This window comes from Pimephales promelas, chromosome 1 (assembly GCF_988280905.1).
Source record: "Pimephales promelas chromosome 1, fPimPro1.hap1.1, whole genome shotgun sequence".
In the NCBI taxonomy this organism is placed as follows: domain Eukaryota; kingdom Metazoa; phylum Chordata; class Actinopteri; order Cypriniformes; family Leuciscidae; genus Pimephales; species Pimephales promelas.
This window is the reverse complement of record NC_142769.1, coordinates 2527438-2671616: the sequence shown is the minus strand read 5'-3', so window position 1 is coordinate 2671616 and position 144179 is coordinate 2527438. Positions and strand designations below refer to the sequence as shown.

Below are 144179 nucleotides of genomic sequence, written 5' to 3'. Positions count from 1 at the left end.
TTTTAAAAACTGGGATATTATACCTGGGGTACCCCTTTTCTAACCCGAATTTTTGGTCATGTAAACGTGTATCGGCATATCGCCATAGTGATTTGTGTTCTGCGCATGTTCTAATCGCAAGGAATCTTGGTGTTTTGAGTAGAGAAACTTCTCGCCACTTACAAAAATCCGCGTGCAGTATACCGGAAGTAAACATGGCGAGACGCAGCACAGGATACTTTTGGAGCGAGGTCAGTAACGTTACCAGCATCAAAGCGCAAACAAAGGCGATCGCTATCTGCCGCGAATTATTTATTGTCCGCGTGCTGCTGCTGAATATCTTGGAAAAACCAAACGTTCCCTAGATCAGCATTTACAGCTGAATCTGGTCCCCCTTGGTGGCAGTAAATGTGCTCAAGTAACAGTCAGTGATTTCCAGAATAGATCCAATCAGGGCTGTCGCAGGAGGGGAGAAAAGTGGTGTTGATTCTAGAGGAGACCCGCCGATTTCCCCCGAGTGATGACACTACCTACGGGTGGAATGGTACACGTATTCGCACCGAAAATACGCATGTGTAGCGAACGAATGCAGTGTTATTTTAACCAACGCCATTTCAAACTCAGAGTTTTCCCCTTGGATGGGGCAATATGTTTATATCAATGTGAACACACCTGGAAAAAAATGGTTAACACTTTACAATAAGGTTCATTAGTCAATGTATTGACTAATATAAACTAACAATGAGCAATACATTTGTTACAGTGTTTATTAATCTTTGTTATCGTTAGTTAATAAAAATGTTAGTGAATTAACAAATACAACTTTTGATTTGAATAATGTATTAGTAAATGTTGAAATTAATATTAACCAGTTCATGTTAACTAAGGTAGCTAACTAATGAACCTTATTGTAACGCGTTACCAAAAAAATAATGAAGGACACGACGAGGTGACGTGCTTTATATCGTCAAGCACTTCAAACTAAATCATAAACCTACATGCTTGCCCTGCTATCAGATGAGTGCGTTTGAGACAAGTTTCATCCAACTATCTATAACTTACGGTTGTGCGTTTTGGCCATTCATTTACATGACAACGGCGTTTTGGGTTCCTGTCAACTCAACGTTTGAAAACGTGTTTTAAAGTGCAAGTTTTGTAAACAACAAAAAAGCGAATCTGTGAAACCGGTGATGTCATAAACGTGTATTACGTGTTCAGTCTATATTATTTGTTTTTTGATAGAATACAGGCGTTTTAGTCGTTTTCGTGGATCAGTGTGAATTGGGATCGTTTTAACAATTGTGTACGTGGAAAACTCAAAGGAAAAACTTCTCAGTTTTAAGCATTTCGTTGTTTTGTAAACGTACCCCAAAGGCCTGTTCACCGACGTTTAACGCCTCGTGACTAAACAAAGGGCGTAAATGTGAGTGTGCACACCGCGTAAAAATCGGCATTTTTTTAAAAAAAAAACGTCTCAGGTTTGTTTTTTGGTTTGACGCGTCTGTCAAAAACTGACCAATCTGACCAATGAGATTGCCGCTTTTGCTCACATGTCTGGTGCTTCTGAAGTTACAGTAAAACACAACTTGGGGGCGCTCAAACACAAAACGGTCTTGCCGAGCACACATACGAACGGCGAAGAAGATATACGCCACCGTCTACAATGCAGGAAGACGAGGAAGATGCAAGGCAAGATATCTATGGGCAAGATGAATGTTGAGCTGCTGGTCTCGGGGCATAAAGAGCTATATGATAATATTCATATTAGTATTTCTGTTTTACATTGCTGGCGAATAACGCGCACTGATATTCTTCCCGGTGTGTACGGGCCCTAAATTTCACAAATACATGCAAGTATTTCCATTTCACATAAAGGATTATCCTGCCAGCAAGTGAGTCTCTTTTTAACTTTGCAGACTTCACCAAACGAGTGCCGTCACGCGCATACGCGGCAAATAGACGAAGGGAATCACAATCAGAGCGCAATAAATCTAACCCTATTCTGAAATATTTTGCATCCAAAATATTAGCCCCTTCAAATATCTTAGCAACATAAACTGCAGTGTGTGTTGCAACAATACCGACACTTTTTTTTAATTTAAAAACAGAGTTTGTTTAGTAGCTTCATTTCCGCTGCTATACTGAAAACATACCGACTTGTGACTTGTACTGAACCATCGTTTTTGCATAACGCTACACCCCTAGCATAATTTACCCTGATTAAAAGGTATATGGGGTGAGTATCAAAGGTGACCATCTAAACATTCCACACATACCAAAAAAACGCCAAGTCTGATATCAAACGGACGCACAAACCAAAGACGGTGAAAGCCAACGCCGGCGCTCTGATAGCAGCTGGACTGTGGCTCTGAGGCAGTAATCTGTCAGCTTTACTTAACTGCTTCTGTGCTTTCCAAGATAACAGATGACCTACGCTGATCAACTAAGCTTAGGCTTATTTCAAGCACTGAAAACATTATGTTGTCCATCGGCATGCCTACATACAGTATGTCCTTTTGGCAAGATAAAAGCTTTTAAACTTAAAGGCTGTTGGTTTAAAAACAGTCACTGTTTGACAGCACTAATGAAGTGAGGGGAATGTCAGGTCAAATATTATGACTTCTTTGATATAATAATTCAAATTATCTCAGGAGTACTGGGATAAAGTTTATAGTAAGGGCGTGCATTGGCACTGGCCTCACAATTCGATTCCATTATGATTCACCAGGTAACGATTCGATTCTACGATGCATCAAAACTCTACTGCTCACAACAAGGCAAATTTTATCAGCTGGGATGTGTCGACTTTTGTGTTGAAGCCAACTCAGGATGCCAACGATCAACATGTAGGCCCTATAATTTCCGCGATCACGGAATCGCGGAATTGGCCAATTAACGCGGAATCTAGTGTTAACGCGGAATTTTACATAATGAAATTCGGTTTTTGTGTGGGAGAAGAACGTATGTCTGGGGAAAATGCAGAGAGACGGGGAAGCAAATCTAGGCGACACAACCCCTCCCGTCATTTCAGCTCATGACGGCATCAAAACAATAGCCGCGTTTCCACGGAAAAAACGGAATTTGGGAAAAAATAAAACGGAATTTGGGAAAAAGAATAAAACGGATTTTATAGGGCCCTAAACATGGTTCGAGAAGTTAGTTGTATTGCCGTGTTTGATTTTAGTGTGGCAGGTTTTACACACCGCGCAAGTCTCATCTAGTTTCCCATAGAAACTAGTCGTAGAATCCGAAATGTGCCCAGTTGTTCGCTTTCCAAGGCAAGCTTTGGGTTTATTGTTATTATGCCCCCGGAAGTAAGTGAAACTTCAAAACTTTATTGTCCAAGGCCAGAAAATAAACAGTGACATAATCGATTATGGCATCGATGCTGAATCGCGCAATTCCCGAATTACGATGCATCGCCGAATCGATTATTGTTGACACCACTAGTTTATAGTTCAGATATAAACTCTGATGTCTACGGTAGAGAAGATCAAAATAGAGTAAATCACCTGATGAAAGTAACTTGACGCTTCAAACAATGATCATATCGATTACATTGTTACGCCACCAAGTGCCTGTTAAAGAAATGTATTTCTCATTGAATTAATCATTCAAAATCCCTGATTCATTGAATCATTCAATCAACCCAATTTTTTAATAATTCATTTAGATTAAACATTTAAAATGTTGTAGGGCTGTGAAGCGATTAATCGCGATTAATCGCATTCAAAATAAACGTTTGTTTACATAATATATGTGTGTGTAGTGTGTATAATTATTTTTGTATATATAAATGCAAACACCGATGCATGTATATATTTAAGAAATCTTTGCATGTATATACTTTATTAGGGATGGGCAACGATTAATCGCGATTAATCGCATCCAAAATAAAAGTTTGTGTTTACATAATATATGTGTGTGTGGTGTGTATAATTAATTTGTATATATAAATACCCACACATGTATGTGTATATTTAAGAAAAATGTGTTATCAATATATCAAATATTTATATTTTTTATATAATATCAATTATGTATAAATATATATAAAGTATATCCATGCAAATATTTCTTAAATATATACATGCATGTGTGTGTATATATATATACAAATTAATTATACACACTACACACACATATATTATGAAAAACAAACTTTTATTTTGGATGCGATTAATCGTTTCACAGCCCTAAAATGTTGAGCATCAATTAATTTCGCCAGAACCTCTAGTAAATGACAAGTTATTTTGTTCAATATGTCTGTAAAAGATCAAACCTCCTTGCACGGACCTTAAAGGAGCGGCAGATCGACCCGAAGGGAAAAAACAACACCGCCGTGGTTTTAAAGTCAAGCCAAAATGCAATAACGCAACAGCCAACGCCATTGGTCTGATGCATACAAATGATCTGAAAAGTGAGCTTTTGCTTGTGCACTTCACCTTCTGCGTGTGAAGTAGGGCTGGGTATTGAGACAAATTTCACAATTCGATTCGATTTTGATTCACAAGCTTGCAATTCGATTACGATTCGATTCGATATCGATTATTTTGGGTATCAATTACAATAAATGGCAATTTTTCTCAAAGGAATCAAATCTCTTAAATGCTGTAAACTATGGTCTATATATATAGTCTAGTTGTAGCCTACTAGGCTTCATTAGCCTAATATGAAGGTAATAATGAACTGTTTTGTAGCTATACAAACACTTAAATTATACTTTTATTTATTTTTTATAATAAGAAGATTATATGAAATATAAACATTTAAATGGTGGCTGTCATAAAATTTATTCAAATATGCATTAAATATTGAAGAATACTAACGAGTGTGGACTAACGAGTTTATGTGGAGTTTTCTGAGGTAAATGTGACGATACATGAAATTGATTACAAGCTGTTTAACTGACGTCTTTCCACGGTTGAAACGCAGATTGAGCGAATCAATGTGACATGATAGGGATTTAGATAAGTTGTACTCTATCTTTTAACACACTTTCAGATGCTCATTCATGTTTATTTGGCGCTTTGACTGGTATTATTAAGCCGGAAGAGAGATCAGCGCTGCTGCTTCTCCAGAGCGATCTCACGCCACAGCGCCAAAACGGCAAAACGCAATTTATGTTTTCGAGTTTCTAAAGAAAATGGACGTAATTTGAAAATTGAGACTTTGTTTCATATCAATAGTAACAAAGGACAAACATTATTGCGATTTGTTGGATGCACGCAGACGCAACACAATGTCTCATTCATAAAATGAAACAGGATGACTAATCGATTCTTGAGATTTAAGAATCGATATCGGTTTGTAAAAATGAGAATCGATTAATATCGAGAAATCGATATTTATTACCCAGCCCTAGTGTGAAGTGTGTGTTGGTTAGAGACGGGCTTCTGCACAGCAGGTGTTTTAAACGCCATTCTCTCGACATGGTTCGGTCGTGTCTGACCATCCCCCAGCCCTGCCTCCGTTGGCCTCCTGCATGCAGCTGGTTAGCTTGGGCTCATGCCCAGTATTGTTTACGGGCCTGTGGGAGGCTGGAGGGGAAGAGGGAAGGCCCCTGAGCGGAGACCTGCATTCCTCATCCTCAAAGCTGCTGCTGCTGCAGCCCGAGAAAATGGACGCCTGAGAGCATTTACTGAAGCTGCGGGGAAAAACACTGATGTGTAGAAAGCCACCTTTGGAATTTGAACTTCAATATTAATACTTGTTTATCAAAAAAAGGGATTTATAGTGATGTGTAAAAAGTAGGGCTGGGTAATAAATATTGATTTCTCGATTTTAATCGATTCTCATTTTTACAAACCGATATCGATTCTTAAAGGGTACATAACATGCTTTTAAATCATTCTTTTTACATATAAATCATACCGTTGTGGTCTATATAAAGCATAACTGCAATGCTTGGGTCTGAATTCCTCATTATTATAGCTCTACAGGCCCCTTTTCTGATGTGCGTCTGTGAGCGACCCGTTTCAAAGCGGCCCCTTTAAATAAAAAGGAGATGAGTCACACCCCGCCCGCTTTCCATGTCGATGAGTTCACGGTCAGTTCAACTCCCCACGTTCGGCCATTATTGTAGTTTGATTAGTGATATACTTTTATATACGATACCTTCAAAGAACATTTTTATTCACACTTTAATAAAATGTCAACAACAGAAGACTTGTCCATCAAGCCTTACATATTCGAGCCAGAGCGAGCGAGTTGATAAAGACGACGACGAACCTGCAGAACAACCTCTTCATCATATGGATGTATTGGTATGTGAGTTAACTGTTTTGTGTTATTAGTGAAAGTCGACTATTTCTCTTGTTAAATCAAGCATACTGACAAGATAACTGACTGCGGTCTGATCTTACCACTAAAAATCTGTATTGACAATATGATACGTTTAGAAAAGCATCAGAAAACACAGCAGCTAAATGATGAAACTCAAGAACAATAATACTGCAGACGTGTAACGTTACTTCAAAACAAAAACAAAGAAAGACAAAGGTACTGCAAAACCATGACCACCATGTGTTTTAAGAAAGTGAAGTACTTTATTTTTATTAACGATATTTACAGCTTATCGAAATGCTCTGTTCGTCGTCTCCAAAGATAGAAGGAATTTACCTCTCATTCAGACGAAGTCAATCGGCAAACCCTTCTGTATAACGTTACTGGCGGAGGTTGTTAAAGTGGGAATCCTTGAAGTGCTTCAGGTCACTACATCCAACAAACGAACATTTTGACTTGCCCTCTCGTAACTTCTGCATCATTGAGCTCGGACTACAAAATCGGAGCGAGAAATAATAATGGCGGATTGCTCGAAGTATTGGACCGGTAGTCGATGTCCTTATTTGTCAGTTCCGCTGCAAATACTGTGACGTAATTGTTCAAAAAACGTAATAGAAAACAGAAAAATCTGAACAGGTTGAAAAATATGACCAAAACAGAATATAAAGATATAAACGAATCACCTGAAGAGAATAATTTCATCTTTTCTGTACTTATAAACACCCCAAATATACAACAAAATGCATTTAAGGGCTAAAAAAGTGGATTTTGCATGATATGCCCCCTTTAAATCTCAAGAATCGACTAGTCGATTAGTGCGATAACAATCGGCTGATCTACATTATCCCTTACTTAAACCTGGATCATTTCAGATGTACGTGTAAACAGCTTTAACCATATCAAATTTTACATTAACACATCTGTTAATAATAACGGTTTTTGTTAAGATTTTTCCGCCACAGAACAAAAAAATAAAAAAGGTAAAAAAAACCCTCACAATTCTGACTTTATAACACGCAATTGCAACTTTATATCAATCAATTCTGACTTTATATCTCACAATTCTAAGAAAAGATGTCAGAATTTCGAGATATAAACTCGCAATTATGTGTTATAAAGTCAGTATTGCGAGATGTAAACTCGCAATTTTGAGAAAAAAAGTCAGAATTGTGAGATAAAAAGACTCAATTGTGTCTTTTTTTCTCGCAATTGCGACTTTATTTCTCAGAATTACAACTTTAAATCTTGCAATTGCCATAAGTGTCTTTCGCTCAGTTATGACATCAATGCAAATATGACATTGTTTGAGATGTCTTTGTTGTGACACCTTGACATAAACCAATACATCATAACCCGTCAGTGTCTCAGTCATGACAACTTGACATTACTAAGACAACACAACCTGTCATAAACATGACATAGCAGATTAATGATCAAACTTAAGAAACCATCTAGATTTATGGGTTAACATTACATTAAACTGTCATGTGGTTGGTTTTGACATTGGCTGTCATGAGGCCATTATAACATTCAATTTGTAACACTGTAGTTGTTCAAAAAAAAAATATTCATGACACAGTTATAATGGCCTCATGATAGCCAATGTTAAAACCAACCACATGACAGTTTAACTTCATTTTATGTCAAGTTGTCACGACAAAGACAATGTCATAATTGCATGTCATTATTGAGCAAGACACTTAATGACAGTTGTCATAAACCTTACTTCATATTTAAGGTGCCACGTCAGTCTTATGAACACCCCTTCAAGTAAAGTGTTACCAAACATTTACAGCTTGTTCGTTCGAGACACAGGAGATCCAGCGAATTTCACGTTGCTTTGAGCGCTCTGTCAAACCACATCTTGCTTTCTTTTCTTAAATGCAAAAAGGATGGCTGGAAGACCAACAAAAAAAACATCCAGATGTCAAGCCAAGCACTAATAGTGTATAACAGATCAGAGAGCGAGAGTGATCAAGAGCAAAACAGATGTGGGGGAGGGGGGAGAACGCAAACTCTTCCCCTCCTCCATTATACACCTCCTGGTGTGACTAGTCATCCACTAACAACAGTATCTATTACAATAATAATCCACATTCTTGTCAAGGTCACCCTCTCTGAGAGGAAATCCAGATAAGCAGCTCAGAAGCACAGGCTCTGCTTCGTCACACGTCTTTTCACAACAAATGCAAAAAAGAGCAACACGACTCGCCGCTTGATGCCAGAGTAAACATCCAGCTCTCCAGCGACATGAACTAGAACTCTGGCCCACAATCCTGGAGAAAAACAAGTCTATTAATAAGACATTTTCCCAAATGTCCATTGTTATGGTCTGCTTTTCTTCTGTTTTATGCAGGTCACGTTCAATTGCTCTCTTATGACCACATCTTGGCTTGTTTTGACTAAATGCCTTGTTTTATCCTCGTTCCAGAGGCAAATCTGTCATAAAAATATGAATTACATTCCATGCCATGTTTACAACTATGGTAATAAAAAAGGAAAAACAAACCATTTACAATATTTATAATGAAAATCAAGTTTTTAAAATCTATGCCACAGGCATTTCCACCAATTTTCCCACTAGATTTGTAATGTTTGTGTACTTTTGAGAAATCTAATTTATGTGTTAGTTTCAATCAAGCAAGTGTGAAAATGTTTAAAATGCATCAAAACGAGCCTAAGCAAGATAAAATACTCTCTGAAATGTTTAAAATGTCATTTTCAAAAATGCTTGCAAACACCAAATTGTATTTAAAGTAGTGCTGGGCAGTCTAAACAAATTTGATATCACGTTTTTTTTTTTGTTTGTTTGTTTGTTTTTTCAGAATTAAGCCGGTTATCTGGTTTATGACGGGGGTTTTTTTCCATGCACCAGGTGTTCAAAGCATTTTCTACTGGTTGAGAGAGGAATTACTGCAATAAATTGACTTTTTGTCATTAGTTAATATTGTAGAATCGAATAGCGCCCAGTATAACATAAAATCGTTATTTCTTAACGTTCTAATAACATTCTTATAACCAAGCAAGAACGTTAATACGTCTAAAAAAACTGGACCTTTTGAACGTTCCTAGAACATTCAGAAATACGTTTTCATAACTTAATGGGAACGTTGTGAAACGTTCTTATAACCTAAAATTGTTAGCTGGGAAAGAGGAGAGATTCGCGATTGCACTGAACACGTTTTAAGAGCAGGATTCTCTGAGCGAGCCCAGCGAAAATAGACCTGTGATGTTGTGATGCGACTGAACAAAGACAGGACAAAGAAAGATTTAAGAATACTGCAATTATGTCGTGTGTTTATCTAATATGTGCACTGTAAAAAAAAATAACCTGGTATTGTAACCTGGTTGCCTTAGTTGATTGAACTGGAAAAAGTGAGTTAATACAATGAAGGAGACTGATTTAAACATCAGAAACTCAAAATAATAAGTTATCTGAACTAAATAAACAATTTACGTTGATTTGACTAAAGAAAAAATGCTGTGATAACAAATCTTGAAAAAGCGTGTGTATATTATAAAGTTCTGGTGCACTGTAAAAAAATATTGATGGTTTAACTTAAAGTAAGTAACCTGGTTGCCTTAAAATTTTAAGCTCATTGAACTGGAAAAAGTGAGTTAATACAATGAAGGAGATTGATTTAATCATCAAAAACTCAAAATGATATGTTATCTGAACTAAATAAATTATTTAAGTTGATTTAACAAAAGAAAATATGTTGTGATTACTACACTGTAAAAAAATATTGTTGGTTTAACTTAAAAAAGTAAGTAACCTGGGTTGCCTTAAAATTTTAAGTTCATTGAACTGGAAAAAGTGAGTTAATACAATGAAGGAGAATGATTTAATCATCAGAAACTCAAAATTATATGTAATCTGAACTAAATAAATTATTATAAAGTCGATTTGACAAAAGAAAAAATGTTGTGATTACTACACTGTAAAAAAATATTGTTGGTTTGACTTAAAAAAGTAAGTAACCTGGTTGCCTTAAAATTTTAAGTTGATTGAACTGGAAAAAGTGAGTTAATACAATGAAGGAGATTGATTTAATCATCAGAAACTCAACTAAATAAATTATTCTAAAGTTGATTTGACAAAAGAAAATATGTTGTGATAACAAATCTTGAAAATATTTTTTACAGTGTGTACAATCGTACACAATCACAACAATGTTCTACACGCCCACTTACAACACTAGTTGTTTTCATGCTGCTATATTTCCCTGGAGAACCACAAGCCAACTATTTCTGGACAGAATGCATTCTTCCTCTAAACAGAGGAAAGACTCGATGTGGGTGGGTGGTACTCTGTCAGATACAACATATTTACAGAGCCAGGGGAAGAACAGCTTTATCACAATCCTCTGAACTTCAGTCCAGTATAACATGAACAAAAGGCGTTGACTGGTGACCCACAAGGGGAAAAACATCCATTCACTCTCAAAACTTCATTCTGAATTGGCTCTCAAAACACAAATGTCACGCAGAACAGCTGGAGTTGAGAAGATTAGTGTTTTACGACAACACATTTTGTACTCTAGGCGATGGTTTTCACATAATAGCTTGTTGAAAGGTGACTTGAAATACTGATAATTCTTTGCTGTTGAGTATGACAGACAGCCTATCCAATAATAACAGCGTTGAACAAACCAGCGTTTAGCTTTTTGCCAGAGAAAAACACTTATTTAGTAGTAATACTGTAGTGCATGAAACAGAATATAGGCTTTTCAACATACTTTAACAAGATAAGATGAAACGGCCAAAAATGTAAGTCAGATACGCATATACATGGACCAAAAATAAAAAAAAATGCATTGACAGAATGCATTTGGTGTCTACCTGTTTCCATCCACCTATTGTTATGCGAATTTTGGCATATGGCACAATAAATTACAATGGATGTGCTTAAATTATAAAAACGTGCATAAAAAATGTATCCAATAAGAAAGCATGTCCATAAATTGCGATTTTTTTTTTTTTATTTACTAAATCAATTTACTGACTTTGCATAATGGGACGGCTTAACTGCAGTTGGGATTTCATAGTTGTGTAATAAAGTCCATCAAAAAAAGTATTGATCGACAGATCTCTCAGCAAATAGATTGAAAAAATAAATAAATAAATAAAATAAAACATGAATGTTTTATCAGCCCTACAGGAAAACACATGTTTGAAGAAACTCTGAAACTTTACATGTCTTTGAATAAAACTACAACACATTCTAGTGCATTTGCTACTGAAGTTTGGAGATTGCATCACAGACAACATTTTTGAAAAGCAATATTGGTCTCTCAGTGAAAATTAGGGATGCACGATATATATCGGCCACCATATCGGAATCAGCCGTTATTATGTCGAATTTTATCGTTATCGGCCCGATAACGAAATGTGTCCGATATATTAAAGCCGATAATTAATGGATTATTTCCATCAGCTGAAACCCCTCAGATGTGCACTTTTGATTTTGTAATCAGACTCTCAAAAATTATTAATAAAAATTGGATTTAGATTTATTGGCGAATATGTTGGTTATCGCCTTTGAAATAAAGAATTATCGGTATATATCGGTGCAACCCTCGTCAAAATCCAACCCGATCACACTAAACGCACCAAAAATGAGTTTCTCTATAACACACAGTGCGTTTATCGTGCAATTTATACGTGAAAATTCCCTTTTACGTGCATGTGATACGTATGGGTTCATTAGGGTAGGTTTAATAGTGGTGTGCATGTGTATTATACGTTTGAGTAGAATTAGTGGTGTGCATTACATGCAAATGAACTGCGTATCTAATGCATGCGAGAACTGCATATCATATGCACGTAAAAACTAATTTTCGTGTATAAATTGCTAATTGCACGATAATAAACAATAGACACGCATTTATGTGAGAACAGACTGGAAAATCATTAACATCGGTCAGTGGTCAGTGTTATATTAGGATACACATCCACAAAAGTTAGGACAAGGTTATCAAGGCTCTCCTGCAATAGACGATCCACAATATTTTCAGTTTAAGCATCAAGCACTTCTATACTACTGGTTTATACAACCCTGAAACACTGATACAATGGTCAATTTGACAATGGATGGAAAATGCTCCAATGTTGGAGTCCAGAGGAGAGTAACACCATAAAGTGCCCACCCTCGGTCATTGGGAAATACCGAATTTGCTTAAAAAACTCTTGTGTCCATTTTTTTTTAGATATGTCATTAGAGAAGTAGTTCACTTTTAAAAAAACGTTTTGCTGATAATTTACTCACCCCCATGTCATCCAAGATGTCCATGTCTTTCTTTCTTCAGTCGAAAAGAAATTAAGGTTTTTGATGAAAACATTCCAGGATTTTTCTCCATATAATGGACTTCAATGGGAACCAAACGGTTCAAGGTCCATTTGTGACTCTCCTGTTTGAACTCGTTCATCAAAATGAACAAATCTTTCTTTTTCCGAGTCATTTGGTTCATTCAACGAACGAAACGAACTAATTGACTCGGAAAAAGATTCGTTCATTTTGATGAACGAGTTCGAACAGGAGAGTCACGAACGCGCATCACAGAACAGAGCAAGGCAACAATTTGAGCTTATAAAACTTAAAATTTGTTATTTATTTATGAAATGACCAATTGTTTCGTTTGATAAGACCCTTATTCATCGTCTGGAATCGTTTAAAGCCCTTTGAACAGTTTGCACTGAAACTGTCTTTTTGACCTTGAACCGTTTGGTTCCCATTGAAGTCCATTACATGGAGAAAAATCCTGGAATGTTTTCATCAAAAATCTTAATTTCTTTTCGACTGAAGAAAGAAAGACGTGGACATCTTGGACGACATGGGGGTGAGTAAATTATCAGCAATTTTTCTTTTTTTTCTAAAGTTTTTGGGTACATTCAGAGATTTCAGAATCTGGAATCAGATTGACAAAAAACGTACGCAACGCTTCGTACTGTAACTATTTGAGAAAATGTTTTGTTGTTGTATATAAAAACTGGCTTTTTGTAAAAAGTAAAAATCGAAAGCATTAATCAATGCAACCATGACATGGTGTAGTTACACCTAAACAATCCAAAAATAAATCGATCTTTTTATGTTGGATTTAAAAAAAACTGTACAACAGTAATGATGATAAGTAGCTAACTAAATCATTAGAAATCCCAATCTGAAACCAAGCCACTCATGTGATCTCCCCTGATCAATAAGGGCAGTTATTGGCATGATCTCGACGGTTCACCCATAATAAAGCACCAGACACATGCTTTAGATCAATATTCCTATCAGCATCATCTGTACGATCATTGCTCTATTGGATCGAACCCTTTAAGGGCCTCTATCTGCATCCGCAATTCAATACACACAAGCAGATTTTTCTTCCATGGAGCAAGGATATATTTTGCCACAAAAAAAGGTTAAATAAGGGTTGAGAGAACTTAAGAAAACATCAATCATGATCCACAAATGGCATCTGAGAAGGTCGCAGTAGGGCATGCAATTAACGCTGGAAACACACTTACACCTTTAAAGACCCAGAGGAAAGCCAAGTGATTCATTAATAACTGCAGTGTAGAAACTCACTCAAAATCAGGGAAAACACACTAATGCAAGGCATTTTAAAACATCTTCAATCGGCTACAGTGAGGAACAGCATCCTCACTCTGTGTGTGTGTATCATTACAGTTTACATATGATGAAATGAACCATAAAATGAATCAAAACGCTGCAAACGCAATTGGCATGTCCTCTAATTTCACCTCATATGATTTGATATTTATTGAGTCTTATGATGAAGCCAAGAGGGTTTAAAGCCCAATAAATGTTCTCACTTGGATACGATATCTTGAAAAATACTCCACAGGGAAAAGTGGCATTTAGATGATTTTAATAGTATCCCATTGTTTATGTCCTTTTATCAATCAATATTTTCCAACATCAATAAGCATGTCACGTTATAACAATAATCAAGCAGTTTAATCAAGTCTTCTGAAGAGACGCAATCATTCACATATAATCATTGATCAGTTATCTCACCTAAATGTTTGCTCACTCTTTTACAATGGGGTCATTATAATTCAACAGCTTACAGACAGCACAAGGACAGGGGCCGTGAAACGATTAATCGCATCCAAAGTAAAAGTTTGGTGTGTAAATACACACACATGCATGTATATATTTAAGACATATTTGCAGGTATAAGCTTTATATATGTATTTATACAACATTTATATTATACACAAATATAAATATTTGATATATTAATAACACATTTTTCTTAAATATATACATGCATGTGTGTGTATTTATATATACAAAATAATTATACACACTACACACACATATATTACGTAAACACAAACTTTTATTTTGGATGTGATTAATCGCGATTAATCGTTTCAAAGACCTAAAATATTTGATATTTTATTGACACATGTTTCTTAAATATATACATGCATGTGTGTGTATTTATATATACAAAATAATTATACACACTATACACATATATATTATGTAAACACAATCTTTTATTTTGGATGCGATTAATCGCTTCAAAGACCTAAAATATTTGATATATTATTAACACATTTTTCTTAAATATATACATGGATGTGTGTGTATTTATATATACAAAATAATTATACACACTACACACACACAGGGGCGCAACTACCCAGTTTCAGAGGGGTATGCAGCAACAATTTTAGCGCCCCCCCCCCCCCCAAAAAAAATAAAAATAAAAAAATAAATAAAATAAAATAAATGTAATGTAAGTGTGCTATGTAATAACTGAGTAGGAAGAAATCAGAGCTAACAGAAAAAAATAAGTGCAAAATTGTCGTTTATTAACACAATTAAACTATAGCTACTCCACCTTGATGAACCCCCCCTAAGAAAACTAAGCTCCATTGTAACAGCAATACCAGTGTTTCTCACAGGATTTTAGGTAAAACTGTGGTAGGTGGACCTCTGTTTCTCTAGGGGGGTTCGGGGGCATGCTCCCCCGTAAGAAAATGTTGTGTTCTGTAATGTTAAATTCAGCAGACTGGTGCACTTTGAGAGTTCAAAATTAAAAGCTCCAACCCATTTTCAGGGTGCAAATTAAACAGAGAAAAATTTGAACCTCTTTTAGTTAGTGTCTGTCTACATTACACTACTACATAATAATAGTTATAATATTAATCCCATGATAGTAATTGCCATTAAGGCTATTGTAAAACAAATGCACAGAAAAATAAAGGAAACTTTCATAATTCGTTTTGCACTAATTTCTATACTTGAAAGATACTTGCGCATAATGACATATTTCATGGGCCAGTGTGTCAGAAAAAAAAACTAAAGCTGACTTTTTTGACCAATGCATTACACCAGCACCGCCAATTAAGCAAAAAACAAAACAAAAACAAACAACAAACAAACAAATGGGCCGCCGATGTATGAGTTTTGTGGGCCGTTAAGACAAATAAATTAAAAAAGGAAAAGCACGTCGGCCCAGCGGGAATCTCCCGGTAGTCCCGATGGCCACCGAGATATAGATGGCCTATGCCTGGATGTCACATTTTAAATCCTACCTGTTGGCTTTCAGCAATGCATGCAGTTATTTAGCTGCTGTTGCATCAATTGACATGCCATCTCCTTTTCTCTCTTTCTTTTTCTATTTTTAGCCCCACAGCATTTTGTTTTATCCATCTTTTTCGACGACAACTAACTACTCGTACCTGCTCGCTCAGAGCTCACGGCGCCCCCGCCCGCTCGCGATATTACTCGCCCCCCTTCTCCATGAGGGCGCCTACTCTTGTTAGTCCTCTAAAATTTTATATAACATTGAAGGAATGCAGAAATGATTTAGAAACGGACAACGGCAGCTACATATAGAAATACAATATAGCCTATATATATATATATATATATATATATATATATATATATTTTTTTTTTTTTTTACCATCGCTTTGGCGCCCCCCATTGTGCTGCGCCCCTATGCGCTGCATATAGCGCATACCCACTTTTTGCGCCACTGCACACACATATATTATGTGAACACAAACTTTTATTTTGGATGCGATTAATCGCGATTAATTGTTTCAAAGACCTAAAATATTTGATATATTAACACTTTTTTCTTAAATATATACATGGATATGTGTGTATTTATATATACAAAATAATTATACACACTACACACACATATATTATGTGAACACAAACTTATATTTTGGATGCGATTAATCGCGATTAATCGTTTCAAAGACCTAAAATATTTGATATATTATTAACACATTTTTCTTAAATATATACATGCATGTGTGTGTATTTATATATACAAAATAATTATACACACTACACACATATATATTATGTAAACACAAACTTTTATTTTGGATGCGATTAATCGCGATTAATCGTTTCAAAGACCTAAAATATTTGATATATTATTAACACATTTTTCTTAAATATATACATGGATGTGTGTGTATTTATATATACAAAATAATTTACACACTACACACACATATATTATGTGAACACAAACTTTTATTTTGGATGCGATTAATCGCGATTAATCGTTTCAAAGACCTAAAATATTTGATATATTAACACTTTTTTCTTAAATATATACATGGATATGTGTGTATTTATATATACAAAATAATTATACACACTACACACACATATATTATGTGAACACAAACTTATATTTTGAATGCGATTAATAACGATTAATCGTTTCAAAGCCCTAAAATATTTGATATATGAACACATTTTTCTTAAATATATACATGCATGTGTGTGTATTTATATATACAAAATAATACACACTACACACACATATATATAATGTAAACACAAACTTTTATTTTGGATGCGATTAATCGCGATTAATCGTTTCACAGCCCTACTATGAATATTTTAGTACCGAAACGTCTATATTTTTGACACTTTAGGGTGTCAAAAATATATACAGCAAACTCGGTTTTAGTCTCAAGTTCTTCACTAGACCATCATGTCATTTACTGATAATGTTCAAAAGCTTTGTGTTTACTTGCTTTTTTCTACTGCAAAATAAAGTGATTAGCAGCTTTTGGTTGTCAAGAAACCAAGATACACCAGTGAAACTGCTCAAGACTACACTTCTTACAAAAATATGAACATATACATGAAGAAATAAAGCTAATTAAATTATCCACACAAACGTATTTCTCAGAAGAGAAGAGTCTTTCCAAGTAATTCCTCAAGTAAACAATTAAGAGCAGTGATGACTTATCTTTTATTGTCAATATTGATGTTTGATTGAATCACGATTAATGATGACAGATCGGATTCAAAAGATTCAATATTTTGACAATTCAGATTTTTGTTTACATTAACTTAATACTGTGTAGACGCACACACACATTACATTGGAGAGTAGAGATGCACCGATGGACCATTTTTGTTGCCAGCAGAAAAGGCAATAACATCAACTGAGCGTTCTTAAAGTGGCTCACACCCGCCTCCTCTCACTCACTCGTCTCATTTGCTCTGGTTAAATAGTGTTGTATTGTGCATAATCTGACTAATTCCTGTAGGTTTCACGGTCACACCTCAGTCTTACGCAGCTTGTGATTCACAAATAGCAAAAAGAGTGGCTTATTGCACAAACGACATGGTGTCAAAATGTCGATCTTGACCAGTATTCAATTACACACAGTCAGTTTTGTTTGGAAGCATGTTTTCGCCACATAATGAAAAATAAAAAAGGTAATTGCGACTTTTTATCTCACAATTCTGACTATTTCTCAGAATTGCGAGTTTACATCTCTGATGTAAAGTCAGAATTGCGTGTTTTAAAGTCAGAAATGTGAGATTTTAACTATTCTGAGGGGGAAAAAAGTCAGAATTGTGAGAAAAAGTCACACTCCTGTCTTTTTTTTCCTCAGAATTCTGACTCTATATCTCGCCATTCTGACTTTATATCTCGCCATTCTGACTTTATATCTCGCAAATTCTGACTTTATATCTCGCAATTCTGACTTTATATCTCGCCATTCTGACTTTATATCTCGCAAATTCTGACTTTATATCTCGCAATTCTGACTTTATATCTCGCCATTCTGACTTTATATCTCGCAAATTCTGACTTTATATCTCGCAATTCTGACTTTATATCTCGCCATTCTGACTTTATATCTCACAAATTCTGACTTTATATCTCGCAATTCTGACTTTATATCTCGCAATTCTGACTTTATATCTCGCAATTCTGACTTTATATCTCACAATTCGGACTTTATATCTCGCAATTCTGACTTTATATCTCGCAATTCTGACTTTATATCTCGCAATTCGGACTTTATATCTCGCAATTCTGTCTTTATATCTCGCAATTCTGAATTAATATATCTCACAATTCTGAATTAATATATCTCACAATTCTGAATTAATATATCTCACAATTCTGAATTAATATATCTCACAATTCTGAATTAATATATCTCGCAATTCCGAATTAATATAAATCTCGCAATTCTGACTTTACGCAATTCTGAATTAATATTCTGAATTAATATATCTCGCAATTCTGAATTAATATATCTCACAATTCCGAATTAATATACATCTTGCAATTCTGACTTTATTTCTCGCAATTATTTATTTTATTTTTTTTTCAGTTGCGGAAACAAGCTTCCATAGTTTTGGAACTAATCGGAAGCAATAATCTGTATTTAATTTTTACAATGAAGACTATCTAGTGTTATTTTAAATTTGATTACTTTAATTTCTATAGTATTTCCCAACACGATCTCATGAAAGTGCGTATCCATCTATACCATGAATTTAATTTCTCATGCTATTTACATGCCAAAAATGCACTGTAAATCTCTTGGATGGGTTTAGGGGTGTGGAGTGTGTGCGTATTACACTCCAAAAAGTGCGTATCATATACACCCACAATCTATGTTTGGCGTATAAATGCATGAGAAATTAAATTTGTGGTATAGATACGCACTTTCATGAGATTGGGCTGGTATTTCTTACTTGAATATACTGTATGCCCACCTGAAAATACTGCTACTTTGAAGAAAAGTCGATTTTTGTTTGTATATGCTGTCAATTATAGTTCTTTGAAAGAAAATCGGCAGGTCACACTTACAAATAAAAATAGGAAATCGGCCAAGAAAATTGCAATCGGTGCATCTCTATAAGAATGTGCTATGCAGATACCAAATTAATACCAACAGTGTATAAAAACTGCTAGTGGTGAAGTTACTTTTTTTTGTTGTTGTATCAACTTGGTACCAGCAATTTCTTAATGCAAAGAGCAGCCAGAACATTCTGCTAAATAACTAACTTAATCTGGAAAGTTATTTGGGTTTGGAATTTATTTATTTTTAATTATTTAAAAAAAAATCTATACTTACTTAAAGCTATATTATATTGTAAAACCCAACTCAATAGCTATTAACAATCTCAGATACGGTCTATGCTCACAGGAGAGACAGGGTGGCAGGTCATGGTTCCTGAGCTCAGGTCATGGCTGACATTGATTATGGAAACATGGAAGAATGGATGCATGATCCTTTCATCTCACATGTGCACTTTGCACTCCTGAAGCAGAAAACATATTGCACAGCACGTCTTCTCGACATAAAACATCCATAGCATTACATGATGTAATGAGTAACTGAGACTGACTGTGAAAAAAACAAGCCTTCAGCAGCGAGTGTTCATTCAGGCGCTCAACAGCAGACGAACGTGAGAAAGGGAAAGCATTTTAACCAAATAAATAAAAGCTTTTCTTTTTAAACAGATGAACAGCTAGCAAATCTTTGAAGATGAAAGTAAGCGTTTCAAAAAAAAAAATGATATTGGTCTTTAATTTAGTTGGGCCAGTGATATCCACAATAAAGAAAAGACAAACAAAAAAGTATTATGGTCATATAGTTAGCTGGATAAAATGAGGATTTTTCGTTTAAAATACAGATCAGGATTCTCCCACAATTCTGAATAGACAACTAAACCACATAACATGCCATTTTCTAGAGATTCTGACAAAATGTTCATTGCTGACGTCCGTTTAATTCATTTGAATAAATATTTTTGAAACGGGTTGAGTGCATGATTCAATGACACACTCGTAAAAACCGAATCTCTTGAATAATAATTATGATTCAATGACAAATAAATGTAACGATCACGTGTCGCCACCTACTGGTGTAACCTTGTAATTAATACAAATTTGAACTTTCAAAATGTTATTTTGATCGCTACCGGAGAGATCAGTGTTTATATTCGAACGATAAACTTATATCTCAGTTCTTCTGTTAAAATTAAAATTATCGTAAGACAAATAATTGATGATACTATAGTTTGTGAAGCGGTTTCAAATCTACAAGACAACTAGGGCGCGATTAATCGCATCCAAAATAAAAGTTTGTGTTTACATAATATATGTGGGTGCACTGTGTATAATTATTTTGTATATATAAATACACACACATGCATTTATATTTAAGAAAAAAATATTATTTATAAATAAAATATTTATATTTATATAAAATATAAATTATATATAAATCTATATACAGTATGAAAATATTTCTTAAGCATGTGTGTCTATTTATATATCTAAAACAGTGCACCCACATATATTACGTAAACACAAACTTTTATTTTGGATGCGATTAATCGCGATTAATCGTTTGACAGCCCTAGTTTTCTTGTAGATTTGAAACCGCTTCACAAACTATCAAACGTTTCAAATTAGTTAAATCGCTGTCATTTAGGAATAAGATCACGTGGGTGCTTGAATCAAGATGGCATCTTGTAACGATTAATCGTGCAGCTCTAATTATCCCAAACTACACCGTGACGATATCAAGATTTCTGAGACGCGAGATTTTCATGCAGCTGATTCAATGCCAATACACATAAATTGTGAAGTAAAGCAGAGCTGGATGCTGGATCTACACAAAGAAATCTTTAACAATTCCCTCTAATCTTCTTAAAAGGATCTTTCCAGTGACACTAACCTCATTAGAGCAAGAGAAACTCGACACACAATGCCGGAGCACAAAGATGTTAAACACACCAGAAGACTAACTAAGCATCCTTGAATGGCAGCTCTGCAGCGCGAGAAAGAAGTATGAATGAGATCTTGTGATTTTCCTCATCAAACAATAATGTTCCACTTTTCACAGCGGCCCCAAGGGCTTAAAGTATTGTGCTGTCAAAATGAAAGAACTGACATTATAAAGAGATTCATGATGGTCCGATGGCCAACCCCACATTACTTTACTTTATACAACAGCTGTTTTTGCTGAAGTAGTTGGCGAAATCTTTTTTAATTTCAGAAAAACAATGCGCTGCACATGCTACGGATTATGCCAAGTTTTCTACAAAAATTACACAAGGAGAGAGAGAGAGAGCTGTTCAAATGATCACACCACATCCCAATTCATAACATCCACCCTAAATAGTCAGCCAGAGAAGGATTAGAGCGTCTCAAATATGCACTGTATGCCAAAAGATCCCGGGATGAACTGTTTCCAGTGGATTTTCCAAAGCGTGCTTCAAGTTCAGGATAATATTGTTCACAACCGCTTACGAGTTTGCAGCATTTCTCTTTCAACTCTTTGAACTGACGAATGTGAGGTTGAACAATATATTGGCTGATATTTGTGTATCTGTATTGATATTGGATAATGAACATGTGGAAGCTCATTTCCAACAATTTTTAAAATGTTTAATTGCTTTTGCCATCTCGTAGTCTAACACTAAAAACCATGGTGTAAGAAAATGGCTAAAGAAGAGTTGAGAGTTCATTGTTCAAAACTTACTTTCCTGTAATATATCAGATCTCAAAAAATATCTTAAAGGGTTAGTTCACCCCAAAAATATATATTTTTATTCATTAACAATAATTAAAGCTACACTGTGTGATTTTTACCCCCAACTAGTGGTGAAAAGGTATATGACCATCCAGTGAATATTAGTTTCTGTTCCTCTCAATTCCAATGTCGTTTTAACTCCTACGGTGGCCAATGTAGTCCAAGATTAACATGGCTTCCAGTTCGACCTCGTCCATGAGTGTTAACTCAAACGTAAGCCTGAATTAACGGGTATGTCCCTCTTTGGCTAATGTACTTTCAAGTTGGAGGGGCAACATGGCGAACCCCTTACCCGTATGTATTTTCAATGGCATATTATACACTCACGAGAATACTTTATTACTTGAACGAAGTAAATATACATTAACGAATGAAAGAACTAAGTGTTTTTATCTATGAATAAACTAAAAGAGTTACACAGTGTAGCTTTAAGAACAAAGGTCTCATTATTAAAAGTCCACGAAACAAAAACTTGGTCATGTGATCTTATTCCTCAATGACAGCTTCAAATAAAAATTGTATAATTACATCATTACACCAGTAGGTGGCGACAAGTGTTTATCTGAATCACTGAATCATTCATTCAAGAGGATCGTTCAAAAAACCTGATTCATCCAGTAATGAAACAAGTGAAGTGATTGTGAGTGAGTCATTGAATTATTCACTTAACTTAATTACTAGACTGCAGCAATTAAAATTGTCAGAATTGCGTAGAAAATTGTGATCTCCATTTTAAACATTTTTTTTTTTGTAATTTATCCCAAATCGTGCAGCTCTAATGTGTAGGGGTGTAACAATATATCGTGCCACAATATATCGCAATAAAAAAATGCAACAATACGTATCGTGGATAGTGAAAATTCGTATCATGGATAGTGACAATATGTATCGTGGATAGTTTCCCCCAAAATAAAAATTACTGTGCAAGAAAAAAAAATCTAATTTTTCAGAGTTTTAGTAAGTGGCCGACATTATTTTAAATATATCTAGTCAGTGATAGAGTACAAGCATATTCGTCTAAAATAATTCTGTATTTTCAGCTTCAGAATCATATTTTAGTGTCACCATTGTCCTTGGGTTACAAGCACCAAGTCCAAACAAACATATTGTAATATCAAAGTTAGCATTTTAATCAACAGTAAATCTTTTTCATAATGTCTTTGAGTATCGCAATAATATCGTATCGTGAGTTCAGTATCATGATATGTATCGAATCCTGACTTGAGGGTATCGTTACACCCCTACTAATGTGCATTGATTCTGAAAAAAAAGCCTAAATTAAATCTGTACGAGAAGACATTTTTGAGTGAACTAACCCTTCAGATTACCACAACATTGAGCAGGGCTTATCATAGTGGAAGTGTGAGCTAAATAATACTTTGTATTTTCAGAATAGTGACAAAATCCTGATTTCTTCAGCAGTCCTCTTTCGCCTTTTAGGAATGCTAACAAGTGTGTAGGAAGTTAAATACTTCATCCACTTACAAAGCAACCCTTCTCCCCCTCTTTCATTTAGCCAGGTCATTTGTTCCCCCTTCGAGCAGAGCACCTTCCAACGCCTCGCAAAGCTACACCCAGACTCCATCGCTGGCATTTAACACATGATCTCCCCAACCTCCGTTTGGAAGCACTGCGGCAACTTGAGGCATTCAACAGTTCTCTCTCATTTATTCATTCCTTCTCTCATTTATCGGTCTCTGTTTGTTTATCCCCCTCTGTTCTGCCCTCTAGCTTTCTCTCTGCTCACATTGAGAGGTGAAATGAGGCATGCTGGAAATTTGCTGGCTGACAATGGAGGACAGCTGCTCTCACTGCTCAAGCCTTTCATGAGCTGAATTAGCAGTGCTAGCTCGCTCGCTCGCGCGCCCTTCCCCCACTCTCTGCTGGCTTCAACACCCATCCAGACATACTCGCAGTCGCCATGTACAAAGCTGAGGGAAACGCACCACGGAAAGGCTTTGTTTCCCAATTGCAGATTTTTATTTTTTTACTTATATTCTACTGAATTCCTTCTCGCGTAAGCTTAAATCATTTTAAACGTGCAAAACCATCACCAATACTAAAATTTAGAGGCCAACCAGTTGGATTTTGCAACACCAAAAACAAAGGAGGGGAAAAAGCAGATTATCTACCAATCAGTCAATAAATGTATTGAACGTATAGACTAAATGCAAACTGTCTAACAGGAATTCAATTTACATTAAAGGGATACTCCACTATTTTTGGAAATGGGCTCATTTTACAACTCCCCCTGAGGTAAACAGTTGAGTTTTACTGTTTTCGAATCCATTTAGCCAATTTTTTGATATTTAGAAGAATATCAGTAACCAGACAGTTTCTGGTCTCATTGACTTCTATAGTAGGAAAAAAAATATATTATGGAAGTCAATGAGACCAGAAACTGTCTGGTTATTGATATTCTTCTAAATATCAAAAAATTGGCTAAATGGATTCGAAAACAGTAAAACTCAACTGTTTACCTCAGGGGGAGTTGTAAAATGAGCCTATTTCCAAAAAAAAAGTGGAGTATCCCTTTAAATACCAATGCATGTCACAACATAAACTGCAAAACGGACCAATTTTTTGGCACAAAACACTGCATTCTTACTTCAAGTTTGTAATCTTTTAATTGCATAATATCTACTTGACCCGAGAATCAAGTCATGTGAACAATCACCATCTCTTCTGTACTGATGTTTCCAAGAAGATTGCACACTATGGAAATCTGGGGGAGTGCAGGATTTGGCTTTGGTTCAATCAATATCTGAAATTTGGTTATCTACTTAATCTACCACCACACCATGCTACAGAAAAGACAAAAAACTTGGCTTTAAAACTCACATGGTAGGCTCTTTATGGTAACTGGAATTTCAATGTTGGCAAATCTACGCAACAACATAATCCAGTAATGAATATGACAATCCGCATTTGTTCTTTTAGCCGAACGGCATGTACTTGGAAAACGGTACATAATTAACTGAACAGTGGAAGCCACAATAAAAGGCCAATGTAAAACTTACAAACAAACAAAGTCATCACTTATCAGCTTGAGATCTGAAACTGGATTTGAAGCTTTAATTGGAATTTCCTTCCTAATTTTAATGATCCCCAGAAGCACAGAAGCTGTTCTGTTCAGATTAAAAGCTTGTATACATGCAGATAAATGACCTTCCCCCACAGCAAGTTTAGGCCAGTGGTGAGGGGTCTGAGTTTTTTTTCCTCCCCTCCCCCGCCAAACACATCTTTGGCTCCTGAGATTAACAGCCAAACCAGTCCTAAACTTCCCTCCATTCAAAGACCGGAACGACACGGGGGGAAAACAAGCCAAACAAATTTGTAATGTAACAATGTTAGCATAATACTGTAAATATTGCTTGAATACGTTTTTATACACACTGTGAGAAGCCTTTAAAATGCCCGAGCCTTTTCTTTTACCTTATTTGGGTAACATTACATTTTCATTTAGCTAAGTGACTTACAATTGCTAATATGTCAGAGGTCGCACGCCTCTGGATCAGCTAGGGGTTAAGTGTCTTGCTCAGGAACACATTGGTGTCTCACAGTAGATTCGAAGCCGGGTATCTCACACCAAAGGCATGTGTCTTATCCACGGCGCCATCACCGGTATAAAAGTGTATAAAATATAAAAGACAGGTATAAAAGTGAGGCTATGAGGGATAGACTTACCATCCGCTGTAAAAAGCGTTATATAGGAATAAAGCTCCTAGATAGATTGCTTACAATTTTCCACAGCTTATATTGTCGGGAGTTTTTTGTCAACTAAAATTTCTTGGAAAGATATTTTTCATGAGCAGAACAAAACAAAAACATTAAATAACAGTACAGCCCATTGAAGAGATGCAAGTCTATCCCTCACAGCCTCGCTTTCATTCTCATTAAAAATCAAAGATGGCGCTGCCGTGAATAAGGCGTATACGCAAGTTCCCCTCTCTACTTTCTGTTCAAAAAGTTGCAAAATAGTCAATCTAAAAGCACACACAATGCCAAAAACAGGAGGAAACGCTCACTTGCGTTCAGGTTGATTAAGTCGTTAATAGTTTGTCAATACATCAATAACACAATTTGCAGTAGCTGCTAAATGGCTCAAATACACAAGCGGGCCACCCGCGCTTACCTTTTCATTTTTCATCTTCTTGAGAACTCGGCATTCCCCGTCAAGCTCCTCCGGCTCGGTTTTAATAGCTAACGGAGAGACAATTCCAACAGTTTCCAGAGCGTTATTCCCAAGCTGCTCCGTCACAGCAACGTCCGCGTTCTGCGTATTGTCAAAGGGCGTGTTGCGCGTGCCTCCAAACGCCTGAGCGTTGGCAACTATCTCCTTCTCAATTGCCACGACCGCAACTGGTGCGCTTTCGCTTTTTTCCTTCTTGTTTTTCCCACTCGATACTTCCTTTTCCTTTTTGCTGTTTGGCACGCCGCGCGAGGCCTTGGCGCCCTTCTCGGCACCTTTGCCCGTAGCGGAGTTGCCGCCTCCTGAACTCCCGGTCGCACCAGTAACCTCCCCTTGGGTCCGTCCCTGATGCTCCTTTTTCGCTCCGTCTGCAGCCGGAGACTTGCTGCTATTGTCCTTCGAATTTTTGTTGCGTTTGGATTTGGATTTGCTCTCTTTGCCCTGAGGGGCACTAACTGGGCTAACGAACTTGATATTGTCTGGCAGAGCCGCTACTGCGCTAGGTGGAGCTGCCATTCCCCCTCCGTCCTTGGTGCCAGACATCTCGAGTTTGTCCTTCTCTAGGTCAGCGTCAAGGTCGATAATCAGATTTCCAACCCCGATATCCCACTCATCACCGCTGTCGTAAGTGTCCACCGCATTCGAGTCCACACCTTTCCCGCCTGCAGTGCCACCACTTAGGGACATTTTAGTGCCAGCGGCCCAGGTTTGTCACAGTAACGTCTGATTTCTCAGACTGCCAGGGTGCGGGGAGAAGGAGAACAGTGGCCTCAACGTATTGATGTCAACTTCCCAGTCGCCCACATTTTGCCCTAGAGGAGAAACACACAAAGAGGGATTATCTGTCTTGAAATTGCACTCGGTAAGGGATGAATATGCAGCGCTACATAAGGACTCGGCTTACCACACGCAAAACGCGAACAATAACTTTGAAAAGCAGGAGAGTTATACTGTCTCAAACAATCTCTTCCATTTTAATTTGAGAAACTCAACAGAAAGGTACGTTTTCTTTTATTATCTCATCGCATTCGATTCAAATTTCAGTAGGACTTTATTTTACACTTCTGTCTAGAGCCCGACCGACCGATAAAGGATTTTGAAGGCCGATACCGATTTGTTGGTTTTAAAATCCGATATATCGGCCGATATTATTATTATTATTATTTTATTTCAGAAACGAGCAACAAAATATTATCAGATTTCCCTAACATTAGTTATTTGTAGTTATTTATGAGTTTTAACTAAAATAATATGATAATGCATAACTGGTTCTCTCTGCCCGACTCTGGCTGCAGGATGTGTGGCGCGTTATACACGAGTGTTGCCAACAGGAATGGTGTAGAGTTCCCCTTTGCTGGAAAAACTATATACACAACTCCAACACTCATGACATGGTTGAAGCGTGATTCGCCCGTTTTTATTTTATTTTTGAAATATTCATTTATCGGCCATTATAACTGCCGATACCGATATTTTAGAAAATGCCTAATATCGGTCTGCCGATATATCAGTCTGGCTCTACTTCTGTCATGCATGTATATACTAAGTACGTATTATAGTAAGAACTAGGCAATCATAATCCTAAGTCCATGTAGTAGGGCTGCTCGATTACGGCAAAAAACAATCAAGATAATATTGGTCAATAGTGAAAGAAATCGCTATTATTTAACACGAATATTGGTGGGCGGCGATATGATCAAAGTCTTATTTCATTATACGAGTCATTTTCAGTAGCAGTAAAATTGCACAATTATCGATAGGCTCCTTCAGCAAAACCTAATACTAGGTGTTAACTAAAGCCCCTTTCACACAACCCGGGAAATTGCTTCTGTGTGAACGCAAACACGACCCGAGATTGATAGCGGCCTCGATCCCGGGTTGGGGACCTAGTAACATTGCCGGGATCAGTCGCGGAACGCGCGCTGTGTGAACAAAAGCCAGGACCAATGCCGTAAGGGGTGTGTCATAGTGATGACGCTCGTGGCATCGCGCGATTCTGTTGCTCTTAGAAGAAAGTTTGTGTTCGTCATCGACAAAGAAAAGACGAACAAATGTCTGCAAACTGGAACGAAGCGGAGACCAGGAGCTCCTCACTATCCGTACTGAAGCTGAGATCGTTTCCAGCTTTGTGGAACGGTATGCGCGTGTACATGTTTTCGACGCGCAAGTTACACGTCTCATCCTGACGTCATGCGTCTTTCCGGGATATTTACGGGTTGTGTGTGAACGCACTCACATAACCCGGCAAATCACTCGCAGTGTGAATGAATCGAAATCAAACAATCCCGGTGTTCTGTTGATTTTTGCTGCTTTGTCGAAAAATGCTACCATAGCGCGAATTGATCACAGAATGCCGATTAAAGTCGTATGAAATACAATTATAATAAAATTCTAAGTTATGAGTAGCTACTGTATATTGTAGACTACTGTTTTTATTTTTAAAACGGTGTGAAAAGTAAAAATTATCATAAAATATTCATCTTTGACTTGTCAAAGTACACCTTTCCTCATAGTAACTGAAACTTTCAGTTATTCTTTTTTAGCTGGCCAACCGTACAAATATTCATATGATAGTAAGCATTTTTTAAAGGGAAATTATACATTATAACAGGAAAATGTACCTTTTGTAAAAAAAAAAAAAAAACTGAGTCTGCACATGCGCATAACCGGTAAGTAGCAAATCTCTATGGGTAGCATGAATTGTCAGAACACCGGGACAAATGCCGGGTCCCATCATCTGTGTATTTTCCGGAATCTCTGTGAAAAAGGGGCTTAATGTAGTTATGAGGATACTTTTACACGGTCTAATATCAAACAAACATGTCCCGAAGTTTAGCAACAATAGACTATATTTTACAACACACTTGTTTAGCTGATTTGGATGTTAAAGTAGTTCACTTTTAAAAAAAAAAAGTTTGCTGATAATTTCCTCACCCACATGTCATCCAAGATGTCCATGTCTTTCTTTCTTCAGTCGAAAAGAAATTAAGGTTTTTGATGAAAACATTCCAGGATTTTCTCCATACAATGGACTTCAATGGGAACCAAACGGTTCAAGGTTCAAGGAGTTTCAGTGCAGCTTCAAAGGGCTTTAAACGACACCAGACAATGAATAAGTGTCTTATCAAGCGAAACGATCGGCCATTTTTTAAATTTTTCACAAGTTTTATAAGCTCAAATGCTTCCTCTGTTCGGTGATGCGTGTTCGTGACTCTCCTGTTCGAACTCGTTCATCAAAACGAACAAATCTTTTGAGTCATTTCGTTCATTGAATCAACCAAATGACTCGAAAAAAGATTCATTCGTTTTGATGAACGAGTTCGAACAGGAGAGTCACGAACAGAGCAAGGTGAGCATTTGAGCTTATAAAACTTAAACTTTGTTATTTATTTATTAAATGAGTGATCGTTTCGCTAGATAAGACCCTTATTCATCGTCTGGAATCGTTTAAAGCCCTTTGAAGCTGCACTGAAACTTTCATTTGGACCTTGAACCGTTTGGTTGCCATTGAAGTCCATTATATGGAGAAAAATCCTGGAATGTTTTCATCAAAAACTTTAATTTCTTTTCAACTGAAGAAAGAAAGACATGGACATCTTGGATGACATGAATGACATTTTTTTAAAAGTGAACTACTCCTTTAAGTTTGGGGCAGTGAGGAATGCACCGTTTATGTGGCAGCGGTAAATAATAGTTTAACTAGTTTATGTTTACATAAACGGAAGCTTTATTTAAGATTTATTGCACAGCCCTACCATGTAGTTACCTTTTATTACTCTGTTCTTTCTGGGGTCAGTAGTACACTGTAAATGCATGAAGTGCAAACAACATTCCATAACTTATTAAATAATTTGTGCAACTGTGGCATTTGCCGATTCAGCGATGATGGTGAAACAAAGGAAACACTTGACTAAGAGTTTAGAAAGAAGAACATTTTACCAGTTGGTACTACTATTCATCCAGATACAAGACATTTAAAATGGATGATGATTTGGTGATTGTGTGATGGTTAACCTTTTACACAAAATATTAAAATTCAACATTTTTTATTCATTACTCTAGTGAAAGAGAATGGCAGGACATTAACCATTCATTCAATTATCATTTATCAATATTTGGCCATTTTGTGTGTTTTTCTGTGTTTTAATCTGTCTCTTGTCCACCACTTCTGTCCTGATTTCTTCGAGGAGAGGGTCTATGGGTGGGTAAATGTTTGGGCTTTATCAGATCTTTCAATCTATTGGAAAAAATAAGCTTGACGGGAGACGACAGAAAAACACACAGAGAGCATCTGCTTTAGTTTCTGCTCTGACAGACACAAGACCAGCCGAACGCTGTGAGTGTGAGAATGGTGAGACAATATTGTGTTTGGTATGTTTTTCATCTTCAAACCAAACTTGAGTCTTCAGTCGAGAAAGTTTCAATCCCGTCTGGCTCGAGCGCTTCCCATAACGTTAATAAAGAGAAGACGGTCTTTTGTGGCGGTTTGAACACAATCAACCACATGAGCGAAAGCAATCCGGTCGAGTGTGTTTTCCACTAGCTCTGGAAAAGGACAAACTCATAACATTTTAGACCCTGTTTACACCTGTATTTAGAGTCGTCCACCTGTGATCCGATCGACCAAAACACATCTTAATACCAGATTTAACCAGGGCCAAATATTACTGAGTGAAATATCCTTCTTTTGCCAGTTCCAAAATCTGCCGCCAGTCAAAAAACCCCCAAAAAACAGTTTTATGTTGTGTATGGCAACTCCGCTCTCTAGATATCTGCATAATATTATCACTTAACCAATTTGTTAAAGGGATACTCCACTTTTTTTGGAAATATGCTCATTTTACAACTGGGAAATGCTAATGGTCTTGTCCACTTCAATGATGTATGCTAAGCTGTGCTAAAAGTGGTACCGCCAGAACCGGAGATCGGCTGAATGGATTCAAAAACGGTAAAACTCAACAGTATTTCCAAAAAAAAGTGGAGTATCCCTTTAAAAGTATTGAAAACAAGATTTAAAGGAGTAGTTCACTTTGCTGTGATAATTTCCTCACCCCCATGTCATCCAAGATGTCCACGTCTTTCTTTCTTCAGTCGAAAAGAAATTAAGGTTTTTGATGAAAACATTCCAGGATTTTTCTCCATATAATGGACTTCAATGGGAACCAGACGGTTCAAGGTCCAAAAGAAACTTTAAGTACAAACTGCAAACTTGTTCAAAGGGCTTTAAATGATTCCAGACGATGAATAAGGGTCTTATCAAGTGAATCGATCGCTCATTTAATAAATAAATAACAAAGTTTACGTTTTATAAGCTCAAACGCTCGCCTTGCTCTGTTCTGTAACGCACTCCTGTTAAACTTGTTCATCAAAATGAACAAATCTTTTTCCGAGTGATTTGGTTCATTCGGCGAAAGAAACGAAGGAATTGATTCCGAAAAAGATTTGTTTATTTTGTTGAACGAGTTCGAACAGGAGAGTCACGAATGTGCGTCACAGAACAGAACAATAAACTTTGTTATTTTAAAAAAAAATGAGCGATCGTTTTGCTTGATAAGACCTTTATTCATCGTCTGGAATCATTTAAAGCCCTTTGAACAAGTTTGCAGTTTGCACTGAAACTGTCTTTTGGACCTTGAACCGTTTGGTTCCCATTGAAGTCCATTATATGGAGAAAAATGCTGGAATGTTTTCATCAAAAACCTTCATTTCTTTTCGACTGAAGAAAGAAAGACATGGACATCTTGGATGACATGGGGGTGAGTAAATTATCAGCAAAAGGTTTTTTAAAAGTGAACTTGAAGGCTATTGCACACTGAGTCCGAAATTCGCATCCGAAATTTTCGCATGTTAAAAAAAAAAAATTCGACCTCACGTTATGTCAATCACGCTTGCACACCGCCTCCGAAACTATCGTCTGTCATAAAAAAAAATCGGATCGGGTTCGATTTTCTGCGTTTTTCGCATCCACAGCCAGCATTTTGAGAGGTTTGACAATTCAGGGCCGGGGCGAGCTCGAGCTTTCACTTTCCGTTTTTTTAATTCGATCCAGTGTTTATGTTCTCTTCTCTCGATTGGATTATGAAAGGAATAACCTCCCCTTTCAATCAGATTGAAATTCGGGATAAATTCGCAACTCCTTGATTAGGAGGTGCTTCCTCTCGGCACAATTTCAGGATTGGATGGACGTAATATTTTCTCTTTTTTAATAAGAGAGAGGACAACAAAATCATCCTCACCGCTTGACGAATCCATTTGGTATTTTTGCGTTTTTCCCGCAAAGGTTTAATAAATACGCATCGGACTCAGTGTGCAAGGTTTCTGTGCGTGGCGAATTTTTAGGCGGACGAACACGAAAAGTGTGCAATGGCCTTAATACTGTTACACTGAACAATGAGCAAAGTTTAGATAACAATGGCAACATTTTTGCAAATAGAAAGCAGATCAGAGCATTTTGACCTGTATTGTGTGCCAAAGATTGGTTAAGAACATGATGATATTGGGCTGATGGTTGACGTCTAATTAAAGCAGCCATTCTTTAACACAGCTTAGCAAGGGTACGGCCAAATAAGCCAACACAAGTGAAAGGAGCATGCACTTTGACCTCTGACAGCGTAAATAATTAACACTCAAGTCTGCAGCATTTGTCCAGCAATGCCAATGAGCTCAGAGCGGCAAACAAGGGCTGGAAAAGACCTTAACAACCCGCTCACGCTAGATCCGTAAGCGTTTGATTAACTCATGTTACTCTATCCATATTTGAAATGCTTCACCGAGCTTAACTGCAGATCAGTTCAGCGAGCGGAGGGCTTTGTTCATTAAGCTGGAGCTTAAATTAGCCTTTCATTTACTTCCATATAAGTTTTCACAAGTCTCTGATCATCACAAAAGCCAAATAGTGGCATTGAATTTTAGCGATATCATTTATGACGCTAATGCCCTAATCAAGCATCTCGCATGAATCAATGGTGCTTCTACTTCCTCAATTTCAAACTTAGAATAATGATGTTTTATTTCAGCGGTCAATCCTCCAATAAAACGTATTTGCAGTGTTTATTTCATTCGTTAAAAAATATGAGAGAAATATGCATGTATGTATACAGGAAAACATTTTTGTACTTTGTTGTTATAAATGATACATCAAATTTTTGGTTTATTTAATAAATATTATTATTATTCATTTTATTAATTATTTTATTATTAAATTTTATTAATTATTTTATTATTACATTTTTATTGATTATTATTAACAATTATTAACACAATGCTTAATGACTAAAATTAGCCAAAATACATATTTCAAAACGAAAATTGTACATCATCTTGTGCTTGAACGGACACATTAACATGAAAAACGTTAAAAAAACGTCAAACAGTTGAGAAATAAAACGCATGTGAATCGGTATATTGGATATGCGATGCACATTTGTTCTTAAAGTGACAGCAGCCTAATATTCCTGCTTCAGTCTGTGTCATTACCGTTGATCAAACAACAAAATATAAAGAGAAATCACTCACTACTCTTGACTGAATAACTTTAATAAGGTTTAATCTACATTTAATTTTATACAGTTAAGAATATACACTGCTATTTTATATTTGATTACTCATTATCGCTACCTGAAAAGACAGCTAACTTGTCTTTAACAACGTTACTCTGATTTAGGCAAGTAGTTTTTGGTGTCACGGCCTTATTTATCAAGGTCAAAAATATAATTATGTATTTTCTTCCATTTATTATTACTGTTTTTGTGGTGGGGCAAGTGAAATATTTATCAGGGTAAGTACAAATATGAATCGCTGGCTTGACCGGGCCAGTAGCTGTGTCCTGTATAGATACCATATTCATATTAAATAATTAAAGCTTTTTGAATCTAGTTTTGCAGAAACTTCTGAAATCCTAGATTTGAAAAAAAAAAATGTCTCTTTTCTGTGAGAAATTATCATGGTTACTATTAGGGCTGTCAAACGATTAATCGCGATTAATCGCATCCAAAATAAAAGTTTGTGTTTACATAATATATTTCGGTGCACTATGTATAATTATTTTCTGTATATATATATATATATATATATATATATATATATATATATATATATATAAATTAGGGCTGTAAAAACGATTAATTGCGATTAATCGCATCCAAAATAAAAGTTTGTGTTTACATAATATGTGCGTGTAGTGTGAATAATTATTATATATAAAAACACACACTGGCATGTATATATTTAAGAAATATTTGCATCTATATGCTTTATATATATTTATACAAAATGTATATTATACAGAAATATAAATATTTGATATATTAATAAAAAGTTTTCTTAAATATATACACGCATATGTGTATGTATAAATACAAAATAATTATACACACTACACAAACGTATATTATGTAAACAAAAACTTTTATTTTGGATGCGATTAATCGCCATTAATCGTTTCACAGCCCTTAAATACACACACACACATGCATGTATATTTAAGAAAAAAATAGTATTTATACATAAAATATTTATATATAATATAAATTATATACAGCACACATACATGAAAATATTTCTTAAATATATACAAGCATCTGTGTGTATTTACATATATAAAATAATTATACACATTTTGGATGCGATTAATCGCGATTAATCGTTTGACAGCCCTAGTTACAATAACTAAAGATAGGATAGGATTCTAAGTTAGGATGATACTTGGGTTGCCGTTCAAATAAAGATTCCCTGTAACTACACCTTTTAAATGACGATTGCCCACCAAGAACACGACGCAAAAACCAGCATTGACCGCGCAGATCGCTTCATTGACGAGGCATCATCTGACCGGCATAACCCCAGATGGTCATCTTACGTCTAAAGACTGCAGCTGTTCACAGTCGAAGAGGTCACCGTCAGTTTAACATCTGCAGCTAACCTGTCTGTGGGTTCATGTTTGCTCCCCTTAAAAGTCCAGGAGACGTACAGCTTATTCAATCCGCTGCTCTTTAAACATGCCATTTATCCCATGAGTGTTTGGGGATCATAAATCCCAATATTTTTCAGCCTTTTGAAATATGCATCTTGATATTTATCTGCTGTAAAAAGATTAGAAGCGGCTGAGGGAACTATTATATTGAGCAAAGAGGCTAAAGGCAAGCTTTTCAGTTTTTCACTAAGTGTATAAAGGGAAGAATGATATCTGATACCAATATAATAATAGTAATAAATAGGTATATTTCACGAAAACATTTTAACTTAAGCATCTAAAATGACGCTTGGAGAACATTTCTGTAATAAATTGTTGAATCTTTGTTTGGAAACATTACACAAGTTAAGAGAAATTGATTCTAGAAAGACATGTGAGCATTAATAAGACTAGGTATCGTCACTTAATCCAACGGTACTGCGACCTGTGTCTATGCTGGGTCAGTGTGTAGAATAATTTTTATAAATTGGTATCAATTTTAACAATGTCTATTATAGCAAGTGTGTACACTGTATTTATTAGGACTGAAGAAATATATCTGTTTTACGTTTTTTGTATTGTTCATTGTAATCTTTTACTCTTGTTCATTTTAGGTAGACAATTTTAAGATCTGTCCAGGGACAACAGATGAAAAATAGCCTTTTGGCTAATTCTGGTGCATTTACAGTAATGTCAATTAATGTACATTGTCCCTGTCAAATAACTAACTAAATAAATAAAATAAATAAAAGAATAATGAAACGAGACAAGCTGTCTTAATGCCAAATAAAGGCTGTCAAACGATTAATCGCGATTACTCACATACAAAATAAAAGTTTATATTATGTACACACATACATTATGTTTACACACATATACTAAGTTTACATAATATATGTGTGTGCACTGTCTGTGTATAATTATTTTATATATATATATATATATATATATATATATATATATAAAATAAATTAGGGCTGTGCAAAAATTAATTGTGATTAATCGCATCCAAAATAAAAGTCTGTGTTTACATAATATATTTGTGTGTGCTGTATATAATTATTTTGTATATATATAAATACCTATGCCTGCATGTATATATTTAAGAATTATTTGCGCTTAAATTCTGTATATATATATATATATATATATATATATAAATACAAAATCTATATTATATAAATATTTTATATATGAATAACACATTTTCTTAAATATATACATGCATGTGTGTGTATTTATATATACAAAATAATTATATACAGCACACACAAATATATTATGTAAACACAGACTTTTATTTTGGATGCGATAAATCGCGATTAATTGTTTGCACAGCCGTAATATAAATACACACACATGATTGTATATATTTAAGACATATTTTCATGTATATAGACTTAAATATTTTATATATAAATAATATTTTTTTCTTAAATATACATGCATGTGTGTATTTATATATATATATACAAAATAATTATACACAGTGCACCCACATATATTATGTAAACACAAACTTTTATTTCGGATGCGATTAATCGCGATTAATCGTTTGACAGCCCTACAAATAATCAGCCCTATTGACGCCACAATGAAACAAGGCTTCAATTAAAAGCACAACCGCACCAAAGTGCGCAACACACCACTTATAACGTGCAATAAAGATCGAACGCTGAACTGAATGATGTGCATAACTTGAGAGTAAATTCATAATGAGAGTATGGATCTTTAAACATTCACAAAGATCTATTCTCCATCTCCAGCTGTACGCTCCCACCGGCTCGGACCTATTGATTTCCCTGGACATCCTGACACGGGATCAGAGAACGTCCAATATCAAAGCTTGGAAAACATGTGACAAAAACAGCTGTCTAGACCAAAGCGGAGCAACACTTTTATAGAGTAAACATCTAGCTCGGGCCTACAGACAAAACTCAACAGCTACAAGAGAAATAAGTGTGTGTGAGATGCAGGAAAGAGAGATTCGCCCTGCGGCCGACTGCCAACACAAGTACTCTACAACATTACAGATAAATCAACTGACAATCATATTGAGAGACGATCAAATCAAATGTCACATACTTGCCTGTTTTGGTGTCAAGCTACCTATCTTAATAATGCAATTTTTGGCACAGTGTCACAATAGATAGATCTTTGAAGATCTTTACCAATATCTAATAGTGCTGCATGCAGTCAATATGGGTTTTTATGAGGGCTGTCAAGCGATTAATCGCATTCAAAACAAAATAATATATGTGGGAGCACTGTGTATAATTATATATATATAAATACACACACATGCATGTATATTTAAGAAAAAAAAATATTATTTATATATAAAATATTTATATTAAATTATATATAAATCTATATACATGAAAATATTTCTTGAATATATACAAGCATGTGTGTGTATTTATATATACAAAATAATTATACACAGTGCACCCACATATATTATGTAAACACAAACTTTTATTTTGGATGCGATTAATCGCGATTAATCGTTTGACAGCGCACACACGCAACTTAAACGTTCTTATAAAGTTACTTATTAGGAACATACAAAAATATATATAAACATAACAGAATTCAAAATTCACATTATTGATTCGGTGTGTGTTTATGTTGTAAAATTTCCAAGTATTTACCTTTTGTTTGACACACACTACATGATTCTGGATCAATTGAGAATCATGATTTTTCCGTTTCAAACGGAGATTATAATATGTTTATTATTTTTATAGCGCCTTTCAACAACCCAAGGTCGCTTATAGATCACTATTCAGATCACAAGGTGCTTATGAGATCACTATTCTCTAACAAAATCACATGCAGGCCTTGACACATTTTAATTGCAATAGTCCATTTAAAATGTTTAATTAATCAGATTTTTTAAAACAGGTTCAATGAATGATTCAATGACTCACTCACGAAGACTTTTCTGGATGAATCAGCGTTTTTGAACGAATCTCTTGAATTAATGATTCAATACATTTTTAACAGTCATGTGTCGCCACCTACTGGTGTAACGATGTTATAATCTTTCAGGAGGTGATTTACTCTATTTTGATCACTGTAGTGTCGAAAACCAAACTATAATCTTTTATCCCAATTCTTCTGCGATATGAAAATTTGTAACACACTAACTAAGCTTTGTCTGGTTTTATAGCTATACATGATATTTGCTCTCTCTGGGTCACAACGCAGGTTTGAAAGTTCCAGTGTGATCTGGGTCCATAGACAGGAGAATCGTAGTCATTTGGGAATGAGATAGCCATCGTTTAACGATTAATCACACAGCTCTACCACAGACCTTATTTTTCTTATAAATTGAAAAAAAAAATCTTGACGGAACACTTTCAAAATTAGTCTTCTATATAGAACTTCAATGGAGTTCTAAATAGAACCCTAGGGTTCTTGACTCAAATTTAAAGAATCCTGAATGGCAAAAAAGAGAGGATAGAGAAATGTTTTAAATGATTGCATAATCCTTTTATATAATGTTTAATGGTTATTCGAATTATTTATTTAGACAAATATTTTTACGAGCCGTTTCTTTGATAAAATTGAATCACAATAACAAATTAATTATTTAAAACTAAATCCATTAAATGATCATGATGTGAACCAGAACGCTCGATATATATTGTCTTCTAAGAGTAAAGCAGATGATGATGATGTGTGTGGCCAATAAAAACGAGCCATATGATCGTGCTTCACATACGATCGTTTTCCAAAAGAAGGAAATTGTAAACAAAATACCAAATGTGAAACTCATTAAATGATTTTCTGAACAGGATGTCAGCAGGTGTCTGCTCCAACTCTTCACATAACCCATTTTAAAACACTTCTTTCTTAGACCACATAAGTCTAGGGTTTCCTTGGAAAGCTGATTATTTCCCTGTGCTATTTATTACGGTTTCCCTGCTCGTCTTTATCTGAGGCTACTTGATATCTGTGCTAATTCTTTTAACAATACAATAGGGCAAATGCATTTCAGTACCATTCAGTCACACACACACTGAATAGTGCACAATAGGTTCCCCTAACTAGTGCAGTACCATTGACTAAATATATCTAGATTACATTAACACACCATGGTGTTACATCTGCAAATGGTATAAAATGTCAAGAAAACATACACCAACACAATTTTGTAAGCGTTCAGAGCCAAAATGAATACTTTTATTAAGTTAAAAGGAGGCAGCAAAAAAATACATTTCAATTTGAAAGATACTAAAATTAGGTTTTGACATCATATCCCATTTTAAATATCCCATGAAATGTAAGATTAGTTGAAGAGTTAACACATACTCAATCAACACCAGTTAAACTTGTAGAATTGTTACGATTATTTATACTGTAAAAAAAATGCTGGGTTGTTTTAACCCAATTTTGTGTAAAATATGGACCATTGGGTTACATTTTTAACCCAATAGTTGGGTTTGTCCATATTTTACCCAAAATTGGGTTAAAACAACCCAGCATTTTTAGAATGTAGAATCAGTGGAACAATCAAGAAAGCAGATAAGATCGAAATATGTCATCATATATTGACATTTACCACGTAATTTACATTGTAATCGAATATAGGATATCATAAGCCATGGTAATAACATGGTACACTCTAAAAATGCTGGGTTGTTTTAACCCAATTTTGGGTCAAATATAAAAAAATGCAATTGATAAATTTAACCCAACAGCTGGGTTTGTCCATGTTTGAAAATAACCCAGCATTTTTTTTTTAGAGTGTACCCTTTGTTCGTGTATTATGACTGCTCTGACGACGTGACTGTTGAAGGTTGTTATCTGGAGTGAGTTCTGTGTTTGAGCAGTGATTCACTGCGAATATTTTCTCATACTCACACACATCGTTTGACATTCATAACAGACTCGAGCTCTTCCACACAGAACTGCAACTCCAGCATAAACAAACGCGTCGTTTTAATCACTGTCGGGGTAGCAACCCGTTTATTTGTGCTCGTAATCGAGTAAACCGGGACTCGTTGTTCGACTCGCCGCACCTAACGCGCTGTTCGAGCGCATTGGTCCGCGACGCGTTGCTCTTAAGGAAATGACTCTCTAAGATGGTTAAAGCATGTGTGAGCCATGACAACCGAGCTAAGCTAACGGGCTAAAGCACCTCCAGTCTCCATCTGCACCAATAAAACACCACCCCCTACCCACACACACATACACACACACAAAAGAAATGCAATAATCCCAGCGTCACTTACCCCACACGCGAACCCCTATCCAGAGAATCCTACTTATGTACATTCCATAGAGGAAGCTGGAAAGGCCTCTGGATTTGCGCACGGAATTCCCAAAATGATCCCAAAGCAGTGCACTTCCCAACACATCCAGCAACTAGAGAAAAGGAAGGCCAGCAGCCATCACACTCCTAAAGATCCCGTTCAGAAATGCAAACACTGCCCTGAAACTGGCATCGCAGGATCGAAATCTCACAGCTTTCTTCAAATACGGCTTTCTTAAACTCCAAGACGATAAATCCAACATCTCGGCACGTCCATTTTCACGTATATTCATTCATTTTTTCCCTTGAGTTGAGCCCTAGATCCCTCGCTCCTTTCAGTAAGGGGGATACAATGTAACTAAAGGGCAGGAGGAGGAAGCGCCATGAAATCCAGGAGAAAGATCCGGATGGATTGAACCCTGCGCGCGCAGTGCGCGGTAAGACACGGAAACTGGATCAGTCGAGATTCTTCCCGGGATTTCCAACATGTGTTTGTGTGTTTATGAGTCCTAAGAAACTCATTTCAAAATACTACACAGGTACACTATGTTGTTGTTGTAATCTTGACTCTGAAACTCTCATACATTTATTTTGTAATTGTAAATATTCTGAAGACTTTTGGTAGCAAGTTTTTTTTTTTGTTGATACATTCTACAAAATAATCAGAATAGATGAGGCAATGATTATCATCTTGGATTGTAATATAATTGATGATGCTTATTCTTGGGAAATTTCATATAAATACAGCTAAATAATGTCTATAAAACCCTCCTTTAATTTCTTTTGTAAAAATGTTAAAATATCCCATGACTCTTTTAATTAAATCACTGGAAATAAGAAGTGCATAAAAACATCGCAAATTTTGGGAAAAAATTGTTTGTAGGATTTAATGTTTTACTCTGTACAATGTAAGATCTGTTATGTGTTTTCTCCAATATGTTTGATGTAAAATGTCATTACAAGCTTTTATGAAAGTTGAATAAAAGAAAAAAACACTATATTTTGAAATCATTAGAAAAAATTGTAACCCTAAAATAAATAAATAAATAAATAAAATGTCCAACATATTTTTTTCTGCCTTAACATGTCTTGTTTTAAAATATTTCTTAATGTTTTTTTTTTATACAAATTGATTTGACCAATTCAATTCACATTTATTTGTATAATGCTTTTTACAATGCACACCGTTTCAAAGCAGCTTTACAGAAATGCATGAATCCACATTACAATTTAGAGGGATCTGTTATGCTTTTCAGAAATGTACATATACAAATCACACAGTAAGCTAAAAAAATATTAACTTAAACAATCTAATAATTAAAGGCAGAAACAATGAGTTGATGATGTTTATTACAAATTATGACATGTTGATTCAGAGTTTGCATCAAATTCAAACGAAATTTAGTTAAGCATTTAGGCTTCATTATACAAATTAACTCTAACAACCATTAATTGGTTCTTCAGTGGCTTAATATTATTTAGATGATTCACTTTCAATGAATGGCATTAACATTGTTCATTTTTGGATAATAAAAAGGACTCGTTCGAACAGCCCATGCTTTTTTACAATCATACTGAATAATCAAATTATCCTGCCTATACATGTAAACTCTTATGAAATGTCATTCCAAACCCATTTGACTTTCACTCCCTGAACTTTAGAAAGTGGGAAGGGGCAAACAAGCCCAAAAAAGAATGATAAAAGTGATATATTGCTATAATAAAGATTGATATATGGTGCGGATATGGTTTGACATCACTAGCTGTGTTTCCATCCAAAGTTGCGAATTTAACGGATGCACAAAATTTCACTGTAAAAAATAATACTGTAAAAAACGGTATTTTCCAACATCATACGGTAAAAATACGGTGTGTTACTGTTTTTGAAATTAACAGCTAAATACCGTATTGTCAGCTACAGTATAAAACTTTCATTTAACAGCTATATGCTTTAACACAAAAACAGTAACACACTGTATAGTTACGGTATGATGCTTGCAAACACAGTTTACCGGTTTTTTTTTACAGAGATGGCATTAAACATTTGTGAATAAAGCAGCATTTGCATCCGATGTGTTTTAAGAGAACAAAATAGTCACTTCCTGTGAAATTGCGGTAATAAAATGAATAAATCAGTAATACAAATGGAAGTTTCTGCAACTGCATCTCTTTTTCCTCCGTCGTGATCGAGTTCGTCTCAGAGCGTCCGGCGAAACACAAACACCGTCATGTTCACGCGTGTTTGGGAACCCAATCATGTGACGCTAATTGCTAATTATAATTATACCCAAAAATTGTGATGACAAACTTTATTTCAGAAACTTTAGAACGACAAAACCAACATTTGAGATGCGATTGGCCCGCTGGTAAGTGCGGTTATTGAGGGAGTCACATGATTACATCTTTGTTTAAGCACATATCCTCTTGAAGGAGCGTGTTTTTATGCACCGTACGTCTCCATCCAGCGTTTTTATTCGATATCCCAAAATTTGCATGGAAATAAGTGAATGGAAACAGCTGATGTCACATGAGTGCTAAACATCCTTCATGTTTGAAATGACGAGGTAGTTTGCAAGATAGTAAACCCAGAATTTACATTTTAGAGGAACTATCCCTTTAAAAGAGGAGGAGTTAAATGATTAAACACGTGACATTTGGTACTCCAGTCACATTGCTGGTAATGATGTTGATATCAGTTGGTATTTGATGACTGACACATTGACTAAACCCAGACGGATCAGTTTAGGTTATTAACATTTATAACACTCAAAAATGCCCTAATAATGTGCAAATGCCATGCATGTATTACTTGCACTTCTTGCATAGCTGAACACTGGAAAGCGGCCCCAAACAATGCTAATTTCCAGAGCCGGACCATGACGGAGTACATTTACTTGAGGACAGTACTTAAAGGAGTAGTTCACTTTAAAAAAAAATTGCTGATAATTTACTCACCCCCATGTCATCCAAGATGTCCATGTCTTTCTTTCTTCAGTCGAAAAGAAATTAAGATTTTTGATGAAAACATTCCAGGATTTTCTCCATATAATGGACTTCAATGGGGTCCAAACGGTTCATCAAAATGAACGAATCTTTTCCCCAGTCAACTTGTTTGTGTCGTTCGTTGAATGAACCAAATGTCTCGGAAAAAAGATTCGTTCATTTTGATCTTTTTCCGAGTCAATTCGTTTGTTTCGTTCGTTCGTCATTTTGATGAACGAGTTCGAACAGGAGAGTCACGAACGCGCATCACAGAACAGAATAAGGCGACCATTTGAGCTTATAAAACTTAAACTTTGTTATTTTATTTCAAACGAGTGATCGTTTCGCTTGATAAGACCCTTATTCATCATCCGAAATCGTTTAAAGCCCTTTGAAGCTGCACTGAAACTCTCTTTTGGACCTTGAACCGTTTGGTTCCCATTGAAGTCCATTATATGGAGAAAAATCCTGGAATGTTTTCATCAAAAACCTTAATTTCTTTTCGACTGAAGAAAGAATGACATGGACATCTTGGATGAAAGCTGTGTGTACTCTGTCCACCTCTGTTAGCTTCCAACCGGCATCTCCAGGTTTCATCCGAAACTCTGCCATGGGGAGAGACTTGTCAGACGGTTTCTGGTTCCCGGGCGGCAGCGTCGTGTCTGTAGCCACAGGTACACTCATTTGCACTTTCTTTTATTCGGGGTTAACAGAGTGAGGCCTGTCAAACAGTGGTGAGAGTAGGAAACGCCTGCGAGGAAAGTGCTGACCGAGAACAGGAAGACCTGCTGCTGACATTCCTTCTACAACCTAAGCCTCTTCGAAAATGCCCCCTCATTCAGATGCAAAAACATAAGCTTTTCATAAGATAATGAGCTCCTTCACACTTGAATCGTGCTTTTAATAGCTCAGACTGTGTGTTTAAACAAACGCAGGAGATCTGTTTGAATGCTCCATAATATCGTTGTTTTATTGAGAAACATTTTCATTTAGAAATCCCACGCATCGGCCGTGTATCGAAGAAGCCCACCCAAGATCAAATCTGAATTTAGAATTGAAAAAGCGTCGTCAAACTGAATTGAGAAAACGTCGTTTGTACTCAGAGATGAGCGAGTGTGATTAGCGGTTCTCTGGCTTCAGGCAACGCAGGGTTTAAAAGGCTCGATCTTACACTCGAACGCTGTTAGTGCTTTGGACAATTAGTCACACATTACAATATGATGGAAATAAAACGTGAACACTGTCACATTTCAGCTCGAATAAATATAAACAGGGCTCGACATTAATTTTTTTTGCTGCCCAGTCACTGTGGCTAGTGGTTTTCCAAAGTTACTACTCAACATTTATGACATTCATACCATGGGGAAAACTGCCATTTTTTATATTATATCATAATTTGGCACCCGTTATTTTAGGCTGCCGTCACTTTAAATGAGTAGTTCACTTTTAAATAACTTTTGCTGATAATTTACTCACCCCCATGTCATCCAAGATGTCCATGTCTTTCTTTCTTCAGTCGAAAAGAAATTAAGGTTTTTGATGAAAACATTCCAGGATTTTTCTCCATATAATGGACTTCAATGGGGACCAAACGGTTTCAGTGCAAACTGCAAACTGTTCAAAGGGCTTTAAACGATTCCAGACGATGAATAAGGGTCTTATCTAGTGAAACGATCGCTCATTTAAAAAAATAATAACAAAATGTACTCTCGTTCGTGACTCTCCTGTTCGAACTCGTTCATCAAAATGAACAAATCTTTTTCCGAGTCTTTTGGTTCGTTCAACGAACGAAATGAACGAATTGACTCGGAAAAAGACCAAAATGAACAAATCTTTTTCCGAGTCATTTGGTTCATTCAACGAACGTAACAAACGAGTTGACTCGGGAAAAGATTCGTTCATTTTGATGAACGAGTTCGAACAGGAGAGTCACGAACGTGCGTCACAGAACAGCAAGGCAAGCATTTGAGCTTATAAAACTTAAATTTTGTTATTTATTTTTTTTAATGAGCGATCATTTCGCTCGATAAGACCCTTATTCATCGTCTAGAATCGTTTAAAGCCCTTTAAACAGTTTGCAGTTTGCACTAAAACCATTTGGTCCCCATTGAAGTCCATTATATGGAGAAAAATCCTGGAATGTTTTCATCAAAAACCTTCATTTCTTTTCGACTGAAGAAAGAAAGACATGAACATCTTGGATGACATGGGGGTGAGTAAATTATCAGCTACTCCTTTAAGACATGACTTATAAATTTAAACATTATCTTTATGATATGATAGTGTGCTGTAAATGTGAAATATAAAACAAGTACACTTTGCATTTGTGTAATACAAAATTCCAATTTATTTAAAATAATTAGAGGAAAACGCATTTTTAAAAACTCGCATTACAGGAATTTGGTTTTTTTTTTAGATTATTATTAATTTGAGAGAATTCCTCAAAATGATTGAAGCAATCCCAGAACAGACTCTCCATTCACCAGACCGCAGATGCTAGCTCACCACTTATCATGTTGATGTATTTCCCCGCGTTTTGCACAAGAAGAGGGAAATATACGCTCCATGCCCACTTTAATGCAGTTCCCATCATGCAATCTCCCGTTAATGGAGCCAGTCATTTGCTCTTTCTGCTGCAGAGATGCCTGTGTCACAAAGAGGCCACTCAATCACTCAGAGAGAGCAGGCCCAAAAACCTGAGAGGCTTTGTGGCCCAAATAACAAGAGCCGCTCCAATACGAGCTCTCCAGCACAATTGCCTCTTTAGTAAGCAGAGAATTCCTTGCTCAGCCAAGCGGGTCTGGTTCAGGCCGAGCTGGAAATCCAATCGAGATGGTTAATTATATGGCAAAAAAGACTGGATTATAACAAATATATTAAAGACCAGATACACAAGTCGTCTTCAGCCTTTTATTGCAGAGAAAGCAATAACTTTATAATCAAATAGGGAATGATTCTGGTTTCCTCGTTCCTCGTTCGCTCCTCGTCTCTGGACCGCCGCGGCTTTGTTTCGGGTCACGCCGGCTGCATTAAACACTTCTTGGCACTTTGGTGGCTCTGGCTCTCCAGTTTCCCTGTGTGAGAGAGTGGGGAGGGGTGGGGTTAATGGTGATTCGAGTCCCGGTGACCTTTTCAAAGCTCCCTGTCAAACAACCAAAAGCTGCCCCGCTGAGCTGAGGGCTGGGATCAGGAAGAGAGAATTAATGAATCCGTTTACACACACATTCACACTTGCAACACCTTTTTCACACGTTCTCATCGTACATATAGGGATCGCAGTGCTGTGCGACTTTCATTACTCAAATCTAGATGTTGCATTCACAGAATAGTTCATTTGTTTAGTGTAAAGAGAAAGAAATTCCCTTTAGAGAATACAGATTCACAATTACTGTAGCATTCAGAGAGCTTACATTTTCTTCCTACACTCAATGTCAGGTTGTTTGAACCCAAACTTGGGTTAAAAATGTAATGTCAAATTTTAATCTTTCACTTTCAACTGTACATTTTTTAATTGCATTTTTAACCCAATATTCGGGTTTGTCCATATTTGACCCAAATTTGGGTTGAAACAACCCAGCATTTTTTTAGAGTGTAGAATGATTTACAACAAATTTTCCATTGCATGTGATTCTGACTTTATAACTCGCAATTTTGACTTTATATCTCGCAATTCTGACTTTATATCACGTAATTCTGACTTGATATCTCGCAATTCTGACTTTATATCTCGCAATTCTGACTTTACAGTATATCTTGCAATTCTGACTTTATATCTCGCAATTCTGACTTTATATCTTGAAATTCTGACTTTTTTATATCTCGCAATTCTGACTTTACATCTCGAAATTCTAACTTTATATCTCGCAATTCTGACTTTATATCTCGCAATTCTAACTTTATATCACGCAATTCTAACTTTATATCTCGCAATTCTGACTTTACAGTATATCTTGCAATTCTGACTTTATATCTCGCAATTCTGACTTTACATCTCGAAATTCTGACTTTATATCTCGCAATTCTGACTTTATATCTCGCAATTCTGACTTTATATCTCGCAATTCTGACTTTATATCTCGAAATTCTGACTTTATATCTCGCAATTCTAACTTTATATCACGCAATTCTAACTTTATATCTCGCAATTCTAACTTCATATCACGTAATTCTGACTTTGTATCTCGCATTTCTGACTTTATAACTCACAATTCTAACTTTATATCTCGCAATTCTGACTTTATATCTCGCAATTCTAACTTTATATCACGCAATTCTAACTTTATATCTCGCAATTCTGACTTTACAGTATATCTTGCAATTCTGACTTTATATCTCGCAATTCTGACTTTACATCTCGAAATTCTGACTTTATATCTCGCAATTCTGACTTTATATCTCGCAATTCTGACTTTATATCTCGCAATTCTGACTTTATATCTCGAAATTCTGACTTTATATCTCGCAATTCTAACTTTATATCACGCAATTCTAACTTTATATCTCGCAATTCTAACTTCATATCACGTAATTCTGACTTTGTATCTCGCATTTCTGACTTTATAACTCACAATTCTAACTTTATATCTTGCAATTCTAACTTTATCACGCAACTGCGACTTTATATCACGCAATTCTGACTTTATATCTCGCAATTCTAACTTTATCACGCAACTGCGACTTTATATCACGCAATTCTGACTTTATATCTCGCAATTCTGACTTTATATCTCGCAATTCTAACTTTATCACGCAACTGCGACTTTATATCACGCAATTCTGACTTTATATCACGCAATTGTGACTTTATATCTCGCAATTCTGACTTTATATCTCGCAATTCTAACTTTATATCACGCAATTCTGACTTTATATCTCACAATTGTGACTTTATATCTCGCAAATCTGACTTTATATCTCGCAATTCTAACTTTATATCTTGCAATTCTAACTTTATCACGCAACTGCGACTTTATATCACGCAATTCTGACTTTATATCTCGCAATTCTGACTTTATATCTCGCAATTCTAACTTTATATCACGCAATTCTGACTTTATATCTCACAATTGTGACTTTATATCACGCAATTCTAACTTTATATCTTGCAATTCTAACTTTATCACGCAATTGTGACTTTATATCACGCAATTGTGACTTTATATCTCGCAATTCTGACTTTATATCTCGCAATTCTAACTTTATATCACGCAATTCTGACTTTATATCTCACAATTGTGACTTTATATCACGCAATTCTGACTTTATATCTCACAATTCTGACTTTATATCTCGCAATTCTGACTTTATATCTCGCAATTCTGACTTTATATTTCGCAATTCTGAGAAATAAAGTCTGAATTGTGAGATAAAAGTCGCAATTACCTTTTTTATTTTTCTTTCTGTGGCGGAAACAAGCCTCCATAGGTATTGCATATTTGTTGAGCTTCTGTAAATACATTTTACCATAAAGACTGCAAACGACTACTTTAGTTAAAAGTCCAACTCGGATTGGGTTTTGTCATTAGGAAGGCCATCCTTGCTCTGGTAGAGGAAAACAGATGAAGTGATTTTGTCAAATTAAGCCGAAGCGTTCCCTGCATCTAAAAAAACAAATAATATTAAACATTTAATTGTTCTCAATTTTACAGAATAACAGTAGTTTTATTTAACATATCCAGGACTCCAGTGTCATAGAATTAATCTTCAAGAACTCCAAATGCTCAATTTCAGGCTAATATTTTCAGCTAGCGTCAGATTGTTCAGCGGTGGGATTCAGTGTTTCCTAATGCTGCATTACTGTCGCTAAGAGCCGGCTCTCAGCAGTCCTCAATGCTGAAACTGGAGCCACTCGATCGATAGCAAAGGAGATGATGCTGATCTGGCCGGCATCAGCATCTCTATTCTGTGGGAAAGCAAAGACTCTCAATTCCACCCCTTGATCTTAGCTGGCCGCTTTTGCAGATCAGTTGGCAGCATTCAGCACAAGATGTACAGCGCTAGCATCTGTCAACCTGCAACCACTGCAAAGTCTGGCTCACTTCAAACAGCTCATGCTGATGAAATCTGTTACCTGACCAAAATTTGAGTCACGCAACACGACGTGCGCTAAAGCCGGCTTATCAGATGCTGTCGCCCTATTAAACCTGCGGCTCCGGGAAAGCAAAAACCTGTAAACAATTGTCACAAAGCCATACGAAGAAAATTTCACGCTACCAGTACATGAATGAACAGATCAGTTCGGTCAACAAACAGAGAAAGAGATTTGATTTTCTTTGATATCAGAACAGAAATCAGACTATTGAAGAATCAAAACGAGATCTAAACATAGCATACCCTTTAACTACAAAGAAACATCACAAGCACAATCTAATGGAGATGCATTTCTCCAGCCAATGGTTGCGTAGAGCTGCTGAGTCCCAGTATTCGGCATTGGCTGGTGAGGCAAGTTCTGAAAGCCCAGACATCGATCTGGCGAGATAATTTCCCATTGATTGTTTGGGGGCCGTTGTGAAGCAGTTTATTACCCATACTGCAGCAAGGGAGCCAGCCCAACAATAGGTGCAGAGCATTGCTGGAGCTCCATCATCTACTGTAGCACATCTGGCTTTTGTCCAACTACCTGCGCTTAGATCGAGTACTCCAGAACTTATGTAATCTTCCCATCTAGAACTGCATATAGTCTAAGACAAAACAACACATAGAACCACCCTGGGCTCATTCGAAGAACTGTAACTGTTTGTTGGACACTTAACGCTCGCTTAAACGATCGCTCATTTAAAAAAAATTTATAAAAAAGTTTAAGTTTTATAAGCTCAAATGCTCGCCTTGCAGACAATCTGTGATCGTTTCGCTTGATAAGACCGTTATTCATTGTCTGGAATCGTTTAAAGCCCTTTGAACAGTTTGCACTGAAACTGTCTTTTGGACCTTGAACCGTTTGGTTCCCATTGAAGTCCATTATATGGAGAAAAATCCTGGAATGTTTTCATCAAAAACCTTAATTTCTTTTCGACTGAAGAAAGAAAGATATGAACATCTTGGGTGACATGGTTATCAGCAAAAGTTTTGATAAAAGTGAACTAATCCTTTAAAGTGACAGCAGCCTAAAATACCTGGTGCAAAATTATGATATAATATAAAAAATGAGTAAATTATCAGCAAAAGTGAACTACTCATTTAACTGTAATTATGAACCTCATTTAAACCCGACCATTTTTTTAATTTGTGGATCACTATTATAACTGACCTTTTCAACTACTTTCTATGTTACTTTCTCCCGCCCACAACATTTATGCCTGCAAAAAGACTTTTTTTCTGTACCTCCAAATACTTTCAAGTAAGTCTAAGTGTCGCCATCATACACATTAGCATAAATGCTCCTGATAAATGATTTGTTATTAAAGTATTAATACACAAACCACACTGTTAAAACAAAAACAAGCAGGCTAACTTACAGGCATGACTGCACGCAAAATGCACTCCCATAATAATTCCTAAAAAGCTGACAACAGTTCATCACAATCTCACACATCTCTGTTATTATCAACAAATCTTTCATAATATCTTCACTTTGTTTGTTATTATTCGAGGATTTGCCAGCATACAAAATTCATCACTGAACAAAAAGTCAGTTTTGAGCGGTGAGGGCAGTCTATCGTAAATGCTTCTGATTGGCCATTGCGTTCCTAGAAATCAACACATATGTCTGTGATTCGCTACATCGCTCAACTCTGGTCTGTAAATCGTTTCTATTTTGATTTAGTTGTTCTTGTTGCTTTTCTGCAACAGATGAATAAGAATGTATTAGGTTTATGTTTTATTCATAGATATTCCTAGTTTGCGGGAATACCGCAAATCGTTTTATTCTCCCTCAACCTGAACTCACGCGCTCCCTTTAATGCCGTCATCACCCACTTACTATAAAAACATGTTACCTTTGAAGAAACCCCAGGAAATGATATTTTAACACATTTTAAGACAATTTAAAAATATATATATACATATTGAGCACTTTAATTCACACATTAATTGGTTGTGGTGGTTAACCTGGAATTTACACTTTAAAACTATAGACCTAAAAATAAAAATAATGCCATTAAAGTTGTCTGTACAACGTATATGGTGCACTATATTCTAATTTCTACACTGTAAAAAATATTGATGGTTTAACTTAAAAAAGTAAGTAACCTGGTTGCCTTAAAATTTTAAGTTGATTGAACTGGAAAAAGTGAGTTAATACAATGAAGGAGATTAATTTAATCATCAGAAGCTCAAAATAATAAGTTATCTGAACTAAATAAATTATTATAAAGTCGATTTGACTAAAGAAAAAATGTTGTGATTATTACACTGTAGAAAAAAATATTGTTGGTTTGACTTAAAAAAGTAAGTAATCTGGTTGCCTTAAAATTTTAAGTTGATTGAACTGGAAAAAGTGAGTTAATACAATGAAGGAGATTAATTTAATCATCAGAAACTCAAAATAATAAGTTATCTCAACTAAATAAATTATTATAAAGTCGATTTGACAAAAGAAAATATGTTGTGATAACAAATCTTGAAAATATTTTTTTACAGTGTATTTAAATACATATAACAGTGTCACATGTTATTCAGTGATAATCAATTTACAGTAAGTTAAGTATGGAGTGCCACAAGGCTCCGTTGCTGGCCCTTTCTTATTCTCCTTGTACACACTCCCTTTGGATGATATTATGAGAAAACATGACATTAGCTTTTACTTTGATGCTGATAAAACTAACTAAAAAACTAAAAATTGTATAACTTCTCCAGCCACATGAAATATCAGTTTGCTGAGTGCATTAATAAATCTATTTCCTAGACGACCAATAATATCTTTCATTTTTTTTGGTGAACTATCTCTTTAATCTCATTGAAGTCTTTAATTACATTAAGAATGTTTCACATTTCTCTTTAGAAGACCACAAATGCCAGAAATCCAATAGTATTAGAAATGTTCAGGGTGGATTTCATTGTTGGAGATCCCCAAAGGATCCCTACAGTAGAAAGCTTTCCCTTGTTTTTGTTGTGCTCAATCATATCAGTTCCTGAAAAGGCTGTTTGTCTTGTAGCCATAGGCAGTGAAGGGTGGGAGGAGGGACATCAACACATGCACTCAGTGGGGGTAATAAACACAGACAGCTGGAGCGTTGTGATCTAGCTCTAGAGGTATTATCCATGTTAATGAGTTAAGATGAGCCTGGATGAATGACCAGAAATAATAATGTAATAAAGATAGGCAGTCTTTGCTTTGATGTTTCATGTGTGATAGTGAGTCAAGTCAAAGCCTATAAAACAAATCACAGGATCTGACAAACTCTGAGGGTCTCAATCATTGATAACGCACAGAAGTGCCAAGGGAGAATCACATCACAGTCTGGGGAAATCCAGCTCGTTTTTCCAATCTAACTCTAAGTACCTTAATGATTAGAGCATGTCATGAATGCTCACAGACACTTACAGCTCCCTCACTGCAGTGCACACAAGTCGCTGGTTTGATCATACGGAGTTTACTCAACTACTTATCATGCTGCGGAATTGTAAAATTAAAATTTTGAATAGGTCCACATGGAATCTGTGCACTTATTTCATCTAGTATGTGAAAAGAGAGCTGAGAGTGCAACACTTTGATTATCAGAAAAAAAGTATAAACGCATTACCATAGCTGAAAATAAGGGAGATTTCCCGGAATCCATCGCCAAAATAAGGGATTTTTTTTTTTACATTATTAAAAGCATAAGAAACAAATGAAAAAAAAAAAAAAGATATTTTATTCCTATGCTATGACCGCAGTAGTGGACACCAGGACTCGATTGTATAAAAAAAATGACATGAAAATATACAAACGCAAAAATAATGGAAATTTTTGACATATAAACATCGTTTTTTTCGTTTGTTTTTTTGTTTGCCTGGAAACGCTTCCAACACGCTTGCGTGTCGCGTGAAAAATAGGCATTTCTCTGGTTCTACTTCTAGCATGCACGCGTTTGCGCATGTCACGCAGGCAGTGTGCAAGCTCTAACCTGTTAACATGGGAGCCGAAATAATTACCATAGACAGTAAAATAAAAACGGTCACGCCACGCAGCTGAGACGCACACAGCCAGTGTGTCTCCAGCCTGCATCCGAGTATGAACGACTTCAAGCCGAATATGTCCGAGCTTGTACGTCTCACACAATCAGAACGTAAAAATACGGGATATTTTACAGGAAAATACTAAAACAGGAAGACAGCGGGAACAGAGATAAAATACGTGAGAAACCCGGAAAAAACGGGAGGGTTGACAGCTATGCGCATTACCCAAATTATCTACCAAACAAACAAGCAAGAGGCGAGGAAAAAAGCAGCACTTTATGAATGGAGGCAGACAGAATTCTGTGGAAATATAAACAGTTTTCTGCTGAATATACTTAAATGTGGTAAAAAGTGTTTGCCCATTATTAAAAAAATCTTTCCTTTCAAAAACAAAATAACAGCGGTGAGAAAACAGCAGTTCAGAAAGCATCTGATCATAGCGATATATGTAAGATTTGCATTTCAACACTTCAATAAAGTCACTTCACAGGTATTTATATGGCACGTCATACAGTAGATTGTTTAAAAGCAAGCAGCTTTACAGTATTAAACATGCAAAAACTATATCTATCAATTAGAGCCATACCGATATATCGGCAGACCGATATTATCGGCCGATATTAGGCATTTTCCAAACTATCGGTATCGGCAGTTATAATGGCCGATAAATTAATACTTCAAAAATAAAATAAAAACGGACGAAATACGCTTGAACCATGTCATGGGTGTTGGAGTTGTATAGTTTGTCCACCAGAGGGCACTCTACACAGTCCCTGTTGGCAACACTCGTTGAGTTGGTCACGATACATACATTGCTTGAATAACAATTAAAAGAACATCCCCATCAGTTGTCTTAACTCAAACAAGCATGACAAAATTTGTGACTATCATGTCCAGTTTCAAATAAATAAATAAAATATCGGCCGATATATCGGATTTTAAAACCCAAAAATATTTGTATCGGTATCGGCCTTCAAAATCATTTATCGGTCGGGCTCTACTATCAATTAGTTGCAACTTCAGTTTCTACTATAAACATTTCTTCAGTGTGTTCCTGTTTTACTTGCGTCTGACTTCGACGGACTGAACAGAAGAAATAACCGGAAGAGGATGTTCACAAAGAAGGTAGAGCCACAGAGCCACACATAGCTACTTGGTAATTGCTACCGACCAATGGAAGTTGGAAGGTGTTTACCGTCCGGAGCGAACTTTTCTGATAACTTCACTTTGGCAAGCTATGCAAACTTTATTTTGGCCGAATTTTGTTTGAAATTATGTCCCGCAAGTTTGTTCTTCAAAGGCCTAACAATCGCCCCCTTAAATAGACTGTTCATGAATCGGTCATTGAATCAATGAACTGATTCATTTAAAACCAAATTTAAAGTTCAATATCACGTTGACTACAAAACAAGAGATTCGTTGTTTATAATCATTTTAGTCTATCGGCAGCCTTCAGCTACATTTGAAAACATAATATGCATATTGTTTTGCACATTATTCTCTGTAGATATTAGTCAATTGAACTACAATGAACAGGTTAGCTTACATATCTTTCCTTTGTTAAGTAGAGAAAGTTCAAGGTTGTGTTGGTCGCGTCTGATATCCAGGCATTGCAAATGGCGCATATAGCAACTCTCTTTTAGTGAATATGGTCCATTGTAAGGTGTTTATATCCGATCTTAGAAGATCATTTGATTCGATTTTTTTTTCGGACTCTGTTTTGTCGTTGGTTCTGTGGATTGCAATTTGTTTATCAGTAGATGTTGCATCATTTATAAAACATAATTTAATTACAGTTCTTAAAAAGTCATGCAGTTCAAGTCCAAGTCGAGTCTTGGGTCATTGGTTCCCAAGTCAAAGTCAAGACTAATCATTTTCTTCATTTAGTCAAGCATGTCCCAAAAGTCAGATTCGAGTCAAGTCGTGTAGCTCGAGTCCCCAAACCAGCCAATGGAGGCCTGGGTATGAGGCTTGTAGCCAAGAGTTGAACATGTTCCATAAAAAAACCCAATGCATTTTCCCATTTTAGATGCAAACCCACACACAGACCAGGACAGGTCTGCTGAGAAATCGCAGTGCTTGGACCGTTAAAACAGGGACACACTGTGTTTACAGCCCTTTCCCTAATATGCTGTGACATTAATCAATTCCACCTGCCTCACAGAGTTTGGAGTTCGCCGAAAGAGCCAGCTGAGGATGGGAATTTTTTTTCAGACACATGAAGAGAAAGACAAATAAAAAAGACTGATGAAAAGAAAGACACAGCTCAGTCCTACTAGCTGCCAGGGAGCTCCAGACCAAGAGAAAAATCTTCCAGCCACCAGGGTCGCCCATACTAATGGGCCAACCAGAGAAAACAGATTAATCCTGCAGCCATTAATAATTCCTGCAACTGTTCCCTCCAAGGCAATTAATCACCTCCCTTCTCTGTCAGCACAAGAGCCTGGGGCTAAGCACAGATCCAAGGCTTCTGCTGGAGCCACGACTAAACTCATTCTCAATCACAACCATACTCACTCCGCTCCATAGAGCAACGTAGACATCATTAGAAGAATCTACCAAGATAATAAACAAAACATCCATCCATATTATTAACATATTGGTGTTTTTGGATGTTATTATGATAGCATGTCCACAATATATAAGATATATTGCGATGGTACAATTGTTAGACCCTCATCAAGGAACATGCCATTAACACAATACCATATCTCAAAACCATGTTACCATGTCCATAAATCTCATACAATTACTGTAACACCAAGTCAAAAGAAAACGTACATGTCCATAAAACCATGGTAACCATGGCAACCAAGTAGTGTTTCAGCTTTATTTTATGTTGGGATCACAGAAAAAAACATGGAAGTGAAGTATGGAGTTCAACAAGGTTCGGTCTTAGGCCCTTTGTTGTTCTTGTACATGCTTTACTTTTAAAGTGATTTAATCAACAAACATATTGGTGTTTTAAATGGGACCTTCAAAGATGCTATTACCATGATACCACACCTACACTATATGTGATATCATCATGGTACCATTGTTAGACCCTCATCAAGAAACATGCTGTCAACACAATAGCATATCTCAAAAACATATTACCATGTCCATAAATCTCATACAACTACTGTAACAGCAAGTCAAAAGAAAACCTACATGTCCATAAAACCATGGTAACCATGGCAACCATCAAATTACATTTTACAAGTAGTGTTTGAGCTTTATTTTATATTGGGATCACAGAAAAAAAACATGTAAGTGAAGTATGGAGTTCAACAAGGTTCGGTCTTAGGCCCTTTGTTGTTCTTGTACATGCTTCACTTTTAAAGTGATTTAATCAACAAACATATTGGTGTTTTGAATGGGACTTTCAAAGATGCTATTACCATTATACCACACCTACAATATATATGATATTGCGATGGTACCATTGTTAGACCCTCATCAAGAAACATGCCATTCACACAATACCATATCTCAAAAACATATTACCATATCATGTCCAAAAATTACTGTAACACCAAGTCAAAAGAAAAGGTACATGTCCATAAAACCATCCATCATATTATATTTTACTCTGTGTCATGCTAACCGATTAAATAACTAAGCGCGAGAAGTGTTTCAGCTTTATTTTATGTTGGGATCACAGAAAAACATGGAAGTGAAGTATGGAGTTCAACAAGGTTCGGTCTTAGGCCCTTTGTTGTTCTTGTACATGCTTCTTTTTTAAAGTGATATAATCAACAAATATGTTGGTGTTTTGAATGGGATTTTCAAAGATGCTATTACCATTATACCACACCTACAATATATATGAAATCACCATGGTACCATTGTTAGACCCTCATCAAGAAACATGCCATTAACACAATACCATATCTCAAAAACATATTACCATATCATGTCCAAAAATTACTGTAACACCAAGTCAAAAGAAAAGGTACATGTCCATAAAACCATGGTAACCATGGTAACCATCACATTCAATTTTACTCTGTGTCATGCTAACCGATTAAATAACCAAGCACAAGTAGTGTTTCAGCTTTATTTCATGTTGGCATCACAGAAAAACATGGAAGTGAAGTATGGAGTTCAACAAGGTTCGGTCTTAGGCCCTTTGTTGTTCTTGTACATGCTTTACTTTTAAAGTGATTTAATCAACAAACATATTGGTGTTTTGAATGGGACCTTCAAAGATGCTATTACCATGATACCACACCTACAATATATGTGATATCACCATGGTACCATTATCAGAAAGATGGTAGCGTTAGCTTGTTCAAAAAAATTGTATTAACATGGTATTAACAACGTACACAACGACCAAACACGTCCAAAACCAAGAAACTACCATAGTAGACTGGTTTTTTGAAGAAGCTACAGCTACTGAAATACAGCCAGCTGGTCTATGTATACAACAATCAAACAAAACAGCAAGTCAGAACTAAATCTCAGGTGAGAAAATCTCACATGTATGTTGACGGTGACTCACTAAAGCCTTTGGAAGCGAGATCAAGCAGATCCTCCCAACAAACAGTGTAGCACAATTAGTCACAGAGCTCTTTACATGAGATATGATGGCTCCATTATCATTCATTAATGAGAAACACTTGAGAACATGACCGCTCCCCCACACTTAAACACTGCTGAGCTCTCTGTTCCACTTCTCTCCAGCGAGGGGGAGGCAGGGCAAGGAAATCTTCATTAGAAGAGCAGTGGCAAAAGAAAGCGGATGAGAGAAACGGAAGGGGGGGAATAAATTGAGGCTGATCTGGTGCTCTGTTTTTGAGGCACTGAGATTTGCATAGATGTGCAGCAGTGCAGAGGGAGAAATGTGTCAGTACTGACAGCTTCCTGAGAATTTTTTAAGCTCGACGTTGGCGCCTCTCTTTCTCTCCCGGAGACCGCAGGAGCCCTGCTAACAGCCGCTCGGGGGTCAGGACCAGTGCCTTTGTGCTCAGCCATCCTATGGCAACCCAGCAAAGCATGTTTAACGGTCAGCTCAAGTGCAAATCTGCTCTCTGGGGGGAGGGCGAGTTGAACCTTCCCCGCTGCAAGGGCAAATGGAGACGTGTGTATGAGTGTGTGGGCTGGTACAGAGCTAGACTACAAGAGGACAAATGAATATTATAAGACGTACTTTCCGACGTACCTTAGCGAGGATAGATTAAGATGTAATTTGAGGCTGTGAGATGCACGTTCAATAAGTTGGTCTGTATTATCCTGAGATTGTTTACTGATGTGAAAACATACTGATTGACATCAAGGTACACAACAGAACGATATGGCCTCCACCCAGAATAAGGTCGATAGTGTGCAGGAAATGAAGCAAGGGTTTACCCTGTTGAAAAGACAAGCTTAGACAAGTATTCATCTCCATGCTGGTCCTGGTTGGTTTATTCTGGTTTGGTGGTAACATAACCATGCTATTCACCACCAAAACTTTCTGTTCAACCAGAATAGATAGCATAGAAGCTGGTTAACCAAGGATATTTAGGGGGTTAAGCTAGTTAAGAAACTGGGACACCAACCAAGGCTACAGCTAATGTATGTAAGGACTCATTAAGATGGGTCATGCAGTTGTTGGGGGCTGGTGATCAGCTATGCTGGTCTTTTCAGCAGGGAAAGGATACAAACCTTTCCCCACCATCACTGTGAGAGTAGTTAAGCTCAGCGCACACACTCACTTTAATTAGCTGACTAAATAGGGTGATTCTACACACGTAATGGTTTTTTATACTGTGCAAACTTGTTCTCTCCCCTTACACTAACCCTACCCCCAAACAAAACTTTCTGCATTTAAAAAAAAAAACCTTCAATTACTTTATTTTTAGACCAGATTTACAAATGAGGGCGCCCATAAAGGGAGGTTTTGTCATGTTTTGGTCATGCTGGGTACAAATATGTTCCCAAAAAATATAGTTAAGTTGACACACACATACACACACCCACACACAGATCTAAATCCATCGTTGTGCATGCAAAATCCATCACGGTTTGTTCCGTTACAGCTTGAGACTTCAGAATGAATGGCTCTCTGGGAGAAATCATCCCCACTAACTACCAGGGGTCCTCTTCTAGTTGGCGTAAGTGAGTCACAAATCAAAAATCAGCAGGAGAGGTTTTCCGAACACTACTCCAAATGTTCGTCTTCCTGCTGTAATTTCTGTTAAGAGTGAAAAACGACAGTAAAATAAGCAGAATAACTTCCCAGATTTTGCACATGAAGCTAATAAACTAGATTCGTACATTAACTCGAATAGCGTTTGATCTTGAAACACGCAGCATTACAGTGTTGTGGATGGTTTTAAGCAGTTGCATAGCAGCGTGTTAAATTAGCTTTGACCTCGTAATTTTGAATCAAATTGTCATAACTCGATATTCCGGTGATGTAGACTGGATTTCTCCAATAATTTACTCCACTTAAACCCAACCCAATTTTTTTTACAATCGACTGCAATCTTGCATTCAGATCTGCCTCCACCCAATCAACGACGATGTACTGAACCAAGTCCCCTCCTTCATTGTTTATTTTTCGATAATCTGTTTCACTTGAATGTGCATCACAACAGGGAAGCAAAGATCTTTAGCTTCTTCTATTTCTTTGCGATTTTAATGTGTTCATATTAGTGCTGTCAAACGATTAAAATATTTAATCGCGATCAATCGCATTAATGTCATGGTTAACTTGCGATTAATCGCATTAATGTCATAGTTAACTCGCGATTAATCACATTAATTGTCATGGTTAACTCATGATTAATCGCATTATTGTCAGTCAACTCACAATTAATTGCATTAATGTCATAGTTAACTCGCAATTAATCGCATTAATGTCATAGTTAACTCACGATTAATCGCATTAATGTCGTTTAACTCACGGTTAATCGCGTTAATGTCATAGTTAACTCCCGATTAATCGCATTAATGTCATAGTTAACTCCCGATTAATCGCATTAATGTCATAGTTAACTTGCGATTAATCACATTAATGTCATAGTTAACTCGCAAATAATCGCATTAATGCCATAGTTAACTCACGATTAATCACATTAATTGTCATGGTTAACTCATGATTAATCGCATTATTGTCAGTTAACTCACAATTAATCGCATTAATGCCATAGTTAACTCGCAATTAATCGCATTAATGTCATAGTTAACTCCCGATTAATCGCATTAATGTCATAGTTAACTCGCGATTAATCGCATTAATGTCATAGTTAACTTGCGATTAATCACATTAATGTCATAGTTAACTCGCAAATAATCGCATTAATGCCATAGTTAACTCACGATTAATCACATTAATTGTCATGGTTAACTCATGATTAATCGCATTATTGTCAGTTAACTCACAATTAATCGCATTAATGCCATAGTTAACTCGCAATTAATCGCATTAATGTCATAGTTAACTCCCGATTAATCGCATTAATGTCATAGTTAACTTGCGATTAATCACATTTATGTCATAGTTAACTCGCAAATAATCGCATTAATGCCATGGTTAACTCACGATTAATCGCATTAATGTCGTTTAACTCACGGTTAATCGCGTTAATGTCATAGTTAACTCACGATTAATCGCATTGATGTCAGTTAACTCACGATTAATCACATTAATGTCAGTTAACTCACGATAAATCGCATTAATGTCATAGTTAACTCGCGATTAATCACATTAATGTCATAGTTAACTCGCGATTAATCACATTAATGTCATAGTTAACTCGCGATTAATCACAATTAGTCGCACATTTTTATCTATTCTAATTGTCTCTTGATTTCTTTTTGGTGTTCAATTTCACACTTACATTCTCACTTGGAGCAAACTTGTTGTTTTGTTTACAGTCTAGCTAGATCCGCTTGCGCTTTGGTCGACGAAGCAACAAAACGTCCTCGCACGGCGCAAGCCATTGAAATGAATGGGTTTCGCAGCACAGCGTGTGCATGTCGCAACCTGTTGCAAAAGCATATGAAAGAAAACAAAGTTTGCTATGCCAAAAAGGCAGTTAATCGCGCGATAAAAAATTTTACGCCGTTAAAATTGGTTTGCGTTAATCCCATTAATAACACGCTTAACTGACAGCCCTAGTTCATATGAATTTGATAGGGTGGTTTTTAAGCACATTGCGATTTGGTTCCTTGAGTATTCTTGGACGTTTATACTGCATTTTCACTTTTTATACTGTCTAGTCAATGCTTTAATTGTCTATCGTCCAATTCGGAAGCTCCGAATGTCCGTAACCACAAACACATTTAGTTTATCCGCGAAGTTTGATACTAAGATTTAGGGATTTGAACAAGCCCTGTATGAGCAACAACAATGGTGTTTTTAATAGCGCCATTAATTAAGTTAACAGCAAGCACTTGAACAATCAATTACCTGCAGTGTAATGGCAACAAATTGCATTGTAGTGCCGGTAAAGGAGTACTGCTCCTTTGATAAGACCTTGAGAAAGGTAACATAATCAGTATTTATAGCTGTTCCTTGTGTGCTGAGCACAGGACAGGGGTTGGATAGGAAGCAGTTAATGGTTTGCTTGTGCTGTGGCTCTTTGGCATGCTGGAGGGAGAGTGACATTGATCCACCAGCTCCCGTCCATCCGTCTCCCTGACAGAGGTAACAGGATTGTTAATAAAAATGGAAATTGAGCTGCACTACCCCCTCACACACACACACACACACACACACACACACACTCTCTCAGACTGTATCCAGGGCTTGTGCTCAGCTGGCTTGCTTTGCTTGACATCTCCCTGCAGAGGCTAAGCACTGGTTGCACTCGCCGCCATGGTTGTGCTTCTAGTTAAGCATGAGCCAGAAAGTGAACGTGAACACACACACGTCAAGTCAAGTCACCTTTATTATTTATACAGCGCTTTTTACAATAGAGATTGTTTCAAAGCAGCTTTACAGAGATAACAGGACAATAATGTTGTAACAATATTGTTAAATTAAATGTCTCTAAGAAAGCCACAAGACAAAGGCCACACACACACACACCCTGGTTGTGGGGGTGGAACACTGATAAACGGTTGGTTGTCACGACATATATTAAAACATTTAAGGTGAACAATTCAATCTAGCAGGAAATGACTCACACAATGCGGTTAGGTTAAAATGAGTTGGGTTTTTAATAGCCTATGATGAAATGATTAGTGTAGTGCCGATAAACACTAGGTCCAAAATACAAAACCACTGGTGACACTGCTTCTGTTCTGCCATTTATCTATATATGGTGTGGTAGAAAGTAGAAAGTAATGGACTTCACAAAATCTTCACCAAAAGCAGTTTAGCTGTGTTAGGCAGCATTTTTTGGTCTTTCGGGTGTGTATTTGAGAAGGTAGTAATTAGTCACAACTAATCACAGTGCAAAACTGACAGTGATGGATGATTTTATACATAGATAATTGTGTATGATAATTTTGCAGTACATAGTGTTTTCTTGCACACACACACACACACACAAGAATACAATGATTAGGGATGCACATTATTCCTGGGACATTATTGGTATAGCCATATGTACTTTTTTTTAATGATCAGTAAAAAGATTTAGAAGAGAGATAGTAAAAGGTTAATCTTTTCTACAACTAACATTGAAATGTATTATTGCACGGTCTAAAGAGTAACGTTGAGCTTTTGGTTTCTAACTAGGGCTGTTAAACGATTAATCGCGATTAATCGCATCGCACAAGTTTGTGTTTACATGATATATGTGTGTGTATTGTGTATAATTATTTTGTATATATAAATACACACATATGCATGTATATATTTAAGAAAAATGTGTTATTAATATATAAAATATTTATATTATGTAAACAAACTTCTATTTTGGATGCGATTAATCGCGATTAATCGTTTCACAGCCCTATTTCTAACGTCTCAGTTTCTCATTAAAATCTTCCAGTTTCTAAATTTCAGATTAATGCACAGATGGCACGTGGAAAACAGACACACAAACACAATACAAACTCTAGATGTGTTTGTTTGTGTACACATACGAACTGTCTAGTAAGTGTTTAACTTGTCTGCCACAATAATGTCTTTGAACTATCTTCAAATGGGGGCTTTTCTCAGCAAAAACATTCAATTATTTTTAATTAATCGTGTTATATGCCAATGAATAAATCAATTAAAAAACACTGGGCAGATCTAGTACGTGTTTGTAAACATTGCATAGTTTTGTAAATGGTTTAAGGATGAGAAGATTCAAAACTGTTTATCTAGGGATCTGTCAAGGGACAGATGAATTAGCGCCGAAATAATCTTTTAAGTCAACAACAAACGATATTGCAAGCATTCAAAGATAAGCATTTTTTGACACCCTAACTATGCACGACTATAAGATTATCTGCATTTAGATTACCTGCAATAGAAACTAGGGATGAACCGATATGAACATTTTGGCCGATACCGATAATGATAATTCTTTATAATTGAAAGCCGATAACCGATATATCGGCCGATAAATCTAAATCTAATTTTTATATAATTTTTGAAAGCCTGATTGCAAAAGCAAAAGTCTCACAATTAAAATCAGTTCCCTAACACAATTATAATGTTCTCAAGCACATTTTACACTATATTTTCATTATTGACTCCAATCATATTTCAAGCAATTAAGATCAATCATGTTGAACAGTGCGCATCTTAAGTGTCTCAGGTGTTGAAGGAAATAATTTATTATTTCTCAGCTTTAATATATCAGCCAAATGTTATTATCGGGCCGATAACGATAACATAAAAATGAACAAATATCGGCCGATACCGATATGGTGGCCGATATATCGTGCATCCCTAATAGAAACAGACCGGCAATCCACTATATTAGCATATCACTTAATGGACATAATCAATTAATGGCTGAATAATCAGTATAGGACACACACACAAAGCACACTAGTCATGTTTGTGCTTTAAAAAGCACTGTTGTTCACTCAAAGGACAGGAAAGCAGCAATGGATGATTTATATCTGCAGTTTTGTTTATGAGGGCGAGATCAAGGATAGATGATTTTAGCCCACGGAGCCAGTCTAAATGTAGATTCACACAGAAACTGGGTCAATTTGGCTCCCCAAAGGCTTGTGCGCACAGACAGTGGAATTAAACGCTCTTGGTAATCATCAAAATGGGTTCTCGGGTGGGAAGGTTACGCGTTGGGCGTTAAGGACTAGACTGGCACGCTATCTGCGGACACAGTTTCGGAGTTAAAAAGCTGATGGAGATTATTTCCGAAGCTCAGCTGGTTTGCTGGAGTGCAGGGAAGAATAAACAGAGTGACGTGAGGCAGAAAGAGCTCAGCAGACTGAGTGCTGCCTCATTGAGCAGCCCTGGAAACCTGCCAGTCCAACGCCACAAAGCATTAATACACGCAGAGTCCATCAGAGGAGTGTATCGCACACCTCCACACGGCCACTGCTTTTACAAGTAAACGTGTCAGGAGCACTTATGAGTGCACTCTGTGACATACGCTTTCTTTTTAGACGCACAGAGCCATGGAAGCACTGCAAAAAATCAACTACTTAAACAGTATTTTGTCTTGTTTTTGTAATAAAAAAAATAGCCTTAAACCAATACGCACTTAATCAAGAAGCAATAACGCACAAGATAACGAGAGTTGTTGTTAGAAAACATACACTGAATCTGAATTGAATTTGTTTTTCTTAGAGTACCCCTGTGGGGAAAATCCAGCTTTTAATGTTGTTTACATGTCTATGTGGTGTGTTTAATATGCTTTGTGTAAATTCATAAGTATTTTCTCTTTAAAACTGCAGTGAACCAAAGATGGTTGCTGACGTCACAAACGACCTTGTAACCAATCAGATCAACGTGTGATCGTCAATCAGTGGATCTCTGAGCTGAGCGAGTGAGTGAGCCTGACCGATAAAGGATTTTGAAGGCCGATACCGATAAATACCAAATATTTTGGGGTTTTAAAATCCGATATTCCGATATATCGGCCGATATTTTTTTTTAATTAATTAAATATTGTTGGATTTCACACACGTGTAAAAGAAAAGCTAACTTTTCTGCACAAGATACGTTTGATACTTTTTCTCTATGTCTAAATTTTCACTCCTCGCAAGTATAACTTACATTTTACAATGCAGGGACTGTAACTAGAGATATGCTAGTTATAAATACAGTAATCATTACTTTATTTAGTGGTTTCCAAGCTCATTAATGTTAACGTTAGCGGTCTTCCACTGATGATAGTGGCATTAGCTAGCTTTGTGGTTAGCTAGTCTATGATGAGCCATAATTTAGCAATGGATGACATCATACTGCAAATTATAAAACATACATTTTCAATATAACAGGCCAAGGAGAGATGATTTAAGCGTGTTTCGTCCATTTTTATTTTATTTTTTAAATATTCATTTATCGGCCATTATGACTGCCGATACCGATATTTTGGAAAATGCCTAATATCGGCCGATAATATCGGTCTGGCTCTAGTGGAGGCGGGGCTCATTTGCATATTCATAGAACTATGTATACTAAATGAAGGGTGTCGAGTTACATTCAAGCTACTTTAAGGCGTGAAGCATATTTTTTTCAATGAAAACAACAATTAAATATGTCATTTTGGTGATAAAAGATGAGTTTTAAGGGAAATTAAATACTCAGCAATGGTATTGACTTATGAATTTGTCTAAAACCATATTAACATATAAACAACATTAAAAGCTGGTTTTTCACCACAGGGGGACTTTAAGAATCAAGCTCAAGTAAACCTTTTATACATTCAGCTATTACTTAGTCTTGGTGAAATAGCTTATTCAGGATATACACAGATGCAGGTGTAAAATTTTGCAACCAAGCCGAACTAGAAAAAAATTAAGATTCAAAGAAGGTTTTTCTAAACACTTTTCCCACCACTAATCATACCCGTTCACAAAGATATATTAGAGACATTAGGGAAATGGGCAGTGAATGCCATTTCACATTGACTTAGATAATCAATAAAGGTAAAACGGGCTTAGAAATACCACATTTTTTTCTATGGGAAGCAACACAATGGCATCAGCTCCATAATAGAGATGCTACCTCTTCAATCTTCAACAAATTTTAAATTCCGCGAGTGCTGTTTTCAAAGTGTGAATCTCAAACAAAGCCTGAAGGGACTCAGTATAAACACAAGCACTCAGGGCCTCTTCAGCTCTCAGAGAACTAGTCCATACATGGGGAGACGAGAGCGAGGATTCCTCCCCCACTCGCTGAACGCCACAAAGACGGCAGAACTGGCTCCTATGTAGGGGGTGAGCAGATCAGACTGAGATTATCCTGCTGAGAGAGGTCTGGCTCAGCCGAGGTGGCTACAGACAGCTCTCCGAGTGTAAATACACTTCTTTCAAAAGCACAACAATAAGCTCAACGAGAGCTATGGAGATTAAAACAAGCTCAGCACAAAGCCAGGGCTAGCTGTGGGAAGCACTGAAATGTAAAACAAAGAGTCATTCTAAGCGCTGTGTGATTTTGCCATGGTTTTTATCAGCACACTTTCAAGGGCACTGGTACTAAATATTGTAGATAAGATAAAGATCTGATAATTACCATGGGGAAGCATGTGTTTGTGCGTAACCTTAGTCTTCAAGACGGCCTTGTCCCTGTAGAGCGCACTGGGGAACATCAATAGGATATGACTCTAATTATCAAACCAAATCTTTCTTTAATTGTGAAACCATTGTGAGGAAAAAGTAGGTTGTAAATGACCAATCGGGTGGGAAAAAAGTACAAATTTTCATTGCAAAACCACAAAAAATATTTTGATGTTTGTAAAAACAAACAAAAAATGACATTCGAGTTATACAGTTAAATTGAAGTCCACATTAAAACGTCAATTTGCAAGCATTGTTGTTAGATATTTTGTCCATAAAAATGTGTTACAGTGTTAAGTTTTTTAGTAACACTTTCCAGTAAGGTTCATTAGTTAACTAACTTAATAATAAATGCTGAAGAAATATTAGAATTCGTAGTTCAATATTAACTTCAACATTTACTAATACGTTATTAAAATCAAAGGTTGTATTTGTTAACTAAAATGAACAAAGCATGAACAGCTGTATTTTTATTAACTAACATTAACTGAAATTTATAAACACTGTAACACAAGTTTTGCTCATTGTTAGTTCATGTTGGTTAATACATTAAAGGCGTCATGAACTGGCTTTTTAAATTTTATTATATTGTTGTCCGAGGTCAACTTATGACGTTCGCTTGGTTTTTGCATTCAAAAACATCAAAATGAATAAGTATTAGGCTATTTTCTACCCTAGTTTTGAGCCTAGCTGAAAAATGCTCAGTTTTTATGGGCGTCCGCACTGAAGACTTGGAAGTAAACGCCCACTGCTGTGAGTGGATAATGGTTTTGCATATTATAATGAGTTTCAACTCACTCGTCGGTGCACGTATTTAGCAATGTGTGTAATGCGCGAATCGGTGGGCGGGGCTAAACTAAACTTTATAAACTCAACAAACTAATCTTTATTGGATTAACAAGGACGTTTTTGGTTCTGAAACTTACAGGATATTCTTTTAATATGATGTCAAAAGCTCAAGCAAAATTTGATTTCTCAGTTAATCACCCCTTTAACTAATGAACCTTATTGTAAAGTGTTACCAGTTTTTTATTATACTAGAGATCTACGGTTATGGCAGGATTAATTTCTCATTATGTGCTGCAGGCGTAATTGCTGGTAAGTGTTTCTATAACAACTTTTACAGTTATCGAGATTGAGCCAGAAACCTAGGACGAGTTCACGAAAGAGGGTTTTTGAAATAATCTCCAATATTTAATGAAGTTTGATTGACAGAGGAGCTGGAGGCAAAGTTGCTCACAATGAGTTGTTCTACGCTATAGTATGAATGTAGTGGTTGTGTGCGAAAAATCTAGTAATATCCAATCCTTTACGCACGTAAAAAAACGTGAAGGCGCCCCCGGTGGCCGATTTCTTTTTAATTTCTCACAGGCCTCTAGAGCCGTGAGTCAAACAGGCCCAGCGAGTTTTGTTTCGATAGGCCTCCGTTAACCTTGTCTGACAGCCGCTGGAACTTCATTGGCTGACGTTTTTTTGAGATACGCCAATGTCCTCGTAGACAATCACGCCACTTTGGACAAAGACACCACATGCCAGTTTTCAAGTCAGTCTGGGGAAAAACTGTTGCCTAGCTATAGCAGTTGTCTTTTTTTCCCCCATTTTTATATTTCATAGCGCCACCAAGTGGCCAGTTGCTGCATCCTTTTTCACACAACCACAGACCGAGCCCATACACAGGTGTACCAACGCTCTCCGTTCAAGAAGGATAGCCATTTTAGTAAAAGTGGCCATGACCAATTTGAACGTTTTGGCGTCCAGTCAATCCAAACTAATTTTTTGTTGATAATTATTGACAATCAGGCCTCTAGGGCCGTGAGTCAAACAGACTCAGTGAGTTTGGTTTCGATAGGCCTCCGTTAACCTTCTCTGACAGCCGCTGGAACTTCATTGGCTGACGTTTTTTTGAGATACGCCAATGTCCTCGTAGACAATCACGGCACTTTGGAAAAAGACACCGCATGCCAGTTTTCAAGTTAGTCGGCGGGAAAAAATGGTTGCCTAGCTATAGCAGTTTACATGTTGTTTTTCCCATTTTTTTTTTATTTTTTTTATTTCATAGCGCCACCAAGTGGCCAATCGCTGCATCCTTTTTCACACAACCACAGACCGAGCCCATACACAGGTCAAGAGGGATGGTCATTTTAGTAAAAGTGGCCATGACCACTTTGAACGTTTTGGCGTCCAGTCGCGGACGTCAATCGAAACTGAACTTTTGTTGATAATTATTGACAATAAGACCTGGATCCGAACTAGGACTATTTTGCAAAAGTGAGTTTTCCCAAAAAATCCAAGACGTGTGTTTTGTTCGTCTAGAGTCAATCGTTCCAAAGATATAAGACACTGGACTTTGAAAGCCACAGTGGTAACAAACAACCGAAGCGAAACGAGAACGTGTTTGAGGCCAGGAAAAATGTGTGTCACTGCCTGAATGGCATAATAGGTTACGGGTGACAGTCGTTGGATGATTTTGGGCAATGATCCGCTTCCTTTTGTCGTTTTGCTCTGATGTTATAGGTCTTAATGCGTTTAAAACAGAAAATCCAGCTTGAAGGTGAACAGCTGATGCACTGCAGTAGAGAAGCAGTAGCTTTTCCCTCCAGAGACAAGCATGAGTGTGCTTCCAAATATAACCAAAAAGCTCTCTAATTACTGCAGTCACGATCTAGGGCTGAGTCTTCCGTTCAAAACACTGTTTGATTGCTTAACAAGGACATCTTTTCTGTCTTCTTAGCCATGCTTCAATTATGAGTCTGATTCAAATGGAAAACCATGTCCAGTTGCTTTCAAGTACTGGAGAGATTCTACCAGACAGTTTGAAAAAGGATTTCTCTTTGATTGTGAAAGACCAATTAGAGGAAGGAAATGCCTGCCATGCCGGTCTTGTTTGCGCCAGTCTTTTGGGGAAATTCCAGCCATATCTCAAGGCTTTCAAAGCAACACATTCCTCTTTCAGCTCAGGCAGTGGCTGCTGTCCAGGTAAAAGAGATAGTAAACATTAAAGATGACTAACACCAGGGCTGACTCTTTTTCAAGCTCCCCAAATGATGCCGAAATGGTTTCACAGTGACAACCGTGACATTCAGCGACGTTTAGAAATCGGCAATACAGCCAAAAAAGGGGTCAAGTGTGTCCTAATCAGGCATGATTTGACAGTTTTTAGTGGAAAACTCATTTTTCCATTTACACTTAAGAGAGAAAAACTGCATGAAGCATCAAATTCACAGCCATGTAGGAAGATTTTGAGGTTTTACACTCACCTAAAGGATTATTAGGAACACCTGTTCAATTTCTCGTTAATGCAATTATCTAAACGGTTTTAATTGCATTTTTAGATAACAACCAATCACATGGCAGTTGCTTCAATGCATTTAGGTGTGTGGTTCTGGTCAAGACAATCTCCTGAACTCCAAACTAAAGGTGATTTAAGCAATTTTGAGCGTGGCATGGTTGTTGGTCTCAAGAGTATTTCACAATCTGCTCAGTTACTGGGATTTTCACGCACGACCATTTCTAGGGTTTACAAAGAATGGTGTGAAAATGGAAAAACATCCAGTATGCGGCAGTCCTGTGGGCGAAACATTAATATGTTTATAAGCAACTGAAAAAAGCACAAATATCAGGGCATGTCAAAACATTCAAGGACCCCCAAAAACACCTTAGACCACAGAGGGTTAATGAGCATATAAGCCCCAAAAATCGATCCCAACATGCTAACGTCATTGACTACGTTTACATGCAGCCAATTTTCGGGTTATGGTCGGGTTAAGGTCACTATTCGGGTTTCTGAAACATTAGGAATAACCAGTTTACATGCGTGAGAAGAGAGAGTTTCTCCTGTATACATGGAATTGCAATTTCCCAATATAAACGGCGACGCGCGGTTAGCGTCTAGATGTACGGACAACCTTAAGACGCAATATTTCCAATTCTTCTTCCTGTATCCAAAGACTACAACAACAGCAGCAGCACGCGGATAATGAATAGTTTGGGGCAGATAGCGATTGCCTTTGTTTGCGCTTTGATGCTGGTAACGTTACTGACCTCGCTCCGAAAGTATCCTGTCCTGCGTCTCGCCATGTTTACTTCCGGTATACTGCACGCGGATTTTTGTAAGCGTCGAGAAGTTTCTCTACTCAAAACACCAAGATTCCTTGCGAATAGAACATGCGCAGAACACAAATCCCTATGGGGATATGCCGATACGCGTTTACATGACCAAAAATTCGGGTTAAAAAAGGTGTACCCCAAGTATAATATCCCGGTTTTTAAAATCCAGGATATTAGCATATTCAGGTTTTTGCCGGTGTTTACATGGCCGTTCGCGACTGAGTTAATATCCCGGTTTATAACGGGTTATTGGTTGCATTTAAACGTAGTCATCGAGATTCACAATCAGGCCAACTGGACTTTGAATATCAACACTTTGGAAATGCCATTCGGAAAAAGTATGAGGATTCTTTACTGGGATATTTGGCAAAATATTAAATCATACTATTCAGATGGAAGCAGACAAGCATTTTTATTTATATCAGGTTTTAAAGAGTGTTTAACTGTACACTAGGTGTCCACCAAAAGACAAATCTAAATATTCAACTTCTATGTTGGAGCTTGTCGACAAAACTAAGAGTATGTTTACTGTACACAATACAGAGCTGCTGCCGTTGGCAGGTCAATTCAAGCCACTGCATACTAAGCACACTTGCAGCAGTAGCCAGGGCGTCTAGGCTATATATGATGGGGAATGTGTTAATGCAATATTCATGGTGTGCATTCAAACCCAGCTTTGAGGACTCTCTGAAGTCCTTTTCACACTCAACAGAACAGAAACATAGCATGAAGGAAAGCCAAGTGTGATGCACCAATGCCCTGGCCTTTCACACAAACACCAGCAAGCTTTATTACAGTTGTGACCTCTGACCGCTAAGCAAATATTAAACTATTTGACACTGAATTTCGTGTAGACTCTTGGTATTAAGGTGAACTGCAGTTAATTGACAGCTAAGTCTAACCAACAGGAAGCATAAATATACATACACCATTAAAGATTCAAAGCAATCCTGCCAGTTTTACACAAATCTGCCAAGACAAGTCAAATGATTTTGGTTTTTATCACCATCTATAACCATGTACGTCAAGCTGTGTTGATGTATAGTGGTAGTGTACCTCTCCAGTTGGATTTGCACAATGCGTAAATTGTCACGGGATAACCCTGTCTTTGTTTTTAAGCCACTTAAGGAGTAATGCAGCATGAAGAGGGAAACACCTACCCATTTGAAATGGTTACAACAAAGCTTTGATTTAAGGTGTTGTGCTTGGCAATCTAGATTGTGAGAATCTGATGTTGTGATAGGGCTGCAAAGAGCAAGGAAAAAACGATGAGAAACAGCAAAAAAAAAAAAATTAGGACAATGCCAGAAAGGAAAAATTGCAAAACATGCACTCAACCATAAAAGCCATGAAAAACATTACTTCATTTAAAAGGAAATATGACCCACACTTTACCTGCAACTCAGAAAAAAGTCTAATGTAAGCCTACTACACCTGCACTGATTTACAAAACCAAAATTGTCAATTTTTCTATTCAACCGATGCAGTTAATTTTTCTTTCCAAGAACAAAACTATTTTAGAACAATTTTTCCACGATATTATAGTTTTAATAGATATCCAAGAGCCCAATTTTCAAGTCATTTTAAAATAAAATAAAAATGTATGGCAACTAAAAAGGTTATTGTGAAAATTAGTCACATTGTAAAATTTGTGGGATGAAGTCCCATTGCAAAACCTAAAACCGACACATAGACACTAGTGCTGTCAAACGATTAAAATATTTAATCTCGATTAATCGCATTATTGTCATAGTTAACTCACGATTAATCACATTAATGCCATGGTTAACTCACGATTAATCGCGTTAATGTCATAGTTAACTCGCGATTAATCACATTGATGTCATAGTTAACTCACGATTAATCACATTAATGTCAGTTAACTCGCGATTAATAGCATTAATGTCAGTTAGCTCACGATTAATCGCATTAATGTCAGTTAGCTCACGATTAATTGCATTAATGTCATAGTTAACTCACGATTAATCGCATTAATGTCAGTTAGCTCACGATTAATCGCATTAATGTCATGGTTAACCCGCGATTAATCACAATTAATCGCACATTTTTATCTATTCTAAATGTCTCTTGATTTCTTTTTGTCCCATTGATTTTTCTCATTTTAATGCTCTTATCAACATGGATAAGTGGATCGGCTTGCTTTGTGCAAATGTTTTTTATTGAAAAATACATCCGCTCGTCATCCACTCAAAACGTAACGTTAACCAACTATTTGGCCGGCTCGCAAGCCCAAACGAGTGTGTGCGGCATGCCTGTTGTTTTGTTCACAATCTAGCTAGCTAGATCCGCTTGCGCTTTGGTCGACGAAGCAAGAAAACTACAAAGTTTGCTGGGCCAAAAAGACCGTTAATCGCGCGATAAAAAAATGGGTTTGCGTTAACGCCGTTAATAACGCACTTAACTGACAGCCCTAATAGATACACATATAAAATAAGTTTTAGATCTTCTTAAAAGAGAAAAGCTTGTCAAACTCAAAATAGATGAAGATGCAAATGAGCAACAACTGTAACCAGAGACCAGCAACTCGACTTCCATCCATGCACACAGTCTTTTCCATTTACTCCCACCATCTTCCTCTCTCTCGCTCAGGCATTAATTTTTCAAGAGCTTAAATGGCCATCTTGGCAGAGGCTGAGGCAACGGAGTCAAGGGTTCCTACTTCCAGCAACAAAGTGGTAGATGTATTTGTCGACAGATGAGCCTGTAAAAACACGCTTGACAACACCAAACCGAGACCTTGTAATCTTTGTCATCATATGGTGTGGGACTCCGGTACTCCCACACTGTTGCTAGTGCTCTATTGCAGTTGGCTGTTGTGTAAATTAGGATTAAATTAAGATAAAGAAGAGGGCTTGTTGCCTCGTATCATTATTCATACGTGCTGCAGTGGGAAAATTAAACCTCAGACAGCATGAGAAACATGGGAGCAGCTGGCAGCCCACACATAGATGCAATCTCCATCGCCCCACTCGGAGGACTTGGGCACTTTAAGCAGAGCGGTCATTACTGAAAACAAATGGAGGGCAACATCATGCCAGATCACCACATTTCTGCATCTCAGGACCACAGAACTACGGCCAGGTACACAATGTTGAAACACAACCCCAGCACAATGAACGGAGACAACTATAAGCAAGTGGTTCTTTTGAGGGGTCTTAAGGCGTGAGTTTTACAACCTATTTCTATAAACAATGGAAGATGGGGGATGGGCTGAAATAAAACATTATTTGTCCAATACCACTTGGTGCCACTACGAGTTTAACTCTTTATTAGGGATGTGCCGATGCATTCCCTAAGGCCCCGCCCACACTAGACCTTTTGCTACGTTTGCACCTCCCATCCAGACTAAAACGGAAAAAACGAAGACCTAAAACGGAGCAGCTCCGTTTTGCGTTTTGAATCTCCGGAGGGCGTTTTAGTGAAGATGGGACAAAACAGAGGACTTTAGAAACGATGACGCTCGGCTCTACGATTGGGTGTCAGTCATGACGTGTCCTTCCCTGATTCGTCAGCCACCCATCAGGTAGCTAAACGTTACATCAAATCTGATGAATAGTCGATCCGTTTCCTGTTTACACCGGCGTGCGCATGCCCAGTGTTGGTGAATGGTCACGTGTTCTGCATTTTCAGTCCTTTTAATGTGGACAGAGATCAATTCTAATACGCAGATAAATCGATAAGATCATTCGTTTTAATTCTCCGTTTTTAAACAAAAACGCAGTAGTGTGGACGGGGCCTAACTATCCATTTAGCATTAGCATTCGTTACGACGGTAAAAAGGGTAAAACTATTTCCATAATGTTTATTATTAATTATTACGCATAATCTGACCATAAAGGTCTTTCGTTTAAAACGACAATATTTAGTTTATTGGTGATTGTGAATGGTTGCACTTAATATTGGATGTCTGTTAGATGAGAGGACTCATCAGGACTGAATGAAACTCGACATTCACACGAACGTAAGTAAGTAGAAAACAACAGAAGACAAAACCAATGCTGTGCTCGAAATCGCCCCCTATACCCTCGTTCACTATTCCTTAAAATACTCCACTAATATTGTTCACTTGAGGGAGTAAAACGAGTGAATGAATTTGGACACTGAATTCGCCGGAAGCGCTGCCACTTTTGCTTAGTTTGTTTAGTAGTTTAATAATTAATTGACATACGTATATAACTCGGGCAGCGTCAATTATAATGAAAAGATGCTATGGAAACTAGCATGCATAAATTAAACAATTTAATAATCAATTAAAAAAGGAATTTATACGTGTATGATATTACGTTGAACCAGCGCGGTTTGGAAAATGTATGGATGATTTGATTCAGCTGCGGCGCCATCTTCTGGCAATTCATTCAAGGCGTGACTTTCACAGTGAATTATGGGTATTCTTTAGCCGTCGAGCATACATCGGTTGTACACTTGTTATTGTGGTGCTTTGTGGGATTGAATAAGTACACTAAATATCATCCACTATGGCTGTCCCCTCAAATAGAGCGTTATTTAAGGGTAAGAGTATTAGTTTAAAGGCCATGCCAACATCAAAGAACTAGCAGCGACAAAAGACGACTGTGTTTTTGCCTCGTGTTGGCTGTGTCTCGGACAAAAGCGTGCGCTTGAACACACACCAAAAGACTACAGTCTTTTACAAAAACTAGCCCAGCAGATGCTCAAAAACATTGACTTGTCTGTCATAGCCTTAACCCTTGTGCTATATTAGATTTTTAACACCGTTGAGTGCATTAAGGACCAAAAATGGCCACATATTAAACATTGCCTAAAATATTATATATTATTATTATTTTCCACTTTTACCAAGTTAAATCTTTTAACCAGCATCAGTCCTCATCATAACTACCAAAAATGTATTCAATTTCAGGATTTTAACCCTTTAATTACCAGTTTTGTTTGCGAAACCATTGATTTGTATAAGAGGAAAAAACACAAAAATTCAATTATTTTCAATAAACTAAATGCAAAGAGAAAACTTTAGATTTGGATTATCACAGTCCCACTTTGCAAAAAATCCCACTTAGCGCGTTAGAGACCAAAAATGGCCACCTATTAAACATTGCCTATTGCCTAAAATAAGGTGCATTTCCACCCATAGGGAATAAATATGTAGTGACGTCATCTGGTGGAATACACTATATAATGCAAATATAATGCTTTTGCTTCAAAATGAAAGGATGTTTGTGCAAAAATCACGTTTCATGTATTACTGACAGCCTCAGATTTAAACAACGTTTTAATGGGTTTCAATGGGCCATTTTTGGTCTTTATGGTGCTGAGTGTTACTATTTGATCTACACAGTGTGTGTTATACATATTTTGCAAAATGGGATCACATTTTTTACATGTATCCAAAAAGTCACAATTTTGCCAAATTTCATACCATTTGCATTAAAACAGCCAAAATGGTCAAAGAAATTAAACTGCAAAAGACCAAACATGTCCCTAATGCAGCATAAGGGTTAAAGAACAGGACCAAGGTTTAACTGTGTTATTTATTTACATGTCATGCTAGGCTGACCTGTGCTTGAAATGAGAATCATGTCTATTTTGACTCACCGCATTCTTGGATATTAGGGACCTTCAAAGGCTTGCTGGGGTTTTTTCTGTCTCCCTCTAATTCTCTTTTCATGTACACATATCTTTTATGTGTTTATGTAGCACTCAGTTTAAAAGCTAGCAAGTCTTCTTAGCACTGAAGGGTTGTATCAAGGAGACAGATATACAAGCGTGTCAAAACCGCTTGTTAATATTTTGATCACACACCACGATACGAGTGAACAACTCTGTGTGGGATCTTGGAAAAGTAGCCAGCAATTACACTCTTAAACTCTTTTCCACATGGCCTCCAGGATACCTCTCAAAGTAGACTGAATTTGTTTTCAGTTAGTAAGAAACATTAACAGATCTTTTTTAGGATAAACACCACATTTAAATGTTAAACGGGCCAATCAATGAGTTGTACTGTTTTAAAGATGTCATTCAGAGTTAACAATTTACAGTCTTTCTCTTGTGACTCTTCAATATATCCCACAGAAACCTCCTAGTTTAATAGGAAATATCAACACATAATTGATTTTTTTTGGGGTCCACTGAAATACAGTCAATTTGCTAATAAGTGGCAAAAAAATGCAATTTAAGTCCCGTGTGGGTTATTTTCAATGTGCTCATAAATATAAATGTCTATAACTGCAAAACAAAAATGAGATAATTTCACCAAATTTGGCACGCTTATGTATGGGGGCACTCTGATGCTGTGTTCACACCGGACGCGAATAGCGCGTCAAAATTGCGCCTGACGCGTCTAGTTTGACCACTTTGTGTTAATTCGCGCGTCAAGAGTGAAACTGTCGATAATTTACGCGCGTCAGAATTGAAATCCGTTGGTGGCCATTGGTTTTATGTTGACCGAGCATTCATCGAGAGAGTCACCGCTCTGTATTTACTCTGGAGAGCAGAACAGCGGCGTGGGGATCATCGCCACCGTATATCTGTGTCCTCCGGACCCTTCCGAGGTGAACCGTTTGGCTAGTTTCACCATTTGCTCGCTGCAGGAGCTGCGCTGGATGACGGCCGCTGTCAGCGGTACTTCCGCCTGTTTGACCCCGTTTACACCTGGTATTAAAATGCGATCTGTATCCAGATAAGTTATCCGGATAATAAAAAACGCATGTTAATGCAAGGTGTAAATGCGTTGTGATCGGATCGTGATCGGATCTGCCTGACCACATCTGGAGGTAGTCTGGCTCGCATTGTGTCCGGATCTTTACTAGGTGTAAACGCAATCTGGTTGTTGAAACCACATATGTATATTTTACTCCTCCCAAAAATGCAAAAAAATAAACAAGTGAGAGCGTGTTATATAGGCTATGTCATGTTATAGCCTAGTCAGATGCGACACGCATCACCGCAGATGAGCGTCTATTCAACGTGCAAACATCGCAAATAAAAGTGAAAGTAAGTCACAGACGCAGTTAAAACATCTTCAAGTAAAGAAACGAAATTATCTTACCAGGCCTGTTGCCACTCTCTCTTATTGATGTCTCGGATTTGGAAATTAGCTGATGATCAATAAAATGCCGCTCAGATCTGTTGCTTTTGGTGGCGTGCAATCCAATAAATCTGCATATAACGCAGGAGGTGAAGATCGGATTTATATCCGTTTTGCAAAAACACATTTATGTGGCCAGGTGTAAATGGAATCAGTACTTATTATCCGGATAACTTATCTGGATACAGATCGCATTTTAATACCAGGTGTAAACGGGGTCTTTGATGACCTGTTGTCCCGCATCATAGCAATGATCACCCTCGCCCTCCTCCACCTAATCTAGCTGTCATTTATTTTTGTTTTGATGATAAATAGAGCCAGCTTATTAACCGGTCCTTTTTTTCTCTCACACGTCCAGACACGAACTTATGCACATATGTTGATTGTCTTTACATCATAATACTATTTCATATAATATAGATATGGAATGAATAACATTCAATACAAAATGGACATGTCTTGTATATAGAAATAATGTTTTAAGTGATAAAATATTTGCTTTGTTGTGCATAATCCCACCATGCATTTAGTCATATTACAAAATAATTTATTGAAGCATCCAGACACTTCACCACGTGAGCAAGCAGCTAGGCTCCTGATTGGTTAACGCGGCGCGAATTCACGCCAAAGTTCAGATTTTTCAACTCGGTCGGCAGACGTGAATTCGCGTCAAACGCGTGAATGCACAAATCGCACTAACTAAATCATTCACGCTTAACGCGCCAGACGCTCAATTCGTGCCATTCGCGCTATTTGCGTCCGGTGTGAACGCACCATGATAAGGACACATACAAAAACCAGTGGAACTGCGCCACTTGGTGGCGCTATAATTGAACAAACTATGGAATTGGCTCTAACTACAGTAGTAGTTATCAGACTACGTTGGTCTGATTGACTTCAAAATCGACATACAATATCTTTGTCTCAGTTGCAATCAGAGTCTATTATGAAATTTGTTAACCTTGAAAAACAAGGCCGTAACTTAAATGACAAAATGACAAAAAAAAAGATCCAAAGCTATAACTACAATGGTTTTGCAAATATCAGAGCCTCAATTTAATTTCTAAAGTAAAAACTCAACCCAATAGTTTCTCAAAAACACTGGTTCTCTCCAAACATGAAAATGTTACATAATCTCTTATGCTCACGAGTAGGGGAAGGTTGCTGACTCGAGCCTTGTAAGGAACGAGCTTTAAACCGACATCACTGTGTAAGGCACTTAACCCAAGGTTTTCTCCAGGGGAAATTGACCCTGTAATAATGTACGGACACCATGATTGTGCCAAGTAGGACAAGTTACTGGAAAAACATTAGGTTGGGGAGTGGAAATTCAACAAGCTTCTCCATCCCTCCTCCACTTCCTAAGAATTTGACATGCTGACCTATGTATATTTAGGCTGTATAACCCATATCTCAGCACCAGAACATCGTACAGACAAGTTTGTTGGTTCGTATGCAACCATGCAGATTTTCTTCTGGAAATGTACATTCATTTCTTATGACTTCTGTTTATATTTATGCTTGGATATGATACAATGATCGATTACATTACAATGAATTCCCATGGAAAGTTTATAATATGGAATGTTTCCAAAATTCCTCAGCTTAACTTCCCATGAAAATTTAACAGAAATTTTCCGCCGATTTGCAACCCTAGCTGTGTACACATTTTCCTGTTCTTTTCCAATTTATGAATTTGTCATTTAAGAGCAGAAAACAAGGCATATGCCAGATACTTGTTTATAGGATAAGTTTACGTCAATGTTAGGTTTATATTCTTTGAAGGAAATACTCTTGCAAAAGTTGAGGAAAACATCTTACTTGGCAAAATCACAATGACTAGTACAGGGCCAACAATAAAAAATCTCCTCGCTTACAACTCTGCAGATCTGCTGTATTCATGTTTTGTTTTTCAGCTCCATTAAAGTCCCCCTGTGATAAAAATCAAGTTTTTACTGTTATTTATATATCCATGTGGTGTCTTTGATATGCTTTAAGACAAACCACGTGCAAATTCATAAGCCAACACCATTGTTTTTTCTCCTTAAAACCAAAGAGATCACCAACGAGTGGACCTCTGAGCTGCAGTGAGTGAGTGGAGGCGGGGTTTATGTGCATATTCATAGAATTTTTTAAAGAAAAAACATTTAAACATGTCATTTTGGTGATCAAAGGGATAAAATGATTGACTACAGGGGGACTTTACTACTCCTACTAGCACTAGTTTTATAACTTCTGTGCAATGTCTGAAAATTGCACCCAAAATCAGCAAAGTAAATGCCAAAAAATCCCTCTGCCAGTGGATAAACTCATCCCTGCTCATTACTCACCCACTAGCACGCAGTGTTATAACACCTGTGCAATGTTTGAAAACTGTGATTTCCGGAAACATTGGTTCACCTTTTGCCTGTTTGTGGATCACTATCACTGCTTTGAGTTTAAAGGGCAAATAGGGGGAGGAAGCCCTTCTAGGAGCACTAAAGTCCTCTTGTTCATTGCACGCTTCTCCTTCACATTAGTGAAGCAGCCAGTCCCATTAGCTGTGTGACAGATCTGTAATAAACACAGCCTGTCACCTCTGAAGCCTGCTGCACATTTCCTGGGTAATATATAACCACCCCCAATACACACTCCCTTCCCCCACCGCAAGGCTCAATAGACATGAAACCCGATTTCTGTCGAGCATCCCAGCAGCCGCTGAAGCAAGAAATTCCACCGCACCCAGATAGCCCTGGAAAATACATGAATATAAAAAAGGAGTCCATGAATAAATCAAAACCTCTTTTTACTTGAGAATGAAAAAAGGTTGTGGTGAAATGAAAGTGTAAAAACAAGGGCACTGCAGGGAGAAAAAGAAAAGGCGTAAACAGTAGAAGTTGAAGTCGATAATCTCATGGCCTCAGGCTACTGTAGCCCCTTGGTGGGAGTGAGGTAACTGGTGGGTGATTTTACACACTTTTCTGCAACGATTGTGTGGGACAATCTGGCAGAATTCTGCGAATGGATTTTAATATGGTAAAAAAACGGCGTTAAAGGAGTGTAACAAGATATCCATGGGCAGAAGAGTAGATCTCACTTTGGGTTTAGAGTCTGTGAAATAGTCCACGACTTCCCAAATTTGTTAACTGACACAAACCAGTATTTTTAAATGATTAATTGAAAACACTAACACGCAAGAGTCATTTGCTTGGCAATTAAACTACACTGGTTGCACTGTATGGAAGCTTGTTGCCACAGAATGAAAAATAAAAAAGACTTTTTCATCTCACAATTCTAACTTTATTTCTCAGAATTGCAAGATATAAAGTCAGAATTGCATGATATAAAGTCAGAATTGCGAGATGGAAAGTCAGAATTGCGAGATGGAAAGTCGGAATTGATTAATATAAAGTCGCAACTGCGTGTTATAAAGTCAGAAATGAATGATATAAAGTCGAAGTTACATGTTGTAAAGTCGTAATTGCGAGATATAAAGTCGTAATTGCATGTTATAAAGTCAGAAATGCGTGATATAAAGTCGAAGTTACGTGTTGTAAAGTCAGAATTGCGTGTTATAAAGTCAGAAATGCATGATATAAAGTCGAAGTTGCGTGTTATAAAGTCAGAAATGAATGATATAAAGTCGAAGTTACGTGTTGTAAAGTCAGAATTGCGAGATATAAAGTCGTAATTGCATGTTATAAAGTCAGAAATGCGTGATATAAAGTCGAAGTTACGTGTTGTAAAGTCAGAATTGCGTGTTATAAAGTCAGAAATGCATGATATAAAGTCGAAGTTGCGTGTTGTAAAGTCAGAATTGTGTTATAAAGTCAGAAATGCATGATATAAAGTCAAAGTTACGTGTTGTAAAGTCAGAATTGCGTGTTATAAAGTCAGAAATGCGTGATATAAAGTCGAAATTACGTGTTGTAAAGTCAGAAATGCATGATATAAAGTCGAAGTTGCGTGTTGTAAAGTCAGAATTGATTGATATAAAGTCAGAAATGCGTGATATAAAGTCGAAGTTACGTGTTGTAAAGTCAGAATTGCGTGTTATAAAGTCAGAAATGCGTGATATAAAGTCGAAGTTACGTGTTGTAAAGTCAGAATTGCGTGTAATAAAGTCAGAAATGCGTGATAAAAAGTCGAAGTTACGTGTTGTAAAGTCAGAATTGATTGATATAAAGTCAGAAATGCGTGATATAAAGTCGAAGTTACGTGTTGTAAAGTCAGAATTGATTGATATAAAGTCAGAAATGCGCGATATAAAGTCAAAGTTACGTGTTGTAAAGTCAGAATTGCCAGAAAAGTCAGAAAAGGTCAGATTTTTATCTCGCAATTGCGACTATTTCTCACAATTTGCAACTACATATCTCACAATTGCGACGTTACATCTCACAATTCTGACTTCATATCTCACAATTGTGAGATAAAAAGTCGCAATTATTATTATTATTTTTTTAATTTAGTGGCGGAAACAATCTTTTACAGCACACCTACTTACAAACCTATTAATTGAATTTGAGAACTTAGGGGCTGTTTAAAAGATACCAATTTCAACTAAAACACACTAAAAACAAACAACGCTTAAGTTACACGACAACGTTTTGGGCGCATAAAAACGCAAAGCTTTGAAAACGGGTTTCGGGTTTTATTGTCTCCGTGTAAACAATAAAAACGTGAATGTCCGAAGACGACGACGTCATGCACATGCGTATTACGTGTTTAGTCAATTGTGTTTCATCGCCATCTAATGGCCTGGCAGCAGAATACAGCATTGTTAGTGCGTTTTTTCTGATCCGAATGAATAGGGATCGTTTTGACAATGGTGTCGTCTGTACGCGAAAAACTAAAAAAGGATATAGAATATCGTTGTCGTGCAAACGTACCCAAAGTTTTTAGTTATGGAAAAATTAAACAAACTGTGGTTAGTCGCTTTACATTCTGGTCGGAAAATCTCTCTTGGCCAGAATAAATTGGCAAGTGAACGAGACATTCCTGTTTAATTGTTTTAACCAGTTGGTTAAAACAGACAAAATCGGTTTCCTTTCAAGAAATAAACAGATCGTCTACTTTAAATCCATCCCACAGCATTCTAGAAGCCGGGCTGCACATTATTAATGCATGCAGCTTCCAAGGCACACTTGTTTGGATATTGAAGCCGTATTGATTCGAATAAAGCAAGAAGAGAGAGACAACCTTTAGCCTTTAAAAGGCTGGCATGTAACAGAATCACTGATGTGAACTTGCAATATTCACACATGGCTGATGCCACTCATCAGGATATCTCTGTTAGCGCTGTGCAGCGAGGGTGACCTTCAGTGAGGAGATGAAATGAGAGGATAAAAGAACCAGAAACCTCAGCACCCACACAGCTTTTAATGGGCGAACGTCCAAATTTGCCACATCTAAATGTCAGCAAGTCCAGCAACAATGGATGGTTTTCTATTATGCAAGTCAGTTTTCTGTAATTGATTGCTAATCCATACACCATCCAGTCGTGATACAGACAAAGTTGTTTGGTCTTCATGTGCAGGACAAGAAGGGTGACACATTGACCCTAGTGTTGGATAAACCTCGAAAGACATGGAAGAGGTAAAGGGCAGGACATCTCTGTGGTGACTTCTTACTCTTCACTGCCCTCCCAGCTTATCAGTCCGTATCTCCTCCCCCATTCACCCAATGAGGAGTTCATGGAGGTCGCCTCTCTTGAGAGCTCCGGCAGCTTAGGAGAGAATGAAAATGAATGGGAAACGGTGGATAGACACAAGGTCAAAACGGATATAAAATTCTCCATTACGATATGAAAAGCTGGTGGAGAAAGAAGAGCGCATTGAATGTCAGAAGGAAGGGCCTGGCTTTGTGCTTCCTTTATGTGAAAACAAAAGAAGTCGCCAGCGCTCTTGTAAAAGCAATCCCCCATGCTTGTCACCACCCGAGAATTCACAAATTCAGTTATATAATTAATTGACCATTTTTATCTGAGAAGCTGAGCAGGTTGAATAGACGAATGTGTACAATTGCACGCAGATACTATCCAAGTGTGAAATGTGAAATAACACCATTGATGACAATTGAGCTGCTGTGAAGAATGACACCAAACAACTATTCGTACTTCTCCAATCCTGCCATCATATGTGACCCTGCCTTGACCACAAAACCAGTCACAAGGGTCATTTTTTTTAAAATTCACATTTCTATATTAGTGCCAGACCGATATTATCAGCCGATATTAGGCATTTTCCAAAATATCGGTATCGGCAGTCATGAATATTTAAAAAATAAAATAAAATAAAAATGGACGAAACACACTTCAATCATCTCTCCTTGGCCTGTTATATTGAAAATGTATGTTTTACAATTTGCAGTATGATGTTATCTATTGCTAAATTATGGCTCATCACAGACTAAGCCAGCTAATGCCACTATCATCAGTGGAAGACCGCTAACGTTAACATTAATGAGCTTGGAAACCACAATGAACTTTTTCTGCCTAAATAAAGTAATGATTACTGTATTTATAACTAGCATATCTCTAGTTACAGTCCCTGCATTGTAAAATGTAAGTTAGACTTGCGAGGAGTGAACATTTAGACATAGAGAAAAAGTATCAAACGCATCTTGTGCAGAAAAGTTAGCTTTTCTTTTACACGTGTGTGAAATCCAACAATATTTAATAAAAGATAAAATATCGGATTTTAAAACCCAAAAATATTTGTATCGGTATCGGCCTTCAAAATCCTTTATCGGTCGGGCTCTAATCTATATCATATGAAAGCTGAGGCATGGTTCCATTGATGCATGGTTTTGTTAGGATAGGACGATATTTGGCAAAAAAAAATCTAAATATTGAGAAAATCAACTTTAAAGTTGTCCAAATGAAGTCCTCGATGTTGCAAAAATACATTTTTGATATATTTACGGTAGGACATTTACAAAATATCTTCATGGAACATGATCTTTACGTAGGCCGTGTGTCCACCAAAGTGTTTTTCCACGCGCCTGGCGTATGTTTTCAATTGTTTTCAATGGGAGCGCCACGTTTTTTAAACGCCATGAGCGTTTTTTCACGCTGAAGCGCCAAACGCCCAACGTTTTTACTGGTCGCTGCGAGTTGAAAAATGTACAACTTTGGATAAAACGCAGCGCTCATCAATGTCACTTTTTACCCAGCCGTCCAATAGAAAGTGAAAATCGCTCTATGAACTACATCTCCGGCGGGAAGCGAAACAACGAGTGAGATCCGCTGCTCGTGTGTGTGGAGTCTGGTACAAAACACTCAGGTATGACGGCGTAACGTTACGATTATAACTTAAGACTATAGAAACAATGACAGACATTAGCCTCAGTAAAGTTAGCGTCATTCATTGAGAGAAAATGTGCGCCTTTGGGGTTTGTAGTCTTTGAAATTACGTATTTTCGCAGTCTTATACCGTTATACACAGTCGTATATAACGGTTTTACATCAAACTGCGACTTTCTTTACTTTAAAATGTATCTTTTAAATTGACAAACATCATATGTGTAATTCAGCGCACAATTCAAAAGGGGTCAAAATATTTGTTGTCTCTCGCCATTGACTACCATTCAATATTTTTCCGAAATAAGGTCCCATCTGTATCATAGCAACGAAACGTCTCAACGGAAAAAACGCTGCGCTGCCAAAACGCTCTCAAAGCACGGCGTCTTCAGCTGGCTAAAAACGCTTTGGTGGACACACGGCCTTAATATCCTAATAATTTTTTGCATAAAATTAAAAAAAAAAAAAAACAATCATTTTGATTCTTACACTGTATTGTTGGCTATTGCCACAAATATACCCGTGACTGGTTTTGTGGTCCAGGGTCACAATATAGGTTTTTTCATGATGTCTAGTGACAAAACGTGGGTCATGTTGCTGGAACAAGAGCTTCTATCATTCCCAGAAAAAAAGCTAACATTCATCAGTTAGCAATCCCATTCATCTCAATGGCAGCTTCTCAGCTGGTGCAGGACCTCCCAGAAGTACACTGCCAAGAGGTGCTTTTGGCCAATCAACAAAGCCGTAAATACCATGTGACCTATCACTCTGGCTGATGGGACACAATAACATGCAAAGACCCAAACCCTTCATTAGTGACTATCCTGAGCTGTGGAAAACACAGGAAACGCCAAGGGGAAAGGAACAGCTGGAGTGCATTTGTCTTTTGTTCAAAACGACAATTGTTTGTTTCACTTTGCTTGAATATTTTTACATTAATCACCTTCTTTGATCTCCATAGCCGCTACAAATTGACTATCAAATGGTAAGCCACTGACATACACTCCGGTACAATCTCCACAACATTACCATGGGTTTTCCAATGGATATTTTATGGTTTTTAAAGTCATGCAAATCAAATATGCTACTATTACTATTGGAAATACCTAAATATGTGATTATTTGGACATCCATGATGTGAAAATCAAATGATCTAACTGACACCTTGATCAGCTAGATGATAGTAAAGACGACAATAAGCATTCATTGATAAGATATACCAGTCCAACACAGAAAAAGCAGCAGCTTGTGTTTTCATGGAAAATTTCACCATACAACATATTGCATGAAAAGAGATGGCGAAAATTAATTGTGAAAATGTTATATTTTGAATATCACGCAACACCAGTTAAAGTAGAAGATCTGTTGTAAAACTACCTCAATGTCTACTCTGTGAAATGGGCTGAAATACTGTAGCTTTCCTCACTGGACACTGAAAAATGATATCGAACTTTGGCATTAGCAAGTTAATTAGATGATACTCAAATCACAAAACATATTACAAGATTATTTATGAATAGAGCCCGACCGATAAAGAATTTTGAAGGCCGATACCGATACAAATATTTTTGGGTTTTAAAATCCGATATATCGGCCGATATTTTATTTATTTTAATTTTTTTCAGAAACGCGCAACAAAACATTAACAGATTTCCCTAACATAGTTATTTGTAGTTATTTATGAGTTTTAACTAAAATAGTACGATAAAGCATTTTAAAAATAAACTTGTTTCTTTTATTGTCACAACAGAACAGAGGAACATCAAAATATATTAAAGTTCTGATAAATAAAATAATATTTAGTCCCTACATTGCCTTATAAGCTACCTTATAATTGCAATGTCAGCTTGCGTATCCCTTTACCTGCACTTTTTAAATTCTTTCCATCAAGCTACATCAAACCATTTTCAATCATCAGTTACGTTTGATACTTTTTCTCTATGTCTAAATGTTCACTCCTCGCAAGTCTAACTTACATTTTACAATGCAGGGACTGTAACTAGAGATTTGCTAGTTATAAATACAGTAATCATTACTTTATTTAGTGGTTTCCAAGCACATTAATGTTAACGTTAGCGGTCTTCCACTGATGATAGTGGGATTAGCTAGCTTTGTGGTTAGCTAGTCTATGATGAGCCATAATTTAGCAATAGATGACATCATACTGCAAATTGAAAAACATACATATCACATTTTCAATATAACATGACAAGGAAAGATGATTGAAGCGTATTTCGTCCATTTTTATTTTATTTTTGAAATTTTAATTTATCGGCCATTATAACTGCCGATACCGATAGTTTGAAAAAAATCCCTAATATCGGCCAGCCGATATATCGGTCTGGCTCTATTTACAAATCAACACTGCCTTTGCTTCATCTAACAACAACGTTACTATTATTATCATTATTTTATTTTTTAACCAAGTTTGGTGCAATCTTCCAAGGATATACTATACAGTGCATAAGTTGCTTCTCAAAAACATTTGCTTTAAGATGTTTATCAACATTTGTGCTTTCATTACTTTGGCAAATATTGTATACTAAAGATAATTGGATATAAATAAACATGTTTTTGTGAACCATCTACAAGACTTCTTCACAGTACAGAATGCAAAGTTTTAATATTTGGTTAAAAAGTATCTTATTGGGTATCTTATCTTATATACTACTCCTATATGACGACAACTGTCATTAAGTGTCATTTGCTCAGTTATGCCATTTTTAATGCAAATATGATATTGTTTGAGATGTCTTTGTTGTGACACCTTGACATAAACCAATACATCATAACCTGTCAGTGTCTTTGTCATGACAACTTGACATTACGAAGACAACACAACCTGTCATAAACATGACATAGCAGATCAAACTTAAGAAGCTTTATTGGTTAATATTACATTAAACTGTCAGGTGGTTGGTTTTGACATTGGCTGTCATGAAGCCATTATAACTCGTTAATGACAAGTCCAATTAGTACCACTGTAGTTGACACAGTTATAATGGCCTCATGACAGCCAATGTCAAAGCCAACCACTTAATTTTATGTCAAGTTGTCATGACGAAGAGTGGTGGAGGAAGTACTGAATCTCAGTACTCAAGTAAAAGTACAAATACCAGATACATATTTACTTTAGTAAAAGTAGAAGTAACACAATGACAACCATACTTAAGTAAAACGTTCCTGATTTTAAATGTACTTTAAGTATTAAAAGTAAAAGTACTTGCATAACAATTGATTATCTTAATGACTATTTTCTAATGATTAATAAAACATTTAATTCTAACTCATTCAACCTAATACTCCTATAATGATGTTCAATAATGATGGAAAAAAATTGATGTCACCATTTCTGAAACAAGCTTGCAATTAGGCAATATAAACCATGCTTATCCTTACTATATGTTAATAACTATGTTTGGCAGTAAACGCGATTAATTTGTGGTGTAATTCTGAACCTCTTGGCTTGCCATAATCCTAACCAAACGTAAATTACACACGTTGTGTTTCCTATGCATGTAAAAACAAATTTTCGCATATAAATTGCACGATAAACACACTGCGTGCGAGACGCGTTTAGTTGATGTATCTATGGCAACCAAACGTCACTGGTGAGACAAACGTGCAACGAACGGACGGTCAGATTACGTTTTGACAGGGGAAAAACTGATCAGAAAATGTAATGAAAAAGTAACAGAAGTTTTAGAAATGTGGTGGAGTAGAAAGTATAATAATTGCTGATAAATGTCACGAAGTAAAAGTAAAAAGTATGCACTATTTATTCTACTTAAGTAAAGTAAAGATACGTGAAAAATGTACTTAAGTACCAAAGTATTTGTACTTCGTTACATTCCACCACTGACGAAGACATCTTAAACAATGTCATATTTGCATTCAAAATGTCATTATTGAGCGAAAAACACTTAATGACAGTTGTCATAAACATGCATAAATCTTCAAGACATGTGTGATGTCATGATTATGAAGATGTCATGTCAGTCTAAAGAACACCCCTTCAAGTAAAGTGTTACCGAATAATGAATTTGCCTATCTTCGTGTGTGTAGTGGCCTACTCATTAGACATGCATGTGTTTAAATGTGAGAGTGTAGAAAGGGTCCGGCACATGAAAAGAAGCAGGCAGGACTTACAAATCTTGTGTTTCCCTTTCATGGGAAATTTCACCACCAACTCCTGGGGGTTGGAGCAAATGAAGACAAATGGAGAAGTCGACTCCTCGCTGATCTTGGGATACTGAAAAGAGAGAGAGAGGAAACAATGAGCTGTGTTTAGCCACTTGGTTACCGCGCAGAGAAAGCAGGGCTGCTTTGAACGGCTTCTCTTCCCCGTAATTGATAGGCAGCACACAGGAGAGGCGAAATTGACTGGCACTTTCATAAGAAAGGTGACATCTATCTAATCTGTCAAGGGAAGGCACAGGTCATCTTATTTCCTCTCGACCATCAGAGAGTCGTATGATTGTATCACGGCATTCAAGAAGCACACAACACCATTTCCCACCCCCACACTAAAGCGGCAAAGAGAGCTTGACACAATCAGGGCTTTTAAGAGCGCTGCAGATATGAGGTCCCTCTGCATACTCGACTCGTCTCGCAGGAGATGTGGATATATTCAGACACTGCGAGATTTGCTTACACTCGTGTGGTGATACGGTCACATATCTGATTGAAATGTTTGTGGGGAAATGTTGCGTCAAAGATCAGCAGATGAAAGGTTGACAAATAACATTAAAGTATGTAAGGTCGACTTATATATATATTATATATTTGTACTAGAGCCAGACCGATATATCGGCCGATATTAGGCATCGGTATCGGCAGTCATAATGGCCGATAAATTAATATTTAAAAAATAAAATAAAAACGGACGAAACACGCTTCAATCATCTCCTTGGCCTGTTATATTGGAAATGTATGTTTTACAATTTGCATTATGATGTTATCTATTGCTAAATTATGGCTCATCACAGACTAAGCCAGCTAATGCGCCACTATCATCAGTGGAAGACCGCTAACGTTAACATTAATGAGCTTGGAAACCGCAATGAACTTTTTCTTCCTAAATAAAGTAATGATTACCGTATTTATAACTAGCATATCTCTAGTTACAGTCCCTGCATTGTAAAATGTAAGTTAGACTTGCGAGGAGTGAACATTTAGACATAGAGGAAAAAGTATCAAACGTATCTTGTGCAGAAAAGTTAGCTTTTCTCTTACACGTGTGTGAAATCCAACAATATTTAATAAAAAAACTAAATATCGGCCGATATATCGGAATATCGGATTTTAAAACCCAAAAATATTTGTATCGGTATTGGCCTTCAAAATCCTTTATCGGTCGGGCTCTAATTTGTACCATTTTTAATAACCAGTTTTGCATTCTAGACAAATGAAAGGACAAATATATATTTTGTAGAACTAATAAAACAAACAAAACAGAAGCTGCCAAATTCGTCTCTATACGCCAATATGGACGGCCATATCATCATCAAAAACCCATGAACAAAATCTAATATATAAAACAATTGTGATATTTTAGGATACTTGGGACTCCATATGGGTGTTCAAAAATACATGTCTAAAATCTGGGTCCTTAAGCAAAACCATTACGGAAACATAATACTTGGTAGAGACCTTATTCGATCTGCGTCATCAATGTTTGCGGCGGCCATATTGTTGAAATAGAAAGCACGGAAACTGTCAGTCTGTCGATTGACAAGCGAGGTAGCGTCGGGATTATCCATGGTATTATCACTGTTTTTTGTTTTTGACAGCGTGAGGGTGTTGTGTAATACATGGCTTTTCTAACAACAGCAATAACCTCAGAGTTAGTTTCTATGCGATAAGTTACCGACTGTCAGAAAACGTGAAGGGAAGGAGACAGGGTTGAGACTAGCTAGCTAGGATAAATAGGCTAAATTTTCATCCAACTCCCCTCAGAAAAGTCTGTTCCCATCATTTCACCACAGGTTTCTGTAACGTACGGACAGAGACGGTCGGATCCATGTGCAGCACTTTATTGAAGCAAGCAGACATGAACACAGGCAAACACTTAAATAAAGGGGCAATCCGGAAACTCGTGGTCTAAACAGGCAATGGTCGAGGCAGGCAGCACAGGTTCGTGAACAGTCCAGGAAACAGGCAAGGGTCAAGAGTCCAGGGAAACACGGAGACACAGAACAGGGAAGAACGCTCGGAATTGCACGCTTACAGTGTAACAAGACTTCACAAGGGACACAGGGAAAACTCAGGCTTAAATAAGGAACTCAATAACCAATAAAGAAACACAGCTGAACATAATGAAACACAAAGAGTCCATGGGGAAACAAACATGGGGAGAGGATGCCCTCTAGTGGCTCTCGAGGGCACCACGGCTGCTGATCGTCACATAACCCCCCCTCTAAGGAGCGGCTTCCAGACGCTCCTAAGAGCTCCGGGGGGAGGTCAACGGGGGCTGGGATGGAGGGCCAGGCCCATGGAGAGGCAGGAGGCCAGGCACATGGAGAGGCCTGGGGCCGTGGAGCGTGGGTGACCAGGAAGGAGCAGGACATGATGGCGGCCAGGGCGGAGCAGACACAGGCGAGGTCCATGACAGCCTCGCCTCCATGGCCCTCACGGACTCAGAGGTCCATGTCAGGATCACCTCCATGGCCCCCACAGAGTACCTACTGCCCCCCCCCAAAAAATACTTGGGGAAATTCACGGGAGGAGCCTCTGGGTGGTGAACTGGTACAGGAAAGGCCTCCCGGAGCTTGAAGGGTGCAGGCAGAGCGAGGCGCAGAGGCGGGGCCGGCAGAGCGAGGCGCAGAGGCGGGGCCGGCAGAGCGCGGCGCAGAGGCGGGGCCGGCAGAGCGCGGCGCAGAGGCGGGGCCGGCAGAGCGAGGCGCAGAGGCGGGGCCGGCAGAGCGAGGCGCAGAGGCGGGGCCGGCAGGGCGAGGCGCAGAGGCGGGGCCGGCAGGGCGAGGCGCAGAGGCGGGACCGGCAGGGCGAGGCGCAGAGGCGGGGCCGGCAGGGCGAGGCGCAGAGGCGGGGCTGGCAGGGCGAGGAGCAGAGGCGGGGCTGGCAGGGCGAGGAGCAGAGGCGGGGCCGGCAGAGCGAGGAGTCTGGGCACGCTCACCGGGGCCTGGCGAACCAAACGAGTCCTCCTTCTCCTCCTCCTGCGGCGGCGCGTCACAGGGCTAGACACACTCGCTGGACTGAACAACTCACTCACTTGAACTGGAGATGCAGCGCTCACTTGAAGAGGAGATGCAGCGCTCACCTGAAGAGGAGATGCAGCGCTCACCTGAAGAGGAGATGCAGCGCTCACCTGAAGAGGAGATGCAACGCTCACCTGAAGAGGAGATGCAGCGCTCACTTGAAGAGGAGATTCAGTGCTCACTTGAAGAGGAGATTCAGTGCTCACTTGAAGAGGAGATTCACTCACTTCAACAGGAGACTCGCCCACTTGAACTGAAGACTCACTGGACAGACTAAATTCAACACTGGGCACACTTGATTCACTCGGCTCAGCACTTGACTCACTTGACTCGGTACTCGATTCACTCAGCTCGGTATTTGATTCACTTGATTCACTCAGCTCGGCACTTGACTCCCTCGAGTCGGCTGGCACGCGCTCAAACTCCGGTTCGACCCGCGACACCTCCGCTGTCTTAGGAACAGCACTTTTAACAGGGCCAGTGCGGGATACGGGCTCGAGGGGTCCGACATGATGAGTGGTTTTGGCAGGAACGACATGCTTAGAAGCTCCTCTGACGGTCCTTAAGGGAGGATCAAACAGTTTAGCGAGCTGAGGCTTATGCGGCGTGCGGAGTGAGTGAGAGAAATCCGCCGCATACGAAACTCCCCGGCGCAGGGAAAAGAGCAGTTCCTCGAGACCCTCCTTTTCTGCGGGGAGTTCAAAAGCCTTTCTGAACAGGGCGGTAAACACGTTGAAAGGAGGAAACGACATCCGACCTGGTTCCCAAAACGTGCCTGCCCACTCCAGAGCCTTTCCAGTCAACAGTGAGCAGATGAAAGAAACGCGGTCGGTATCCGAGGCGTATAACTGGGGCTGATGTTTCATATATAAACTGCACTGCTGAAGAAATCCTTCACACGCTCCAGGTGAGCCATTAAACTTCTCGGGAAACGGCGTACTGGAATTACTGCATGCGGTACTCACACTGGGTTGCGGTGGAACAGGTGCAGCGGGGGTTTGGGCTTGATTAGCCGCTGTGCTTGAGCTCTGCGGAGACCATGATTGCACGGAGCTAGCTAGTTCCTCGAGGAGAGAAGTTAGTCTCGCCAGCTGAGAACTATGAGAGGCTAGCATTGAAGAGCGGGTCTTGACCACGGCGGATAGATGCAGAAAGTCTGCTGGATCCTCGTTTGGCGAAGTCTTCTGTAACGTACGGACAGAGACGGTCGGATCCATGTGCAGCACTTTATTGAAGCAAGCAGACATGAACACAGGCAAACACTTAAATAAAGGGGCAATCCGGAAACTCGTGGTCTAAACAGGCAATGGTCGAGGCAGGCAGCACAGGTTCGTGAACAGTCCAGGAAACAGGCAAGGGTCAAGAGTCCAGGGAAACACGGAGACACAGAACAGGGAAGAACGCTCGGAATTGCACGCTTACAGTGTAACAAGACTTCACAAGGGACACAGGGAAAACTCAGGCTTAAATAAGGAACTCAATAACCAATAAAGAAACACAGCTGAACATAATGAAACACAAAGAGTCCATGGGGAAACAAACATGGGGAGAGGATGCCCTCTAGTGGCTCTCGAGGGCACCACGGCTGCTGATCGTCACAGGTTTCACACATAATCCGTGTGCAATTCGTGTATACGGTACAGAAGTAGGGCGCGCTATAGTAGAGGTCGACCGATATGGTTTTTTTCACGCCGATGCCGATCTTTTGAAATCCGGGTCGGCCGATGGCCAATTAATGCAGCCGATTTATTTTGGCCGATATTTGACCGATATTTGCTTGGTTTTTAACCTCTATTTGAAAGATAAAACGTAAAAGAAATGATAATTACTTAACATAGACAAACTTTCTCAACAAAAACATTTTATCCTCTCAAAAAATGTCCTGAAACATGTTTGTTGACGGACAAAGACAACCTAATTATCACAAAAAAAGGAGAAAAAAAACTTTAAATGACTTATTTTTTCATATATAAGATTTATTATATTTTATTTTATTTAACTTCTAACAATAACGTATTTCACTAGTATAAATTGCTGTAGAACGACAAAAACAACCACCAGATGGGAAAATGATATTTTCCAAAAACTTTAAATGCACCACAACGCACCGTCCGTCTGTTGTTCTTCTCTCAGTCAAATCAATCACTGCCCTTGACTGAATAACTTGTGTAGCTTTGCTAAGAATCTGTCTATATGTAAATCATGCAGTGTTTTGTTTTTTCTACACTAAAAACTTATGGCATTATTTCATTTATATCTGTTTTGTCCTATTGTTTCTTTGGTTATTCGTTCTTATTTTTAAAACCAAAAATAAAAAAGAACTATTGTCATATATATATCATTATCATTATCAATATTGTGAAATTCGTCATATCTCTCATCCTACAGTAAGTTGTTTCAGATTACCGTACATTTGATATTAAAAATGTTTTCTTATGAAAAATATGCACTGATAAATACTGCACAATAAGACCTGGAACATTTATTAAGTAAATAGCTTCAATTTTGTCTCACAAAAACATGTTTATAAAAGAATTTTAATGGAAGATAGGATGACAGATTGCATGATGGGCCGGTGGAGGACTACCGAACAAAAGACGAACAGCACAATTCCTTAAAAGCTTTCTTGAATGCACTGCCTCTCTTTTTATTTGTTAGACAATCTTCATAAATCCTCTATATAAATCTCGAATTAAACAGCAACAGAAGAGGGAATTTGTTTGATATAAAGGAACTAATCTCAAATTCAAGCCACTGGCCTTAACAAAAAGAAGCCTACACACACACACACACACACACACACACACAATGGTGCGGATATATATGGCTAATGTTCAGAATCTAATCTTGATCAAAGAACGAACTCAAAAACGTTTCTCTTTTATCCTTCCATGGCTAATTAGGATTTAATGCTGCTGAACCGCACTGGCCAGTTCTCCCTTCCCCCGCCTGACAGTTTCAATACCTGACTAATTGAAAAGGCATGTCAAATTCATATCCATCTACAGAATAAGGGCAAACGCTTCAGTCGTATCGCTGAGATAAGATGCAATCTGAACATCAGCCATTACAGTAATATGGTGGATTAAAATATAACTTAAGCTATATTGAAGCCATATGCTTTCCATCGCTACAGAAAATAATGTTGGATTGTTCTGTTCATCAAGTTTGCAATGAAGATCAGACAATGCACATTTCTATTTTGGATGTCTAGGTTTCAAAGTAGAATTTATTTATTAACCCTCTGGGGTTCTTCGTTTAACAGTCACGCTCGGGAACTTCGGGTCAAAATTGATATTTAAAAAAGAAAATCATATTTTTTTTTTTTACTTGTTTTTTATAATATTTTTTTCTTTTCTATTTTGGTGTTTTGAGAAAATTTCAAAAATACTAAAATTTGAAATTTGTAATTAGTATTAATGCAATATTTCCCCCCATTGAATATAATAGAAAAAAATATTGAACATTTTTTTTTTTTTTTTTTAAAGCTGTATTTCATTTTAGAGTCAAGCCTAGGCCTCATAAAAGCAATTTTTGAAATGAGATGGATGCCATCTCGTGGACAAACTGAGCTTTTTAAAAATGCAAAACATGTATCTGAATTTTTTGGTGTGTATAAAGGTGTGTTTGTGTGTGTAGATGTGTTTTATAGATTCACCCCTTCACTGTTGTGTGCTTTTTTTCAAGATCGTTGCTGATTTGTAGATTGTACGCACAAAAAAATTCTTTTATTATTAAATATTTAAATATTTTCACATTTTGGCCAATTTCCCATTCATTTCCTATGCAGGTCATTTTTGACTCGAATGTCCTGAATGTGACTATTTTTTTTACGACCACTTAGACTTTTCAAATCCTGTCCCCAATTTTTTGGGGCGTTCATATACCAAGTACCATTAAAGTCACCAAGTTTCGGACCATTCTGATGAAGCTACGATTTTTAACATTTTTTTATTTAAACGCTTCGGGTCATTATTGACCCGAAGAACCCCAGAGGGTTAAAATATTTTTGTGTGAGCTGATCCGTTGTCCACTGGTTTAGGGGATGAACCTAATGTAAAGCTTCTGGCTGAGCCAATTGCATACGTTTGTGGCTGCTGAAATATGGCAAATGGTGACAATTTGTTTGGGTTGGAAACTTGTTTGGGTTGGGTTGCAATTACAACATAACCCAACAATTAACCCAAAAATAACAATTCTGACATCATTCACCAACCATTGTGAGTCTGTAATCACAAGTCGATAGCCTTCTGATGCTATACGATAGCTTTGTGTCAGGAACAAACATCCAAACCTATGTTATTTGGAGCGATCTCGACCTTCATAGCTTCCGAGTCGATAATTTGGTTAATCTGGTTCATGAAACTAGCATGAATGGTTCATTCACAAATCTGACAGATCTCTTTCTCTGGTTCCTCGACTCACTGACTAGATTATCCGGATGCAGTGATAAACAGCTAAAACAGAGAAAAATGACTTAAATTCTGGTCTGTTCATCACACAAAGCTGATGTAGCTTCAGAGGAATTGGAAGTCATATTGGCTACAATCATGATACTTTAATAATGCTTTTTAATAAAGGAAGCTCCAATCATGACTAATAGAATCTTCAAAGTGCATCACAAAATAAATAAAGTCACAAGTTTGGAGTGACAGAAAGGTGAATAAACAATGACAGAATTTTCATGTTGGTGACCTATTGATGCAAGTGTTACGGTTATGTTTTTAAAACATCATGATGGCTAATTTTATGCTTTTTGGTTCAGGATGATTGGCTGCCATAGCTTCCACTGTAAGCATTACTGAACACAAATTTTCTGTTTTTAACGTGAGGAAAAACATGTTGTTTATGTCTATATGGTGTTTTAATGTGCTTTAAGACAAACCATGTGTAAATTCATAAGTATTTCCTCCTTAAAGCTACACTGTGTGATTTTTACCCCCAACTAGTGGTGAAAAGGTATATGACCATCCAGTGAATATTAGTTTCAGTTCCTCTCAATTACGATGTCGTTTTAACTCCTACGGTGGCCAATGTAGTCCAAGATTAACATGGCTTCCAGTTCGACCTCGTCCATGAGTGTTAACTCAAACGTAAGCTTGAATTAACGGGTATGTCCCTCTTTGGCTAATGTACTTTCAAGATGGAGGGGCAACATGGCGAACCCCTTACCCGTATGTATTTTCAATGGCAAGTGTTTTTAGCTAAGAATAAACTAAAAGAGATGCACATTGTAGCTTTAAAACTGCAGTGAACCAAAGACAGGATTGAAATCGCTGGTGACCTTGTAACCAATTAGGTCAACGTGTGATCGCCAACCAGTGGAGTGGAGGCGGGGCTCACTTGCATACTAAATGAGCCAAGGGTGTCGAGTTACATTTAAGGAAATCAATCAAAGATGAGTTTTAAGGGATAAAACGATTGACTACAATGCTGTCGACTGAGCTCCAATTGTATTTAACATGCCAAATTTCTTCAAACCAGAAAGCATGATGCAAAAGCCAATCACAAAGAGCATTTCAGAGAGCTCATGTATGCCAGAACACTAGCGCAGTGCAAAATGTGTGCGCAGCCACAAATATCTGCTGACAGGGTGCCAGATAAGTGGAAAGTATTTTCTCTTCTCTCTAGGCTGAGACTCTGCCAGTGTGTCCCAGCTATAAGCACTGTGATGAGAGATTCATATTGTCCAGTGCAGAGGAGGGCAGCAAAGGGTGAGCAGACCTTGCCAGGGAACATTATAAGATTAGGGAACAGACAGAGCACACCATAGCTCATAAGCCTCCCCATGTCGCCAAACAAAGACAGCCTGGTGCTTTAACTAGCCAATGGAGCAATGAATCTGAGACTGGCTGTCTGCTCACCACTGCAGAGGAACAGGCTTTCAGCTGATGTACGCAATTAGATGACAGAGGCAGGCAATCTCCTGCACTGTGGCGCAGTGGTAATAGGGCCGGCCCGCTTGGCTGCACTCAATCTCGGACAAATAAAAAGGCTTCATTGGCACCGACGCCCTGACACGGGAGAAGCACTGAGGAAGAGGTCTTTCAAAGAGAAAGGGAATGGGAGAAAAATGCATGCTGTCAGGATCACTGCTTTCATGCATTTTCACTTGTATTTCACTAGCATAAGACCAACCCTCAATGGAAAATAAAAAGCTCAGCAGCCTTTTCAAAAAAACAAAACAAGCAACAACAAAAAAAGCCTGTAAACCCCTGCAAGTCAAAGACCATCTGGGAGCTGTAGTGTGAATTGCCTGAGCAGCATTCCAGCTTCATGACGGGTGACGGTGAATAAACCATGAATGGATGAGAAGAATGAGCTATTATACATCAATAACACTGATTAACAGACAAATCTGGACAATTAATGGAAGTGCTATCTTGACTAGCTTCTCAACTGATGGCATTTGCTTTGTTTGAAGCGAATTTTAAATGGTAAAATTATAGGTTTTGATTAATGAATGAGGTTGTGTTTATAACCACAAGCTGAATGTCAAGCGCCAAAAAAGGACCTAAATTACGCACTGCATTAGTATTATCCGGTGTCTATGATCTTAATCCCGCGCGAATCGGCCATGTCTGTGATTTGGTGGGGTCGTATATAGTTTTTTCAAGGTTTTTGTTTGCTGTGCGCCTTTTTAAGTCAAGTCAAGTCAAGTCACATTTATTTATATAGCGCTTTTCACAATACAGATTGTATCAAAGCAGCTTCACAGTGATAACATGAAAGTAGCACAACACAGCTCAACAACATTGCTAAACACTAAATAACCCCAACTGAGCAAGCCAAAAGCAAGGCGACAGTGGCAAGGAACCAAACTCCATCAGATTGGATGGAGAAAAAACCTTGGGAGAACCCAGGCTCAGTCGGGGGCCAGTTCTCCTCTGGCTTACATTCATATTGTTTAAATATAAATATTAAATATAAATATTGTTTATGAATAAAACGGCGCCATAACATATCGCAGGCGTTGAGTCGTCTCATCACAGGCGTTGGGGCATCCGAAATCCCCGTGAGAGGCTGGACACAAAACTGGACCTGACGAACGCCATTTTTCTCGGGACAAGCGTCCCGAGATAACAGCAGAAAGGCAGATGGGAAATTTTTTGCATCTTTCGTGAAGAATGGAGTGTTTTGAACTTTTGATAGGATTTTGGGTGTTGCGTCATATCGCTTTACACCATACAACTATACAATTTGCAGGAGGAGAAAGCTGAAAACCATCAGAAGAGCAAAAACAAAAAAGAATGATTAGATGGAGATGAATGACGCTAAGGAGCATTCTTCTGTTCATGATATATCATACAGCTAGACCTATAACGACAAGAAATATCGGGGAGATTAGTCGGTAAATTCGAGTAAAATCACAGGCTTCGCTTATACCGCGAACGCGCCATTTGAAATTCAGATGTGGGGAGGTAATTCACTTACCCCAGATAATCCTAATCCAATATGAATAGGGCTTTTGTCATTATGAGTGGTATCCGGTGGGGTCTTTTGAAGTTGTAGCCCATCCGCCTCAAGGTTGTGCGTGTTGTGGCTTCGCTGCATACCCCGGTTGTAACGAGTGGTTATTTCAGTCAAAGTTGCTCTTCTATCAGCTTGAATCAGTCGGCCCATTCTCCTCTGAAGGCATTTTGGCCCACAGGACTGCCTCATACTGGATGTTTTTCCCTTTTCACACCATTCTTTGTAAACCCTAGAAATGGTTGTGCGTGAAAATCCCAGTAACTGAGCAGATTGTGAAATACTCTGACACCAACAACCATGCCACGCTCAAAATTGCTTAAATCCCCTTTCTTTCCCATTCTGACATTCAGTTTGGAGTTCAGGAGATTGTCTTGACCAGGACCACACCCCTAAATGCATTGAAGCAACTGCTGTGTGATTGGTTGATTAGATAATTGCATTAAAGGGAATTTCGGAAGTTTTACCTTTCACTAAACATATTTAGATATACGGGAAATTGCAATGGAAGACGATTTCGATACATCTAAATATGTTTAGTGAAAGGTAAAACTTCCGAAATCTCCCTGTAAACAATGCGTGACGTAGACGCGCGAGAGATCACTTCCGGCGTAAAGTTGGAGACGGTTCAATTCGGTTCAGTTGGACGTCTGATTCAGATCAGTTCGACGGCTGATAACAAGAGGTAAAAACTATATAAATACTGTTCGTTTTCTCACACAAACCGCTCGTTTCGTGTCTTAGGCCATCAGTGTGTACTTACATTTACGAATCATTAAATCATGTTTAATTTGGACTTCTCTGTGCATGCTCTTTGAGGTGAACCGAGGGAGGACCCCCTTAACCTCCATTATACGACTGACAGACAACAACGGTTTGACCAAAAAATGCTGTGGAAACAAAGACACCTACATCTTGGATGCCCTTGAGGTAAGATAAAACATATCAAAAATTACATTTTGTGTAAAGTGAACTATCCCTTTAATGAGAAATTGAACAGGTGTTCCTAATAATCCTTTAGGTGAGTGTGTGTACACAATAAGCCCATTGTTTCAAATTATTAATTCCCATGTTAGTACATAGCAGCAGATACCCTGCTGGTATCAAAATGCAAATGTGTTGTCAGGTTTTGTTGTAAATGCAGATGATTTGGCTCAAAACGCTGAAACCACAGCAATTCCAGACAAAAAAACACCTTTGAGATGCAGTTATTTATATTTATGGCAGGCAGAGCTGTTCTCTCTCCAGAAGGAGAGTTCTGCAGTGATTAATATTTAAACACACTCCTTCATCCACAAACACAACTGGTGTCAAGTTGGAGCGCAAATTAATTATACAGCTGGTCCAACACTGCCACTAGTGTTTTTACATAATTTATGTCTCGGCCACAAGGAAATTCATGTCCGGCTATTACCTCTTCACAAGCTGCCACTGTGTCAATCAGGCTGATGGTAAACACATACTGAACATGTAATGTACCTCTCAGAGGCAAAAGCACAAAACTTCCAGGAGAAGCTGGGCAACGGCCCGTAGGGGGGGGAAAGCAATGCTGTAATGCATTGATTGGCCTCGTTTAAAAAGAGTCCTGCTGAAAATACATAAGCAAAATGAAACACTAGCGGGCTTCCCATGTAGCCAGAACTGGCTGAATTGCAGGTTCTACATTAGCATTTCGACAGACCTTCACTTACTGAAAATCATGGCTTAGCGAATGGGAAAAATGCAGTTTCACAAGATGATGATAGATTTTGTGAGGTCACTTATTTTGGTGGTAAGATTTATGCAGCCCAAATGTTTTGCTCAGTTCCAGGTCCCTGAGTTTTGCCTATGACCTCACCTTTGAGAGCAAACCACAGGCAACGAGAAAACGACCAGACGGCGAGTTATACAAAACCACACTATGTTTACCCGTTTTGAACAGATTTCTTCCACGAATCATATTAAAGAGGAGCTCAGTAAAGCTCAAAATAGGAAATTACTATTAATATTAAGTAAAATTTGTGTAACATTCTCAGCACTGACACTAAGGACAAGGACATTTTTATCATAGATTTTATTTATAGTTTTAAAAATGTCATGCAAAGCTAGTACGTGGATGTAAACTATACCCAGAAATACACATTTTTTTAACTCAATACCCACTCTCGCTTTAAAAAGCAGAAGACATCACAAAAAACAGGGTGTAAAATAGAGCCAGACCGATATATCGGCGGACCGATATTATCGGCCGATATTAGGCATTTTCCAAAACTATCGGTATCGGCAGTTATAATGGCCGATAACTGAATATTTCAAAAATAAAATAAAAACGGACGAAACACGCTTGAACCATGTCATGAGTGTTGGAGTTGTATAGTTTGTCCACCAGAGGGCACTCTACACTGTTCCTGTTGGCAACACTCGTTGAGTTGGTCACGAGACATACATTGCTTGAATAACAATTAAAAGAACATCCCCATCAGTTCTCTTAACTCAAATAAGCATGACAAAATTTGTGACTATCGTGTGCAGTTTAAATAAATAAATAAATAAAACATCGGCCGATATATCGGAATATCGATAAATATTTATATTGGTATCGGCGTTCAAAATCCTTTATCGGTCGGGCTCTAGTGCAAAATTTGGTGTGAGATTATAGTATACGTTCTCCTAATAGGTAAAATATGAATTTTCTAAAGAAAATTGTTCTATAATTATCATCAATGAACACGAAATGTAACATCAAAACGGTTTAGCATTGGCCGTCTTCTTCTACGGTCAGTTTTATCTGTCAAGACAACGGTTTAAAGAAAACCCTGCTAAGCAAATTATTTCTGTTAGTTAAAGGGGATGTCTAATGCTATTTCAGACTTATTTACACTGTTATAGAGTTGGATTCTGTTGCTATACGTGGCCAAAGTCAAAAATAAAAATGAGTTGGACGTATGAGAGTATTTCTGTGCCAAATACACTTCTACTACCCTGGGAAAACCCAGACAACTTCCGTCAAATTTCGATTTGCTCTGAAAGTTAGTCTGGCAAAGAGCTCATTCAGACCCATTTCGATTTCGATTCACAACCTTGCAATTCGATTCGATTTCGATTCGATTCAATATTGATTATTTTGGATATCTGTTACAATAAATGGCAATTTTTCTCAAGGGAATCAAATCTCTTAAATGCTGTAAACTATGGGAGATTTTTGTAGCCTATAGACTTCATTAGCCTAATATGAAGGTAATAATGAACTGTTTTGTAGCTATACATTCTTAAATTACACTTTTATTTATTTTTATAATAAGAAGATTAAATGAAATATAAACATTTAAATGGTGACTGTCATAAAAACTTGCCAGATTTATTCAAATATGCATTAAATATTGAAGAACATTAAGATTATATGTAATATGGTGTATATATTTAGCAAAATGCTCCTCTCTAGAGTTATTTTTTTCTAGCTGACTAACGAGTTTATGTGGGTTTTCTGAGGTAAATATGACGATACATGACATTGATTACAAGCTGTTTAACTGACGTCTTTCCACGGTTGAAACGCTGATTGAGCGAATCAATGTGACATGATACGGATTTGGATAAGTTGTACTCTATCTTTAACACACTTTCAGATGCTCATTCATGTTTATTTCATGCTGTAACTGGTATTATTAACCCGGAAGAGAGATTCTCTTGAGCTGAGCCAGAGCGATCTCACGCCAGAGCGTCAAAACGTTGTTTATGTTTTTGAATTTCTAAAGAAAATGGACGGAATTTGAAAATTGAGACTTTATTTCATAGTAAAAAAGTAAAAAAGCACAAAGATTATTGCGATTTTTTTGGATGCGCGCAGCCGCGATACAATGTCCCATTCATTCAAATGAAACAGAATGACTAATCTTGAGATTTAAGAATCGATATCGGTTCGTAAAAATGAGAATCGATTAATATCGAGAAACCGATATTTATTACCCAGCCCTACTTTACACGATGATGACAGCGCTGGGATTTTGAAGCAGATTTTGTAGCCTACATTACAAAGATGGACGCCGCCGTCGAACATCACTCGCTCGAATCAGCTATCGCGTCTGTTTTTAAGTGATTTGAACTTTCCTTTTTGTTAAAAGCCGACACTCGGAGATGTTTCTCCGCCGGCCGCCGCTCTGCAAACGTCATCTCCTTCATCGCTCTGATTGGTTTTAGGTCTACCGCGACCTCCGCTGGTGACGCCTCTCTGGAAATGATTTGTCTTTGACGCTTTGCCACAACTGAGGCTTGTTTTAACCAGGCTCCACTTCTCTACACTAACTTTCGGAAAGTTGTTTTTCTAGTATGGCCCTGTATGAAGTCATAAAGGGCTTGTATAGGCACTTCTCCAGGAAAGGCGCACACATACACACACACAAACGTGGTCTAAAATGTTTTCAGACCACGAAATCAGTGTGTTTTTGGTCATGAGGGAAAGATAATGTTGTTCAGCTTCCCAAAAAACTCAGCGTTGAGGGAACAGTGGATATAGTTAGTTTTTCCGGGTGTTTGTTTGTTTGTTTGTTTGTTCCCGGCGTTTCGGTGACGAATGTTTTATAAACAAGGCCCAATTCAACGCTGGATTTGCGTTTGAAATTGCAAAAACTTGGAAAGAATCAGCTCAGCGTATCAGTCTTTTATAAATCTGATCAGACTAAAGACTCTTCTGAGATATGAAGGATGCAATACTACTGTACAGATACTCAAAATTAACATGATATTGGCAGGAACTGTGTGTTATGTGCCTTATAAACTGTCAACACAAACAATTGATGGTTATAATCGCTTTCTTGAGCACAGAGACTTCAGTTTGCCATTTTAACCCTACATCTTGTTGTGTCCATGTGGACTGCTCGAAATTTTAGACTTAGATAGCTGCTAAACTGGAAACATAGCAAACCTCTGAGAGGTTTTAACATCGAAACCCAATAAAAATCACAACTTGGTTTTTCTCAAGAGTGTTATTAAAGGATAGGCTTCCCTTCCGGATCAAAGCTCAGAAGGAAATTATGCAGTTAAACTGGAATAAATCTTATCAGCTCCACAAATCTCACTTTGTCCGTCAGGATGGACCACGTCAACAAGTATTGGGCGACTGTTTCTTCACCCAGAGGTCTTGACGTGAATAAGAGATACAGGTAGACATGAATGTTTGTTTTGATTGAGGTTTTGGAAACCAGCCCATCTATGTCTGCTGGAGGTGAAATACCAATTGCTCCCACAAAGTCCCGTTAGAGGGAGACTAACTGGCCACGAGAGCATGCCTTTCATCCAGATCCCCCGTGGATCTACCGACACCTCATTAAACAGACCTGGAGAAATGGCAGGGAAAGAGGGGAGGATTCAGCCATAACATGATCAGCTGAACGGGGAAATGTTTAGGCTTGCAACGGATCGCAGTTGATCCATACGGATCAGGCCCCACGCTTGAGATTCGCCGATAAACTCCTACATTTAACCATCATAGAGTGAAAGTTTATAATTTGGACGCGTTTTGTTTCACCAATTTACACATTCAATCCATTTTAAACGCGGAAGAATTGGGGAAAATTGTACTGAGCATTTGAGTGGGTGAATATTGTGCATGTTAAAGCTACACTGTGTGATTTTTACCCCCATCTAGTGGTGAAAAGGTATATGACCATCCAGTGAATGTTAGTTTATGTTCCTCTCAATTCTGATGTCGTTTTAACTCCTACGGTGGCCAATGTAGTCCAAGATTAACAGTTCGACCTCGTCCATGAGTGTTAACTCAAACGTAAGCTTGAATTAACGGGTATGTCCCTCTTTGGCTAATGTACTTTCAAGATGGAGGGGCAACATGGCGAACCCCTCACCCGTATGCGTTTTCAATGGCATATTATACACTCACGAGAATACTTTATTACTTGAACGAAGTAAATATACATTAATGAGCACATATATTTTTGAAAGGACTAAGTGTTTTTAGCTAAGAATAAACTAAAAGAGTTACACAGTGTAGCTTTAAGATTAATCATACATATGTTTTTTTGTTTTTCTTAACTCTGATTTAATTATTTAAATCTGGCAACCAAGCATAAACGCCGTAAACACAGTCTGTTAACAAAACAAAACAAAAAAAACAGATGACGAGTCGGACAAAAAATTTAAGGTCCGTACATGAAATTTAAGACCTCCTTATCGGAAATTTCAGATTTTAAGACATTTTCAGAAAAATTCAAAATTTTATTTAAGACGTTTTATAAGGACCCGCGGGGACCCTGCTTTATTTACCCAAGTTATCTTAACAATAAGTTATTGAGTTACTTGGAAACAAATAAAATATTTTTTATGCTTAAATTGTTTGAGTTAAAAAACTTAAATGATTTAAGGCAATCGGTTTCCTCAAACGGTTTGAGTTGAACTAACTCATCAGTGCGTCAAAACAAACCACATGACCCATAAAGCTAAGTGCTTTCTTAAGTTTGATCATTAATCTGCCATGTCATGTTGTGACATATTTATGACAGGTTTTGTTGTCTTAGTAATGTCAAGTTTTAAATGATCCGAACCATTAATTTCGTGATCCGTTGCACCCCTAGAAATGGTAGGACAAGTACCAGTTCATTAGGGAAGTTCATTAGGGAATGAGAGGATGGTGTTTTTTTTTTGAAGAATAGTGCTTAATAGGTCAAAGGTGAGGCCAGGATGAAGGATGAAAGCAGCAACGAGTCTTTGATCCATCAGGGTGGAGTTGGCTTAAAGGGACATGCGAACCCAGAATAACACAGTCGAGTTTGTCCATCCTGACCCACGGCACCCTCAGCGGGTCTCGCAGCTCTGCCTGTCAGGAAGACGGATGCCTATGGAGAGAGTATGGCTGACGAGCTGCTTGTGTCTTTCTCTGACTGACAGCTTCTGGCTTGCAGGAATAAGGGAGGAGAATGTCAGACGCATTAACGCCGCGACACCTGCCACTAGTGTTGGGTGCGGGATCGGGCCGGAGCTCTTTAACAGACCCAGCTGGACTCCATTCATGAGGACAAGTGAAATACGACCCCTCACTGACCATAACAATGATCTTTAAGGACAAATCACTTGGTCAACTGAAACAACATTGATATCAATTGTGGTTACCACTGATAGCTGTAGTAAAAGTATTCCAGAATATTTTGCATGTGATACATAGCTATTTCATATGCAAGCATGTCAGCCAATCACAGCAGTGGGCGGTTACACTGAATCGCAGACACGCCCCTTCAAACAGAGCATTCAAAGCAGAGGCGAAGAAAAACGCCTTTTATTTTCTAAATTATGACTATTTTTGATCTAAAAAACATACTAAGATTACCCAGGAAACATAAAATAATAAAATAACCCCATATCTGGGGACCTTTAAAGTCCTCCTGTGGAGAAAATCAAGCTTTTGATTTTGTTTATATGTCTATGTGGTGCTTTTAATACACTTTAAGACAAATCATGTGTACATTCATGTGAAAACCATCAAGTATGTATTTTTTAAAACTGCAAAGGGTCTCAAAAACACGGTTTGAAATCGCTGGTGTTTCTGACGTCATCAGATCATCGTCAACCAGTGGGTGTCTGAGCTGAGTGAGTGGAGGCGGGGCTCATTTGCATATTCATAGAAACGGGTGTAGAGTTACATTCAAGCTATTTTAAGGCATGCATAATTTTTTTAATCATTATAATCATTAAAATATTAAATTTTAGTGGTCAAAGTTGAGATTTAACTGAATTACTATATTAAAAGCTTTGTCTGAGATAACAAGCATAGGTTGTTTTCAGCCTGTTTGTACTTCCTCATTATTGATTATGAAATATCATGTATTTTCTGTGTATGGTATTTCAATTTTGTCTTTTTCAGAACACACACAAACCATTTAATTTCAGAATTTTTCGATATACAATCACTCATTTCAACCTATTATATTACGGCATTTAAAAACACCATCCTTATCAAGTGTTTCTGACCACAATGTAACTCTTATGACAAACTACAAATTTGTTTATTGTAAATAATGTAGAGCAATAAGATGTGCTAGTTCCAGTCATCATCATCTATTTTTCATTGACCTTATCTATTTTTTTTTAAGGCTGTGCAAAATTTTATTGTGATTAATCGCATCCAAAATAAAAGTCTGTGTTTACATAATATATTTGTCTGTGCTGTATATATAAATACACACACATGCATGTATATATTTAAGAAAATGTGTTATTCATATATAAAATATTTATATTTATATAATATAGATTATGTATTTATATATATATGCAGAATTTAAGCGCAAATAATTCTTAAATATATACATGCATGCATAGGTATTTATATATACAGCACAGACAAATATATTATGTAAACACAGACTTTTATTTTGGATGCGATTAATCGCAATTAATTTTTGCACAGCCCTAATTTTTTCATTTAATTAACTTTTAAATCGCAGTACTGTGTAATGATTTGAATTATTGTAAGACTAATATAATTAATAATTTATTACTCTTCCATTCATACTAGAATTGTTAAGAGAAATCCAAATTAGTTTTCATCCAAATTCTCCACAATTCAACCATTTTCTCATGATGGTGTGTCACGAGTCTGTCTTTGCTTGTCAATTAGTGTGTCCAGACCTGACACACACACGGTCTGATCTCTCCAGAACGGCAAAACGCTCGGCACAGAGAGAGAGGGGGCTTAAAAGCACCTTTCCACGCGGCAGATAATGAAGGCGGCTACTGGAGAAATTGAATTCCTAACAACCACATCCTTACACACCAACACTGACAGGGAAAAACAATGTCTGTGGGGGGAGGATAGGAAGAGAGAGAATAAGATAGCGTGAAAGAGAAAAAGGGCTGTCTCGGTTTGGCTCAGATTCAGAGTCTCTCCCACCGGAAGAGGGCTTTTCAGCATATAAATATCACATTACCACACAGGCCTCAGCTGGCCTCCAAACGAGGGCTCCTGCCCCCTGCCAACAGGCCACTGTCTTCCCATAACAGGCAGATTAACGGTTTTGTTCTGCAACTCAGTAGGACAAAGCACCTTTTCTAAATAACAACTAGGGCTAATAGATTAAAATAATCCCAATTTTCTGATTGGGATCTTAAAACAATTCGTGATTTTCTGCAGTTAACACGATTAACCTCTCGTTTTGGATTTGCTCGTAATGCAGTGCACTCGGGTTTATTGCATCGTGATAAAATCTGACGGATGATTTTTGCTTCTTTAGCACAAACACAGCTAGTGCATCAGAGAAGAAAAAAACACTGGTGACTATGGAAACTTCTTTCCACCATAGAATGAAAAATAAATAAATAAATAATTGCGAATTTTTAAGTCAGAATAGTGAGAGATAAAGTCGCAATTGCGAGATGTAAAGTCAGAATTGCGAGATATAAAGTCAGATTTGCGTGATATAAAGTCAGAATTGCATGATTTAAGTCGAAATTGCGAGATATAAAGTCAGAATTGCGTGATTTAAGTGGAAATTGCGAGATATAAAGTCAGAATTGCGTGATTTAAGTGGAAATTGCGAGATATAAAGTCAGAATTGCGTGATTTAAGTGGAAATTGCGAGATATAGTGAGAATTTCGAGATATAAAGTCAAAATTGTGAGATATAAAGTCAGATTTGCGTGATATAAAGTCAGATTTGCGTCATATAAAGTCAGAATTGCGTGATTTAAGTCGAAATTGCGAGATATAAAGTCAGAATTTCGAGATATAAAGTCAGAATTGCAAAATATAAAGTCAGAATTGCGAGATATAAAGTCAGAATTGCGTGATTTAAGTGGAAATTGCGAGATATAAAGTAGGAATTGCGTGATTTAAGTAGAAATTTCGAGATATAAAGTCAAAATTGCGAGATATAAAGTCAGAATTGCGAGATATAAAGTCAGAATTGCGTGATTTAAGTGGAAATTGCGAGATATAAAGTAGGAATTGCGTGATTTAAGTAGAAATTTCGAGATATAAAGTCAGAATTGCGAGATATAAAGTCAGAATTGCGAGATATAAAGTCAGAATTGCGTGATTTAAGTGGAAATTGCGAGATATAAAGTAGGAATTGCGTGATTTAAGTAGAAATTTCGAGATATAAAGTTAAAATTGTGAGATATAAAGTCAGAATTGCGTGATTTAAGTCGAAATTGCGAGATATAAAGTCAGAATTGCGAAATATAAAGTCAAAATTGCGAGATATAAAGTCGCAATTCTGAGAAAAAAAGACAGAATTGCAACATTTTATCTAACAATTCTAACTTTTTCTCTCACAGTTGCGACTTTACATCTCGCAATTCTGACTTTATATGTCGAAATTCTGACATCTTTTCTCAGAACTGAAAGATATAAAATTGCAATTGCGAGTTATCAGCCCTATTCTAAGGGGGAAAAAAACTTTTTTTTTTTTTACTTTCCCCCCCCCCTCAGAATAGTTTATATCACACAATTCCTACTTTAATGTATCCAGAATTGTGCAGCTCTACTTGGTACCCATTTCATTCCTATATCTCATACTTTGATTGTATCGATCTAAATCGATCTATTGAACAGATCCCTTAATATCTCTGTTAGTCCAGTGCTGTTTTGTAGGCTGCCCTGTCAGGGTGATTTCAGACGCCTCCATTTGGCTGTCAACATGGCACTTTTTTAGTCAGCCAGATATGAACAGGGAAAAAAATAACCAATTTCCCCTCCACAGTAGCCGAGTGCTGTATTGATCTGTATTGACTGAGCATGGGCCGGCTGTCCTGCCATAGAGAACTGCGCTATTGTTGTAGTACTCCATCATTTGCAGTCTCTGTGTGCTCTCAGATAAAAAAAAAAAGGTACAAAAGCTGTCACTGGGGCGGTACCCTTTCAAAAGGTGCATATTTGTGCCTAAAGAGTGCTTTTTAGTACCTCAAAGCTACATATTGGTCCCAAATAAATGCATATTAGTACCTCAAAGCTACATATTGGAACCAAATAAGTGCATATTATTACCTCAAAGCTTCATATTGGTACCAAATAAGTGCATATTAATTGCTCAAAGCTACATATTGGTACCAAATAACTTAAGTGCACATTTGTACCTCAAAGCTACATATTGGTACCAAACAAGTGCATTTTAGTTCCTCAAAGCTGCATATTGGTACCAAACAAGTGCATTTTAGTTCCTCAAAGCTGCATATTGGTACCAAACAAGTGCATTTTAGTTCCTCAAAGCTGCATATTGGTACCAAATAAGTGCATTTTAGTTCCTCAAAGCTGCATATTGGTACCAAACAAGTGCATTTTAGTTCCTCAAAGCTGCATATTGGTACCAAATAAGTGCATTTTAGTTCCTCAAAGCTGCATATTGGTACCAAATAAGTGCATTTTAGTTCCTCAAAGCTGCATATTGGTACCAAATAAGTGCATTTTAGTTCCTCAAAGCTGCATATTGGTACCAAATAAGTGCATTTTAGTTCGTCAAAGCTGCATATTGGTACCAAACAAGTGCATTTTAGTTCCTCAAAGCTACATATTGGTACCAAATAAGTGCACATTTGTACCTCAAAGCTACATATTGGTACCAAATAAGTGCATTTTAGTTCCTCAAAGCCACATATTGGAACCAAATAAGTGCACATTTGTACCTCAAAGCTGCATATTGGTACCAAATAAGTGCATTTTAATACCTCAAAGCCACATATTGGAACCAAATAAGTGCACATTTGTACCTCAAAGCCACATATTGGTACCAAATAAGTGCACATTTGTACCTCAAAGCTACATATTGGTACCAAATAAGTGCACATTTGTACCTCAAAGCTGCATATTGGTACCAAATAAGTGCATTTTAATACCTCAAAGCCACATATTGGAACCAAATAAGTGCACATTTGTACCTCAAAGCTGCATATTGGTACCAAATAAGTGCATTTTAATACCTCAAAGCCACATATTGGAACCAAATAAGTGCACATTTGTACCTCAAAGCCACATATTGGTACCAAATAAGTGCACATTTGTACCTCAAAGCCACATATTGGTACCAAATAAGTGCATTTTAGTTCGTCAAAGCTGCATATTGGTACCAAACAAGTGCATTTTAGTTCCTCAAAGCTACATATTGGTACCAAATAAGTGCACATTTGTACCTCAAAGCTACATATTGGTACCAAATAAGTGCATTTTAGTTCCTCAAAGCCACATATTGGAACCAAATAAGTGCACATTTGTACCTCAAAGCTGCATATTGGTACCAAATAAGTGCATTTTAATACCTCAAAGCCACATATTGGAACCAAATAAGTGCACATTTGTACCTCAAAGCCACATATTGGTACCAAATAAGTGCACATTTGTACCTCAAAGCTACATATTGGTACCAAATAAGTGCACATTTGTACCTCAAAGCTGCATATTGGTACCAAATAAGTGCATTTTAATACCTCAAAGCCACATATTGGAACCAAATAAGTGCACATTTGTACCTCAAAGCTGCATATTGGTACCAAATAAGTGCATTTTAATACCTCAAAGCCACATATTGGAACCAAATAAGTGCACATTTGTACCTCAAAGCCACATATTGGTACCAAATAAGTGCACATTTGTACCTCAAAGCCACATATTGGAACCAAATAAGTGCACATTTGTACCTCAAAGCTACATATTGGTACCAAATAAGTGCATTTTAGTACCTCAAAGCTGCATATTGGTACCAAACAAGTGCATTTTAGTTCCTCAAAGCTACATATTGGAACCAAATAAGTGCACATTTGTACCTCAAAGCTACATATTGGTACCAAATAAGTGCATTTTAGTACCTCAAAGCTGCATATTGGTACCAAACAAGTGCATTTTAGTTCCTCAAAGCTACATATTTGTACCAAATAAGTGCATATTAGTACCTCAAAGCTGCATATTGGTACCAAATAAGTGCATATTAGTACCTCAAAGCTACATATTGGAACCATATAAGTGCATTTTAGTTCCTCAAAGCTACATATTTGTACCAAATAAGTGCATATTAGTACCTCAAAGCTGCATATTGGTACCAAATAAGTGCATATTAGTACCTCAAAGCTACATATTGGAACCATATAAGTGCATAGTCTGCAGATGCATAACATTTGAACTGTTACATTAAATGCCTAGAAAGGCGTCTAAATAAAATCTGCGACTCAGCCACATAATTTATGTCTTAATCTCCAAAATAACGCAGGAGGGGCAATATGGCAGTAATTCTGAGAGTGGGAGGTCGTTGATCAATATCTCAATGCACACTAATTCTGCAAGACTGTTATAATGCCTCCAAACAGATGGGCCATGGTGTGTGTGTGTCTGTGAAAACCAATGCCCTTCTCCCTTTCCCTCCCTCTAAAAGCCAGTCGAGCCTTTTTTTCTTTGAGTAGGAGGGGGAACAAACTCCAACAGGAGAAGCCATATAGCCTGTGCTAATTCCCTTTCAGAGGGGGTGGAGGAGGACAGCATGGAGGGATACACACTTCTCGTTCAGGCTTTTATGGCCAGCTTTATTTACGCCCAGTCTCTCTCTCTCTCTCTCTCGCTCGCTCAACCCCCACTCCACCCCCTCCCGTTTCCCAGACTGGATTTACGGTTGGCCTCCGAGCTGTGAGCACTCAAACAGAGGATGAAAAGCCGCTCACACTGCCTGTACCTCAAACACAGGCTTTATGATCAGCGCTGAAAAGCCAGAGAAAACAGCCAGTGAGCAAATAAGACAAACACAAGCAAGGCAGATTCCTCTAGCGCTGTTATTGCCACAGTTACAAGCCCGAGGCCTGGAAAAGCAGTCGGGAAGCCACTCGGTAAGAACTGCCCAACGACTGGGGAGAAGTCTCTCTCCATAATCACCCTCTGAGTGATCTAAAGGAGAGCAATTACATTTCATCAGTGCTATTTATACATCAGCGGAAAACGAGTGTGCATAATTTAGACACCAGTGTCTGTGTCAATATCTCATTAAAGCTAATGAGACTAAGAGGGTGTGGGAAACGCTGGCGGTGGCAGTCACAGATGTTTGCACTGTCAATTTCGTCTTCAAATAAAACCGCAAGACAAAAGAGGGGCTCTCCAGTTCGTGCTTGGAGATTAATGCTGTCATACAATCCATAAGACCAACAAACAATGAAACAGTAGCCATGCAGCACTATCGAATGTTGGATGAATTTATCCAAACCCGCCAGCCTTGAGTAGCTGGACCATTAGCATAGACCTACAGTCTGACTCTGGTCCACTTATTAGTTTAATCCGCCGGTACACTTGATCTTGTCAGCAAAATTAATGGCTAAAACTCATATTTTATAACCAAATTAACATATTTAAGCGTTTTTACGTTGAAAAAAAAAATAATCGATGACTATGATTATGCAAATGAGCCCCGCCTCCACTGGTTGACGATCACACGTTGATCTGATTGGTTACAAAGTCGTTTGTGACGTCAAAAACAAAGCGCGTTTTTGAGACCGTCTTTGGTTCACGGGAGTTTTAAGGAGAAAATACTCGGAAATGCTGTCGACTTATGAATTTACATGTGGTTTGCACAATAAAATCCCCATATAAACAACATTTAAAGCTGGATTTTCACCACAGGGGAACTTGAAATGACAACAACCTAACCCTAATCCTGTAATACCAAGAGCTGAGCAAACCTCTCTCCACTGGTACACAGCTTGTCAATTAAAAAACAATTGCGACATGACGGTGTTTCCATTAACCGATGTTATGCGACTAAAACGTATTTTTTTGTTCCGATAAGTCGCTCCGAAAATCATGGCAATGGATGTTAGTAGGTTTACACCGTGTCCTAACTACACGCGACGCGATAAAATTCCAGCGACAGCAAGTGTGTCTGTGCACACTAGACGCGACTGTCAATCAAAAATCACAGCCAATCAGAAAAGCGTGTGGGCGGAGTCTCTCTGTGAAAGCGCACTGCTGGCCCGCACTCGCATTGGAAATGGGTAAGGACATAATCAAATCAAGAAATAAGATTAATAAAAATCAAAACATTAACCAAATATACTCATTGACTAATTTTGTTATGAAATACAGTCGTATGTTTGCATAGAATTCATTTTGAACGCTATATTATATGCTTTCAAAACCTGAGGTAAATTATCCGTTATCGCTTGTGGCACAGTGAACTATTTTTAACTAAAAATAAATAACGTGTACTCATTACCAGTGTAATATCTCTGTGTGGGCGGATCTGTCAGCCGCGACGTCGCAGAAATAGGAACCGTTTCTAAATTAGAAACTTTGCGTGTCGCCGTCGCGTCTGGTTAGGACAAAAACTCTGATTAATAGGGCTGGGTATTGACACAAATTTCACAATTCGATTCACAAGCTTGCAATTCGATTCCTTGACAAATTGTGGCATTTCTTTGTGGTTTAGAAACCAGTATTCCCATAATACTTTTGTCTTTTATGAGTTTAATAAGAACTCGGTCTCACCATCTGTCCAAACACAGCGCCATCTTTAAAGAATGATCGACTTTTGCATATGTCAGGTGACCTGTAAATGCGAAAAACTGTTTCCATTGCAGTTTTGCGAAATATTCCTTTCTTGAATTTCCTGAAAAACCACATTTTGTTTGTTGCATGGCTACTGATGCTCTGAACCAGCACAATACTGACAAACTTATTCAATTAAACCAAATTTCAATTGCATCAAACACAACTTCAGATTAAAATGCAATGCTATTCGGACCTAAAGAGAGAATACACCATGGCAGACTATCACCATAACTTTGCCAAGACAGACATGATCCTGGATCAACATATTGTGTCTGAAAATTTAGTTTTAAGCCTATCCCAACCCTTAATCCTAACCCTACCCATAAGTTCTCCCTAAATCCAGAGGGATATTATTGGCGAAAAACACTGACGAAGAAGCACCAACTCCTGGTTGCAAGCTGTAAACTTACAAATCCCTCAAATCTGATTAGTTGATTGGTATGTTGTTCCAGGATAAACAAAGGTGTTGATCCAGGCACATGTGAGACTTGGTGAAATGAAGTTCACCATCTGTACACACAGACACTGAGCGGCTGTTTAACACCTGGCCAATTCATGCGTTTTCTCAGATCTGATTTATCCAAACGATTCCCTTTACACCTGGTCACATAAAACGGATATCTTCTCCCGCACTATAAGCAGATGTTTAATGGAGTGCACGTCACAGAAAGCAACAGATATGAGCTGCTTTTTTTGATCACCAGCTAAAATTTCTAAATCAAAGACGGCGTTGCATTCTGGGAAGTGGCGGCCATGTTGATAGCTTCGCGAATGTAAACATACAGCAAGTCGAACGAGGAGAAGCAGGAGTAGGGATAAAGAAAAGAAAAAAGGTAAAATCCCTAAAAGGATGTGGAATGTACCGGGATATGTTAAATAGGGAAGCCAGGGACCGTACAAAATCTGCAATTTTATTGGTTTGGATCCAGTGGGAGCACAGTAACTTAATCCGGACAAAGGTAACCTGCGCTCCACCTAGCTGCTAGTTTAATAACAGTTAAGTTAGTGCTAACAACCATTCACAAATGTAACATACTTTTAACTATGTGTTTCAAAAGTGTAGTAGTTAGTAAGCAAAACGATGCTTAGGGCAAGGGGTTATTGTTTTAATGGGGTAATGCTGGAAACCCAAAGCACAGGACAATAGAGACACCAGAATAACAATATTCATGATTCTGAAGCTGAAAATACAGAATTATTTTAGACGAACATGCTTGGACTCTTTCAAGGACACTTTTTACTGCTAACATTCGACATTTGCTATTATCAGGACCCACAAATATTCCCCCTTATACATTATATCCAACATTATACACTCACCTAAAGGATTATTAGGAACACCGTTCAATTTCTCATTAATGCAACTATCTAATCAACCAATCACATGACAGTTGCTTCAATGCATTTAGGGGTGTGGTCCTGGTCAAGACAATCTCCTGAACTCCAAACTGAATGTCAGAATGGGAAAGAAAGGGGATTTAAGCAATTTTGAGTGTGGCATGGTTGTTGGTGTCAGAGTATTTCACAATCTGCTCAGTTACTGGGATTTTCACACACAACCATTTCTAGGGTTTACAAAGAATGGTGTGAAAAGGGAAAAACATCCAGTATGCGGCAGTCCTGTGGGCGAAAATGCCTTCAGAGGAGAATGGGCCGACTGATTCAAGCTGATAGAAGAGCAACTTTGACTGAAATAACCACTCGTTACAACCGAGGTATGCAGCGAAGCCACAACACGCACAACCTTGAGGCGGATGGGCTACAACAGCAGAAGACCCCACCGGGTACCACTCATCTCCACTACAAATAAGAAAAAGAGGTGACAATTTGCAAACAAAGTGGAAGACTGGAAAAATGTTGCCTGGTTTGAAGAGTCTCGATTTCTGTTGAGACATTCAGATGGTAGAGTAAACAGAATGAGAACATGGATCCATCATGCCTTGTTCCCACTGTGCAGGCTGGTGGTGGTGGTGTAATGGTGTGGGGGATGTTTTCTTGGCACACTTTAGGCCCCTTAGTGCCAATTGGGCATCGTTTGCCTACCTGAGCATTGTTTCTGACCATGCCCATCCCTTTATGGCCACCATCACTCTGAGAAGAAATGGTTCTATTTAGAACCAGAAATGGTTCCATCCCCCGCTTCATATATGGAACTCCAAAATGGTTCTATATAGAACCATTTTTTTGGTAAAAGGTTCTATTGGCCAAGTACGGAACCCCAGGGTTCTATATACGTAGAACCCAGAGGAACCCTTTTTTGTGCGAGTGTATAGAACCTTTTAGGGGTTCCAAATACGTAGCGCTAATAGAACCTTTTTTTCTAAGAGTGTGTACTCATCCTCTGATGGCTACTTCCAGCAGGATAATGCACCATGTCACAAAGCTGGAATCATTTCAAATTGGTTTCTTGAACATGACAATGAGTTGACTGTACCAATATGGCCGCCACAGTCACCTGATCTCAACCCAATAGAGCATCTTTGGGATGTGGTGGAACGAATGGATGTGCATCCCCCAAATCTCCATCAACTGCAAGATGCTATCCTATCAATATGGGCCAACATTTCTAAAGAATGCTTTCAGCACCTTGTTGAATCAATGCCACGTAGAAGGCGAAAGGGGGCAAACACAGTATTAGTATGGTGTTGAGTGTATATAGCAGTTTAATGTAGTACTTACACTAAAATGTGAGTTTTTTTTCTTGCAGATATGTTCAATTTGGGTCAACTTTCCATAATATTGATGCATTTTTCTATTGCTATATATTGTTACACCAACCGATTTCGAATGTTTGGTTGGCTTGTATCAATGGTTTTTAACGCAGAATATTAATTCGAAGCACCAGAGGCGTCACACAGAAGTCTTCCCCTCTCTGAGCAAATTCATTCTGTGCATGGCTTGTCAAGAGGTGTTAGGTTTATGAAAAGCACTCAGGTAGACAGATCCGCTCAGGTTAAAGCAGACAGATTGGCTGAGGCACACCAACATTTACACTGGATGAAAGAGAAAAGATTAGAGCCCTCTGAGCTGCAACAGACTTCATTGATTTATAATTAATCAAGGACAGGGCCGGGTTGCGATATTGCACCTGGACATAATCCTTTTAAATCCTCTGCTTGACATCATAGAAACTAGGAGAATAGATGCTCGCTTCAAACATACAACTATCAATAGTGGAAGAGTGCAATATGAAAGTAATTGCATGACATGAATCAGTATGAAAGGATTCTGAGGCTTTGCTTCAGTCAAAATGGCAGTAGTGTCCAGGTCGAGGAGATGATGATGCACTGCGCCCCCTGCAGGCTGAGCCCAGAATAAACCCTTCAAAAACAATTAAAGGCTATTACAGCAAAATTGTTTTGTGGATTTTAGTCCATGTCCGTTTAATTACCCAAATAAAATTTTATCTAAACAATCTAAATTCAAAATCTTTACGTTAAGGGGGAAAAAAAAATATGTATGACTAATCTTGACATGCACAATTTTCACCCACTCAAATGCTCACTACAATAATCTCTCTCTATATATATATACTGTATATATACACACATATTATATTAGAGATGCACCGATACTATATATACACACTGATATCAATACACTCTCAGAAAAAAAGGTACAAAAGCTGTCACTGGGGCTGTACCTTTTCAAAAGGTACACTTTTGTACCCAAAGGCTGCATATTGGTACCTTAGTGGTACATTAGCACAAAATGTACATATTAGCACCTAAAACGGACATATTTGCTCCTGAAAGGTACACATTAACACTTCAAATGTACATTTTAGCACGTAAAATGTACATATTAACACTTAAAATGTACATATTAACACCTAAAATGGACATATTAGCTCCTGAAATGTACATATTAACACCTAAAATGTACATATTAACACTTAAAATGTACATATTAACACCTAAAATGTACATATTAGCAATTAAAAAGTACATATTAGCACCTACAAATACATATTAGCACCTAAAATGTACATATTAACACATAAAATGGACAAAAGGTTACCTTTTGAAAAGGTACAGCCCCAGTGACAGCTTTTGTACCTTTTTTTTCTGAGAGTGTAATAATGCTGTAAACTATACAGGGAAACACTCTCATTTGCAACATTACTATAATATTAGAGGTCAATAGAGGTCAACAACCACGCCCAAACTATCATATTGAACTGCTGTTTATGTTCAGATATAATAATTACACTCAGATAAAAGCTGAAATGTGTGTATACAACTCACATAAGGTAGTTTTCATAAAGGCTTGTCTTCTTGATAACTGTATTCAAACGCACATATATAATTAACAGTAAATAATCTCTTTTGTGTTTTATAGCTAACTAACGAACTGTGAACACTTGAATAACTTTACTGAGATAAACCCAATGTTAGTTGTCACTGTTCACAAGCTGTTTTATTGAAGTCTTTCTGCAGTTGAAACACTGATTACATGTGTACAGTTAATGCATGTTTTATAATCTATAACTTGTATTAAAGTGGAAGAAAAGACTCTTGAACTGAGGCGCTAACAGCGATCTGTCACGGCACATTTAAGAGCGTCAAAACGCCATTTATTGTTTGAATTTCATGATAAAATGGACAGAACCTGAAAGATGAGACATTATTTCAAAGCTATTTGCGATTATTCGATGGGAAGCGTTACAAATAATGTTTGGTTTAGGAAAAACTGCAGATTTGGCAACCCTGGCTTGAACTACGGGTGATTCAAAGGGTCAAAATGGACCATATGCCAACAAGTCGAACTTTGACCCCTTCACTTTTCTAGGCTGTGAAGTGACATTCGATATGTCGTATCTAACTTCCTGTGACTAAGGGTAAAATATCTACACCAGAGAGAAAGTTACATCTTAACGCCATGCCAGTTTCAATGGCGATATTCATGGTGAGAGCCAGCTTTAGTTATTCAAAAATAAAACTAAATAAGATGTTTAAGATTCACCTTTTCTAAAAGTCTTAAGACTTTGCAGAGCATTTTTGTGCTCAAACATTAACAATACACACAAAAAAAAATGTTGAACGCATAAAGAAAAAGCATAATAGGTCCTATTTAAAGTAGAGTAACTCGAAAAGAGAAAGGGAATAATTTGACTTTAGCAATGATAAAATACAGCAATATTTACAAATTATTTAAATAGACAAAAAAACAACAATATAGTTCTCAGTGGTTCTCCAAATCAGAACCAGAATAAATCTGAACCGAAGTGCGGTGGGCACAGGTGTGGGTATATCGGCTACTCAACATCTTCAAGAGCGGCTCATACAATCTGATCTGTTTTTAATGGCTTTTAAATCATGTTGCTTCATGTAAAGCCTAAGGGGATGTGCACAAACAAGAGATGTTATTAAATTCAAAATCAGCCAGACAGAATACACAGACGCAAACCGTTTTTAACTCGTCACATCTTGCCGTTTTAGCATGATGACCTCCATACTGTGCACATTAAAGTCACACTTAAACATTTCTGAATGTCACTGATACATAATACAAATCAAACCGAGCGAACAATTGATGCAAGACCTTTACCCAGATTCTTAGAAACACTCCCATTTAATTTTAGTTTTTCTTTTTAACCCTTTAAACGTCACCGTCCCACCTGCCTTAAAACAATAATATCTTAGTAAAAACCTAAAGTAATATTGACAAACTATATATCATTTAAAAAGCTTACAATCTATAGTTTTCATATTCGGTGGATTTTTTTTTAAATAAATTATCAATTTGCAACAAGAATATGTCATACTCATTAGGCGCGTTTAGGCCTTTATTTTGAAATGGTAATAAACATGAAAAAAATCATGAAAGATGGGTAGAAACCTCAGTTTGGTTTCATGCCAAGAGTTCAAAAGATAGCACCAATTCAATTTTATGAGAAAAAAAAAAAAGGTTTTGAAAATGTTTTAGATAAAGACAAATATTATGGATTCTCGATTTGTGATGCGGCTGCGAGCTATAAGTGCTCTTTTTAAAACCAAACCACCCATACTACTTCTGAATAGGATGTCTAATTCATAAATTGTATGAAAATTATGGAAATACATGGTTCAGATCACAGAAAGGAAGCTTGTGAAAAGGTTTCTATTGCGCCCAAATAAAATCTTACTTCTTGGCTTTCATTTTCTTGCCGTTTTAGATTAAAATATGTTTTGGAATATGTATTTTTCATATAAAATAAATTATATTTTTACATTTTTCATAAACTCAAATGTATATAACTTTTTCTGTTTTACTTTCACAATTTATTTCCCTTCTACAATAATCTGTCAAACATCTTCTATAAAATAAGACCATACATCCAACCCGTGTAACCACATGTGCAGTTCAACACATTAACTATGAACATGATCTCAGTATGTCTATTGCTTTATAACCGCTTTTTGTGAAACGTTTAGTTGGTTATGTGATATTTTGTTATATGCTATTTACTCCAGTGAATATTTCTCAGGGTTTCAATTTCTCTATGGATTTGGATTCTTGCCCCAAATTTAGGCAACGTTGTTGAGGGGAAGAGGATGCACTGGTTTCCTCCCAGTTTGTTTCTGTGTGAGTGTGTCGTGTTTCGGAAGGTCTAATGCTCAGTATTTCTCTGTAAGCATTAATGGGTAAGTGTATGAAAAATGTTGTCTATGAAAACTGTATATAGTGGTACGATGACTTAAAACAAACAAAAAATATATATATATATATAAACCTTGACAAAAAGCCATTTTTGAGAATGTCTAAACATATATTAAAATCCACATCCAAAGCAAGTATGTCCAAAAATAAATTCACAAGCCTTTCTATAGAGAGCTCTACAGGCATCTAGTGGCTACACCATAATATAACATGTTTTTCTTTCTTTACTCTCACCAAATGCACAAAACTGGATTTTAAAGGCCTAGTCTTTATTCAAACCTGAAATACTGCATTAACTGAAAAATAATGATTTTTTTTTTCAATGAAGAAAAAATGTATCATAATTATTGGATAAATATGAATTAGTAGCTCTCAAAATACAAAAATAAAAAATATTACAATTTTTAAATATTATTAAAATATCATATTAATATTAAAACAAAAATTGAAAACTATTGACAAATATTAGGAAGTATTATTTTCAATGGGAAACAATGGAAATGCTCTCCAATTTCATCTTGTGTTCCGGAGATGAACGAAAGTCTTACGGGTTTGGAGCGACATGAGGTGAGTAATTACTGACAGATTTTTCATTTTTGGGTGAACTATCCCTTTAATATAAACAGCATGTTTTGTATAGATGAATACCAACAGGGACTCCAGAAGCCACTGACCTGTTCCCTGAACTGCTCCTGAGAGAGACACTCTGTGACGTTCACGCAGCCCAACAGACAGCCTGTGGGATACTCCGCAGGAAACTGGGGCTCTGAAAAGCAAAATAACGGATTTATTCATATTTGTTTCTGGTTTATTTAGTTGGTTATATTTATATGCATATATTACTGTGATTATGTGTTCATTCGTATGTGAGCATTTAATATGCTTGTTTATTTTTTGCTTTTTTCCCTCCGTTTAATTAAGCAAAAATCTGATGCTTATACTGATGCTTTTCTTAAAGGAGTAGTTCACTTTAAAAAAAAAAAAACTTTTGCTGATGATTTACTCACCCCCATGTCATCCAAGATGTCCATGTCTTTCTTTCTTCAGTCGAAAAGAAATTAAGATTTTTGATGAAAACCTTCTAGGATTTTTCTCCATATAATGGACTTCAATGGGAACCAAACGGTTCAAGGTCCAAAAGACAGTTTCAGTGCAAACTGCAAACTTTTCAAGTGTGTGGCCACGCGTTCGTGACTCTCTTGTTCATCAAAATGAACGAATCTTTTCCCGAGTCAATTCATTCGTTTCGTTCGTTGAATGAACCAAACGACTCGGGAAAAGATTCGTTCATTTTGATGAACAGGAGAGACACGAACGCGCATCACAGAACAAAGCATTTGTGCTTATAAAACGTAAACTTTATTTTATTTTTTTAAATGAGCGATCGTTTCGCTTGATAAGACCCTTATTCATCATCTGGAATCGTTTAAAGCCCTTTGAACAGTTTGCACTGAAACTGTCTTTTGGACCTTGAACTGTTTGGTTCCCATTGAAGTCCATTATATGGAGAAAAATCCTGGAATGTTTTCATCAAAAACCTTTATTTCTTTTCGACCGAAGAAAGAAAGACGTGGACATCTTGGATGACATGGGGGTGAGTAAATTATCAGCAAAAGTTTTTTTTTTAAGTGAACTACTCCTTTAATAAAATAATAATAATAACCAAGTTAGGTGAAATGGTAACACTTTACAATAAGGTTCATTAGTTAACATTAGTTAATTACCTTAGTTAACATGAACTAAGAATGAACCTTCTACCGCATTTATTAATCTTAGTAAATATTAATTTCAACATTTACTAATATGTTATTAAATCAAAGGTTGTATTTGTTTACATTAGTTAATGCACTGTGAACTAACATGAACAAACAATTTTTATTAACTAACAATAACAAAGCTCATTGTTAGTTCATGTTAATTAATACATTAACTAATGAACCTTATTGTAAAGTGTTACTGTACATACGTCTAGTATTACTGTTATAAATCTGCAAACATACGGTCTTTGTAAATCTGTCGGTACATGGCCTCCACCCCTGCGATCTCTTGAGGAGTTGGTCGGTTAGCAGCGGCTGCGATCCACAGGCGCCCTCTATGGGACGTGTACCACGTTCTGCCTTCAACCCTACACAAACACAACCAATGGGGAGAAAATGGGAAACATTCGGGTGAGTTACAAACAAAAGCTCAACATATCAGTGATGAAAAGATGGATCACATTAAATGGTTTGACACAAAGCAATGTATGTAAATGAACAGGAAGTGGGAATGGGAATGAGTGGGACGTTTTTCTTCAGTCTGAATCCTTTATTTCACATTAGAAATGCACAATATTTAGTGCCACATCCAGTTATCGGCCCAAATAAGTGAAATATAAAGGTTAAATGTACAATTTTATTAAATACATTCTTTTAACCTGTTTATACCCAGGTAATATACCATTCATGGGTTTATCTCCCTCAAAAGTGTCAAGATTGAGTCTTTCAGGCACCATAAAAACATTGAGAGCTAATGTAGCAGGAGGAGTGTTTGGGGGCGTGGCTAATGTAGCAGGAGAAGGTTTTGGGCGTGGCCTCTGTAGCAGGAGGTGTGTTTGGGGGTGTGGCTACTGTAACAGGAGGAGTGTTTGGGGGTGTGGCTAATGTAGCAGGAGGAGTGTTTGGGGGAGTGGCTATTGTAGCAAGAGGAGGGTTGGGGGCGTGGCTACTGTAGCAATAGGAGGGTTTGGAGTGTGGCTAATGTAACAGGAGGTGTGTTCGGGGGTGTGGCTACTGTAGCAGGAGGAGGGGTTTGGGGGCGTAGCTACTGTAACAGGAGGTGTGTTTAGGGGGTGTGGCTACTGTAGCAGGAGGAGTGTTTGGGGGCGTGGCTACTGTAGCAGGAGGAGGGTCTGGGGGCGTGGCTACTGTAGCAGGAGGGTTTGGGGTGTGGCTACTGTAGCAGAAGGAGGGGTTTGGGGTGTGGCTAATGTAGCAGGATGAGGTTTGGGGCGTGGCTACTATAGTCGGAGGAGGGTTTGGGGCGTGGCCACTGTAGCAGGAGGGAGGGGGGGCGGGTTTGGGGTGTGGCTATTGTAGCCGGAGGAGGATTTGGGTTTGGATTTGAGGAGGACTTGATATTTAAACTAACTCGAGTCGGTTGTACAACTTTTTTTAATATACTTAAATTTGTACACAAAATAGTACAGCCATAATGTGAAAATTATCATTGAAATATTGCTATAGTCCAGTCTTATTTATAAGTGCATTCTAAGTTTACATAACATGTCAAAACTATTTACTTCTCGCTATTGCTAGACAGAAGGTATTTATAATTTAGGGGAAGAATATTCTCATTTTAGACCCTTTCAGCAGGGAGTGATGTAATTTATGATTTCATGGCGTCTTCAAGTGAACTGTACCTTTTTATGCCCTTAACAAGCAGTGAAGCCCATGGCTGATGCATGCTGAGACACCAGCCTCCATCTGACATCTCCTGGAGCTCTTTGTCCTGCAGTCTGAGTCGGCTGCGCTCACTTTTCTGTGTATTACTCACAGCCTTTGAAGAAGACTTGCGGGAGGAGTCGCTACAGGCCACGTCAACCCACTGACATCACATGAACACACATGAATGAATATAGACATGTACACAGATGCAACTTATATACAACTGGCATTAAAGGGATAGTGCACCCAAAAATGAAAATTAGCCCATGATTTACTCACCCTCAAGCCATCCTAGGTGTATATGACATTCTTCTATCAGACGAATATTATCGGAGTTAAATTAATAAATGTCCTGGCTCTTCCAAGCTTTGTTCTGAAGTCCATAAAAGTGCCTCTATACATGATAAAGTGCATCTATCATAATAAAAGTGGATCTATCCATGATAAAAGTGCATCTATACATGATAAAAAGTGCATCTATCCATGCAAAAAGCGCATCTATCCATCATAAAAGTACATCTATCCATGATAATAGTGCATCTATCCATGATAAAAGTGCATCTATCCATCATAAAAGTGCATCCATCCATCATAAAAGTGCATCCATCCATCATAAAAGTGCATCCATCCATCATAAAAGTGCATCTATCCATGATAAAAGTGCATCTATCCATGATAAAAGTGCATCTATCCATGATAAAAGTGCATCTATTCATCATAAAAGTGCATCTATCCATGATAAAAGTGCATCCATCCATGATAAAAGTGCATCTATCCATCATAAAAGTGCATCTATCAATCATAAAAGTGCATCTATCCATCATAAAAGTGCATCCATCCATGATAAAAGTGCAACTATCCATCATAAAAGTGCATCTATCCATCATAAAAGTGAATCTATCCATCATAAAAGTGCATCTATTAAAAGTGCATCTATCCATGATAAAAGTGCATCTATCCATGATAAAAGTGCATCTATCCATCATAAAAGTGCATCTGTCCATCATAAAAGTGCATCTATAAATCATAAAAGTGCATCTATCCATGATAAAAGTGCATCTATCCATCATACAAGTGCATCTATCCACTAAGTGCTCCACAGGCTCCGGGGGATTAATAAAGGCCTTCTGAAGCGAAGCAATGCATTTGTTTAGGAAAAATGTTCATATTTAAAACTTTATTAAGTAAAATAACTAGCTTCCGGCCAATTACATTGCCATTATAAAGCTTGGAAGAGCCAGGACATTTAATATAACTCTATATTCGTCTAATAGAAGATTGTCATATACACCTAAGATGGGCTGAGGGTGACTAAATCATGAGCTAATTTAAATTTTCGGGTGAACGGAATGAAATAAATATAAGCTCTTCAAAAGCAGATTATTTGCACCCACCTCTGGCGCGGCCTGTGCTATATTGGGGTTGACGAGCTCTCTGAGGTGCTGTCGATCAGTGGAAGCTGAATGTTTTGATGTCCGACCAAAAGAACCAGCGTGGATGTCCTTGACTGTATCGTCAAACCTTTTGCAACCAAAAAATTATATTCATATTATACCTATATTATATAATGCTGCCTCCAAGTCATTTATAAATCACCACGTCAAAATCGTGTAGTCTGAACCCGACATAAGATGAAATAACTGAAACAACTAATTATAAAGCTGGCTTCTTACTTCTGGTAGTACGGACTCAGGTTCTCCCCTTCATTCAGCACTCGTCTACCCGCAAAGTCCAATGTGATCTTGCGGTCTTTGCGGGAGGCGTGTCGAAGCTCCCGGAGCTCCTCGTCTCGCTTGCGTATGGCCTCCCTCTCACCTGGAGAAAGCCACTGGTTCGAGTCCGTGGCAAAATAATCAGATTCATCATCCAAGACTTGTGTCCTCTTAACACTAAAAGAAAGCGGAAGAGGTCAAATTATTGAAAGTTGTCATCATGACGTCACATAGCCAATGATCATGATCTAGGAATAAAGAATTGACACACACACACGGAACGTTACAATCATGAAACCCCAAAACACATTTTTTGAGATGTGAACAGATATGTACAGGAGGGCTGTCAAACAATTAATCGCATCCAAAATAAAAGTTTGTGTTTACATAATATGTGTGAGTGCACATATATATATATATATATATATAATATATATAAATACACACACTTCTGATGTCTTATGGCGGAGTTTCTATCGTCATCACCGGCGGCCATCTTGTCACAGGCAAGCTGATCAGCACGAACACAAATACTCTTATATCTCGTTGAAATCTTGACGGATTTGCAAACGGTTACAAACATTATAATACTATAATTATCCGGATGATTATTTATTTATACACTTATTATTCATAAGTATGCAGTGTCATAACTACATCTCTGACATTTATAACAAACCAAACCGTTTGAAAATCGGTAGAAAATAGAGCAAGTTATGGTTATTTAAAAAGTACATGCACCATTAAAACACAGTGTTATGAGTGAGCGAGCTGACTGTGGCAAGATGGCCGCCAGGTGCGGACATCGACATCCATTGGCCAGTAGCGCGGACGAGACATCTAGCCTTTATATGGATATCTATGATCTTCTTCTCCTTGTTTAGTGGCAGAGTTACAGCGCCACATACTGGTCTGGCATGTATACCACATCGTTTTCAGTGGTTTCGTGTGAACGGATATATTTCTTGAGACGACGCTGTGTTTACGATTGGATAGGGAAAGCTTTGGCTTCGTGTGGATGTGGCCTAAAAGTCTAAGCTTTGTGAGTCAGATGATCAGTTGAACACCACAACAGTGCATTTGGACAGGCTGACCTGTTCTTGTCAAACTCCAGAAGTTTGTCTTTGTGCTTTACGGCTTTTTCCAGACCAGTCTTCATCCTGGCCTCTTGGTGGGGCAGATAGTCCCGTTCAGTTCCCTCTGGGTCCACATAGAAAAACAAAAGGCTGTCAGTGTCACGCAAATGCTACAGGTCAAAGGAAAAATCACTTCACGTCTCACCTCCCATGAGTTTCTTACGGAGCTTTTGACTTTTGTTGGAGTCTCGCTGCAGAATCTCTTGCTCCTCATTGGTACAGACCTGAATTATGTGTGAAAATGTTAAACGGTGATAATGAAGGCTGGTCATCACTATCATCATTAAATTGGCAGGGTTTTTAGATTAGACAAGACACAGGATAGTAGTTGATCTGTATGGGCTTTTCCATGGCCAGTGAAAATATCTATGGTCAATATTTATACTTTGATTGAAAAGTTTGGGATCTGAAAGATTTTTTATGTTTCATTCACTTGAAGTTTTTGACTTGGGCGCAGAGTCTATTTTTGCTGAACTGCTACCCTTTATCTACACTTTTGATGGACAAAAGAAATATGATTTCACACAAAAAGTGCCCAAAATGCACAGAATTTGCATGTCTGGTGTGTTTAAACAAGAGCTAGATTGTATATCAGAAAATAAAATAAATTTTCTTTTTGAAATGAACACATTTTTTTAGTTGGATGTGAAAAGAAGGAAATGTTTTATTCGTAACACTCCACTTTAGATGTGTGTGAATTCCCCTATATGTTTGCAATTATCCGGCAAATTAAAGTAATCTTAAGCATTAATTCTTTTAAAAAGAGGACTAAGGATTGGTTATTAGAGAGGGTAGCGAAATAGAACAAGGAGATTATACCATCTATAATTTGTATAGAAAATGAAAATGTTTGTATAGTATGTTGTCATTGTTATCACACTATATGTAATTGTCCTGTCTTGGCGTTGTGTCTAAAAGGACCACAATGGAAATAAGTCCTGTACTTTATTGTGTTTTAATCCTCGATTATATTTCGATGCCTTTTGTTTTTATGTTTTAAGGCTTTCTTGATATAATTAAATTAAAAAAACAAACCAAAATCCCACACCAGGAGTAATTCATATATTCCTATTTCATTGTGATTACTAGAGCCCGACCGATAAAGGATTTTGAAGGCCGATACCGATACAAATATTTGTTGGTTTTAAAATCCGATATTCCGATATTTTTTTTTTTCAGAAACGCGCAACAAAATATTAACAGATTTCCCTAACATTAGTTATTTGTAGTTATTTATGAGTTTTAACTAAAATAATATGATAATGCATTTAAAAAAAACTTATTTTATTGTCGCAACAGAACAGACTGATGATAGTGGCGTTAGCTAGCTTTGTGGTTAGCTAGTCTATGATGAGCCATAATTTAGCAATGGATTACGTCATACTGCAAATTGTAAAACATAAATTTTCAATATAACAGGCCGAGGAGAGATGATGCGTATCATAGCTATAACTGTCACGCGCTATTAAAGAAATACTTCAGTCACATTGTCAAAAGTTAAAAGGACAGTCAGTCAACTACACTGTAACAACGTAACGTAACTATTACTAGCTAATCCCGCTTCACTCTCGGCTTATTTAACAGCAGCAAAACTGGACATGATAGTCACAAATTTTGTCATGCTTATTTGAGTTAAGAGAACTGATGGGGTTGTTCTTTTAATTGTTATTCAAGCACTGTATGTATCGTGACCAACTCAACGAGTGTGGCCAACAGGAACAGTGTAGAGTGCCCTCTGGTGGACAAACTATACAACTCCAACACTCATGACATGGTTCAAGCGCGTTTCGTTCGTTTTTATTTTATTTTTGAAATATTCATTTATCAGCCTTTATAACTGCCGATATCGATAGTTTGGAAAGTGCCTAATATCGGCCGATAATATCGGTCTGCCGATATATCGGTCTGGCTCTAGCGATTACTGTTCAAAACGTTGAATGCAAAAATGTAAAATGTTCTCCTAAAGAAAAGAGAGACAATTAATATTTGTGGTAATAAAGTGGTTAGAAAAAATGAAATCGGTGTCGGCAGATCAAACTCGGCCTAGAAAATTTTTAAGTCACGTCTCAAAACGTATTTATTTAGACTAGCTTATCCTGATTGATGTTAGTATTGTTACCGAGTATTCTTTCTTTGAATTATTTTATATTGTTGATCGTACTATTAATTGTATTGCTGTCTTCTTTGTATTTTATCCTTGTAAGGCGGCCATAAATAAAATTAATTATTATTTATTTTTATTAAAATTGTAATCAGTGCATCTCTACTTACCAGACTGCCGCAGAACAAACAGGGCCCGGAGCCCTCTTGCTCACACACTATCCGTCCGCAGCTCAGACAGTTGTTGACGAGTCTGTGTTTCTGAGCCAAACACTCGCAGGACTGGCGGCCCGGCAGCAGAACAGCCAGCTTATCTCCACCCTCTTTAGCATACAGATTCACAAACTTGTTCTTCTTCTTCACTGAGCTGGAGCCGCTTTTCTCCTGAGCCTGATAACAGCAAGTACATAAGTCTTTCCAGATCAACTTCATATACCATATTTAAATAAGGTGACGTACCTTCATCAAGTCAATGGGGGTTTTCACAGGCTCCGGCTCGGCCTGGCAGACAGTCGCAATCTCTTGCTTGTTTCTTCCCTTTCGTTTGGTCTTCTTCTGGTTGTCTTTGGGAGTTGTGTCTAGACCCTCTGGGGCAGATATTTCATACAATATTACTTTATTGACAGATATATTTTCATAGCAATAACAATATTATTGGCAGGGATGCAGAGATCAAGCAATATAGAAGTGTTGTTTAGTACTTTTTAAAGTTTAAAGTTTTGCATGATATGATAAGAGATTTTTAGATTTAGGCCCCGTCCACACTACTGCGTTTTCGTTTAAAAACGGAGAATTAAAACGAATACAATCTCCGTCCACACCAGCGTTTTATCAGCGTATTAGAAACGATCTCCGTCCACATTAAAACGACTGAAAACGCAGATCACGTGACCATTCACAATCACCAACACTGGGCATGCGCGTACCGGTGTAAACAGTGAATGACGAATCAGGGAAGGGTACGTCATGACTGATAACACCCAATCATAGAGCCAGCGTTTCATAAGTTCTCCGTTTTGTATGGTTTTGTCTCGTCCACACTAAAACGCACTTCGGAGATTCAAAACGCAAAACGCAGTTGCAGCGTTTCTAAACTTCTCCGTTTTAGGTCTTCGTTTTTCCCGTTTTAGTGTGGACGGGAGGTGCAAACGTAGCAAAAGGTCTCCGTTTTTTTTAAATGAAAACGCAGTAGTGTGGACGGGGCCTTAATCAGCGAGATTTACTGCAATGTCAGAACCAGAACAAAAGTGGATGTTTCTAACTAGTTCAGAGGAAATTTTCCAGTCAAAATTATTACAATGGTCAAACTTCCAAAAATAATAATCTGTGATTCTGAATGCCAGTATCCACACTGGCCTCACAGTCTCCTCAAACATTGTGTTCATCCACGCTGAGCCGCGTCGAGGCACAACTCACGTAAAGTTGATAATTCCGCGGATGACTGCAATTGCAGATTTCAAACAGAGATGGCGACAAAGAGAAAAACTGCGGAGAGCAGCTTTAAGTTTAATCCTAAATTCTTAATTATGTATTGAATCTGAAAACATCAGTGTGTCTGTATTTACCCATGACTGGCTCTATCCTGAAGACGCCTCCCAGACCATCAGGCTCTTGCGTTCGACACCTCTGCCATCTCTGCACCAGCTCATCCACAAACTCCTGCTTCTTCCCCTCTGTCCCTTGCAAGAGATCTCCAACATACTCCACAATTTCATCAGCATTGTCAATGGAAAGGATGTACCTGAAAAACAATACAAAAATTGCAAATTTACTTGACTTACACCCCAAACAGCAACATAGCGTCGGCCCTGTCGATTTTTGCTGCCTTGTCGAAAAATGCTACCGTAGCGCGAATTGATCACAGAATGCCGATTAAAGTTGTATGAAATACAATTCTAATACAATTCTAAGTTATGAGTAGCTACTGTATACTGTAGACTACTGTTTTTGTTTTTAAAACGGTGTGAAAAGTAAAAATTATCATAAAATATTCATCTTTGACTTGTCAAAGTACACCTTTTCTTATAGTAACTGAAACTTTCAGTTATTCCTTTTCAGCTGGCTGACCGTACAAATATTCATATGGTAGTAAGCATTTTTTAAAGGGAAATTATACATTATAACAGGAAAATGTACCTTTTGTAAAAAAAAAAAAAAAAACTGCGAGTCTGCACATGCGCATAACCGGTAAGTAGCACATTCGATGGGTAGCATGAATTTTCAGAACACCGGCCCACATCCGAGCTGTGTACCGACATTATATTTCTTCTCACTTATTTCCACAAAGACTGTTTTCTGTTTGGATACTGGATGCCCATCAGAAACTACAAAGAATCTATTGTCTGTCATGTGTTTATTAATCACCACATACATTTCAAATATATATCTTTCACATATAGTTATTATAAAGTTATGTAGGGGTATGGGACTAACGTTAAATGACATAATCATTAAACGTTACCAAGGTGTTTCCATGTAATTATTGGAAGTACGATGTCAAAAAAAACATGGCAAGTTATCATTTTGCACAAGTTATCTCTGAAACGACTTACATATAGACGAATTTGTACACAATTTTTGGATTGTCAGTTCTGTCAATTATATTTTACAGCAATTATAAGATTAGACAAACTGGCGTACAATGAATTCATCCTCCAGAGGCATACACATCCACTAAAATGTACTTACTGTACAATGTCGTCGCTTGCCTCTAATCCAAAACAATGCTGTAACTTATCAACAGTCCAACGAAGCAAAGAATCAGTCATGATATGAAGTTAATAAACTGTAGACACTGCAGTGGCTGTACTTGAACTCAGAGCTGTCAGGATTTCTCTCAGAGACTGTAATGGCTTCCGGGAGACGTGTTTTTAAAATAAAAGTCTCCATCACTCTTTCAGGATGTGGTTGGTCAAAATAATTATATTAACTATTTACTGTATATTTTATTGGCTATTAAAGTTTGTCGGTGCATTTCTTCAAATGTATGTTTTATCCCGATCGCTGCTTAAATATTTTCGTATGAGACTTGTTACTTTTCTCAACGCTAGACAGGTTGAACTAATCACAATTATGTATAATTTACTTGAATAATTTTTATTTTTATTATTATAATTTAAAGTATTTTTTTAAATGAACAAGAGTGAGTGGTGACAACAACAAAAAAAAAAACTAGTTGGAGGCACTTAATAAAATTTCGACAAACGATTTTTTTATCATTAGAAACACAACAAAATAATGACAAATCATTGAGTGAATTGATCAATGGCGCCATCCAGTGGGTCTTTAACACAGTCTGGTCTTTAAATGACAAGTGTGTCATACTGATACTATGCTGTGTAATAAAAAGCGATTTTACAGCGTAACCTTCGGTAAATTTAGTGTAGCCTACCTATAACAATAGCCTAAGTAAGGGAACAACATTTTTAGTTTGGGGAATAAAGGGGTAACAACCAAAATAATTTGAAAAATGATTTAGGAAGCCTATACTGTAAGTATTATAGAACAAAGGGCTTATTCTACTATTTATGCTATAACAATCTTACATTTCTGAGCGATTTAGCAAGAATACCTTTTTGAAATAATGGTGGAACAGTATATATAGGCTTTTTAAAAATTACAGGGTACACATCTATGCATTTATAAAGTAATCTTTTTAACAAAGTGCAGTGAAAAACTATTGCAACTTTTGCTTAAATATTGGGGAAAGATTCTCTTGTTTCATGTACAGGGTAAGTACAATAAAAATGCATAATCTTATATCACTGACTTGGAAATCTTTATTTATTATACAAGCACCATTTACCACATGAAACCAGATATATTTCCCAGTATATTTTTAAAATTTGCAATAGTCTTTTCTTGCACTGAAACATTAGCCCATACATAAACATCTGCACTTTTGCTATAATTTTTTTATAGTATTTTTTTTTAAAGCATAGACCCTGTCATTTTTAAAAAGCCTATGTATTGTTACACAATTGCTACAAAAAGGTACGCAGTGAATGTTCTCGCTAAATTGCTCCCAAATGTAAGATTGTTGTATCTTAATAGTAGAATAAGTACACCTTAGTCCTATAATACTTACAGTTTATATATATTTTTAATTCTTTTCCTGGTTGTTAATCCCCAAATTTTAGGCTATATCCCTTATACTTACATTTACTTTATAGGTACACTATAATTACAGAAAGTTACACTGTAAATTCCTCTTAATTACACAGTACTTTCTGGGCTTTTAAGTTTTTCATGAATCATTTAATTCATAATTCATGTTTGTGTGTAAAAACCACGAACAAGCATTTCATGCAATTACATTTTTAGGTCAAAACCTGTAATACATAGAATTACATTAAACATAATAAATTGTTGGCCTCAGATTTAGTTTAAGAGAGAAATGATATATAAAAGAACTTAATTCTTATAATAATAGGTTATTTTTGTCATGATTCGTCGTGTCTTCAAGGACTGTAGCCATTCTTTCCACATCCAGTGATGCCGTGACCTGTAACTATTACCCCGAGGCATGTTGTCATGCTTGCTAAACTTGACCTATAGGTCCTGTAGGGTTTTCATGAGAAAAAAAACATCAACAACCTTCAGATGTCCTGTCTTCATGATCATTAATCCATATAGCTTTGTTTCTGGCTGAGGAATTTCTCTTAAAGGAAGTTACTTCTTATAGAAACCTTTGTCATGAAATGTTTTTTTGTTGCTACTTCTCTTTAAGCCTTTCTATGTTTATCACCGGTACTCAACAGACCGCTCTGTGAGGATATTCAAGCTGAAATGAAAAAAAAAAAAAAACACTCTTACTGTAGATAAAAAGGTACAAAAGCAGTCACTGGGGCTGTACCTTTTCAAAAGATACACTTTTGTACCTAAAGGCTGCATTTGGTACCTTAATGGTACATATTAGCACCTAAAATGTACAGATTAGCACCTGAAATTTACACATTAGCACCTAAAATGTACATATTAGCACCTAAAATGGACATATCAGCACCTCAAATGCACATATCAGCACCTCAAATGCACATATCAGCACCTAAAATGTACATATCAGCACCTAAAATGTACATATTAGCACCTAAAATGGACATATCAGCACCTCAAATGCACATATCAGCACCTAAAACGTACATATTAGCACCTAAAATGTACATATTAGCACTTGGAATGTAAATATTAGCACCTAAAATGTACATATTAGCACCTAAAATGGACATATTAGCACCTAAAATGGACATATCAGCACCTAAAATGGACATATTAGCACTTGAAATGTAAATATTAGCACCTAAAATGTACATATTAGCACCTGAAATGTAAGTATTAGCACCTAAAATGTAAATATTAGCACCTAAAATGGACATATTAGCCCCTAAAATGGACATATCAGCACCTCAAATTAGCACCTAAAATGTACATATTAGCACTTGAAATGTAAATATTAGCACCTAAAATGTACATATTAGCACCTAAAATGTACATATTAGCACCTAAAATGTAAATATTAGCACCTAAAATGGACAAAAGTTTACCTTTTGAAAAAGTACAGCCCCAGTGACAGCTTTTGTACCTTTTTTCTGATAGTGAAGGTCAGAGGTCATTTACCATTTGGTGCTAAATTTACTGCAGCCATGCATGTTAACATCCCTCTGGCAAGAGCGTACTGTAGAGATCTCCCTCAATCAGCAGAGCAACGTTCCCAAATGACATATACTTTACACACGTCAATCTCATCTGCTTTCTTACGCTCTCCGTCTCTTTGTGTGCGCTTGATAATAGGGCTGAGATCAGTTACAGAGCTTTTGGAGAATGTGCAAAAGGCATGATCTCACGTTATAAACCTCATCCTGTACAGTGTTTTGATGCAGGGCCCAAAATGGGTGTGTATGATCAGTTACACACTTTTCACATCACACTTCACATTCCTGTGTCATCTATTGACAGAGTACAATTACTCTAAATGTCATGTGTAGCCTGGAAAAAGTTATAGATTTCTCTTACACTTCAAACACATGTGAGTGTGTAGACATAGGAGTAGTTCACTTTAAAAAAACTTTTGCTGATAATTTACTCACCCCCGTGTCATCCAAGATGTCCATGTCTTTCTTTCTTCAGTCGAAAAGAAATTAAGGTTTTTGATGAAAACATTCCAGGATTTTTCTCCATATAATGGACTTCAATGGGGACCAAACGGTTCAAGGTCCAAAAGACAGTTTCAGTGCAAACTGTTCAAAGGGCTTTAAACGATTCCAGACGATGAAGCGAAAAACGATCAGTCATTTAATAAATAAATAACAAAGTTTAGTTTTATAAGCTCAAATGGTCTCCTTGCTCGGTTCTGTGATGCGCGTTCGTGACTCTCCTGTTCGAACTTGTTTATCAAAATGAACGAATCATTTTTCATGTCATTTGGTTGATTCAACAAATGAAATGAACGAAATGACTCTCCTGAGTTCGTGACTCTCCTGTTCGAACTCGTCCATCAAAATGAACGAATCATTTTTCATGTCATTTGGTTGATTCAACGAACAAAATGACTCTCCTGAGTTCGTGACTCTCCTGTTCGAACTCGTCCATCAAAATGAACGAATCATTTTTCATGTTATTTGGTTGATTCAACGAACGAAATGACTCTCCTCAGTTCTTGACTCTCCTGTTTGAACTCGTCCATCAAAATGAACGAATCATTTTTCGTGTCATTTGGTTGATTCAAAAAACGAAATGACTCTCCTGAGTTCGTGACTCTCCTGTTCGAACTCATTTATCAAAATGAACGGATCTTTTTTCATGTCATTTGGTTGATTCAACGAACAAAATGACTCTCCTGAGTTCATGACTCTCCTGTTCGAACTCGTCCATCAAAATGAACGAATCATTTTTCATGTTTTTTTTTATTTTTTATTTTTTTTATTAAACATTAAAGCAATACAAACAAAAATATATTAAAGAAAAAAAATTACAGCAAAATACACAGACACAAATAAGTTGCCAGGGTAACATAAAAGCAAGAATGCGGTGCATTCACCTTAAGAGGACATAAAGGATGAATATATAGATACAGTTTTCATTGAATCATTTTTCATGTCATTTGGTTGATTCAACGAACGAAATGACTCTCCTGAGTTCGTGACTCTCCTGTTCGAACTCGTCCATCAAAATGAACTAATCATTTTTCATGTCATTTGGTTGATTCAACAAATAAAATGAACGAAATGACTCTCTTGAGTTCGTGACTCTCCTGTTCGAACTCGTCCATCAAAATGAACTAATCATTTTTCATGTCATTTGGTTGATTGAACGAACGAAATTAGTTTGTGACTCTCCTGTTCGTACTCGTCCATCAAAATGAACGAATCATTTTTCATGTCATTTGGTTGATTCAACAAATAAAATGAACGAAATGACTCTCTTGAGTTCGTGACTCTCCTGTTCGAACTCGTCCATCAAAATGAACTAATCATTTTTCATGTCATTTGGTTGATTGAACGAACGAAATTAGTTTGTGACTCTCCTGTTCGAACTCGTCCATCAAAATGAACGAATCATTTTTCATGTCATTTGGTTGATTCAACGAACGAAATGACTCCCCTGAGTTCGTGACTCTCCTGTTCGAACTCATTCATCAAAACGAACAAATCTTTTTTCATGTCATTTGGTTCATTCAATAAGTGAAATGAACGAGTTGACTTGGGAAAAGATTCGTCATTTTGATGAACGAGTTCGAACAGGAGAGTCACAAACGCGCATCACAGAACAGAGCAAGGGGACCATTTGTGCTAATAAAACTTAAACTTTGTTATTTATTTATTAAATGAGCGATCGTTTCGCTTGATATTCCATAACTTTGGAGCCTTTACAACTAATGCGTTATTCTCCTTTAGATTATATTTGGTTCTTGGAACAGTCTCTTCATTATGACTATACCATGACATTTTTGCATGCATGCATGAATTGCATTATGATGCATTGAAATATCAATAGATCAAGCATATAGCATTTAGTCATCGACATATTCTCACCTACAGCGAGTTAAATCCCAGCCAGAGCTTTTGAAGCGATGTGAAGAAGGGCCTGAAATGTGTTTACACTTCTGTGGAGACCTGCAGGACATTACAGGGCAGTTTAACAAGACATGAATGAGGTGTAGAGTCCCAGAACTGAGATCATGAAGGTCAGGACCCCCTCAACACCTGAAGCCCTCGAGGAGATCCGGGAGCTGGTGGAAAAAACCTGGAAATGTGAGACTGAGAGTTTCATGCCAAATGAGTCGTTTGTTGCATAGACAAATAGACACCACTTAAACCCAAACGATTTTTTTATTTTGAATAAGAGATTTGTCAGTAATTCATCTAGGATACTCTTCTAGGTTGCTGCATGTGTTCATGCATATAGTCATGATAGATTAGCAGCACAATCATCGTTTATGCAAATTAATGAAACAAAGGTTACAACACAAACACACGAGAGAGAAAATAATGATGTAATGCCTCACACTCATGTTTAACTATAATACTCGTTTAGTAATGTGACCTGCACTGCAATAGACACGCGTGTGTTTTATTGGGGATGAAACAATGTGTTCATTCTTATCGGTTTCATTAAAAATGACTCACTCTAGGGCTTTGAAACGATTAATCGCGATTAATCGCATCCAAAATAAAAGTTTGTGACTACATAATACATGTGTGTGAACTTTGTATAATTATTTTTAAGCTGTGCAAAAATGAATTGCGATTAAACGCATCCAAAATAAAAGTCTGTCTTTACATAATATATTTGTGTGTGCTTATTATTTTGCAAATATAAATACACACACATGCATGTATATATTTAAGAAAATGTGTTATTCATATATAAAATATTTATATAATATAGATTATGTATACATATATACAGAATTTAAGCGCAAATAATTCTTAAATACATACATGCATGCATAGGTATTTATATATACAAAATAATTATACACAGCACACACAAATATATTATGTAAACACAGACTTTTATTTTGGATGCGATTAATCGCAATTAATTTTTGCACAGCCCTAATTATTTTGTATATATATATATATATATATATATATATATATATATATACACACACACACACACACACATACATGTATATACAGTATTTAAGACATATTTGTTATTTACAAATAAAATATTTATATATAGTACGAATTATATATATATATATATATATAAAACGATTAATCATGATTAATCACATCCAAAATAAATAAAAGTTTGTGTTTACATTATATATGTGTGTGTAGTTTGTATAATTGTTTTGTATATTAAAATACACACACATGCATGTATATATTTAAGAAAATGTGTTATTAATAAAATATGTATATTCATGTATAATATAAATTTTGTATATATATATATATATATATATAGTATATACATGCAAATATTTCTTAAATATATACATGCATGTGTGTGTATTTATAATTATACACAGTGCACATACATATATTATGTAAACACAAACTTTTATTTTGGATGCAGCCCTAGTTCACTCACACTCATGCATTTGAGGTTATGAAGCATCTTTTCAGCTCTGAGTGAGAAGACGAACTCGGTCAAATAATGAAAAAAAGCTACCACACACACACACCACATGTCCATGGCAAACAGTAGAGGCACAGATCACATTCTCGGTCTCGTCTCAAAATAGCAAAAGGTCTTGTAAACAAGCATCACATTCACGACTAATCAGCAACAACACATTCTCAATCTACCAACTTGTGCTGCTAATTGATTAGTAATAGTTACTCTTCTTGGATGAAAGATTATAGATGCGTTCTTAAAGGAACAGCGCATCCACGTATGAAACAGTCGGCCATCGTTAACTCACCCACGTGTGTGATTTTATTTCCTTAATGGAAGACAAAATGTGATTATTTCTTACTTTTGCAGAAACAACAGTGGTGACTGACTGATGATGTCAAGCTCAAGCAAGTGTTACAGAAGCTGTTTATATGAGCAAAACGATTGGTTAAGATGTGTCATCATTGAATATATGCACATAAAAAGGAGATTAGAACTTCTTTAATGTCGCACAAAGCCATCGCATGACTTCAGAAGACTGAGATTATACCTTTTTATACATTAATGGCAGACTGGTGCACATTTACATTCATTGTATGAACAAAGCAGGATGTCACTTCTGGTTTTGTGTTTGTGAAGTGAAGGCGGGTAACGGCGCGCTTTTGGTGTTTCCCATTCCTCACGATGTTTTAAGACGTGCATGCTGTTTCATTCATGCAGGATTGAGTATGATATGTGCATTCACTGTAGGGCTGTGCAACGATTAATCACATCCAAAAATAATATATGTGTGTGTACTGTGGATAATTAATTTGTATAAAAAAATGCACACACATGCATGCATACACTTAAGAAATATTTGCATTTATGTTATATATATATATATATATTAGGGCTGTGCAAAAATTAATTGCGATTAATCGCATCCAAAATAAAAGTCTGTCTTTACATAATATATTTGTGTGCTGTATATAATTATTTTGTATATATAAATACACACACATGCATGTATATATTTAAGAAAATGTGTTATTCATATATAAAATATTTATATTTATATAATATAGATTATGTATTTATATATATATACAGAATTTAAGCGCAAATAATTCTTAAATATATACATGCAGGCATAGGTATTTATATATACAAAATAATTATATACAGGACACGCAAATATATTATGTAAACACAGACTTTTATTATGGATGGGATTAACCGCAATTAATTTTTGCACAGCCCTAATATATATATATATAACAAAAATGCAAATATTTATTAAGTGTATGCATGCATGTGTGTATATATATATATATATATATATATATATATATATACACTTTTAAATATATGCATGCATGTGTGTGTGTGTATATATATACAGTATATATATATATAAATAAATACACACACATGCATGCACATATTTAAAAATATATAATCACTCAATCATGACATTTTGAATGCAAATATGACATTGTTTGAGAACTTGACATTACCAAGACAACATAAATTGTCATAAATATATCATAAAAATGACATAGCAGATTAATTATCAAACTTAAGAAACCACTTAGCTTTATGGGTTAACATTACATTAAACTGTCAGGTGGTTGGCTAATTAATCTGCTATGCCATGTTTGATATATTTATGAAAGCTTGTGTTCTCTTAATAATGTCAAGTTGTTATGACAAAGACATCTTAAACAATGTCATATTTGCATTCAAAATTCAATTGAGCGAATGACACTTAACGACAGTCATAAACATGCATAAACCCTACTTCATATTCAAGACACATGTCATGTCATGGTTATGAAGGTGTCTTTTATTTTGGCGATTAATCGAGTTCACATGCTAATAGAGTTCATGACGGCACCTTAGCACGACTAGTCATTCCTTGGCGAGTCTCTGTATTAGCGAAAACCATTCTGTCCGTTTGCGTGTGATGTACGTGGGTGTTATGATCTGAGCGGGCAGGAGCGGACAGCCTTCGACTCTCACGCTCTCACACAGAGCCTCGGCGTTACAGATCACGTACATGCCGCAGTCAAAGCTGTTCTGCTGCGAGGGGCTTTGCTCTTCGACAAACGTCACTTTCTCTCCTAGGAAAGCTTCCAGTTTTGCTGCGATACGTCGCGCGTGCAACGAGTTCCCTCCTTTTTGAGAGTCGAAGTGTGTGAACTGACTGGCGTCTCGTTGATAGAGAAGCAAACTCCAGTGGGAGCCGCCGGCCGTTTGATTGGCGTTGTCGTTGACCGGCAGAAACACCCACTGTCGCGTCGCGAGACTCAGCGGCTCCAGAAACACGGCGAGCTCCTCTTGACTCGAAGCGTACTTGATGAACTGGGCCACTTCCGGGCTGATGAAACACACCTTCTCGCTCAGGCTTTTGAAGCGCTCTGCTGCGAAGTACTCGAAGGCGAAACCGATGACCTGGTCGTTGAGCCAGTGCGGTCCGTTTAACAGCGCCACATCCGAGCGCCGAAGAAGACTGTCCTGGAAGCTCAACACCACTGGATCCATCGTCAACGCAACACGGGTCACTGTGGATTTAGAGATTTTACTGATTTTAAACGGGTCATTGGATGCCCATTTTTGGGTTTTCATGCAAAGTTTGTGACATACTTAATGTTAAAATTCTTCAATGGTTGTGTAAAACGACACCCTTTTTACCAAATCGAAAACAGCTCTGTTCACAGTGACTCGTTTCGGTGCATGTCTCTTTAAATGATAATGAGCAACTGCTCTTGATGTCATTATGACATCATATTGCTCAGAAAATCCAGAGTGTTTAGACTTTTTGAAGAAAGATAAGGCATATTTTATACAATTGTTAATACTGATGGGGAAGTTTCACATTCATAAAATGAAATGGTCTGACTCCAAACCTAATTTTTCTTGCTTTAAAAATGATGTTAAGCTTTATTGTTCTCTTTTGTGTAACTGCACAAGTAAAAAGGCAATTAGAGCTTATAGCATTGTAAGCAGATATGATTTATAATGTAGCACCCCTTTTCTGTTTGTAATACTTTTTTTATTTTATTTACTTTGTTTTTTTGTTTCACTTTGAAGGATTATGTCTCATTGTATTGTTCTGTTCATGGCATTAATAATAAAAAAAATAAAATAAAAAAAAGTTTAGACTTTTTGAGGATTGCACACACTGCAAAGACGGATTTATATGCAAACACTCTATAAAAGTGAATTTAATATTAATATTACATATTAAACGGGTCATTGGATAGGGCTGTCAAACGATTAATCGCGATTAATCACATCCAAAATAAAAGTTTGTTTACATAATATATGTGGGTGCATTGTGTATAATTATTTTATATATATAAATACACACATGATTGTATAGATTTAAGAAAAATTTTAATGTATATACTGTATATAAATGTATATATAATTTATGTTATATATAAATATAAATATTTTATATATAAATATTTTTTCTTAAATATACATGCATGTGTGTGTATTATATATATAAAATAATTATACACAGTGCACCCACATATATTATGTAAACACAAACTTTTAATTTGGATGCGATTAATCGCTTGACAGCCACCCGTTTAATATGTAATATAAAATTAAATTCACTTAAATGGTGTTTGCATATAAATGTGTCTTTGCAGTGTGTGCAATCATGAAAAAGTCTAAACACTCTCAAGTCGTTACTTGTTAATTACTTAAAATACAAGGATTCAG

At 37.2% G+C, this 144179-nt stretch overlaps 3 protein-coding genes across 4 annotated transcripts in view; all 3 read right to left on the bottom strand.

Annotated features, from left to right (window-relative positions):
* Positions 1-40899, bottom strand: part of znf609b (zinc finger protein 609b) — a 66413-nt gene extending 25514 nt beyond the window's left edge. Inside the window, exons 1-2 of one of the 2 annotated variants that reach the window (XM_039690830.2) lie at positions 40511-40899; positions 26261-27129 (exon numbers count right to left, since the gene is read on the bottom strand). In XM_039690830.2, coding sequence (XP_039546764.2) covers positions 26261-27004 — 744 coding nt within the window. In that variant the 5' untranslated portion in view covers positions 27005-27129; positions 40511-40899. The remainder of the gene's footprint in view (positions 1-26260; positions 27130-40510) is intronic. The other variant, XM_039690831.2, reaches the window with a different exon arrangement.
* A 5509-nt stretch (positions 40900-46408) lies between these two features.
* On the bottom strand, positions 46409-133740 carry trip4 (thyroid hormone receptor interactor 4). Its single transcript, XM_039690964.2, has 13 exons — positions 133575-133740; positions 132452-132627; positions 131346-131473; positions 131058-131276; positions 128932-129010; positions 128745-128850; positions 127612-127827; positions 127333-127459; positions 125914-126098; positions 124514-124638; positions 123188-123279; positions 89838-89940; positions 46409-46586 (listed from the first exon to the last, which is right to left on the bottom strand). Exons 1-13 carry the CDS (start codon positions 133652-133654, stop codon positions 46528-46530), a joined length of 1695 nt encoding a protein of 564 aa, XP_039546898.2. The 5' UTR covers positions 133655-133740; the 3' UTR covers positions 46409-46527.
* An 8526-nt stretch (positions 133741-142266) lies between these two features.
* The window catches only part of senp8 (SUMO peptidase family member, NEDD8 specific), a 2192-nt gene continuing 279 nt past the window's right edge, over positions 142267-144179 (bottom strand). Inside the window, exon 2 of the mRNA XM_039690742.2 lies at positions 142267-143005. Within this exon, the coding sequence (XP_039546676.2) occupies positions 142353-142985 (633 nt within the window). The 5' untranslated portion in view covers positions 142986-143005 and the 3' untranslated portion in view covers positions 142267-142352. The remainder of the gene's footprint in view (positions 143006-144179) is intronic.

Coding starts and splice junctions, on each gene's coding strand:
- trip4 (XM_039690964.2), bottom strand. CDS start 133,654: ATGACTGATTCTTTGCTTCGTTGGACTGTTGATAAGTTACAGCATTGT. Junction 126,099..127,332: donor TAGCACAGGCCGCGCCAGAG/GTGGGTGCAAAT, acceptor ATGTGATGTCAG/TGGGTTGACGTGGCCTGTAG. Junction 89,941..123,187: donor AGGAGCAGTTCAGGGAACAG/GTCAGTGGCTTC, acceptor CTCTCTTTTCAG/TATCCCAAGATCAGCGAGGA.